At 47.1% G+C, this 142,167-nt stretch overlaps 2 protein-coding genes across 5 annotated transcripts; one reads left to right on the forward strand and one right to left on the reverse strand.

Annotated features, from left to right (window-relative positions):
* Positions 1-42,249: 42,249 nt before the first annotated feature.
* On the forward strand, positions 42,250-120,876 carry ACAN (aggrecan). Of its 3 annotated transcripts, XM_090028784.1 has the most exons (20): positions 42,250-42,542; positions 42,654-42,923; positions 81,139-81,215; positions 82,939-83,310; positions 84,329-84,503; positions 85,189-85,316; positions 85,917-86,210; positions 88,752-89,264; positions 89,794-89,968; positions 90,485-90,612; positions 91,798-92,091; positions 92,512-92,709; positions 93,849-96,590; positions 98,071-98,184; positions 107,836-107,949; positions 111,796-111,954; positions 115,134-115,216; positions 115,693-115,837; positions 118,245-118,427; positions 120,584-120,876. In XM_090028784.1, exons 3-20 carry the CDS (start codon positions 81,146-81,148, stop codon positions 120,670-120,672), a joined length of 5,976 nt encoding a protein of 1,991 aa, XP_089884910.1. In that variant the 5' UTR covers positions 42,250-42,542; positions 42,654-42,923; positions 81,139-81,145; the 3' UTR covers positions 120,673-120,876. The 3 variants fall into 3 exon arrangements, with proteins under 3 accessions (XP_089884910.1, XP_089884909.1, XP_089884911.1); XM_090028783.1 differs by having other exon boundaries at positions 42,250-42,923; XM_090028785.1 differs by lacking the exon at positions 107,836-107,949 and having other exon boundaries at positions 42,254-42,923.
* Positions 120,877-123,662: 2,786 nt separating this feature from the next.
* Positions 123,663-133,794, reverse strand: HAPLN3 (hyaluronan and proteoglycan link protein 3). Of its 2 annotated transcripts, none has more exons than XM_090028788.1 (5): positions 133,656-133,794; positions 130,198-130,367; positions 127,887-128,255; positions 125,930-126,232; positions 123,663-124,947 (listed from the first exon to the last, which is right to left on the reverse strand). In XM_090028788.1, the coding sequence occupies exons 2-5, from the start codon at positions 130,331-130,333 to the stop codon at positions 124,667-124,669; spliced, it is 1,089 nt and encodes a 362-aa protein (XP_089884914.1). In that variant the 5' UTR covers positions 130,334-130,367; positions 133,656-133,794; the 3' UTR covers positions 123,663-124,666. The 2 variants fall into 2 exon arrangements, with proteins under 2 accessions (XP_089884914.1, XP_089884915.1); XM_090028789.1 differs by having other exon boundaries at positions 130,198-130,363; positions 133,656-133,788.
* Positions 133,795-142,167: the final 8,373 nt, after the last annotated feature.

Consider the following 142,167-nt stretch of genomic DNA (forward strand, 5'->3'; position numbering starts at 1 on the left):
TTTTTTTGAGTGAATGGCTAGTGAAATTGTGTCATTATACACGACGGATGTTGAAGCCAAAACGAATATGTTGCTCATGGCAGCTTGAGGGAAACTTTGCCTTCCGAATGGCTTCATGATTTCAGCTTATCAGAACTCATCCTGTAATCAGTAATTGCGCAGATTATAAAACTAGCCTTTTTTTTGACTTCCAGTATAATACCAGCCATGGGGCTTCCCTGAATGAATTCTTATGGAAAATCTTGCTTCTGTAACATTTTCATTTAAAGGTGGTTTAAGGAGCATTGGTGTAAATGAATATAGCTGCACTGGAGTTAATGGAGCAGCGTCAGTTTACAGCTACTGAGGATTTGGCCTGAATGTGTAATTAAACATATGTAGAAGAACCAATGGGAGACATCTCCCCAATTTTCCCAGTGTGCTAGATGTTCACATTATCCTTGAAATACCAAAAAAAGCCTCCGATTTCTGCCTCATTTCCTTTGCTGTACTTGAGTAAATCTGCATGTCTTCAAGTGAATTTCATTGTGGTTGGAAGGTACTGGATTAATGGGCATGGAGGCAGAGGTCTCACCTTACCCACAGTTCAACTATAACATGAACACAAGCATGGTCAGCCCCCACTGACAGCGGCCCCCGTCCTGAGTTCAGCAGGCCACTAGTTCAGAGAGTCGCTAGTTCAGATTGGTGAGGAAACCTGTAACAAGCAGCAGGTGACTTTTTTTACATCTATTTAAAAGAAAACAAAGCACTTCTCATCCAATCACAGAACAGAAAAAATACCACGTGACTTGCGCGGCCAATCACAAAAAGCACATGAAAAATAAATCCACAGAACAATTCATGAACAGTGCCAAGGACTGGCTGGAGTGACTCAGAGACTCCTTAGAAACAAAAGGATGAAAAATCATCTCTGTTCATGAATGGTGAATCAAGCAAAAGAAGGAAAGGAGTTGATTCATAACTAGTATTATTCATAATGAATTCTTCTCCCAGCCTTAGTAGCACCCCAATTCCTTTAAGAGAAAATCCTTCACTGAATTAAAGCAGGAGACAGACGCATGCATTTTCCTTTCTTTACTGGGGGCCCATTTCCATAAGTCTTGGATGAATCTTAAGGAAAAAAACCATGAGCTACTTTCCATTTCGTGCAAAACAAGACCATTATTTACTGAAATAAGAAAGAGCCTTGGAGGTAAGGTGACCAAATAGGACGAAAGAGTGAGTATTGGTTTCTAGCTTGACAATTGCCAGGTTCTGGTGCTCTTTGCTTCCTGGACACATGTTGAAGCTAGCCTGAATCTAGAGTTGGGGCCGGCAACCCTGCTTGATTCACAAATATACCTTATGATCTGGGAACCACTCAGCATTCACAGATGAACCTGCCGCATCACATGAAGAGCTTGTCCCACTTGGGCTCAGCAGAGCCATGTCAGCAAGCTCCCTCCCCTAACATGCACGCCCCCAGGCACAGACAGACAGCTCTTCTCTCCCTGACGCCTGCCAGTTGGGGGACCATGCAACCCTTCCTTCTCCCCCTGAGCTTGCTGTGTGTGTTTGCTTTGGCCACCTTGCCTTGACCTTCTCATTTCTAATTTTTGTATTCAATCACTTCACACAAACTGATCCGCCTCAGCTTGGAGCACACATAGCTCCCCACTTGTTTCCCCAGCCCTCGTTACTGAACATACAGTGTGTGGAGACTGCAAAGGAAAAAAAAAAGAAAAGGTAGCTTACGGACACAGGTAGAGAGCCGGATATGGCCAGCAACGAGGCTGCACCATAAGAACACAGACCCTGGGGGCTCTTGGAGTTGGGTTGGGTTTTTATTTTAAATAGACAGCAGAAAGTTTTCCATTTAAAGACCATCGCATTAAAGGAATGGCCCTTTAAACACAACAGCTGGTGTGGATATTGTTCTTTTTTCCCCCCCTCATCTGTACATTACCACCCTAGTTTCTTTCTGCCGGAGCTGGCAGGCTATGGTGAAATGCCACAAGAGGAGTGTTTTTGCTTATTTCTTCCAGGAAACATAGCTCTTGTCATCACAGTGTGGTCCTCACAGAACAGGCCTGTGTGATAGAGTTTATAACTGAGAACCCCTGCCTATCTCACAGAGAAGTCATAGAAAGGGGGCGTGGATGGGTATATCATTATGCCCATGTACCGATCAAAATCTCCATCCTTCTGGTCTACATGCCAGATTTTTAAAGGTCTTTGGGTGTCTGACTTCCATAGCGATTGGGGGAGTTAAGAGAGTTAAGCCTCAGTCTAGGCCTAAGCAAGGTCACAGAGAGTGTCTGTGCCAGATCAGGAACAGAATCCAGCGCTCCCCTGTCCTTGGGCAGTTGTTTCAGCAACAAAGCCACCCTTCCCTTCATCCCCTGAATGCCTGATGAGTGTTGAGTTTGCCCAGATCCTATCTCAAGGCACTGGGTAGCATGCTGGAGCTATGTAATTAATGCTCCTTTCCTCAAGCAAGGGGTAGGAGGAGATGTAGAGGGGTTGGATGACTGCAGAAAAAGACTGGATTCTGTCTCTGGAGCCAGCTTGATACACTGGAGTGAACGAACTCTGCTACAAGAAGAAATGCAAGACCAGACAGCACCTGGCTAGGGTCGTCTGACACCAGTGCTCGTTTCTGCCCAGGGCGGGGGGGTCGAACTTGGTCCCTTCTGACCCAAACATCTATGAATCTATTACTCTATGAATGCATTCCTCCAAAAGCCTGGCAGAAGCAATGCCCATGTTCTGGCCACCCTCACTGGTTCAGACCAGCCCTTCACAGTTAAGAAGCTAAGATAGCTTTAAAATATTAAATAAAAACTCTCCTTCTTCCCTGAAAAGCCTCTTGAACCCATCTCCACCCACAAGGCAAGGGCCCCTGTCAGACTAAGTGCCTGCTTCTCTGGAACTATCCTACCACTGGACGTTTCAGCGTGAGAGTTGAGAGGGCCAACATCTCCGAGCACATCCAGTTCCCATGAAAGACAGTTGTCCTGGACTGTAAACATACCAGTCAGTGACCATTTGGGTACTGTTCTAAAAAGTATATTAGTTTATTAATCTCGTGCCAGGAGCCCTTGTTGTGAGCGTGGCCCTACTGTCAGGCATTAAAGAAACACAATACAAAAGATAGCCCTTGTCCCAAAGCATATATAATCTATGTACCCCATGTATCTGGAAGGTCCTCGAGGGACAGTCTTTGAGCAGTGGAACCACAGCCATTAGAGGCCAGAGGCATTAGAAATGAGAACTCTGTTAGGTCCCACCTAATCCATGCTGCTGGGGCAAGTCTTCTTAGCCCCCTTTGCTACTGCTTAGCCCCCTCCAGAGACACAAGGTGACCCCAGGCATGTCTTTGACAAACTCCCCCACATTCTGTCACTGCGGAGAGGCTCTGCCAGAGTCCAGCACTGAAGTAGTTAAGCTGCTGCAAGGCATTTGAAAGGCTTGAAAGGAATCCACACAGCTCTCCAATGACAGGCTGTCTCAGTGAAGCCCTGGGTTTGTCCAGGGGCTGCTAAATTCCTCTTTCTCCATGGGACTGTTGGCAACTGATGTCTTCATAATGATGAGCATGCTGGGTGCTCATCCCCTGCCTCTCCAGAGGGGAAAAATAAAAATGAAGCAAACCATTAGACTTGAGAGAATGCCACTGTCACCATCCGTGAGGATCCAAGCACTGGAGATCTCTTAGGTTACGAGATATTGAGATGTTCTTGGCTTTATCCCCCATAACAGCTCTCACCTCCCCAGGCCCACTGCCAAATGCCTCTCCAAAGGGTACAGGATGAGCTATCCACCCCTAGGAACCTAGGAGGAGGCTAGTGTGTAATTGTCCATTACTCTCATCTTCTGACCGCCAAGGCTTTATAATATAGCAACCTCCAACTATACACACCTACACACCCATGTTCCCTAGGAAGTTTGTGACATTTGCAAACACAAATGATCACAAGAACAATCTGAACGACCAAGGTGTTGATGTGAACACTGCCACCTGCAGAGGAATCATAGAATCATAGAAATTAAGGGCTGGAAGGGACCTCAAAAGATCATTGAGTCCAACCCCCCTGTTCTGGGCAGGAATAGTGCTGAGCTCAAATTGAAGGTGTTCCAGAAGAGGTTGAACAAGCATTGATCAGGGATGATATATGACCTATGCCTATGTTCTGCTAAGGGTATTTCCCATGCTTCTGGGCTTTTCTGGTTGCCGCATGGGGCATGGGGCTGAGAAGGATTTTTTTCCCCTCCTTTTGCTACACGTTGGGTGTGGGGGGGTTCACTATCTTCAGAAGCATTGGGTGTTGGTTGCAACCAAGGCTGGGGTTTTAACTGAGTTTTGTCAGTGCTCCTCCTGGACTTAAACCCAGCAGTTCCTGGCTAAAGGGTCTTACCTCTCTGCTCATGGTCAGACCAATTGCCATATGTCAGGAAGGAATTTTACCCCGCTGTCAGATAGGTCCAGGTTGTGGGGAGTTTTGCCTTCCTCTATAGTGGAGAGGTGTGTCCCTCTTCCTTGGATCTCTTGAGTATATTTTACCCTCACAGCACCAGGACTTTGGCCACTCTTGTCCCTCTGATTTACCTGTGGTGGGTTGGGCTCCTTGTGGTTCTGTCAGACTTGACTGTAGTTTTGCAAAAGTTAGACAATAGATTTGTATAGGATGGCGGGCATCCCCACCATACTGTATGGAGCTGAGTCACGGAAAATGTACAGGAGACACCTCAAGTTGCTGGAGAAGTACCATCAACACTGCCTGCAGAAGACACTTCAAATCCAGTGGGAAGGCAGATGCACCAACATCAGCATCCTCCTGCAAGCAAACACCACTAGCACTGAGATGATGATCATCCAACAGCAACTTTGCTGGGCTGGCCATATCATGAAGATATCCAACTCCAGACTCCCAAAGCAAGTTTTATTCTCCCAGCTCAATCAAGGTACACTCAAGAGGAGGAGAGAGAAAGCACTCCAAGGATGTCTTCAAGGCCAGCTTGAAAAAATGCAACATCAACATCAACTTGTGGGAGACATCAACTTCCCCCAAGTGGAGGAAAAGTCTGCTGCAAGGATCTCAGTACTTTGAAACCTTACAATGACAACAGAGATGGAAAAGTGAGAGCAGCAGAAACAGCATACCACAGGAAGAATCAACAACCCGGAACCACCCACCTACATGGTAATGTGTGCCTAAGCTGCAGCAGAGTTTGTCAAATCCCAAGTAGGCCTCATGAGTCATCTTCAGACCCACAGATAAGACAGTCATGGAAGACAATCATCCTTGACTGCAAGGGATTGCCAATGATGATAGTATGGCTTGAATAAGGATGACCCTGCCTCTGGTAAAGGCTTGGATTAGATGATCTCTGGAGATCCCTTTTAGCCCTACTTTTCTATGATTTGAAGTCTGACTCCTCATGTTTACACCAAGGGTTTTGTAGGACCCTGACCCTGAAAGCCCCTAAGAGATTCTCAGAGCAGCAAAATGTCTCAGAAGATCATGCCTGTGATTTTGTGGAAGGGCACATCTGTGCAGAAATAAGAGGGATAGAAAACCTCATTGTGACCTTTCTTTTGTGAAAGATGGGAGCTACAGCTGAGACAAAACCAGTCTCTGGTTGGGCCTACCCCAAGAGCCGTTCACATTAGGAATCATGGGACTTTGAAGCTGCAAGACTAGAAATAGCTCACCAGCTATTCAGAATGACAATACCCCAGCTATCTTCCACCCTTTCCGCCAAAGTCCTGTCCCTTAGGCGGCTCCAGACCCCTGTGGAACTCCAGGGTACAGGTGGTGCACACATCTGCTGAATCTCATGCGTGCCCAAGAGAGATGTGCTTTGCTACCTTTCCACCTAGGGGTGGAATTGTATTAAAGGGACAGTGAGATAAGGATGGACAACTAACCTGATGGTACAGCCATGATTTGTTAGTTGACGGGGGGGAGCGTCCTGCATACACGGCCAGGGTGATAATTCATCATAAAGAATGTCTCTAGCTGGCCTATGAGAATCATTTTCTGTCTATCAATAGGTAAAGTAGTGACTTCAGGAAATGCTATAAAATCTGAGCATCATTTACTTTGCTTCATAAAATGCGTTCCTAAGTCAATCACTGTGGGACAGATTATAGAATTGGGCCCTGTATGTACAGTTTCTTTTTCATTATTCACTTGATTTTCATTGTCTTAGCCAGCACTTTGCACTGTGGCCTGGAACAGCCAGGCAGTGGGTCACTGGAGTGAAGGTACAACCTCGGTGTCAGAAAAACAAGCTAACTAACACCTCATCTGAACACCAACGCCATAAGAGCTGTGTATTTTCTCAAGCCATTGCTGCATGAAGTTGGAAAAGTCCAGATCCCATGGTGTCCAGACTCTATAACTATGTAGATGGAGAGAAATTGTCCTGCTCACTCTCAGTAACTGATTTGACCAAATATCTCCAAGCTTCTGCCCCCGGGGCCTAATTGAGAATTCAGGTCTCTTTGTAATTGTCCTCCACAAGCACGTAAGTCAGAGCTGCTGCTCTCATTTTCAGATAATGGAAATAGCTAAGGCATCTGTGCTACCTCATTGCTTTTTAACTTCCGTATTTTTAAATGCTCTGGATCTAGATCAACGTTCTCTGCTCATCATTTATGACCATTTCATCCACCTTGAAATGGAGCCTGCAAGTTCTTCAATAAGTGGGTTTGAAAGGTCATCCAGTTCAGAACTCCTCTGTGATTTCACATTATTGATATCTCTACCCCTCCTACAGTGTCCTTTGAATGGGATATGCCTCATTCTACCTAACTTTCTTGTTGCTTAGACCACAGGAGGTTAGTGAAGACTATTTTTCCTTTCCCCAATAGTGGAAGGGCACCCTCCTCCAAACCACCTCATTGTTTCTTTCTCAAGGATAGCAATGAAACCTACATGTCAATAGCAAAACAATAAGAATGGGATACAGATCAAATATGAGGCCTGACAAAAGGGAAAGTCACGGATGTGGTAGATTATAAGCAAACTGGTCACTGGCCCCTCTGTGTTTGCTCCTGGGTATCTGCAACACTTGAGTCTTTGGTGCCACTTTCAAATAGAAATACCCCAGCTTCAGATCTACAAGCTGCAGGAGCTGCACACATCACTCTGCGCTTTCTACTCATCAAACCAGTCACCCATGTAAAATCCATTAGATACATCCAAAGCTCCACTCCACCAATATCCACAAACAACTTTTTAAAAATATGAGTTGAATTTTTAAAAATATGAATTGCCTACTTGGAGAAGGCAATAGGCCTTGGAGAGTACTTGAAGAAGGCAGTAGGCTCTGGGGTCATACCTCTCTATGTGGGGAGACAACTTTGGGAGGGAAACATCATCTTCATATAGTGGTAGGAAAGTGTGTGCTTGTTCTTGGGATACAGCAGAGGGAAATTTAGTTTGTTGCTGGTCTATATAGGCAGTAAATTACTGCCCCTGAATTTCCCCCTGGTAGGTGCACTAGTGAGTAGAGCTGAGGTTTTACCCATTCCTCCACTGCAATACATATATGGGTACATATAATAGTATATAAGGGTGCTGATACACATGCGCCAATGCATTCTAATTAGAAAGTGTTGGAGTGACTTGATTAATCTAGTCTGCCACAGTGTTCTAATTAGAATGTTCCAGCATGCCCCACCATCACGTGTATTCAGATTCCTGTGTTTCAAAAAGGTGGCAGGGGTGCTTTAACTAAAACTCAAATGAGCTTTAGTTAAAGCACCAGAGCAGCCATTATGAATCACAGGACACTGAATACATATGATGCTGTAGCGTTTTAATTAGAGTGGCTGTCTGGAAGCCACTCTAATTAAAATGCATCCCCTCTGACTCTGGAGTATGTGTATAGACATCCTAAGTGCCTTGATGCATAGATAAGTTTATATTCACAATCCTCCTGTGTAGAAAGAGGTACTGATAGCCACATTTTGTAGGGGGTGAAACTGAAGCACAGAGATCACACAACTAGGCCAAGGTCAACTGAGGAATCACTGGCAGAACAGAGAATTAAGCCTGGGATCTGCACAGTGGCAGTCTATCCAGTGATTGCACATCCAGAGCCAATATCTAGAGATCCATTGTAGGGATATAGCTGAGATTCAAACCTCCCAGCCCTCCACCAGGAGTCTAATACAAGTCACAATCTAGCCCATTCCCAATCCTTGCAGCAGAGGACATTCCACATGCAAAAGCCCTTTCAAGATATTAAACAAAAACCTGCCCTGTACCAGCTGGGAGCAAGTAAGTCAGTGTTATTACCCCCTTTTAGGCTAGGGACAGACATTCAATAAGCCTGAGCCTGAATTGATTCAATCATTGCTAACATCCCTAGGTTGAACCAGTTTGCAGCTGAACAGACATTCCCTCTGGACTGAAGAAATGCAGACACATGCCTGCAGTGGCTCAGGCTAGAAGCTGGGGGGAGGGGAAGGGGCGCTAGAGCAGCTCTCCCTTCCCTTCCACAGTGCTGAGCTAAGGGGGGTGTGGTCAGGCCCCAGCAGGACCTCTGATTAGGGATGGATGTAAACCCCAACCCTGCCTGCACCATTCCAGGCTTTTTCCCTCTTGCTGCTTAAGAAATGGGAGTGTTGCTAGACCACAGTCCCTCCCCCGCTCCCTATGGAGGGCCATTACCAGCTGACCTGTTGATTAGCTCCAAAAAGCCCTGAGCAGACACTGTCCCAGTGAAACTGGAGACACACACACACAGAGACACTTTTCAGCATTAACTAGTATACCACATGCCTCAGGTCCGTGGGGCTGGGATTCATGCCATGGGAGATGAGGGGGAATCCCTGCTTGAGCAGCAAGGGGATGGGGGGGAGAGGGGGACAGTGGGAAGCCAGGCAGACCCTGCTGCGCCTGCAGTCTCTGCTGGAACTCTGCCTAAGGAGCAGAGGGGCAGGGCCAGCTCTGCTCTCTGGAGCTGAAAAGCATGCTGGGATGCTGGGGGACTCTGGTTTAACTTAAACCAGGAAGGGGTCTGGGACAGACATTGCATAAACCAGTTTGACCCAAATCAGTTAAGTCTGATAGTACATTCAACCAGGTTGATCTTAAACCAGTTTCAACCATTTTGAAACTGGTTTATGTGCGCTGAACTTATATTCTGTTACAGGTTTAAACCAGGTTCTGATCATTTAAACCAGTTTATGAATAATGTCTGTCCCTAGCCTTAGAGCTTATGAGTCGGAGATACATAGTAGGCTGCTACCACTTGCCCAGATCCACAGAAGGGAGCCAGTGGTTGGGATTAGAAGTCACTAGTTCTTCCAATAGCCTTTATTCAACATCAGGAAGGCTATCATGTTCCTGAAGATCCTTTATGTGAGTGACGCTTGTGTAATATATGTAGGTGCTGGAATGGAAGGGGCCAGGAGACAGCTGCCCTTCACCCCTGACCACATCCCAGTGCTTTTGGCTTTTCTCACTTGGGTGGATCTACCCAAGCCTTTGTCAGGCTCGGGAGGTGGTTACCCCCATAGCCCACAATTAGGCAAACTTTCAGCTTCACTGTCTATATTAGCCAAATGTGGGGCTGTGCTCAGGCCAGGCAGATTTTACAGCTAAACTCCCCCATGCTAGAGCCAAATTCATTTTGCTACAAAGATCTGCAAAGTTTTTTTTTTAAAAAAGACAACAGGCAAAAGAGCCAGATTAGTGGGGGAAAGCGCTCAGGAGAAAATGGCTGCCCAGCTGAATCTGTAAGTGTGCAGCGAAGTGCACGGAATATGTCCAAAGGTTGCTAAACAAGAGTGCTCTGTGCACAGAGAGCTGCAGGACTTCCAGTTCTTCCCTTAAAGTCAGTGTCCTGGAGTCACTACTCCCTGCCAGATTCCTGTGGTCGTCAGCTCCTTGGCATGGGCAGCTGAGACAAGATGTCCAGAGCCGTCTTTTCTCTCCCTGAATCACAGAGTTATGCAAATTGCTCACCCGCTTAACAAATTGCTTTAATTTAAACACAAGTCTGTTTTTCATTTGCAGGCTGCAGCATGATCCTCACCACCATGAAACACAGAGCACACGTTAAACCTCTGCCCCCATTACGCACAGGCTGAATGCTAAATGCACCTCAGTCCTTAACACAGCACCCCTGCTTGTCCAGTCCTATCCCTTTTTCAGCCAGCCTCATAATTCACCCCAGCTCAGTAGGATATTCACAGCCTGATCTCTGAACTGCAGCATGACATTGATCCAGTCCTGGACCACTCCACATACAACTCCGCAATGCATCTCACCCCTGGCCCAGAGCACCTCCTGCTGTTGCAAGCCTGTATATTGCCCTTTCTGGGGTTTGTAATGTGCTCAAATGCCTGCTGGTGACTTCATCCAGGTCCCCCCTCTTCCCTTTACAGTCACTGGGTCACAGTGAACGATGGCTCATAGTCACCAACTTCCAAGAGAAGTGGTGCAGGCTCCTACCCTGGGGGTCTTTAAGAGGAGGCTGGATGAACACCTTGCTGGGGTTGTTTGACCCCAGTACTCTTTCCTGCCATGGCAGGGGGTCGGACTAGATGATCTGCTCAGGTCCTTTCCGACCCTACTAACTATGAAACTATGAAACTTGACTGGAAGAGGTAAGTGCTCTTTGAGCCTGGCTCAGTTAGCCACTGGTGACCAGCTGAGTGAGACTGCTCTAGAGGCAGCTCTAGAACCCACCAAAAGAGCTGCAGCCTATGTATGCTGATTTAAGTGGCTGGAGTCTTAGCTGTGATGGTGTGCAGGGTACATGCAGCCAATCCAGCTTCTAGAAGAAGACTTTTTTATTTGGTCAAAACCATTCTAGTGTCTTGATTCTTGGATTCCCCTGGCCATTGCTACTTTCTGACACCCCGAATGGGTGTCAAATATGCCTGGTTGTATATTCCCTGTGGCAGCTTGGCTCAAAGACCTCTGATGGAGCCCAGAGGCCCATACAGCTAAGTCCATTTGTTCCAATCTATAAGTTCAACATTTCTGTCTACAGCCTCCTCAGACAGACTCAGTCTTGAGGACCCTTATCAAGATAGTATCTGTCTTCATTGAGTAGTGTACCTCAGTGCTTTTTTCATGGGGAGAAGTAGTGGCTTTGGAAACTATCATTGGGCCTCTAAGTTTATCACTGATTTTTTTCCTAGAGATTGTAGGGTATTCATAGCCTGCTTTCCAGCCAGTCCAGGTAACTCACAATGCCAGGTTCTTTGACTTTTGTGGGGAAACTAGACTACTTCCAACTGTTAAAGGAGGGCCCAGTGGCACTAGAGTAGTCACAAGTTCCCTCTCAACAGCCTGACCACAGCTCCTCTCCTGTACTGAGCAGCTGAAGTGGTCTTTGGCCGCAAAGCGGGATGGCTCAGTAGTGTAAAGCAGCCTGGGACTGGTCACCTGAAAGCAAGAGATTCATCCTTACCAGTTCTGGTTCTTTCATTGACTGTCTACAGCTTTGACTAAATCACTTAAGCCTCTTGGATGAGTTCCTCAGAAGTTCCCAGAAACGGGTATTTAACGTTGCCTCAACATCTGCTACGTGGCAGATTATAGGGTACTGTAGTGATATACAATCCAACTTTAAATGAGTTAGCTTGAATACTTGAACAAGCCTAGCTCCAGCAGTGCAGAACTCCATGCAGGCTACTTTACCCTGCTTCTACGGATGCAGACAAGTGTCATTGGTTCAGAAATGGCTCAAAAATGTTGCAAGTCAAAGACATACAGGGCAAGTCTACATGTTCATTAATGCACAATAGTTACTGAGCATTTAGTTTAGTACTTGCTTAATGAAGTACTAACTAAATGTGCAGTAACTACACTTTACCAGTGCAAAGTTTTTTAATGACAGTTACTGTACAGTAGGCTAATAACACTGTGCAGTATCTTATTAGTATAGTTTTTGACCGGCACACTACTGCACACACAGTGTTATTAGGCTACTGTGCAGTAAGTGTTGCATGTAGACATGCCCACAGACATACCTATGCATTAATGCAGTTTAGTTAATTCACATTAAATCCAGTATCTCCAAGTGTTTTGACACTTACTCTGGGGGTGTGGGAGCGCTTTAATTAGAGCAGCTCCAAGAGCCACTCTAATTAAAGAGCCCAGAGCCTTTCATGTATCAGTGTCCTCAAGCTTTAAAATGGTGGCGTGGGCATTTTATCTCAGGCTCATTGAACAAGCTTTAGTAAAAGCACCCCTACCACCATTTTGAAGTGTAGAGATGCTGCTGCTTGAGATGTGGAGGCTGGCTGGAGCATGGTAATTACCACGGTCCCATAAACACAATTAATCAAGTCTGCTCCAATGCACTGTAATTATAGCATGTTGGGGCAGCCTCCCAGCTTGTGTACAGCCACCCTCCATTGTGAGATACTAGGAAAGTGAGCATTAGTCTGTCTTAATGTGCATTAACTAAAAAGTGTGCATTAACTAAAAAGCATTCTTTTAAAGCGACGCTTAATGTGCATTAACCTATTTTAATGCACATTAACTAAGTAGCATCTTTTTAAGTGATGCTTTAATGTGCATTAAAATAGGCTAATGTGCATTAAAGCACATATGTAGACATGCCCCCTGTGACCTAGAAATCCACCACCAGGGGGCCAAAGAGAGCAGTTATCCCAGGATGCCTTGCAGTGGGCGTGCTTCAGAATGGGTGAGTCCACTAAAGCTGGCCACAACTGGCCGCCAGATAGCAGCACAAGGAGTGTATGCATGCCTTGACAAATAGTAGAAGGGTAGCAGCAGTGATGTCCCCAACTTTACTGCCAGATATCACAGTATGAAATGCGTGGCTTGCCTTTATGCTCACCTTTAAGTAGGGGAGCAAGGCCATGTATGACCTCTCGTCCTAGTGGCAGTGAAGTTCAGCCTGAGTCTCAGACAAACTTCTTGCAACAGTGCGGGGATGGGGGAGCACTGCATTGTGAGATGCCTGAAGAATCAACTAGACCTAAGTCACCCAACACTTAGCATGCACATGTAAAATGGAATGGTTCAAAATGTACCAGGCCAAAAGAGTACCTAATTTTTCCCGATTTACTTTTGAATTACTCCTTCCAGCCTTATGCTAGTTTAACAGGCAGGTACATCTGTCTGTTTCTGGCTGAAACTACATTTGAACTGGGCCAATTGTTACATTATATGCGTTTAAACCCTGTACCACACTACAGCATAGGCCAACCCTCAGTAAGGCAACTATTGAGGGTTCCTCAGGAGGACAGGGCCACCACAGCGATCATACTAGGGCAAGACAAGATGTATCAGTGACATGTGAGGAGCAGAGCTACTCTGCAGTATCAGCCTTTGGACCAAACTGTCTTCTGCTCTAAATAGGAGAGATGTCACCCAAGTCAAAGAAACAACAGGTAAGTCACATCATTTTGCTGATGCGATGCTAAACATGATTTGTTCTAATCTATCCTGACCAGTTTGGTCTGGTCAGCACTGCATCAGCCACATTGACTGGAGATTACTGGGTATGAACATGCTACTATTTTGTAATGTTCACACTCCCTGGCACTGTAGCTTTTGTGTCTTCACTTCAACCTTTAAGCCAGGGTAGGCATCATTCAGTGCAATGAAAAGATGAAAATATCTTAAAATCTCTTTTCCTCCTCCTGTCTGTTCTCTCTGCACAGGACTCATTTGGCTTCATTAGGGAAGTTGATTATGCAGAGATCTCAGGGGTGTCAGAGTGAGATGCACAGGCAGTGGAAGGCTGCAGTTAGGGCCCCGTGACTGTACAGCTGCAGGATGTTGTATGCTATGCAGAACTCCGGGTTTGTACCAAGTCCCACACCCTGGAGAAAGCACGTCTGAGTGTGTTTGAGGTTAGTCTGCTCTGAGCTGTATCTTTAGAGTCTGCTCCAAGCTGCATCTTTAGTGTCCTAGTGAGGCCTCAGGTCTTATTGATCAATCACTCCTCTCACTACAGCTCACATTTATCTTTTATTCATCACCAGAAAGAAAACCTCTTTCACCAGACTTACTAATGTACTGTATGTGCCTTGAAAAATACACTCGCTAAACCAGTTACACAGTCTCAACATTTCCTACCGTAGGGGACAGAGGGAAGGGAAACTAGGCTGCAGTGATGAGACGGGGTGGTTAGCCCTGTTAGTCTGAAATCAGGCCTGCCTTCTGCAATGATGAATGCAATATGGACAAGATGTTGTCATACGGGGGTATACTAAATGTTGCATTGGCTCATACTACTTGTCCCAACAACCCAGAACCCTGGCTTTGACAGTGGACAGCACCAGTTTCTCCAAAAGAAGGTGCAAAATCCCACAGGAGCCCAAAGAAGCATAGCCTGCCCATGGGGAAGTTTCTTCCCAATCCCACTCAGTTACTGGTCAAGGGGACACTCAAGGGGGGGGTAGCTCCTATAAAATACCACAAGGTTGCAACCTCCACAGTAAGGTGAATATAGGGCACCACAAAACCCTAGCCCCTGCTGCCTAGTGAATACTCCTTGGTTGGAGAAAGGCTAAGGGACATCACCCTGACAGGAATACACCCTCACTGGAGGCATTCGGCAGTCAGCAGCAGTTCTTATCTGTTGCTCTCTGGCAGAAGCTACAATCATCGAGGCCCTGAACATCTGGACTCGGTCTGGCCTTTGGATCCTGTCTCAGTGATCTAAAGGGGGGATGGTAGGTCTTAGTCATCCTCCATACTCTAGCCTAGGTATACATGTCAAAGGTCTTGGCGTGATCATTGCAGGACTCTGTAAAAGCAGATTCATCTCACTAGGTACCTGACTAGACCTCTTATGCGTACACCATGATCTAAGCTCAGTGGTTGCCTACTACTATATATATTTACACATACATCCTATCTAACATAACAGGGGATGTTATTAGACCTATAAAATTCTTTTGAGCTTGTTAAATACTAGGATTGAAATCCCAAAGTCAATGGCAAAGCTCCCATTGACCTTAGTGGACCCAGGATTTCACTCCAGGTTTGTCTTATGAGTTCCAAACGTTAATTGTGCATGGGGCAAACAGCAGCATCTTGGATCCACTGTTAATTTGCTACCTTTCCATTTCATCAGACATCTCTTTTTTTGCAGAATCATAGAAAATAGGGCTGAAAAGGACCTTAAAACATCATATATTCCTTCCTTCCTCCCCAAGGAAGGCTTGACCATTCCTAAATCATTCCTGACAGATGTTTGTCTCATTCATTCTTAATAGCTTCCAATGATGGAGATTTCACAACCTCTGCAGGTAGTTTACTCTAGTGCACATTATAGCAGACTGGTCCCCATTATACGCTATTTTGTTGACCTGTTTCAATAATTCTAGCATGTGGGGAGCATAATTTCCTCTTGCAGTGCTTGTTTGTCCCTACCATATCATGTTCATTAATATATTTTATAATTCTGGTTTTAATTATCTTTTTTGACCAATTTACATGTCCACACTGTTCTGTATTTCTTGGGATCATTGCCCCCCACTTTGTCTTTTTTAGAAATAAGTACAGCACTTGTTATGCCTCAGTGCTTTGATGTAGGAATCAATTTTAATGAGAAGTTGAAAAACTTTGTTAACAGCTCAGCCATTTTAATTGTAGGTTTTTTCAGCCGTCTTGAGCATGGACAATCCAGACCTAGGAACTTGTTGTGCTTAAGCAGTTAGTCCTGACTCGCCTTCTTTTGACATTCGGATTTCTGATGCTGCCTTCTCTTTATGATCTGGAAGGATTAGGTCTGTGATAGATGTCTCCCTGACATGCTCTGTGAGGAAGACTAATGCAAAGAAATCACTTAGGTTATCTGCAGTGCCCTTAATTTCGCCTTTTACTATGTAGTGGTCCAGTGTTTATCCTCCAGACTCCCTACTTCTGGTGAACTCAAAGGAATTGCTTATTTTTTATATTTTAATCTTTTTTGATCTTTTCTTTTTGCATTTCCTATTACCCCTCTTCATTTCCATCTTGCAAGTGGCCATAGTTCCTATTCATTGAATTGGGATGGATTTCCCTTTGAGGAAGGTCTCAAATAAGCTCCTTGAACTTTGCTATGGAGTTTTTGGCATTGCCTTTCTGCTTCCTTTTTCGCTTAAGATTATACAGGTAAGAATCACTTTAGATATGCTGGAAGACACAGAAAGTATGTGCTGAGTTCGCAGACTACTTACAAACAATGGGGCTTTCACACCTTGGAGGTGGTAAGAGCCGAGAGGTGATTTCATTTTTTGTAAGCTGCATTGTTTCCAAACCATGTGAACTTGGCCTCATGGTGGTTGGATACTATAGCATGTATGTCCCACTTCTGGATACAGTAACCAAGCACCTGGAATAACATAACAGATCCCTATTCTAGCATGCTGTGTTTCTGGAAAGGATCCCTACAAGGTGCGGGACACCACTGAGTGCTGACGTAAGAATCGGTTATGTTTTGGGCCACCTCGTGGTAAAATCCCCTTTCCCCCCCAATCCAGGTCCTGCCTGTGCCTGCTGTTTGCTCATGAGCACACTCCCTCTAGCTTGTGGTCTGCCACACACCAAATGGATGTGGTGAAGGCTTGCTGAATCTTTTGGCTTTTTAAACCAAAGATATCCCAGTAGCTTATTCACCCACCTCAGCACAGAAAGACTTGATTTTGCAGACCAACCTCAATGCTAACAAACATGGAAAATTGGCTGGGAAGACAGCAACCTAATTACAGAGGCTGTGGGAGCGGGGGAACAGAGCAACTCAGCGATAGGCAGGCAAAAGGAAAACCTTGCAGCTCTGGCTAATTCTGGGTCTCCTGTTCTCTCTTCCATCTTTTGTTTCCTCCCTTGAGCAAGCAGGGAGCCACAGCGTGGCTGCCAGCTCTCCACCTTCACCTCCAGACTTGGAAACAAACAATGTGGCTTGAAGTAAGAAGTGGCTGTGAAGGGATGGCAGCCTCCTAAGTATCTGATGGTCTCACAGGGATATGTGCAACCCTTCCCTATACCTCACTCCCACCTCTGCAGGCAGGGCAATATAGAAGTCCTGTTGTTTGGATATAATCAGAGCATGGCATTTCCAGGACCTCATTTGGCAGGCAACAAAGAAGAGAACCAAATGGAAAAATCCTACTAGATACCCTTGCTCATCTTTACCTAATACAGGACTGTTCCTACCCATCTCTGTCATGTACTAGAGAGAAGAGCAGAGGACCCTGGCCTGCACTTTTCCCTGCCGCCTCCAAAGCTCCAGGCACCTACCCAGTTACTCATTTGAACACTACCCCAAATAGCCACTTATCCAAATCCAGACACTTTTGCCTGCAGAAACCCAGAAGCTACCTAAGGTATTGCCTTCACCAGCCCCTCGGTCTAACCCAAGAGCACTTGGAGCCAGCCTCTGGAGCTCACCTGCCTGGTGGACCAGTGAATTACCCAAGAATTATGCTAGAGGGTACAACTGGTTGGGAGCTCTGTTTTTTCTGTTTTATCTGATGGCTATCACTTCCAGCAGCACAGCACTGTCCCACACACCAGAGCATTACAGAGTAATACATCAAGGGAAAAGATCATCTCTACCGAATCACTAAAAAGCCACTCTGTGCATCCCCTGGGTGCTCTTCGGAGGTCCGTTCTACACACTCGCCTCAGCCTTACCTTCCTTTTCTTGTTCAGTTCCATGACGTGACATGGTTACCTGGTACCTGCCAACATACCTGTGAGACAGTTAAATACAGATTGTGTTCATACTGTAGAGGAGGGTGTGGGTGTCTAACAGAAAGGCTCTGCAGTCACCCTAGCAGTCACAAAGTGAGTCGGTGGCATCAGTGCGACTAGCACCCAGGAGTTTGGGTGCTAGGCTCCAGCAGTAACCACCAGGCAACACTCTTCCCTTACATCTAACAGCAGCTACCGCGAGGTTGAGCTGCACCTTACGGAATAAATGGCCACAGTATTCCTCCCATATGTACAGCTGCTGTTTAGTTTCCACTTTACCCTTAGGTAACCCAGGGAAGAGTGTCTGTTGTAGGAGACAGAAAGCACTGCTGGTCACAGAGTGATGTAAAAGCTTTAAAAATGGAACAGGCAGTAATAATAAGGAAGACAAATATTAATGTTTGCTTCCAAGCCACTGGCAGTGAGGTCTGCACTGTGTTATTATAGAGGAGAGAAGAATCTGGAGGCAGACAAGCCTGGATACTGCCTCATCTTGATTTAGCAAAGTTGGGGTTTAGGGAGCATTTGGAGATGTCCCAAATCATGTTTAAAAAATCCTATATGATGTTGAGCAAGCCAGTTGGTGTCTCTGTGCCCCACTGCTGAAACTATGGAAGCAAATTTGAAACTTCCCTGCCTCATGGAGGTACTGCATAATTATATTAATGACTGCACATGGGAGGCTCAGATTGTGGGGATATATCTAGGAACTTGGGTACAAGACGTGGATACTTGGAATACATCAAACCTGCTCCCTATTCCCTACATTGCCTCCCCTCAGAATAATGAGAAAAATGGAGGTCTTGGTCTTTATCTTCAAGATGCTCAATAGTGACTCTGACCAGAAGATTTCCAAAAACTAGGGCAAGGTCTGTGGTAGACACCAAAAAAAATAAACTCCATCAAAATAAAGTGCACCACCACTCATACAATTCTTCTGCGGGAGGGAGCATGAGAGAGAAAAGAAATTGCACATGATAGATGTGAGCTACATTGCTCAGTACACTGCCAAAAGTCACTCAGAGTCTACAGTGATGAGGACAGTACAGAACAGAATTGAGTAGGGAGGTTGAATGAGTAGTTGTTGGAGAGGCAGGTACAACCAAAGGAAGGATTTTAAAGGACTGGAAAAACCACGGCATGTTTGAAGGCAGGGAGGTGTTTGGAAGATGTCTGAAGATAACATAGAGGGGTTGAGGGAATCCGAGAGTCAGAAAGGGGTGGGGTGGGACACTAGAAGAATGGCAGAAGAGTGGCCCCAGACTACCTAACACTTGTTCCACCTCAGAAATCCCAAATGAACTGTGGAGAAAGCACTAAAAATGAAGACTCTTCAAACTGCAATATAAATTTGGATTTTGATTTGAAACACTCCAGATCCAGGGGGTAAGGAGTGTGGGCCTGGGCAGCTACAGAATTCAGATCTGGCTTCCAGGTTGTTTGAATTTATGGGGTTGTTTTAAATCTATATTCAAAAGCAGTTCCTTTATTCCTCCTATTTTACCTATCTGGAGTCCCTAATTCTCAGCCTTATAAGGGAACATGATCCTGCCTAGGTCCTAGAGGACTCTGGAGTCCTGCAACGTAAGCTCTATACATACCTGACTCCCTAAACATCTGGTTCTTTCCTCTTCCCAACACTCTTGAACAGAGCATATCTCTGAGTGTTTGGGAGACTTAAGAGATTCTTTTCCAGCCAATAGACTGAAAGTTGAATCCTGAACCTCACATACTTAGAGAGGGGCAAACTATCAGCAGGTCTGCCTGGCTTCTGGGAGAGAGACAAAAAGCTGCATCCTAGAAAAAAATGCTGTGTGAACCAATGTACTGTCTTTGGTGTTCAAAGCCTATATAAGTTCATTCCAGGAAAATATCCTAAGAAGAGAGGTCCACAGGGCTGCTGCTAGAGGGGTATGGTAGAGTTTCATGGGCTTGGATCTAGGCTGGAAGTCTTAACATTGAGGGATCAGTAGCATTTGTGCTCCAGTTAATGGGGGGTCTTGCCTAGAGAAGGTTTGAGCAGCTTTACCCAATGCTAGGGTAGACTTGGAGGAGCTTGGCAAAGGTAGAGGATTAAGACCCTTTATACTGGAGGGATGAGTGAAATCATGGGCCCCAGCTATCATCTCCGCCTCCAGGAGTGGCCTCTTCATGCACTCCATGGGTGCTCACCCGGGATGGATTCCCGAGCCTGCCCAGGATGCTGGAGGAGAAGAACCGGGATATAATCCTATGGTCTGTTTCTGCTCAGCCTAATCCCTGTGCTTGATGCAAGTGCTGCCCTCCTGAAGGGTTTCTTTCTTGCAGCCTGAACACTCGGCATTGTCTTTGCCTTCCATTTTGCAGGCAGGATCCTTCTCCTGGTTGCTAGTGTTAACACAGGTTTCCCTTGTTCTGTCCAGTGAAATTTCCAGTAAAGCACCTTTAACACAATCTCCCTGTGGCTGCTGTAATTATGTGTGAAATATTTTTTCCCCGTAAACCAAAGAAAACAAATCAACACAGTAAGATCCTTTCTCTCAGGCTGTCTGGCAGGTTTCACAGTCTTCAAGAAAGTTACCCAATGTCCACACAGCCCTGCTGTCTCCCTCCGAATGCACTTTGGGTCTCCTGCAAAGAACCCAACAAAGTGGGGAGAGGGGGGAAGCCCAAGACAAAGCACAAAGGGCTGAAAGGACATTTTATTTCTATTTTGCACCTGGTTATTCACCAGTTCACGAGTGGGTGGCAGAATGTAGCTGCTGCATATCAGGGCTGTTTTGAGGGGGTGAGATATTTATCTTTGGGTAGCAGGGGTCAAAGGAATACCGTTAATCAGGAGCAATAAAACTATGGGTGGGGGAAAGTCAGTCTGGATGCTGGAATGTCGAGCAGTGCCTTGCTCTTAGGAGGTTTAGGACAAATTCAATTTGTATAACTGTTGAGAGCGGGGGGAAAGGGAAAGGGAAGGGGGATTTTTTTTGCTTGTAAGAGTAAATTTCCCCTTCCCTACCGCACCTCAACAGCCTGTTATTCCAAGCCTGGGAAATACTCAGATGCACATACAGCTCTGCTAATGCTCCTAAATTTTGCTCTTTGGCTCTTACATCCCTGCTTTCCCAGTCCTAGGCCTCCACATACCAGCAATTTGCCTCACTCCCTACCTACAGACCCTCTCCTTTTCAGTGTTGCCTCCTCCCTCCAATAGAAAACTCCACTGATGAGCCTTCGTTCTGCCTTGCAGGAACCCCTGCTAGCCAGTCCACCTATCCTAATCTTGACCTTATATACTGCCCCGTCCATTGTTCCTAAATCCTTCAGCAGGCCATGCTACTCAATTCCGTGATACTCTGATCTGAGTTTTACAGCTCCCCATCTTTAACACCGTTATTTGACCCACGCTGTCTCTCTTGCTTCTCCATTGTGGCAGTACAGTGTCACTGTCCCTTTTTTATGCAAACTGAAGACAAAAAAAACTCAGGCAGAGAAAGAGAATCACTATCATTTCCTCCCTGCAGGGAAGTGACTTTACATGTCACTATAGACATAGAGCACCAATATAAAACACCTTGTTTGCTAATATTCCCCACTTATAAGGGGATCTTCATATATTTTAATGTGTGGCAAATAGTTTGACAAAGGCATGCAAAGCATAAACCTAGCCAGGTTTTTTTTGTCTGCTTGTTGTTGTTATTTAGTGCTAGACAGAGTGTGATGCCACAGCCCTGACCTCTCCTAGCCAGAGCCGCTTTAGGCACTGCAAATAAAAAGGGGCCTGTTGAAGGAAGACATGGGCTCGGTTGGATCCCTGGTTAGAAGGGAAGCTTTACTATCAGTCTGTTGTGATCACGCTTACAGCCGGAGGTGGCAAAGCCTCTGTACAAGTCAGGCCTCCCCCGCTCCCCCGAGGCCGTAACTCCAGTATGTTAAGACCCGGCACTTGGCCCTTCTCGGAGGCAATCACATCAATGTGATAAATGCAGGTCTCCTACAAGTCCTCTGAAGGAGTGACAATACCATACTAAGGACAGACCTGTAATCCTCTCCTATGAGGCCGTAATGCCAATATACCACAGCCACGCCTGCTGCTTAGAGGTACTGCCCTTGCTACCATAAGGCCACGGCTTGCACCACTCTTTGGGTGATAACCTCATGCTGCCAACACCAGGGCATATACCTGCTCTCCTCAGGCAGGAATAGTCTACCATTTACCCTTTCCTCCGAGGTGCTAACATCACTATCTGAAGGCAAGGCCTTTATCTGTTCCTCTGAAGCAGCAATGTCATTAAAATAGGCCTGGCTTTTATCTACTCCTCTATCTATCGTGGCCTTTAATCCACTCCGCTATCTATTGTGGCCCTATCTATCATGGTGAGACAGTAACACCATGATAGATAGATAGGGCCTGGCTCTTCCCCGGTGCTCGGAGGTGGTAATGTCACTATACCAAGGCCAGGACATTAACTCGCTTATTTAAAGATGTAACATTTACTACCCCCGGGCCAAGTTTCTAATCTGCTCCTCTGAGGCAATAATCTAATTAAACTGAGGCCAGAAGTCTGACACTCTTCGGAGGCCATATAGCTACAGGCAGTCCTCGGACTTCCAACACAACTGGATCCTGAAAACCGTGTCTTAAGTTGAAGTGTCGTAACTGGAACTGATTTTCCCATAAGAAACAATGTTACAAATGGGGGGGTTGGTTCCTGAACCAAGATTCACCAAAAATAACCCAGAATTTTGTACTCAATCAATTACAGATGAGTAATATAGCTACATTAATGTATTTATATTGTAAATAGCAATCATATTGATTTGGAAGGACTTCTTTGAGGTGACTTTTTGAAGGGCTCTTGTTTGGACTTTTTGAAGGGCTCTTGGCTGGAGTCTTCTCAGGCGTCCCGGCTGCAGGTTTTTCTGGAGTCTCATCTGCTTTCTTAAAGAAAGTATCCAAGGAAGTGTGGACAGATGTTCTCCAGGGAGACGGGCAATGCAGCGAACTTGCTCGCTGGCATGGCATCGCGTCAGATCAAGCGTCGTAAAGCTGAAACGGATGTCAGGAAGCCGAAACAGGGTGTTGATTTATAAACATTATAAGTGCTGTTCATTGTAACTCAAAATGTCTTCAGTCAAGTGCTACAGCCAGGTTTCTAATCCACTCCTCTGACACAGCTACCAGGCCTCTTAACCTCTCCTTAGAGGCAGTAACGTCATTTTGCCCAGGCCAGGAAGGAATTAAACATTCTCGCCCGTGCTTCAGAATAAGTGACAATCAGGGAATGAATGTGTCCCACCTTCCTGCTGTGGGAGGTCGCACCACCAAGCACGCGAGGAAGGTCAAGTTTGCACCAGCCCCACTCTGAGCAGAGCTCCCAGGTGTCCCGAAGCAGCTGCTCTCAGCCGTGCAGGGATATGCTTGTTTCTGGAGGTGCTGCAGCCGGTGGGGGCCTTTCCTACTTCACAAATATTGACACTGAGATCTCTGAATCCCAGCATAGAAATAACATTTTCAGGGAGCCTTTGATCCACACAGCTTTTTAAATTAGCAAAGAATTTGAATTTCAGCCCTTCCACTCCCTGCTCTGCTATGGAAACTGCTCACGTGTACCTGTCACATCTCCACAAAAAACAACCCCTGGCTGGGGGAACCCATAGAAATTGCCTTTCTAGCAGTGTGGTTGCCCCACAAGCTGTATGAGGACACTTCCTGCGAAGTACAGAGGCCACAAAGTAGCAAAAGCCAAAGGGGGTTTAAGCATGGTCTTCCATGGGGTTTAAGCATGGTCTTCATCACCTCCTTTACACATGGACATCAGTCAGTGCTGCCTTCATGTACCTGCAAAGGCTGCGCTGCGGACCAGACTTCAGTGGGTCAGCGATTGCACCCTAGATTAATGATGTTAGTACTATGGCTCATATTCAACACATTATCCATCACACTCCTCAGAAATTCACTGAAGGATATTTGTGTGTGTGACTGGAAAGCTGATGAAAAGTACAAGATCCCCATGCTCTATAGACCAAGAGATCTTCCCAACGCAGGTACAGACCAAGCAAAAGCAGGGTAAATTCACCTCACCTTGTTCACCTAACATCAGCAGATGCATGACAAATAGGTCCAAGGAGATGATACTTCCCCTCTATGTGGCATTGGTCAGACCAGAGTTGGAGTTCTGCATCCAGTTTTGGGCACCACACTTAAATGAGGATGTTGATAGACTCAAGAGGGTTCAGAGGAGGCCACTCATATGGTTAGGGGCTTACAGGACAAGCCCTATGGGGAGATATTGAGGGACCTGGACCTCTTCAGCCTCCACAAGAGAAGGCTGAGAGGTGATCTTGTGGCCGCCTACCAACTATGAAACTATGAAGTTCATTAGGGGGACGCAGCAAGGGATCGGAGATGCTCTGTTCACCAGGACACCTCCTGGGGTAATAAAGAACACTGGTCACAAACTGAGAGAGAGCAGATTTAGGTTAGATATCAAGAAAAACTTCTTCACAGTAAGGGTGGCCAAAATTTGGAATGGACATCCAAGGGAGGTGGTGCTCTCCCCTACCTTGGGAGTCTTTAAGACAAGGCTGGATAGGCATCTAGCTGGGGTCATCTGACCCCAGCACTTTTTCCTGCCTAGGCAGGGGGTTGAACTTGATGATCTGTTGAGGTCCCTTCTGACCCTAGCATCTATGAATCTAACCATTCCTCAACCCAGCCACGTGGCTTTCTCCATACCCTCTCAGAATGGGCCAGCCACTTCTGGGGCATTGTCTTCTCTCATACAAGTAGAGCAGTCCCCATGAGAATGGGCCCAGGTGGGAGTGGGAGAGAGCCACAAAAAGATAAAGACTCCGTTGAAGTTCCTTCTACTAAGGGTGTGGTAGATAAGGAGGACAGAGGGGTGAGATGCATGGAGTTGGGGGATAAGAAAGAAGGAGGTGGTCATGAGGGGATGTGGTGGCACATGGACAGCCCAGTGACATTGGTAGGTCCCCAGAAATATATTCTTTCTGGCAACTGGCCTCCTAACATTGCCTGAAGAAGGGGAGTTCAAAGGGGTTTCCTCTTTTCTAATCCCACCATGATTTTTTATGGGAAGTTTGATCCGGCCCCTGGAAAGTTTGAAGCTATGAAGCGAGGCAGGTTGTACCTTCATCTGACACAGCAGGATGAGGAAGGATTATTATTAGTAACCCTCAGCACAACTTTTGACCTCCTACCTTTACACCCCAACCTCACCCAACCCCACAGTCCAGACAAAAATCCTCACTCTTCCTCCAAAAAACAAAAAACAACACATTCCTTGCATTGCTGAAAACTGCAAAATAAAGGGGAAAACACAGAAACCAGAGGATGAGGTTTCCCTAGCAAATAAACTAGCAAAAAAGGAGAAATGACTAATAATAAACCCAACTGACGAGGAAGCTACATGCCAACACCTGCCAACACACCTGCTAATGACAGGACTAAACGATTTACCAGCCGCACGCATGAAGGGCTTTTGTGCAGCTTGTCTGGAAGACCCTAGCATGTTCTTTCTTCCATAGAAATCTGCCGCTGGGATTCGAGATCATCCCAACACAGGAAGAGTCAATGGCAGCTAATAATGGAAAGCAATCAACTTCCAGCCATGTTTGGTTTTACACGTGCATGTACACAAATATTGGTTAAACATGAGCATGTACACATATATTCATATATACATTTTATTGTTGATTCATGGGGCTTCTTAGGGGATTTTTTTCAAAGTTACCAGTTTCCCTACTACATCTCCTGTTACTAGGATGAGATCAAGAAAGCTACCATGTATGAAATTCAAATGGAGAAGTAAAAATGAATACTCCAAGGGCAAGTCTGTGTTAGATGTGCTCCTTGTGATGGTTGGAAGAATTGCCAGGGCCTAAATTTAGAAGAGAGATTTGGGACTATTACTGTGCAACTTTGCTCTGAGGCCTAACAATCATTTAACCGTCATCACTGTAAGAAAAACCCGGTGCCTGCTGGGTATCTTGGTGAACTAGTCTGAAAAAGATAACTTTTATGGACATGTGTCAGAGTGGTTTGAATTTGTCTAAGATCCCTTATTATTCAGTTGAGTTGCCTTATTATTTAGTGTAAACAGCTCCTGTAAATCTCCAGAGGACTGTTGGAAACAACGTATTTTTTCAGACACTATAAAGTATAACATTCAGAATAACCTCAAAGGTCTTTGCTTTTGCTTTTTGTTGGGTTTGTTTGCTTTGTGTATGTCTTTGCTGCTGCTGTTACTATGTTGTCACCTTCTCAACCAGGGTATCAAGGCGCCCAAGGGTGCCACAAGATCTTTTGAAGGGTGCCATGAGGTATGAGAAAATCAGCAGCAAATTGCAAGCTCAGATGCTCCCCTACCTGGCTGTTCCTCCAGCCCCACTGCCTGGCCCCTCGGCAAAGAGATAAGCACTGTAATGTGTAAGTTCATTTTTGAAATGTGGTCCCACTTAAGTCCCAAAAGTTATGGAGGAGTGCCTTGAGTCTAATGAATGGTGCCTTGAATCTGAAAAGGTTGAGAACCACTGTAACAACATGCCTGCAAACAGTGCTCTTAATAAAGATCCCAAGAGAAGCCCCTTTATTGTTGCACACAGCTCTATGCATGAAGCACCAGAGACCTCCAAGGATGGGTCAGGACTGAACTGGGCCAGACATTGTTTAAACACCGCACAAAAAGTCAATCCCTGCCCAAATACCTTACAAGCAAAAACAACAAATAACAGGTAGAGAGACAGAGGGATCTGAGGAAAAACGAGAGTATATTGTTTAACACCATGGGCAGTGGTCTCTGCCCACCAGATTTCTAGCCATTGCCATTTTTTCTGTAGGCATCACAACAAAGCAGGAATTTGAAAGAAAACAGTGAAGTGTCTTCGTGAATGCTTATAAGGTATAAAGTGAATGCTTGTGGCAGCGTACAAATACATAAGGGGAGAGCAACACAAAGGAGGTGATGATCTGTTTACCAGGGCACCGCCTGGAACAACAAGGAACAATGGCCAGAAGCTATTGGAGAGTAGGTTTAGACTGGACATTAGAAAAAAGTTCTTCCCAGTCCGGGTTGCCAGGATCTGGAACGGGCACCCAAGGGAGGTGGTGGTCACCCCCTCCTTGGGGGTCTTCAAGAGGAGACTGGACAGGCACCTGGCTGGGATCACACGATCCCAGGTTTGGTGACCCCAGGGGCAGGGGGTCAGACTAAATGGCCCACTGAGGTCCCTTCTGACCCTAGAATCTATGAACCTGCCAAATTTCACTTGCCTTTTCTTGATTTTCTGGTTAAACCTATGCATCTAGATGTGAAGGAGTCCTACTGAGCCTCAGGGATCCTAGCTTTGGTTTTGCCTTCTCATCTGACACATCCTCCGCTGCTTCCTAACAACAGGAAGAAGGAGGCAACTTAGCGCAACTTGGGAACCTCACTACTGAACCCTCGTTTCCAACTTTGTCTTGAGGGACTCTCATGACTGAAGAGTCCAGGCTTGAGACTGACAATGCTTGACTGAAATAAGAGAACTTTTTTTTTTTTCCTTCTCTCTCTTCCTGCCTTTTGTATGTATTTGGTTATGGAAACTAACTTGATAGTCCTCATAGTTTTGTAAGCTGAGAAGGTCCTCACTGTAATTGCCTTTTTAGAGTTTAAGAAAGGGTTAAACAAAGGTGGAATTGCATCTTGCCATTCTCCCTACCACCCTTGGAAGTAGAAGGCTTATTGTTAAGTGGAGATTGCAACATGAATACTGAAGGCTTGCCAGAAGAGCAAGGGCTGTGAGATGCACATCATACTTTATGCAAGGGTGCAGAAGGACTGTACAGCAGATAATGCCTCGCTGCCTGGTGATTCCTGCTCCAAGGCAGAGCGGCCTTTCCAAAGAGACCTCCTACCTCCACAGAGAGCAGACTGTAGGCATTTCTAGGATGAGCTCCTTCCAGGAGTACCACTGGAGATTGGAGAAGCTTGTGCTTCTTTGGGAGTGGTCAGCCCACCCCAGAGTCTCAGATAAGTAGGCACCTTTCATCAGCACTGGCATTGCTAGGGAAAAAACCCACTGAACAAAAACAAAACCAACTGCACAGAAAACCTCTCTTAAAAAATTCCCCATGCAAACAGATTGCACCGGCGTCAGCAAGTTGCCTCCCCATCTACCTGCTGTGACTCTTGAGTGAGGAGGGCACGTCAAATGACCCTACTTCAGAGACCAACCTGACACTTAGCACTCTACAGCCAAGGGAAAGGGTGCGAGGCCATAAATATCAAATGCAGGAAGCTTGCCTCATCTGACGTAAACTCTCCGTCAGCTTCCAAGGTCAATAGTGAACTGTTTATACTGTGTTGAGCTAGGAGAGGGATTCTGGGAGAAAAGCAAACAGAGGAGATGCCCTATGTCCATACAAAAGGTGCTGTATTCCTGCCTTGCTCCATCTCAGGCTGGGAGGAACATAAAATTAGCACTGTTTTTATTCATTCATTGTATAAATACTCTGCTTTGTACCACCCCCCTGGTTTCTTGCAGAGGCGGCAGGTCTCCATAGGAGAGGCTGAAAGGGAGACTTAAGTGAGGTTCTCAAGTCCAGTGGGCTGGCAGGGTGAGATGAGGGCAAGCATTCAGAAAAGGGGTCACACCCAGACTGAAATGGAGCATGAGAGAAACACACAAACAGGGAGGTAGAGCTGACACCAGCCTTGAGAGAAGCATCACACTGGCCACGGGCCCCAGATCAGAAGCCATTTCTCTTTACATGCTCCACAGGACAGTGCTCAGCCTGTCTGAAGGATACTGGCCGAGTAGTCAAGCTACTCACTGGTGGCAAGGTAGCGGTGGGTGAACCATCTGCTGATGACTGCAAGGCTAATGACGGCAAGGGAGACACATGGCCATGACCAGTGCCATGATGGGAGCCCATCGCTCACTAAACTCCCATGGTCGTATTGGGCTGAGGTTATAACCTGGGATGGGGTTATTCTGGTCACAAACAGGCAGAGAGACTAGCATAGCTTCAGTATATTGTAAGTCTGGCACTTCTGCTGCCTAGGCCAATGATTCCCAACCAGGGTGCTGTGGCATCCTGGGATGCCTCAAGATCCTTTCAAGGTTGCTATGGGTTCCATATATTGCTAGTACTGTTAGGAGTGCAAACACGATTCACATGATAAATCCAGAGATTTCAAAGAAGAATCCTCAGTGTTAAAACCTTATGACTTCGTGTGGTCTTTCTGAGTACTTTGCAACAGAAGACTTGCTCTAGTATATTTATGTAGTCAAAAAAACTAGTGAAAACCAGAAGCTGGCATTTTCTATGGTACATCAAGTCTATCAAGGGATGTCTCAAGTCTAAAAAGGAAGAGAACCACTGATCCAGGCTCTACCACAAAAGCCAAGAGCAGAGATCAGCCATCCACTTACTATCCACTGATTCCCTTCTAATTCTCCTTTGGCAACAAAGTCCAGACCCAAGAGACCCCTCTGGACCCTACATTAATGTGTTCTAGTGAAAAATGCCTCACAGTCCTGGCTGGTGAGCAGCAAAGTGGAGGCTCCTTCCGAGAATGAAATGACAGAGGAGGTGACAGGCCCCCAGTGCGTCTGATGAAGAGTACATGTACAATTTGATTGGCCTATAAGGTGCAAATTTACCCTGCCTTCTACAAGACAGCACTCTAGAAACTGTGGGCTTCCAGAGCTCTGCAAAGCAAACTAAGCAATTCTTTGGCAAGACTTTTCCCAAAGGATTGCTCACATCGTCAGGGGGCAGCAGGGCAGGCCCTACGAGGAGAGGCTATGGGACCTGAACCTGTTCAGCCTCCACAAGAAAAGGCTGAGTGGGGACCTGGTGACCATCTATAAAACTTACCAGGGGGGACCAGCAGGGAATGGGAGAGACCCTGTTCCCCTGAGCACCTCCCGGAGTAACAAGGAATAACGGCCATAAGTTGTTTGAGAGTAGGTTCAGACTAGACATCAGGAGGCGCTACTTCACGGTCAGGGCAGCTAGGGTCTGGAACTAACTTCCAAGGGAAGTGGTGCTCACTCCTACCCTTTAAGGGGTCTTTAAGAGGAGGCTAGATAATTACCTGGCTGGGGTCATATGAGCCCGTATTCTCTCCTGCCCAGGGCAAGGGGTCAGACTTGATGATCTACTTAGGTCCCTTCCAACCCTACATCTATAAATCTATGAATTGCATTAACCTTATAAAGACCATTTGAGGCAGATGCTGAATTTTTCATACCATGTTCAGCTCTGTGTCTCCTTCTTAATCACTGACCTGGATTCCAAACAGCAGACAGGTTGAACCTTTGTGCTACCTTTGCACCATCTAGTTTCCGGGGAGGAACAGCACCTGGAATAAGTGAGAGCAGGCAGGTGGTTACACCCCAGCATCAGTGCCCTCTGGTGCTATCCAGCAGCCCTGACTAGCTGGAACACGGGGCCCCGACCACATTTCCTTCCCCTGCTTGCATCCACTCACCTGGCAGGCCCCTGTGGAAGAGGCTGGGAGGAAAAAGCAGCAAGCACTGTTTACTGGCTCTAAACTCTCTGGGGGACCTGCTGTGTCTGGAGGACACTGCAATGGGAGATCACCCTGCTAGGCAGCCCCTGTGTACCCACCGAGCCACAACAGAGGGACACCAGAGTGGCCTAAGGCAGAGACACGGTGTTTGTTTTCGGACAGTGAGACAATAGAAGACAAAGGAGAAGGAACAGCCCCTGAAGAGACAGAAAGGGGCCATTGGAGTCGCACATGCAGCACTGAATCTCTGACCTGAGGTGTCTATCTCCAGCTCCATCAGGACAGAGCGATTGAGCAATTGGAAAGACACCGAGAGGATATGAAAAATGAAAAAATAACTCCTGCACAAACCCCCCTCTGTGCACACTGTCCTGCCCGGAGGCCGCGGCTGCTATTTTTATCGGTTGGTGAATAAACCACAATATTGGGGTGGTGGAGTGGAGGGGGTGGGGAAGCAAGCTCTGCTGTTTATGTCTGAAAGTCTAAGAGATGCCCAGTGTGTGCAGGGAGAAGGCAACTCATTCAGAGGGACTCAGGCGAGAACTGCAGTTGCTGCAGGTTGAATAGGTGCATTGTCCCAGAGCTGGAAGCTCTGGAAAGGCAACGCCTCCAAGCAGGGATACAAACAGGGCTTGGAGGAAAGCATCACTTTCCAATCACCGGGGCAAATTTGCCATGTGTACAAACAAGGGGGTGTTGGTAGTTTGCAGGTCCTCCACTCCATCCTTGTTTAAACCCTGAGGGTGTCATCATTTTCTCTTTGTTTCCTTCCCACAGCTTCAAGACTCCCTCTTGGGATTGTGCCCAGTTGCTGAAGGCTCTCTTGGGACGTAATTTTTGGTAGAAGGAGTTTAAAAACCTCATTCTGCCTCCCCATGGCCTGCATGACAGTCTTATTCTATCCAGAATAGGGCTTTTGGCAAGTTTTCTCTGCCAGGGCTGCCCACATGGTAGAGAACACCATGGGTTGTAATGAGGGTCTGGGCATTATGTGGCATAAGTTACATGCACCCAGTGGACACACACAGAGCACAAGGTTTATTGCACTGTTTTACATAATAAGCAATGTTACTTGGTGCCCAGCAAGGGCTGCTTACAAAATCACAGGGGTCTCCATGACTTGAGGGACCCTCAAGCCCATTGTATTCTGATGCCTCCAAACAGCAAATAAGGGTGACAAGATAGGTCTTGGATTGAAGGGCACTTTGTGGTGCCTTGTGTAGTCATGTCATCCTTCCCAGCCAAAGATGTCAAAGCACTTCACCAAAGTTCATGACTTGATTGCCACAAAAGCCCCTAAAAGGGGTGAGAATAATGACAGCCATTTTACACAGGACAAGCTGAGGCACTAGGAAGGGAAATGGTTCACCCACTGTCATGCAGCGAGTCAGGAACAGGAGAGAAAACCTAGGGCCTGGTTCCCAGTCTGCACGCTAGCACACTGCACAGTACACGGCCTGCAACAGAGGAGGTCACCCAGGCAGATGGGAGTTCACACAGCACAAAGTATCTTTACCTGCATGCACTGTGCTGTGCCATCTTACACAGACATACAGATATAAGGATTTACCTGCTAGTAACTAACCTAGTGCTGTTGGACAACACCTCGCTACGGAGCTGATTCAGAAATGTTCGTCAAGCCAGCCAGCGAGCGTGGCCTGTGTGCTGTGCTCCCCCAGCCTTCCCATCTCTGTGCTGCAGCCCTCCCTCCTGGTGCTCAGGTCCGAGTACGTGTTCTCTGCAGACAACTGGAGAGCATTTGAAGCAGAGACCCCTAGCTCTCAGCGCTAGAGCACACTCAGGAGCTCTGGCACTGTTTTCCCAGCAGGAGAGCTCAGCCCCCAGCACTTCATCGGCTTGGAATGTCTCACGTCGCAAGGAAACACGGCCGCAAAGGCTGAAGGGTCAGAACAGAGATGTTGAAAGGGCAAAGCAAACGAGGGAGAAAGAGGAAAGGATGCTTCACAGGATGGTCTGACTACCCTTGTTTCTGAGTCCTGCCTCCAGCTTTCCTTACCCCTCTATGGCTGCACCCAACTCAGCCCAGCACTCATTTGCTACCCATTTCCCTTCAGATAATGCTGGCAAAGTGTGAATTACTTCTTAGCCATTTTTGTCCCAGACACACTTCCACCTGCCTGAGGCACGGCTGGGTCTAGTGTTCCCATGCAGGGCAAAGATTCTACCACCGAATGGAGAGTACCACCGAACGCATGCTTTGCTGATGAAATGTAGTTCTTGCAGGAGGATTTTTCTTTAAATAACATTTTGGATGGGACAGTTTGAGCCATTTTTTAACTCAGTAAGGACCAGGGCCCTTGTGATATGGGAGTCTTAGTACATGTTAGGTCTGTGTGGTCCTAAAGTGAGAACGTGTTCTGAGCAGCTGCTACCATCTGTAACGTGGACAGCTCACTGAGCGTCAGGCCCAGCCCCCAGACCACGCTGGAGTCTTGAACCAGCTCTGGTGCAGCACTTTTGGGGCTGTGGGCACCTGGCTTTCCACTTGACCCTGGAGAAACCTGACAAAAGACCCAGGATCCTTCCTCTCGATGTGTGCAGCTTTCCTTGTTCTATGTGGAGACTTTTTACAAGAAAGCAGTCCCTGGCTGATGTCACAGCTGGGTGAGGACTGCAAATTGCTTGGATTATCTCCGCGCAACAGTCCTATGATAGCTGAACACATGTTACTTAGGAGGATCTAGAGATGATGCTCCTCACATAAAGTCCTAACTTCACCGTGATATGAGCACACTTAGCATATCTGAACATGAGGTTGCTCACATTTTAAGTGTACGTGCTAAGTGTAACATGGAACATGGCCCTAGGAAGCTTTGCCAAATGCTGAGCAGCTGTGCAGGAAATACATAACATGTTCCCTTTTCCTTCCCCCACCAGAGGCAGCTTGGGGGCAGTGTTAATTAACTGTGCAATCACATGGGACCCCAAGCTGGTCAGGGTCCCCCGTTGCACTACAGTTACATTGTAGTGTGATTGTCTAATAAAAAGTAAAACCCAAACTGAACCACTACACGGGGCCACAAAGGTGAACCCTACTACTGCTCCCTACCCCTCAAGTTAGAGGTTCGTTTTCCATATCCCATCAGTTGACTGCCTCTCACACATTGAAAACATTTCATGCTTTTTTTATTGCGGCAGGTCACATCTTACTACGCTGTTGCAGGAGCTAAGCCTCCGTTGGCGTTTTGCATCAAAATGCTCTACACGATAATTCCTCCACCATATGATGCTGGACACGCTGCCCCTCAGTCCCCAGGGAAGGCTGCTGTAAGTTGAATTTATAACTAATAGTTAGGCTGAGTTTTATTCTTTACCCCTATAAAACAATAGCAAAGCATTTTAAGCAGCTGCTTCACTCCTGCTCAGCACAACTACCTGATGTTGTTCTGAGGCATGTGGCATCTTTTCTTGGGTGGTATCTGGTATCTGTTGCTTTTGAAACACAGACTGCTGGAGTCTGTTTGTTCTGGAAGGCCGATGCTCCCAAGCCATCTTCCAGATCCTGAAGGTGACACAGAAAACACAACTCACGTATGTGTTCAGTGACAAAAGCTCAGAAAGGTTTATTGTTGTTGGACAGCACACCAGCTGGTCTGACTGCTCTAATAATCAGTTCAACTTAGCGGAGCTTGTCCTTGACAAGGAGGTAGCACGTACGTTAATCACACTCCCCTAAGCCTCTGTGAGGGACAGGTCTCCCAACTCCTGTGTTCATACTTGTATACCCCCACCTGCTGCAGCCCTATGACGTTATAACGGATCTTATACCAGGCAAGAAGACTAAGACACAGTTGTCCTAAGCTAAAGGCAAGTTTCTTGAACCCCAACAGATACAATTCTAATAAAAAATTGAAGTAGCAGTAGCAGTTTAGAAATTTGAGGCTTGTAACTAGTCAGAGCAGATGCTCACCACCCCAGAATGTTGCAAAGGCAACTTCACTGGTTGATCAGAAGTCATGTCCAGGGCTCCTGGCTCCCACGTCTGATGTCGAGACAGGATCTTGGATTGGTGACAGGATCTCTTCAGGCTTCTTCAGGAGTGTTTCAAGCAGGGGTTCCAATTTGTGTCCTTATATACCTTATCATTACTGCGTCATCACTAACATATTAGCATAAGCTCTTCCCCACAATACATATCAATAAGCCTATTTCTGCTTGCCATATACGATTATCTGTAACTGGAATTTTCCAGTAACTGATACCTTTTTATTCTTAGGTAGGGGTTAGTTTTGCAATTAAGGAATTTGGCTTGGGAGAAAAGAGAAATTATCATTTTGGTTGGCCCAATTCCTGTTTTGACTTTGGTCATCCAACCAGAGTATTCCCAAACTTCTTCTTTCCCTTTGTCAAGGAAGGGTCACGGTCAGGGTGACCTGTCTGTCAAATGTGTGCTGGGTTGCAGCTAAGCATAAGTGTGCAGCAGATACATACACCAGTCTCTGCTAAGCACTGGTACTATTGAGCTGGGCCCAGAAGCCTCTGGGTCCCAACACACCCCATCTCTCTCTCTCTCTCTTGATTTTCGTCTTTATTTGTTTCGTTTTGCAAAGTTTATGCACCCACACTCTCATTAGTAAGGTCAAACTTCTGTATCTGTAGCTGCTATTGTTGTCTTCCCTTCAGTGTCTTTTTGCTCATTAGTGTATTGGGGATTTGTTTTTCTTTCTTTCTTACTACGTAATTCAGCAGTCAGGAAGCCCCTTTCTCCCATGCTGCTTGTCAGCACCATAGCTTACTATAGCTTGGCATACCTGTAATCTAGCACAACTGGAACTCCTACACCTGACACTTGGAAAAATACACTGTAACAGGGGAGCTACCAGGGCCGATATCTGCAAGGCCCACCCACCTGTTCTTGGGCTAACCGCCCACCTTCTTGCCCACCATGCCTTGGTCTTAATTGATTAATTAATAGATGTAATTAGGCGGGAGGCTGCCCATTTTCTGCCCCGCTGCTAGGGGGCGCTATCTGGGGCGCCATTCCTCCCCTACACCGCAGCCCAAGCCTTGCTGAAGACATCATGATGTTCTCATACGCGCCAGTCCCCCACAATGGGGCCCAGAATCCTACCGTAGGACCCCACCTGGGTTCCTCCCTTCTGGTGGACTCTGCTGCCACCACACAAAGCTATATATCGCCCTGCCATCGGTTCTCCTTTGGGTGTGGTCCCCTCACTGGGACCTTTGGCTCACGCTAGCCCCAGCCCACCTCCAGGCCAGTCGGGACCCCAAGCCCCTGGCTCTTGGGTCTCCCTCTCAGTGGGCCTCCTTGCCCTTTTGACCCTCCTGGTCCTGGCCCCCGTCTGAGCCAGTCAGGGGAAGCTCTGGCAGGCCCTGATGTATGACCCATACTCTTATCTCGGGATCTCCCCCTCTGGGTCCTCCTTTACGGACGTGGGGAGCTGGGGTACCTCACACCCTGACTGGTACCTCAGGGTCTCACAGGGGACTCGCACTCCCCGCCTGGGCAGCAGGTCATGGTACTATGACCAGTGTTATCTTTGACCCACACTCTGCCTCCCAAAGGTGGAGGACTTATTGGGGTCAGGGCTCAGCTTTCTCGCCCTCTGGCTGAGCCCCCCTCTCCCTTCACAGGGCTCCACATTGCCCTCTCTCTGGGGCTTCTGATCACTGCCCTCTCTTGCTGTGGTTCCACAGCACTGCCCCCCCTCACACTGGGGGCTCCACACTGCTTGTAACACCCCCTTTACTCAGGGTCTCAGGGCTTCCCTCCACAGGTGGGCTCAGGTGGCCGTAGCCATGCCTGGCCCCCAACTCTCCTCCTCGGGGTCTCAAACCCCCACAGGGCTCAGGCAGCTGTAGCCATGCCTGGCCCCCAACTCTCCTCCTCAGGGTCTCAAACCCCCACAGGGCTCAGGCGGCCTTGGCCACACCTGGCCTCCAACTCTCCTCCTTGGGGCTTGACACCCACAACTACCTCTGGTGTACCGTGACTCACCCAAAGGTGAGGGCTAGGGGTTAAGGTGCCCCGACCCACCTTTCACCAGAGTGATCACTGGCCTGGCATTTCCTGGGGACTCCCACACCACTGGGAGCCCCACCAGGCCACCCACTCCCAGCAGGGTGTAGTTTTTGGTCATACCTAGGACCAGGAGCCTCCTACCATCCCCTACAGCTCCCTCCTTACCTCTGGATGAAACTCAGCAGCCCTCAGGCCAAGCATTGTTGTTACCTCTCCTCCAGCAGCCAAACTGCCTCGTTTATATAGGCAGCCCTGAGCCTAAAATGGCTGCTGTCACTAGGCACCTGGAGGCTGCCAGCTCCAGGGCCTTAAAGTGGCAGGTACACATAGTGCCCTGCCACACACACTATTAAACAAGACTGACCCATTAGCATTGGCAAAGTGGTAATTATTCTTCAACTATCTTAGCAGTCAAAGTTTTTTCTTGCTTTAAGTGATTTTCATATTTATAGATGAGAGGAGGACCCAGAATCAGGACTCCTGGGCTCTTTTCCTAGTTTTCTCTGTAGCTGTAGGCAAGTCACTTCACTACTGTGCTGTGGACCATGTCTACATGATAAGTTTGCCATGCTCTATATCTACAGTGGTGTCCTCAAGTATGCTGTACTACTTCAGGTGGGCTGTTCCCTAAGACAGGAGCAGTAGAGCCACATCCACATGGCACTTCAAGCAGTCTAATTAACACAGTGGAATGCCAGTGCCAGTTAGCCTACACCAAGCTAATTAGCCCTCCTGTGGCACTGCAAAATTAGGGTGCTTGTACACGTGATGCCATTAACATGTACATGTGACAAAAATGTCACTTTGTGCAGCTTATTGACATCACAGTGTACACATGCAAGACTTTTGGGGGAGTTAAATGACTTTGCATCATTGCAAACTAAACTACATCCAGATTCAGTTCCAGATCCAGTAGTTTAGTTTGCAATGTTGCAACTTGCAACGATGCAGTTGTCAGCTTGCGCCTCGCCCCGCCCCGGCTGCAGGAGAGGCAGGCAGGCTCCACAGAAAAAAAGGATTGGGCCCCTTCCTGATTCTGGATTCAGCAGGTGCCTGCTGGAAACCTGGTGTAAGCCTACCAGATGCTGCTTCCCAGGTGGGCTCTGGGAACAGTTGGATTGGCTCGGGTGCTGCCTCTGAGTTGGCACACTAGCAGCTTACCTGGGTGGCCCCAGGGGATGCCACCACTGTGGAGGGAAGGAACGGAGCCACCCGCAGCTCAGGGATCACTCGGCCTGCTGGCAGCTTGCCTCCCGGCCATAGGCATCTGGCTCCAATTAAAAAAAAAAAAAAAAAAAGGATCAGGCCCCTTGCCGTAATGTGACAGAAGAATTGAAATGGTGGGCTTCAATTAAAAACCCACCATTTCAGTTTAGGGGGCATAAAATAAAACCTTGGGAATTAAACCCCCATCACATGTACAAACACCCATATAGCTACACTGCTTCCAGTTCAGGAAGCACCCTCCTAGAGCAACACAGGTTGCTTACTGGTGCTACTCTGATGCACGGTGAATTTGCTGTGTAGAGATAGTCTCTGTTCCCCATGGATATTATTTACATAGCACACTAAGTACTTTGCAATAGGAAATAAGGTGGCAAAGCACTGCATAGTAACTGTTTATTGGAGGGACTCTATGGGTACATCTACACGTGCCAATTTAAGGCATATTTACTATTTTTAAGGTGCATTAAGGGCATGGGTCTACACATACACACCCTTAAAGTGCCTTAAAATGGCAATTTTAGGCTATTCACACCTAAATTTGATACCTGCTTTTGCAAGTAGCTAAAATGCCTTAATACATGTGTACATGCACTAAGACACATTAACGCTGTGTATGTCAACTGGCTTGGGACTAACATTAGTCCCAAGTTGGTCTGCACACCATGTTAATGAGCCTTAGCATGTGCACATGTAGATACCTTAATGCGCACTGGGCAAATGTGCATTACGTTTAGGTGTGCATATATGCACCCTATAATTTCTATTTAATGAATGCTTGCAAAGCACTTTCAGCTGCCAAGGACAGAAACACTTAAGTGAAAGGCAAAAGCCCAAAAGGCCTGGGCTTCCCATAGACTTTTAATTGCTTTTTACAATGACCTCCTATCGGGTCTTACATTCTGGGGCTCTCCCTTCTGCCTCCTCTGTACTCCACAGGCAGGGAACTGCACCTTCTTAGTACCAGCCTTGTTTAGCCACCATAAACCTTTTGTAATTACTAATTAACATTTAAAATGCAGTAGCTGTCATACAAATGGTAAATGAAGCACATGTCGGAGACTTGAAACAGAGGTAACTGACTCTCTTCCAATAATTCTTCCCTACTGGCAAAAGGTGATGTTCTTAATGAGAAAAAATAAAAGCTGCACCATAGCTCAGGGACAGAATCTACCTTTGCCAACTGGCACCAGCCCAGGAGGGCTGAATTGCATGGGGTCCTGGGGACTGGGGCAATGGAGGCTACTGGCATCAAAGCAATGCTGGGGACTCTCAACAGGCCGGAACCCTACTAACTGTGGGAGGGCCGCTGATATCAGCTCGTGGACTATTGGGATGTCAGTGTGAGTGATTTCCAGATGAGGCACACCATTAGCACAGCTGGGGGTGTCTGAAGAATAGTGATGCCCCATGACAGAGTAGCTGCCAGAGGTCAGGTGGGTTTGAGTCTTGGCCGCAGTGGGGTGAAAGGTAGGGCTGTTGGATCTGGACCTAGTTGAATGCCATCAATCCCTTTTCACTGACTGACAGAATCTCTGGTTTGCACTATATGTCCTGACCCCATATGATGTAGCTTGCATTCAAGCAAGCAGCTCCCTCAGTAAAAAGGGAAGAGAGGGAGGCTGGGGCATGTCATTTTTAGAAGGAACCATTTATGCTAAAAGTCCACCCCTTTTCAATCCGTGAGTACCCAGCTTAATTAATCTAACAAAGATCCCTTTTCCCCCTGGAATAAACAAGGGGGTGGGAGGACACAAACAGTGAGGGCTGTGTGAGGTGTTAGGGAATTGTTGTTTTTTATGCAGTCTGATAACTGTAATGTTTGCATCTGGTGTATTTTGATCTTTGTAAAAAGGCAAGGACTTCTTAGGGAGATGTCTTTTATTGGGCTAACTATGTAGTTTAGATAAAGTTAGACAAGCCTTCAAATGCAGGACAGTCTCTCTCAGGTCTCAGGACCAAGTTTTGTAAAATCACCCAGAGCTCTGCCTGTAGGTGCTCTTGAGAAACTGAGACCAACTGCCACATTTACTAATTCAGTATTATTCTATAGGCATCTCTGTTGTGTCCAAGATGGAAATCCTTTATTTCTTTTTTTCAGTACAATGGCTGTTTTCATATTGTGGGATGCGAATATTCATCAGTTCACAGTGCCAATCTATTATTCTTAAATGATTCATTCTTTGAATTACAGCCCTCTTTTAAATCAAAGCCTTTGCCACTCACCAGGCAGAATTCTTCATGGAAGTGAAAAGGCTGCCCTTGCTTGAAATAGGCCTCCTTTTGCACAAATATTGCATAAGCCTCAAGTTTGCCCAGTGTAAAAAACTTTCATTTCACTTTTCTTCTAGCCATTCCAGAAGGTAAATGGGAATAGAGCCATTAGCCAATCAATTCCTTTTAAAAAATGATCAAAACCAGCAATTTTTAAATCCCAGCTTCTGTGAAAAAATTCTGCTGTTATTCTATCATGTGTTCCTGCCAATCCAGAATTGGGGAAGCCCACAGATGCTTAACAGTTCATTTCCCTTTTCCAAAATTGCTAATTAAGCCCTTTGCAAACAGAAACTTTGTTCCTCCACTGCTCGTTCAAAAGTGGAATTTTCTTTATTGCTTTGGCTTCTAATGGTTTAAATGGGCTTCTCATCAACAAATCACAACTAAGCCAAAAAGATCTGGTACATTTCTTGATGAATCATTTCTATTACAGTAAGAAAGTGCTGAATCTTGCATTTGAGTGAGAGGTGACAGCCTTGTTATACTCTTGAAAGACACAAAAATCTAGAGCAGGCTTACTGGGAACAGGCGGGCAGAACAAGGACTACATCGATCTAGGTTTATAGGATCTTCCTCCATGCTCCTCCACTGCACTGTTGAAATAGTGAACCCTACCCCAATTTGCTCACATCCAGCTATCACCCAACTAGCAACGCCTGCCCATGCAGCCTGAACAGACTTGATAAGAGTCAATGCATGTCTATGACATACACTGCAGTGTAGCGTAGAGGTACCTGAGGTAGCTTGGATGGTGGAGTAGTGTGGCCATGAGACCAAGGTGACCCATAGGGGCTGATTTACTCTGCTTGGCAACTCTGAGATCAACATAGCTGCTATCTCTGGGCCTCATGCAATGCCCATTAGTTTAGTGGAAAGGCTTCCCGTTGATAGTAAGTTAGGCTGTCTTTAGACATAGAGAATTCATAGAGATTTGCAGGGAGAAGAAACAGGAAACAAAAAATGCAGGAGTTGCAATCTATTCCAACTCATGCTTTTCTAATGATTACTAAACACCTTTTCCCTTGGTGCCCCTTTAACCTTTAATATAAAGGAACCCAGGAAAGAGCTGTTGTTTAAATTAAAACCTAGCACTGCATTGATGAAAAAGTGGAGGAAATAATGTAGCCTTAAATCTGCTTTCAAGACATGAGGAGTTACTCATGGATAAGCAGGTCGCCTAAAGAAGTGTGTCTCCATGCTCTGTGATCTGAGAACATTAGCTGTCGGGATGATGGATATACAGAACCCATGAAAGGGCACGAGCATGGTGAGATGACTCTGGACATCAAGTTTAAATGTGAAACAGACAAGGAGGCAGGTTTTGAAATGAGGGATGGGACAAAAAAAAATTCATGAAGGGAGGAAAAATGATTGTGTTGTAAAATTGGAAAGCAAAGGGAGGGTGTGGGGAACCAAGGGAAAGGCAGATATTTAATATTAAGTCAAAAGGGACAAATGGGGGAAAAGGTTGAGAAGGGGTGCCTGTGGCTATGCAAGGGCGGGTAGGGTGTATGATGCACCAACCTTATACTCAGCAGGGAAAGTGTGCAGGTAGCCATTGCAGAAGAGGATGAAGTACTGCACTGGCCTTTGGGATCCAGAGACTCAAATGCAACTCAGCCCACAAAATTATTCCCACTGAACTCATGCATTTGCTGTTCTTATTACTTCAGACACTCCTAATCACACCGCCAATACCAACTAAGGTGCTTTCCCCCTAAGGTGCTTACTATAATGACTTAACAGTTAACAGTTTAGGGAAATGGACTCTCTGTGCCTCTTCTTGCTCAGATGAGTTCATTTTACAGAGCGGGTACTGCCCAAGGCATGGCATCAAACCATAGGTCTTTGCTGCCAATATGGTACTTGGGGCATTGCGGGCTCAGTACTGAGTCCCACCACTGATGATCCACCACCCAGTCCATTTATAGGCCAAGGTTTAAATCTGCAAAAGCACATCCATCACATCCACCCAGAGAACCCAGGTGCCTGCTGCTAACACTTACCCTCCACTCAGAGGCGAGAAACCTAGTGAAAATGCACTAAAATCTTTTGTGTCCTCACCACTTTCCCCATGGTATCAGAATAGCTGAGGACTAAGTCTGCATTTATTAGAGCCTACTTGAGGTTTTTGGTTGCTGCTTCATTCCCCATCATTGCCAAGCTCTTGCTAGCTCAGCTTTTTTCCCACCTCTTTTATTCCACGCAAACTTTGAATGGGTTTATTCCCTCATCAGCATCTCGTTGACCTCCTGTCACTGGCCTGACTCTCCTCCCAGCCTTCACTCTTCTTGCTCAGTCACACAGACCAGCCACCCTGGAGTGCTCCAAACTTTTGTGAAGTGGTGCTGGGTCTGAGCCCTCTCCAGTCTCAGCTGCTCGGAGGAAGTCTGCTCACTCCCAGGCAGACTGCAGTGGTATTGACTGCATTGCAGGCGCACACACTCTCACCCGCTTTGCTCAGGTCCCTTAATTAGCTTTACCCTCTCTTATTTTGCATAATCCCCCCACCACACACACACACACACACACACTTCTCTTCTCATTACTTGAACTACTCCTATTCTCTCAGCCACTTACAGAGCCCAGCCTTCTTGATTCCCCTACCCCTCCTGCCCATTTAGTTTTCTTTATATGCCGTTTGTTTAGTCATCTTTTTTCCTCTTTTCTGTTCTTTCTGTTCCCCCTACCCTCCCATCCAAGAGGCAGGGCTTCCCTGTCTGTCCTAAAGCCCTCCTATTTCCCCCCTGCCTATGTGTTATTTCCCCTGGATGCCTGCCTACCTTTGCTCTGAGAGTTTCAGAGGAGGATCCAATACACTTAGCCTGCCAGCTCTTCCAGGAGGTATCTAAAGAGGCTGACAGGAGGAGTCTGAAGGTCTGTCTTACAGCCTGTGGCAGCTAAACGTGGTCTGATGCTGAAAACCCTCTCTCTTTTTTTCACACTCACATATAGTACTCTTCAAGCCTGCTGCTGCTCCTGCCACACTGCCTGAAAGGGACCTGACACACCACACAAGGAATTTTGATTTCTTCTGGGGAACCAAAACTAAAAAGACAGGAAAACCCATCTGGAGGTTGTGAAGAAGACATACAGTCAGAGCAAGAAGTGGCCCACTTTTTCCTTACGAAACAAACACACACAAGAGAAAAAAAAAACCACCCTAACTTCTCTGCCAGGTGTATGGGACTTAGATTCTTGAAGCACTGCACTGAACTGTTAAAGGTAACGTATAGCACGTTCATCCGTCGTCGCTGTCTTCATGTTTTTTAACCGTTCTTTTTCTTTTCTCAGTGTCCCTAGGGAAGCAGTGTATAGATATGTGGACTAGTTGTTTCCCTGGTGGGCAGTGGGCAGGGGAATGTGAGGAAATTGCTGAAGTGCTTGATCCCAAACTCCTCTGAGAAATCCCACTCACATGCGCACACAGCTCCTGCAAAAGTGAAGTTTCCCTGGAATATATACAGTGTTGGAGGCTGTCAGGAGTACTCCTCTGCTAGCAAAGCTACTTATCACTGCTGGCCGCTGCCAACAACTGATCCCATTAAGGCTTGTGCACAGTAAGCTTATAGCCCAAAGCTGCAGCTGTGTGTCAAGTTTGTTAGGTCTCTTGGCCAGAAAAAAAGAGGCAGCTGGTTATAAAGAATGCATGGCCAAAATTAAACAGGTGGAGAAGAGGAGGGAGGGGGATTAGATTCCCCCCATCTACCCCCAAATGACCCCCAAAGAATCGATGTTGCTTTCTGACAGATTTCAGTGGGCAGTTGGGCACCGAGGACAGTTCTCACACTGATGACAAGTGCTTTGGGAAAGAGAAACTGCTCATGCTGGTTTCCTAGGGTAGTGGTGATAATTAACTGGTTATAAGGAAGACAAAGAGGGGAGAGGAAGGGGGTGGGGGGGGTTAGTGAAATGAATGTTTAACTCTGAGTGGGGCCTGGCTGGTATAGCAGCTCATCCTTGAAGCTTTGAGAGCTCATCCCTTCTTCTGCAAGAGTCATGATCCACCGAGAGCGACTGACAGCCCCTCTAGGGAGAGAGCGGGTAGAGCTGTTCAGAACATCTCGAAGTACCTGTGAGTGAACTCACGGACAGAGCACTTTTGAGCCGCCACTTGTAGGGAGAGCGGGTTTTGTGCATTCATAAGAAGTTCTCCCCACTGCCCTCTTGTCCCTTAACAACATCAGCACTTTCTCCTTGAGTTCATTCATTACTTAGGAGAGTTTGCACCTCTATCTGATGCCAAAAAACAATCATTCTGCCATGCACTGTGGAAAGCTTACTCTACCTTGACCCTTACCTTTGGAGTTTTCTAGCCAAGAAATAAAGGCTGTAGTTTCAAATTTTTAGTTTTTAGCAAATGCCTTTCCTTTTGCTTTGCAAGAAGGAGGAAGGATTGGCAAAGGAAAATAGCAAGGGGTAGGAGGGAAGGGGAGGGCATCTGAACCTTCCTCAGGCTCTTCATTCCTTATTCATTTGTATCCAGCTATTGGCAGTACACTTGAGGAACGGGGCTTCAGTTCTGGGGGGACTAAACACTCATTTGGGGGGTTAATTTTAGTAGATATTTCAAGCTCCTTAACTACGGGTGACGCTCACCTAAATAGTTTTTAGACATCTGAGACCTGAGCCCGTGTCTCAGTTCCAGCTGGAGTTGCTCGTTACGGCTTTAACACCCGAAGAAGCTAACTTGAGTCAGTCAAAAATTTCTCAAATAATTCTCTCTCCTTAATCATTGCTGTTTGCTTGGGGTGACCATTTCCTCACACATAACTTTTGTTTCTGTATGACATTTCCATGCTGCCTGTAAGTGGAGAGACTCGTTTTGTCTCTAGAGCAATAGATCAAAGTGGATATTTCCCCCTTCACTGAGACATTTCAAGCTGGTGTCAGAGAGCACAGGAGGGGCAGACATGCTGCAGATGCAATGATGTTGCTTGCTCACAAGTTTCTTGCAGGTTAGCTTTGAATGGTGGGTCGGTTCAGGCAGATGGAGACGTCTGAAGATTTACACGCACAGGCAAAGTGTTCTCAGAGCCCAAATGGTCTTTGGGGGGAACTTCCATCTGTTCCACTTGAATTGCTATTTAATGTTTCCTGTAATCAGCTCCACATACAACAGTGGCATTTGACAGCAGCACCAGGGCTAGAGGACCAGTGGGGGCAGAGAGCTGAGCAAATAGGAAAGCAAGGGAGTGACATGAGAGACTAACTGGAAAGGGGTATTAAAGTTATTGGTCATCAAAGGCTTTGCATCTTCAGGGCAAATAGCAGGTTCTCCTTCTAAAATGTTAATGAAACATGAATGAAAAAGAATGGCTGGTATCATTTAAACCAGGCCCAGTAAGACAAGGTGACTCTGCATTGAGAGGGAAGCCAGAGCAGCATGTGGATAATCCATTGCTCTGATTAGGAGCCTGGATCTATATACTAGCTGAATGTCTGGGAAATAGCAACCAGTACCTTCAGTGAGACTGAAACCAAATATGCTCTGCTACTGGGCTTTCTCTTCCTCTCCTCTCTGTGGCACATGCCTAGCCAAAGTAGTTCAGCAAAGCTTCCCTGATTTCAGCTGCTTCGTCAGACTTTGGGGGAAGGAACTCTCCTGATTTACACGAGCTGAGGACCCGACCCCGGCAGCCTGCTGCAGGGGCTGTGGCCAACCGCTCCGTCTTGCTGTCCCATTTTAAAAACCAGTGGGCTCTTTCTTAGCTACTTGAGGTGCCTTTCTCCCTTCTTTTCCCCTCCCCCTCCCTGCCTGCCCTCTCGCCCCTGCTGTGTTGGAGCAGGGTGCTCTGCCACTACAAGATGACGCCAGCCTTGCCCAGGCTCCTCTTTCCCTTCCCCCTGCTCCATTTCCACCTCCATGTGTGAAACAAACCAGCCAGTGTGTGCAGTTCACAGCCAGGCTTCCAGCAGCAGCAACAAAAGCCGTGTTCATAGCTGGGTCTGGACCACATACAGTGCCAAAGCTCAACTGCTGCAGAGCAGCTCAGAACATTTAAAGAGTAAGAGAGGGAGAAGAAAAAGAGAGGGAGCAGTCATTTGAGATATATATATATATATATTGCTCTCTTGAAATGATATTATATATGCATGTATATACACATATATATATGCATGTATGTATATATACACATATACACACACACACACATATATGTATATAACTGCTCCCTCTCTTTTTCCGTGTATGTGTGTGTGTGTGTGTATATAGGTCCAAGGTAGAAAAGAATATATGTATACATACATACATACACACACACACACACACACACACACACTTGAGCCCAGTGCAACAACGGAAACCTTACAGTTTACTTTGAAAAACTCAGTGCCTCCTTGTGAGAGAGCAGAACAGCTCAGCCTGTGTGTGCAGAGCAGATCTGCGGGCTCCGTCTGTGTGTACAAGGGGAGAGTGTGTGAGTGGCTTGCTCGCCTTCGTGCTCAATGGACTTACAGTATGAACCTAAAGAAGCTTTTTGTTGAGCTCATGAATAGACTAGGCGGTGGGGGGGGGAAGGAGGAGGTGTAGCGTTCGCTGTCCTGCTTTTTAGATTCTCTTCATGCTGAGATTTTTCCTGATGCTGCTTTTTTTTTTTCCAAATAAAAATTTACACATTTTGCCTGTGAGTTGCTACATCTTCTTTGGGAGCACCTTGCCCCTTCCAGTGGAGGCTTGCAGCTGATACAGGAGAGGGAGAGTTCTGCTGGATGCGGATGGGAAAATGTTAGGGACATTATTGGTGCGTTGCTGTGAAATGATGCCCAAAGGCTCAACCTGACCTTGCTCTGAAACCCTTAGGGCTACTGACTGGCAGGCACATCAGTTGCTTCACTTGAACCACTACAATTTGTTCCCCTGCTTCATAAATCCATCCCTGTTGCAACTACTGGCCCTAATGGGCTTGTCCTAGTGATGGATGTGATCCATTAAGTGAGCGGGGTGTATGCTTTTACCCTATTTAATTGGAAGAAGGATGTGATGTGACTTGATGGCATGAAGGGTCAGAGTCAGGATGTTGAACAAGCTCAAGTTCTGCATCTCCTATGGTCCTCTGCGAAAGCTGTTGGTTACTGGAGACTTCATGTTCTCTGCGATTCTGTACTCTCTAGAGAGGTCTCTGGGAGGGGAAAGTCTAGTGTGTCTATGTTTGAGAGTCAAAGGACACTGACTTAGTACAGGAGACAGAAGCAGTGTTGGTCTGAGGGAGGCAAAGCCTGCTAGGGTTGCTCCTTTGCACTGATTAGTCCACCAGCTGAAGCACCCCTGCATGGGAGTCCACAGCCAGCCTCCATTCTGGGCTCTGGCGTAAGCCAGAAGAAGGCTGAGTCTGCAGCTGCAGAGGGGCTGAACTGAGAGACAAGCACTTTGAGATGTCCTTCGTTGCTCCACTCTCTCTTGGTTACCAAAAGTGGCCATGTTACCAGTGTGCAGGTGATTTAATCTACACTGCTGACCCTGGAGGCTGGATTGGGGAGGGAGGTTTAATTTATGAAGCAGGGGCAGCTGCTACAAAGGCTGATGGTGAGGGGATATCTTAGGAAAAGAAGGCCAAAAAGAGAGGGCCAAGGAAGGGGATTTGTCCCCACTGTCCTAAGCACGGTATAAATGCAAAAGAAAAAAACAGTCCTGCTTGCCATTGTATAATCAAGTGATGGTCCTGGAGTTAAGACTCTTCTAAAGGGTGTTAGAGCTTGGAAAAAGAGGACTATGTGCATTATAGACGAGTGAGTTAATATCAAAAGCCCAGAGGCAGGGCACTTACTGTTTAGTAAAGGCAGTACAAGGCAGGAGAAATAAAGGGGCATTTGTAAAGCGATGGCCAGTGTGGACAACCTCTTTGTAAAGACAGAGTATCCATGATGGGAAACTGTATCTGGTACAGTGCGGGGGAGTGTTTATAGTTAGGCTTGAGAGAGGTCAAGCTGTCTATTGAATCACAGCCAGTAAACCTAGCTTACATTAGAAGAAAATATGGAACATAGATCCCCATGTTCAAAGCATAAGCCAATCACTAAGTACCCAGCCTTAGGAAGAAACTTCCTCCTCAGCAATTTATTCCACATTTTTCCATGATGGCAGCTTTATATTCTAAAGCAGCTGGTACTACCTCCTACAAGAAACAGGATCCTGCACTAGATAGACCACTGATTTGATCTGGTCTGGCAATTCCTTTAGCCTATGGCTGATGGGATGCTATGGGCTAGTTTTGGGCAGAGGATTCACACACCTCGTCTATAGTAATGTATGCAATAACAGGAGGAAAGGGAGATGTTTCTGAGATGGCTCAAGGAACAACTGCCTACAACAAATGAAGTTGGAGGTTAGATTACACAACTATAGTGAAACAGTGGAACAGCCTGCCAGGAAAAGCACTGAAGGCCTCCAAAGCAAGGCTAGGCAGCAGAGTTGGGAAGGGAGAGAGGATAAGACATCAGGTAAAACAGACAGCATGAAACTGAGTCCTCTCCATCTAGGGCCCTTGCTCGCTGAATGAAGCCTCTGTGAAGGAGGAGTCTTCAGTAATCACCACATGTAACCTGCAACTCTTCCACACCCGGTGCTAATGCAGGTTTACATCAGAAAAGCCATACAGGAAGTCCTGATCACTGCCGGGCATCATCACACATGGTGGATCAGATTCCACTTTGTGTTTGGCTGGTATAAATCCATCGGCTCAGCAGATAACTCTGGATTCACCGCAGTATAACAGCGCAGAAGTAGGTTCAAAATTAATTACCATTGCACATGCTCAAGGTCAGCAATAACCACATCATTCATCTCTTAGAAATTACAGGATAATTTCTGTGTAATGACACATCACTATTGCTACTTACCCCATAAATAATACTGTGGTCTATATAGTCCGTGGTGTGTAAATAATACCCTGCCACTCTATACCATTAAGCCTGTAAATAATACACTTTGATGGTGTATAGCAGAGAATTCCCTTCCACTCTAATAACTGGTCCATAAATGATATCCCTCCATTGTAAATTATACCCTCTGCTGCTGTTGCTGCTACATAGGATCCAACTTGTAAATAATGCCCTTCACCAGTTGAGTACTGGGGGCTTATATAACGCCCTGTACTCAACTTGACATGTTGGCTCCTTTTCTCCCGAATACTTGGAGTGTAAATACTACCTTGGTGCTGTATAGTAAATGGTGCACTAAAGTATTTCCCCTTTAGGCATTACCCTGCTGCTTTAGAGAGTATTTGCTGTATAAATAAGACCATGTTGCTTCATAGTAAATAGTGTGTGGGGAGGGAGGGCATGTACTTGGTATTAATATTGTCTGGTGCTTGGGCTGTAAGCAACGTGCCGAGCCAGTATAGTATTTGAAGCACACACACTTGATGAAGGGCTTCTACTTCATACTACTGAGTAGTAGTTTTGCCTTCTATCTCAACACATCACAGGAGACCATCAGGACTGCTTGGAAGCAATGTACAGAGCTCTAGAGGCCTCCTAGTAAATACAGCAGAAGCGGTGGGGGTCTCCCTTGGTCTGGAGCTCATCCGCCCAGCTCTGCCCTCAGCTGGGAGGGTCACAGGAGTCCCCAGTGACAGATGTGGGCTGAAGAGGAAAGGAGGTGGACAAAGCAGGGGCACCCAAAGAAACCACTGTTTTCTCTTACTGTTGGCAGCTGTGATGTGATGGTGTGCGGTGTTGTGGGGCGGAGATAAAGGTCATGGGATTCTTCTCCACCTTGGACTTTTCCCAGGTGGTCCTTTTCCACCCTACAATTAGGTTTTTCTACTTTGGACTTGCAGCACTTCTGACAATGAGTCGGGCACCCTGCCCCCTCATCCAAAGGAAGCCCCAGAGGACTACTGGGAATTGTGCTGATGATTCAGGAGTCATTCTTCCCCCTAAACCAGGGCTGAATTAGTGTCTCAGCACAGTGGGACAAAATACAGCACTCTTGACCACTTGAGGTCTCCATCTATCCTAGATCTGGGGTATCAGCACTTGCGTCTGAACAGATCCTTATTTGGCTAAGTACTTTTTGCCTTCCTAAAACTGCCCGTACATGTGAGTTAATCTGGTATTCTTCTTGCTCTCTTGAAATGATAGTCTGTGTGGCCATTATACAGATGTGCTGCCTACCTGAGGTAGCTGCATTTCACTCTAAAAATGAAGTGATCTCAGGAGTCAGATCTGATAGAGGAGAGAGGCACTCCACCTGGACTAGCTCCGTCTAAGTGCAAGTCATCTAGTTGATACTAGAGAAACAGGAGCTGCCTAATCAATTTTAAATGCGTTGTGAAATTACTTAATTAGAGTTTGTTTTGGTTCCAGGGACATCAGGCAGGTTGTCTCAGGACACAGCTACTACGATTGCTCATTCCAAGGGGGTTCTGGGAACTATTTGCACTTGGTGACTGCAGTGCCTATAACATTTCTGCACATGGCAGCTTTCATGCTGCTGCTGGCTGTGGTACAGGTTTTCCTACTCCCCTACCCCTTCCTAAAGCAGCCACCTTTTCACCTTGCTTGTGTATCACCATATCTCTGGGATGTCACAGAATCATAGAAAATGAGGGTTGGAAGGGACCTCAGGAGTCATCTAATCCAACCCCCTGCTCAAAACAGGACCATCCCCCAACTAGATCATCTCAGCCAAGGCTTTGTCTAGCCAGGTCTTTAACACCTCCAAGGGTGGAGACTCCACCACCTCTCTGGGTAACCGGTTCCAGTGCTTCACTACCCACCCGGTGAGAGAGTTTTTCCTAATATCTAACCTAAACTTCCCTTGCTACAGCTTGAGCCCATTGCTCCTTGGAGATATTCTCTGACTCTCTGGTATGGTTTTGCTGGCTTTCAGCTGTTACCACTTGTCCTCAAGTGGATTGGCCACACATCTGTGAGGCTGGGCAGCAGTTCTGTATATCAGGTATAGTAGCAGTTTGGTTTCTTTGGACATATTCCCAGTGATGGTAATATGTCTTCTTCCTCCTGTTTGAGTCCTCACTTCAGCAGAGAACAAGATGGGCTTGAGCCTCCTTTATGTTGAAGTTCCTTTACACTCTCTAACATTGTAAATCTGTTACACCCCCAATACCTTGCCAAGGAGTCTTACTGTAAAAGAATTTTAGGACACATCTACCCCATAATTATACCTAAGCTGACTTGAAGTGAAACATTAGTTAGGCTGGAGAAGATGGGGACTTGTAGAGAAAATATAATAGACAGGGAACTGGTTAAACGGAAACTGCAAAGAATAGGTTATTAGCAGAGCTTTTCCAGGACCAGCCTAGGGGCAAATGGTGTTTAATATTTACATGAATGAAGTTGGCATGAACAGTAGGAGTGTGCTAGAATGAGTGCTAGGAATTATCACCAATACAGAAGCAGACTGGGATATCCTACAGGACAAGGTGGATAACCCTGGTGACTGGAGAAATACAAAAGGGAGGAAATTCAATAGTATAAAATGTAATGATGTGTGTTTGGGGACTTACCACCAAAAAAACCTGCTATCATCTGGGAACTCTTCAGCTGGCATTTGGAGAAATAGGTCAGGTTATTTTCTCTTTCATCACATTTGACTATAAAGCATCAGTGTTTTTTTTCACAACTGTGAAAAAGGCAAGTGCAATCCTAATGTGCATAAGGAGAGTTATTTCCAGTAAGGCCTGGAAAATATCATTTCCCTTGTACCAGGACCCTTGGTGAAACATTATCTAGAATACTGTGTACAATTCTGGTTATGCATTTTCAAAAAAGATTAATAGAAACTGGAACAAGCGCAGAGAAGGGCTACTAGGATGATCAAAAGAATGTAGAATTGATTTATGAGACACTGAAACCCCAGTTGTCACCATCTCCTCTTCAGTCTAGACAGTTTATTTGTGCTTTGCTCTATTCTTAAACCTCCATGATAATGCAATTGTTTTCTCCCTCAGCCTAAATGGTGCACCGCATCCTTCAGAAGATGCTTCCACTAGCAGTGATACTAGCTTAGTAGTTAAGCAAGATCATTTTAAACCTGGTGGATAGATACTGGGAATTTGAATCTCACACATGCCTATTCATATCTGCTTTCCCAGTGCAAAGTTACATCATTTTCCATCAGCTACTTTAAGGACACAGAGCCAAATTAACAAAGGCACTTATGAGGCATTAAGAAGGCAGATAGGCAGCTCCTGAGATTTACAAAAGCCTGTAAGAGCCAAATTCATCTTCAGACACCTATATACAGTAAATGTATTTTGTGTTATGCTCTAACATCTCCCTAAATCTCCATTTCACACTGCACTGTGAGAACTGCTATTACTATACCTAAATCAGTCATCCAACCCTTTACTATGTCTGGGTCTAGCTGGAATGACTTGTAATGAATCACCTGTTGTTTTTAATGTTCAGTGTTAAGCGTCTTTTCGTAATTCTCTGTGAAATGCTGGCCTGAACTTCCCACTCTCTCCTTTAACATCTCCAACTCAAATTCAAACACAGTTCATTAGAGGTGGGAGTCAGCTGCACCTCTAAGGGGCATGATGTGGAACTCATAGCCTAGGATGAAAGGGATTAATAGTATCTTTAAGGCTCAGTACTAAGTGCTCCAGGAGCTGATGAAATCCCTGGTATAACAGACAGCACTGGGGCCTGTCTACATCAAGAAAGTGTCTCTGCAATTTAGCACTCTCTGGAATATGCACAGCGCTGAATGCTGCAGCCCCCCCGCCCCCCTCTGATATTCCCCTATAGGCTCAGCCCCAAATGCCACCAAAGATGGTGTTTGCAATGGGGACCTTGAACGTCAGCTTTGGACCACTAAGAGAAATCCTACCTGGCCAAATATGGGACCGTTAAGAATGATTCAGCCCCAGCCAATCCACAGGAGAGGTAAAGATCTTATCCAATAACTCGAGCATCTACTAATCCCTCAGAGATCTGTGCTGTTATTCTTTGAAATAGCTCGGAGATAAAACCAGTCCCAAATGCTATTCGCTTGCGCTTCTAATGCATTTGGACCACTCACTGGTCAAAGCATGGGTCATCTTGCTGTCCTTACCAGAGTGCATGTCCTATGTCTAATGGCCAGAATTATTCTGCTTGCAAGAACTTAGCTGCTACTTTCTTGGTAGTTTTTATTGGATAATATCCAATCGCATGGATCAATGCACATCCATGCTTTAAGCAGCTTTTCAATTATAGCTATAGAATCACTGTGTGCTGTGTAGGTTGTCCTTGCTTGCAGTAATTCCCAGGTTTTCTCTACTATCGAATATAGTTTTTACTTTACTTGCCAAATCTGATGGAATTTTTTCCCTTGGTGTATTGATCTCTGGATTCAATGATTCTTCTGTCTTCGTGTCAAAATCTCTGTCCAGACTTTGTAAACCTCGGAGTTTCCTTAGTGGGCTGTCTGGGCTCTCTGGGCGGGATGGCGTAGCAGTTATAGAAAGCATCTTTTAACTAAGTTCATGTCTAGACCAGTTTTTAATCCTAGAACTCAGTCCCAATCCTAGCTCCTGAACTAAATGGCAATGTTCCCAATGCTTTAAATGGAAGTTGGATCACATTGCCAGGTAAATTACCTGGTTTTATGGCTTGGAAAGTTATGAGCCTGTCTTTTTAAATAAATGGCAATTATTACTTGCTCTTGTACTGGCTTCTTTTGTTACAGCATTGCATATTTTTTTTGGAATAAGTTGCAGTGTGCTCCAGTATCCAGTTTTAAGGATGTATCTCTGCCATTATAGCTTAGACATAGTTGCCAGTTTGAAACTGTTTGCTGCACAGTCCCGGTACCTACAAGGGAATCTGTGTGTTGCTGCTTTGCTGTTCTCCCAGAATGTGGATACTCTTGGCTTTGACTGCTCCACATACCTTTGGAAAAATAATATTTTCTGTTGCACTTATGGCATATTTCACCAAATGCTGGGCTACTTCTTGGCTCATATTCTCAACCACATCTCATATATAGGAATTTATTTTGCCTCTCAGAAAACCTTGTATTCCTATTTAATTGCTGTTTTGGTTTCCTTCATGCCTAACTTTCTCTTTCTGAAATGATGACATATGGACTTTACCCAGAGCCCAAATCTGTACTTTGCAAACTTCACTGGCTCTACAGTTATCTGTGGCTTGGGTTAAGCTTAACTGGTTTCCCTTAGCAGTCTGCACCTCACAAAGTGATTTTCTATTTCATATATGAGCCTAGCTTTTATTAAGGAATCACATGGACTCCCCAGATTCACATGTCTGAGCCCTCTCAACTCAGTTAGCCACATGCTTTTTGGCTTGTAAGTTATTTGAGTCAAGACTATCTTTATGTGTGTTAGCGCGGCACAATGGAGCCCCGGGCTACCATCCTGTAAATATGAAATGATAATAATATACATCCACTCATCCATACTGCCTTAGGCCCAAAATAAAAATACATCTCTCTCCTAAGTAATTTTTTCTAGGGTTACAGAGCTTCTCAAGTTGATCTATAATCTGTACAAAATGTTCATGGTCTGCATGTCTTCCCATGTGAAAATATATACCTGCAAAGAATAATGCTATTGTATGCAGCGTGGGTTTTGTTTCCCCTGCAAGCTGAGAAGACAAGTTTTAGCAACTGCTTACCCTATACTGTTTTAAAAAAAAGATTCCTTGAAAATCCTATTAATAGAGAGGAAGGTAAAAGTTTTTAGGTGCCTAAAGATACAAATAGGCACCCAAATAACTGGCATCTAAGAATCCTGCAATGCATGATCAGTGTTTTGTTCAATGTAACGTATGACACCTGGGCACATCTACACATGGCAATTAATGTGAGCAATAAACTGGTGCATGTCATGCCAGAGTTTATTGCTCCCAGGAGCCGTGTTTACATGTGTGCCCAGAACTGCAGCACATTGAGCCGGATCAGAGCAGCTGGTTGCTGCTCACTAAAAAAACTCCACCATAGGATAGTACTTGTATTTACAAGTACCAACCTACAGCAGAGTTAATTAGTTTCCTGCAGCCTAATAGGGCTGCATGTGTAGAGGCTGCAGAGCTAATTAGGCAGTTCTGCAGTAAATGTCTTGGGTAGACATGCCCCCTGTGATGTTCAGTGAACACTTGGAAACTTCACGTGTCAGAGCAAAAGGCACGGCACTTTTCTTGGCTACACTGCACCCAGCTCATTCCAACTCTACTCAGGCTTCTGGAAACCTTAAGTTCAGCCTGCACCTTTTTAAAGGCTTTCTTAAAGCTCCCCATATGGGTCTTTTGCATCCCCCTTGCCATGGGGCTCTGCAGCAGTGAGAGGAAGAGATGGAGTCTTGTGCATTGCCAATGCTGATATTCCAGTTGCTTGTGTTTTCAGCAAAAACTGAGCTTGAACTGAATGGGAGAACACAGGATATTTTGGCAAAAATCTAGTTCATCACATACTAATGAGGAGCTGGCTCAGTGATGCTAGTTAGTATTTCACAACTGGTGCTAGTGCTGGTCTTACTTCATGTGTCTACTCAGGGAATAAGGCACGATGTGTCTACTCAGGGAATAAAGCACCTAACTACACAGAGTATCAAATGGGGCCTGTGCACCTTTGTGTGCCATTTGACTGCAAAGTATGAAGGAGTGATAGGTGAGGAAGGGCTGAGAGTGTGGTGTTAAGCTTACACGATTACTTAGCAAAGACATGCAGGCAGAGGAAAGTTTTTAAAGGTGATATACCAGCATTAAGTACAACTCCACTATCACATGCTTCCCACAGGCTCCACATGAAGAGCAACTTCAGGAGGGATCTTAGTCAGGGGAGAGCGATGATGGCCATGTGCTCTTGTTCGCTCTCTCCCTCACTGCTCTCAGTGTCAGCTCACTTTAGTACCCCAAGTCCTGGGAAGTTGCACTTAAATATATTGTTCGGTGAGGCAACTTCAGCAGGAAAGGCTGACAGCCACCCTCTACCCAAGAAAACCCTGTAGCCCACTGCTTTAGGACACTCTCCAGGGCAGGAGGAGACCTTTGCTCAAATCCCTACCCTGTGTCAGGCAGAGAGAGGAATTGACTCTAGACAAGCATCCAAGCTGCTGGGCTGAAGGGTAATGGAGGAACAGGGCACTTTCTCTTCCACTTTGTGATTGGTGCCTCAGTCCCCTTGTAAATACAGCTTTCTCCTTTCTTTTAATGTACCCAGTAACACAACCATTCATTTGGGGCTAAACAAAGCTTTCATTTAACTTAGGATAATTTTTGCCCTCAATTTGCTGAATTTTTTTTAAATGATTATAGTTCAGTCCAAATTATTTTTTTTTTCCAGTTCATCTACTAAACCAAGAGCACACTTATTCACATAGCCCTACTGCCACCTTTTCTGTTCACTGGATCAGTGTTTCATCCCAGGCCCAGGCTTTGCTCCTGCAGATATATCAGCATCTGTGGAGGAAACTCGGAAGAAAACAACTTCTGATGTCTCTTTTTTTCCTTTCTTGCTTCCTCCCTCCTCTTCCATCTCCCAGCCAGCCCAATACAGTAGGACTTTCTCTTGGACCTCTGATGGATGCTCCTTCTGTACCTGACCCAAAGCAAGCTTGTTCAGTTGTAAACCATCTTGTCATTGCCTTCTGTCTTGTTCAGGTTTTGTTTCAGTTGTACAATTTGGCTTGGTTCAAAAAGGATCACTATAGTCGGAAAAAATAAGGGGAGATTTATTTTCCAGCGGCTTTATGCCCCCCAAAAAAGAGGAACAGACTGAACTCAAGACAGGGGGAAAGGCAGAGTATTGTTGGAATCAATGATTGCCGAGGACTGAATGGGAGCAAATGAGCAACGTCTCCACCTGTGTTGCTCACATGTCTCACTCTCAGGGAGAAAAGAGTAGGCAGTAAGAGTCAGAGTAAATGCAGTAGCTGTGCTGGGTAAAATGTCTTTGAAATGGCTGGTGCATAAGAAGGCAGCTAAATTCACTATGGGGCACCTCATTCCCAGAAAGGTATCAACCAACTGAGAAGAGTCAAAATGAAAATAGAGGGCACACCTTACCTGCCTCTCCTGCGGGGAGGGGCGGGTGAGCTGCTGGCGGACAGAGCAGTCCATGGGCTGCGGGGTGGGGAGGACTGGTGCTTCTCTCCATGGCAGTGGCAGCCCCCCACCCAGGCAGCACCCACCCAGAGGCACCCGGCTCAGGCAGTCCTGGGGGGCACCACAGCCACAGAGGGAAGCACTGGGCCCCCGCACAGCTCAAGCAGGCAGACAGGCTTGGGGGGTGGAGGGGAAATCAGGCTTGCAGCTTTTCTTGGGCAGAGCCTGCTTTCCCAGGCTGCCTGCAGGGCTTCCTGCAGAGCTGTGGAGCTGCATGGAGCCCGGTGCTTCACTCTGCGGCTGTAGGGGCAGCACATCCCAAGTCACTTAAGGTGCATTACACCGCCAAATTTCCTACAGCAGCTGGAATTAATGTGTAATATGCCGCTGACGCGTACAAACACCGACACCATTAAAGCAGTGCAAAAGCATTTAGCCCACTTTAAAGTGTCGTGTACACATGCCTCTCATTTTGTCTATACACAGTATATATGTCATGGACAAACCACCTGGAATGTGAAGGGTGTTAACACACAGGAGAGGGAAAAATTGCATAGGATAGCATAGAAAAGGTGTAAGTAGAAGTCATAAGAGGCATGGACCAAAGGAATAATTTAGGATGAAGAAAAAGAAAAATGTAAAAAATAGATGGTGGAAGAACCTCCCAAGGGAAGTGCTGGCGGCTCCATTGAATGAGCTAAGCTAGCAGTGGGCAGCATGCCGGATGGCACATTAGCTGGCAGTGGTGGAGAACATGACTTAATGGGTCTTTTCCACAAATGAGCTTTGGTCTGCGATGGGACTCTAAAACAATGAGACCTCAAACTGCTGGGTTTGCACTGCAATGGAAGCATCTGCAACATATATGCTGGGAAGTCTGCAAACAAACTTGTGACTTTCCTTATTTGAAACAGTTCCAGTTCATAATGGTTCTCTTCATGCATCCCATATTTATCTTAGATCTGTGGAAGGAGACTTTGCTCTCCATAATCAATAGAATACTTGTCGTCTTCAAAAACGGGGAGGCTAACAGGGACCACAGGGAGGCTAAGGGTCATCCTCCTTGTGACCTGGAACCAGTGGACTGAAACAACCAGCTCCTTTCTGACTGTGGGCCAAATAGTTTTAGGGTGGAAGTAACATTAATTCGCTGTTGAATTGGGCCCAACTGGAACTGGATAAAAGATTTTGTTTTCCCTCCCTAATTACCTGTATACCACTAAGTTTTCCAGATTGGAGCCAGTCAGCATTGCTGTTTTACGCTTGGCCTATGCCTTAAAATTTGGCTGGTAAACTAGGTTAGTTACAAGTGTGGGGAAAAATTACCCCCTATTCCAGCTAGCCATGCCAGTAAAAGCCCTAGTGTAGGTGCTGCTGGCCTGGAAATGAATCCTGTAGCTGTAACAGCTTATCTGTCTAGGGAACTGGTATTTAATGTTCAGTCCCTGGTATAGTTCTGCAGGTATAGTTCTACCAGCAAACCCCTTACGTGTGGACAAGCCCTCATTAGTGAGGAAAGACTCTAATATCTCTCTCTGATGCTGTGTGCCATTCAGTCCCCCTTTTTCTGGAGCATGTGGGGGACTGAACCATGTCACTTCCCATCTAAGACTACTCCATAAAGAGGGTTTCTCATGTCCTGTTCTCCGATTATAGTTTGAACCTCACATCTGTGGCTTCACTTGGTTCCATTTTTGTCCTGTAAAACTGGACTGGAAAATATAACATGAAGACCCCACACTTATATGATGTCCTCAGGACAAATACCACTAACAGCCAGGTCACCATAAATGGAAACCTACTCCACTATTTGGTATAGTACCTTTTTCAGACATAGGAACAGGTAAAGTCATAGCAAAACTCTCAGATGCATTAGAGTCAGGAATTCACATTGCTCTAGGAAAACAGTGGAGCTGTTTGGTTAATGCTGGTGCTGAGGGAAGCATGATCAGAAGAGCTTTTTCTATAAGGATCTGCCTGCATTGTGAAATAATCCACTAAAGAGACTGTGCTGCGTCAGCGCTTATGACACATTTAGGTATGTGGAGGTCCACATGTCCGGAGGGAAATGAGAGCTTTATTTGAACATGTGGAAAATGGAGAAAGAGAGAGAAATGAATCATTACTTATCTGCCATATATATCAGTGACCTCAATTTCCCACTATAAGAAAATTCTAGGGGTGTGAAGAATCATTGCCAAGACAATGAGTTCACACCCTAACCTCAAATTTTCCACAATGCTTCCAGCAAGCCAACAGCATGTGGCTGGCCCATTGGCAGTGCCCAGTGAACATCACAAAATAAAGCATCTTGCCTCCCCCAGCCACTTACCGGCAATATTCAGGCCCCTTCCCTGGCAAAAAAAAATTCTGTGCATCTTCAAAATGTCCAAACAGGAGTAGGGGTGGAGCTTTCATCCTTATGTATGAAGCTAAATTGTGCATGCCCTGAATTTATGAGACAGGAAGCCTTTTTGGTAGGAAAGTTTGAACTGAAACAGCTTCATTTAAGAAAACCTAAATGTGGTGTTTACACAATGTCTGGAATTAATGCAGAGAAAACTTCTAGGTGCCAGCACTGGAAAGGAAAAATGGAGAGCAGAAAGAGGCAGATACCAAGCTGGTCACAGAGTTGGAGGGTCTTTGCCCAAACAGAAAGGATGGATGAAAGGCTGCTTTTCCCACTGTTATGCAGCAAAGAGGGCATGTTCTTCTAGATCATCCTATGCCATCAGCACCAACCAGGTGGGCATTCAAAGCTACGCCCTCAGTGTTATCTTGGGATGTGGTCACCCAGCAGATCATGACATTAACTCCAGCTGTACATGTAGTCCTTGGCGAGATGACTAGCAGCTGCATATGTGATCATGTGCTATGCTATATGTAGCAACTGCATAATGTTTCCTTAACAGAAGCTAGGTGTGTAGGATTGATAATTCACACTAAGTGGGCACTCAGTGATGGCACCATAAATCATTCCTGCCAGCTGGGTGCTCCCATGAAATGCCTTTACTTTGAGCTACAGGTGCAGCCTGATAGTATGATAGGTCAATAAACATCAGCTAGGTGGGCTGCACAGTCACATTATGCATCATTAGCATGATCTACATGTGTGCCATCACACAACTCTAGGTCCCCATGTGGAGGGAAAATATGATATTGCCTTCAGAGGCTCAATGGACTTTGGGTCATAAAATGATCCTCCCCAGATGCGTTAGCTGCTGGGAGACTTCCCCTCAGTGTCAACTCATTTCAGTGTCTCCCATTCCAGTCAACCCAATCCACCCAATGTACTTTCAACATCCACCTATTGCCAGGTTACAGGCCACTCTTCCCTGTGGGGATATACATTATAGCCATCGTGGACTTGTGTTGCAGAGTAGCAATAGATGACAGATCTCAGTAATAATTGGCAAAGTCATTTAGTTACCCCAGGTACAGATCTTCTAAATCTCTGCTTGCCTTTGGATAACATCTGCTGTGATCTGGATTTATAACCTGAACACAGTGTAATGCACCCTGTTATGTACTAGTCAAAAATGGCTACTCTGTCTACACAGTCCCTGCATGAACTGTATTTAACTTGCTGCTTTGTAAGGCTTTGGGAGACAAGCCTGACTTGAATTCAAGTCAAGCTTGTCCTCTCTTCTCTTTGTGAGATTGTTCCATCCAGCTGTATCTGAAGCACCTACAAACACAGAAGTCATCCTTATTCCTTTGGCTAGAGCGATCTAGGCACCACTTCCCATCCCCAGCCTTTTTCATAATGCTGTTGGCTAATGAAAGAAGATGAGTCTGATCAGCTAGGGGCCAGAAGTTAGAAGACTTGTATACAAATTAGTGGCAACTCTCTCCTACTGATTAAAATGACTAGACATATATCATCTGCACACGGTAACTGCAGAGTCTCAGCTAAGTATTCTTAGAGGATATGTAATAGGGGTTCTTATTAGCCTGGCAGGATGCAGGGAGCTTTCTAGGAGTCCCCTTTTTAATATGACCCGTGGCTGAAATATTAGTAAATTAAGCGCTCCAAGATCAAATAGCAAAGACTAACTCAAATTCATTCTGGGGAGCAGTAGGTCTGTAGTCCTGTAACTATTACATAAGTGTCCTCCATAAGAAGACCCTGTGCTTCAGTCCCTCTTGGAGATTATGAAAGGCATGTAGGTACCCAGGGAGGGACACAGGCACCTTGTGAGAGTTTGTTTGCCTAAAGATGCAGATAGCCACCTCGGACCCTTGGAGCTCAATTCCAGCGCTCTTAAAGCACTCTTACCTGATATCTGAGTGAATAAAGCAGAGTTAATGCCTGAAGGCAAAGAGAGAAATTCCACTGGGCAGCTCTAAGCTAAGCACAGAGGGGAGCTGGGGACGCAGGGCAGCTATGGTACTGCTGCGCGGCCAGGAGCAGCACAGGAGGTGCATGTAATCCTGAGGACTGGGCTGAGCAGAGCGCAAAGCACAGCGCATACTTTCAGCAAAGCTTCCACCCATGGAACTATACTTCTGAGATTTGCCACTATTTTGCCCCCTTTCCACCGCCTGCCACAGAAGCGTTCTGTGCTTCAGGTTCATTTAAACAACACCCAACCAGGGATTTTGCTATGGAAAGACACTTTTTCCCCCTCTCTGGTGGAAACTCCCAGCGGGAAATAATTGTTCTGGCCTCTTCGTGAAACAGGTGGAAAGCCAGCACTCGTACAGGGAGCATTGCCTGCCATGCCCAAGAGCCCTCCCAGTGCTTGTGTACCCTTCATGTGCCACGCTGCTCAGTCCCCTCAGCCACAGTAAGTCAGTTCAGCTTCATTGGACTGAGGCTGGGGCTACACCCAGTGAAGGCAGCTGCAGATCTAGCCTCTTGGGCTCCTGCTCTTTGCACACACCACTAATTAGACTTCAAAGAGTAAAGGCTGCAAACAGGATCCAGTGCCACACACTAAGCAAAAGATGATGTGAGGGGATTCTCCCAGCCCCTCTTCCTCTTGTCCTGAAGCAGCATTCAATGGACCCTCTCTTGGGTAGGTAGTTCTCATGCTCTGGTTGCTCTAAGCAGCCCTCTATACCTTGAGTTGCTCCAGGCAGGAAGCTGGGATGTACTTAAGCAACTAGTTTCATATTTCCTGAGGCATTTGCTTAAAAATCCAATGCACTTAATCAGAGGTGGTTTGATTAGGGCTCTTTAAAGGCCCATTTTTCACTTCCCTGGATCACTGCCTAACCTGATGTCTTCACGCTTGACATCCACTGCCAAATCGGTTAGTAAGCTGACTTCCCCTGGCACCATTTGGCATTCTGCCTCCACCTCACGGTAGGAGTGCTTCTAAGGGCCAGGGATACAGCTAGGAACTAAAAAGCAGCTACAGAGCACTCATAAGGTCTTTGCAGTGCTGCTTTGGTAGCAACATGCAGATAAGAGATCATGCTACTTATGATTTTCCATTCAGCCCCCAGTGATAAAAATAACTCCCTTTATTGGAGGGCCACTGCAAAATCAGTCCCCAAAAATTCAGTCAACAAAGGGTAATATCACCCAGTGTGTAAGGCTCTCTCATCTGACACCCTGCAACCAGAGTGACCTATATAGCTTCCCCAACTCAGACAGTTATGTAGAGAGGCAGCAGGGCCTGAGCACCTACCTGGGGGCCAGGAACACCTGGAGCTAGATCCTCAGCTGCTCTGGATCTGCATAGTTTCACTGCAGTCCATGGAAATCAGTGCAGCTGACTCAAATCAGTGGAAATCAACAGGCAATCAACTCAATGGTCAGGCCCCACTCTTCTAATTCCTAATGACTCTGAAAGGCCTGAGGTACACAAGGGAAATATCAGCGCCATCTACCTAATCCAGCAAAAACCTAAGGGAGCATGTTCCCTCCTATGCAAGAACTCTGCTCTGCATGGGCATGTATTGCGGAGCACCTTTCACTCCCTGGTTTGAAAAGACTGCCCCGTCTACTATGGCATTAAGAGCAGCTGCTAGGCATGTGGTCTAAAATGGACACTTACAGTCACAGAAGACAGGCAGCATAGAGGTTCATCCTGCCACATCCCATCCTGTCCCAGGTACACCCTGTGATGCTCCTCCTCTGACACATGCCCACAATGGAAATGACGGTTTGAGAGAGCTGTCACAGGTCCCCTAAGGTCAGGGGCATTCCCTGCTGGCCACATCCCAGGTTTTAGCAGAGCCTGACCAGGACAAAGGGGCAGGTCTGCTCAAAGAATCTGGTCAGTTTTATTTCCAAGGGGACATTTCTCCTTCTGTTTACCAGTCAATTGGAAACATGACACTGCTTTTCTTAGCAAGAGCAGCAATTTAAAAACCTTCACCCTGCTAGCCCTGGCTGCACAGTCTAATAATCAATAGGGGCACATGAGGATGCAGCTTGATTGTTGTTCTGGGAGGAGGAGAAGTGATTTCAGCATCCTTTACTCTTTATGAGTGAAATCCCCCTGTGCTGCCCAAGGCATGTTCCCCAGCTAAGTCCCACTTCAGCACTCAGAATAGGTTTTAAGTAGGGCTTGTTACTGCATAGGCCTTGGAGCAGCCCTCTATATATGGGTGTCACTCTATTTAGACAGGCTACAAGCTAATGGAAGTGAGCCAGTGGAAACAGGCTGCATCTACTGCACCTAGATCTCAGCTAAATGCTGAGGAATGGTTAGTGGCAGTGCCTGATTCCCTGACAGTAATGTCACGGCTGGAATTAATGCTTTCAAACGTGCAACAAATATGATGGCAAAAACAGGGAATGGAGCTGGAATAAGGGAAAAGATGGGGAGTTTAGGTTTCCTGTGCTTGCTGAAAGGAGGTAGCAGAATAGATTGAAAGAGATTCAACCGTGGCTGCAATCAGCAACGAGCACAGAAGCCTGTGATTTTAACCTTTTCAGATTCAAGGCCCCCCCACCCAGAAAATGCCAGCTCTTTGCTTTCACTCATTTCTTGACTAAAGAAAAATACTAAAGCAATTCTTGTTTTGTAAAAAAAAACTCAGAAAGACCGCGGGTCAGAATGTTTTTGACGCTGTAGGTTCCTATCTAAAATCTCTGGATTCATCTCGTGAATCATGTTTGCATCCCTTACTGTGCTGATATTTCATGGCACCCCACATCACCCTTGAAAGGTTCTCACACCACCCTGGTGGAGAATGACTGACATAAATTGCCTAGGCCAAATAGATACAATTTGAGGAAATGAATAGTCCCCCTGGCAAAGCCTGCCCAGTTTGTGCACTGGACAAGCTAAATAGCTATGGATTTTCCCATCTGCCTCTTCCTTCCCCACCCCCCCACCCCCCGTCCCTTAAAAAAGCAAGAAAATTAAATGCAAAAAGATAAGGTTAGCACAGCTTGTTAAATGAGAATTGGGTTCAGAAGTCTGCCAGGCCCACAATTTCCATTTCTCCCTGCCATGATAATTCAGCCCTGACATTTGTATGCACTAGTACCCTTTTGTACACAAAAGACGTTCCTCGCCCATCACACACTTCCCCACGCAAGTATCTCCTCAATATTCGGTTCTTTCAGTGGGTTCCCAGTTCTAAGCTCTCCTTTGGGGCTCTCCCCTATAGTCTGTTACTAATCAATGTGTTGCATCCATTTGATTTGGCCTGGAATCCTTTGCACTACAGTAAGTTGTAAAACAGCATCCTTTTAGGGTGCTAATTAGATAAGCAGTGATAAAAAAGGTTATTTGTTGAGTTTACTAGCAAGTTGTCAGAGTGCTGGCTGGAATCTCTCTAAAATGGTCATAGCCAAGAGATGACCCAGGAGCTTTGAATCTGCTCTTCCATGCTAACACAAAATCAACCATTCCTTAGGTGACAGTCTGGTGTACACTGAGTTGGTCCCAGATGGGAATCATTCCCATCTGGAGCCAGTCTGAACTGGTAGATTCTGTGCTGCCATTTGATACTTTGATGGAGAATAAGGAAGGAAAGTTTCCTTACTGCGGCAGGTAACCTGAGATACCGTCTATGATTCAGGGCCAGCTTCACACACAATACAGGGACTTGTCTGCTTCCTCCCTTTGACGTTCCACAGAGAGTCTACTGCACACATGAGCAATACAGATAAAGAAGGTGTCATGAGCCAGGCAGAATAGAGGGCATTTGGAGTTTGCAGGACTCCTGCCTATTCACTCTGCTTAGGAGTACAGCAATATGTTAGGAACCCAATGATACTCCAAAAGGTCAGTCTTTAAGGAACGGCCCCAAAGCATCCTCAAATGTACAACCCTGTTCCAGCTCTATGAGCAAATACACCAGTAGCCACTTTTGGTTCCTGAAGTTTGGGCCTTTAAACTATCTAATTTCAATCCTTTCACTTCTGCACTCTAGCCTTCTTTCCTGCCCTGACTATTTTTATCTAGCCTTCTTTCTGCCGGGAATTTGTTTTGAAGGATTAGCCTCTGCTGTTGCCCTGTATGTTGTTCTGAATTTTTCTACATGAAGATTTTTCTGAAATACTAGATCAGTGGTGATAAAAGACACTGTTGTCTAGTGGCAGGTAAAGAGTTGGAAGAAAATAAGAGCCACCAAACCTTCATTAAGAGGTCACGTGGCACCAGAACCTCTTTAAAGGTTTGAGAAAGATCAGAAACAATTTTGCACACCAAAATATCATGACAGAAGCTGTTCAAAGTCCTGGACAGCTCCTGATAAAACCTATATTCCAAGGTTTGTTCCTGTTTCAGTTTTGGACTAAAATTCTGAATATGGAATTGTTTTCTGCAAAACAGAAAGATTGTGAAAAAACCATTCAGTTCAGATGCAAACTGCATGGCAGTGGCTCAACCAAATGGAAAGACAGTAGGGCTAGGGACAGTCATTCAAAAAGCCTGAGCCTGAATTGATTCAATCTTTGCAGGTTAGTCTAACCTGGCTAGGCTGAATCCATTTGTAACTGCACAGACATCCCCTCTGACTGAAAACATGCAGATACATGCCTGTAGTGGCTCAGGCTAGAAGCCGGAGGGTGCTAGAGCAGTCCTCCCTTCCCTTGCACAGGGCTGAGCTGAGGGGGGCATAGCCAGGCCCCAACAAGACACTCTGATTAAGGAGAGGTCCCCCCGCTCCTGGCCAACCCAGCAGGGAATTGGTAACACAGTGCTTATCACCCCTAACTCAGTGTTTATTACCCCATTAAGAAAACAGAGGGACATTACCAGCTACCTGTTGATTCTGCCTTTCTCCCATCTGCCATAGCATGCACTGTAGCCAACATGAAGTCAGCTAATGCTGAGAGGTGTCTGTGTAAGGCAGAGGGGACAGGGGAATCCCTGCTTAGCAGGGAGTGGTGGGGGAGGAATGATCAGGGGGAAGCCAGGCAGATGTCTGCAGTCTCTGCCGAGCTCCAGCCAGGGAACAGAGGGGAGGGGCCAGCTCTGCTGTGGAGCTGAGAGCCCCGCCCAGCCCAGAGAGCATGCTGGGATGCTGGGGGACTCTGATTTAACTTAAATCAGGAACAGGTCTGAGACAGACATTGCATCAACTGGTTTGACCCAAATCAGTTAAGTCTGATACTATGTTCAACCAGGTTTATCGCAAACCAGTTTCAGTCATTTTCAAACTGGTTTATATGCACTGAACATCCATTCCATTACAGGTTTAAACCAGTTTCTGATCACTTAAACTGGTTTATGTGTAATGTCTGTCCCTGGCCTAGTGCACTATACGAGACTCAGTACAGTTAGGCATTAAGGGAGCATGGCAGCAGGGGCATCCAAACTACACCTCCTATAAGGCATCTCAGTTGCATACAGATTCATTTCAATCCCACCCCCAGTTCAATATTTCATCGTGATTTTTCTCACAGAAAAAAGGAAGGGAGGGAGAGCAGTGTACAAAATAATTGTTTTCTTAAGGAAAATTTAGTTTTTGTGGAGATTGCATTTTTGGCTTAAAAGAAAATATTTTGATAGAAAATCCATAGTTAATTCTAGTTGTTCTAAGATGAAAACCAGGGTATATTATTAACAGACTAGCTGGAGACAATATCCTGAGGGATACTCAGCATGGGTTCGTTGCAGGTAGGTCTTGCCTGACCAATCTCACTTCCTTTTATGATCAGGTGACTTATCACCTGGACAAGGGGGAAGAGATCGAAATTGTATACATCGACTTTAAAAAACCCTTTGATCTGGTATCCCACGATCACATCTTGGCTAAACTAGCTAACTGCAGCCTCAACCTCACCATGATCCTCTGGCTGGGGAACTGGCTCCACGGTAGGACCCAGAGGGTGGTGGTCAATGGGAGCCAATCATCTTGGTGTGCTGTAACCAGTGGGGTCCCCCAAGGCTCTGTCCTAGAGCCTATACTACTTAACATCTTCATCAATGATGTGGACATTGGTGTCAGAGGCGGACTGGCCAAGGTTGCTGACGACACAAAACTCTGGGGTAAAGCATCCACACCTGAGGACAGGCGGGTGAACCAGGCAGATCTTGACAGGCTCATGAAATGGGCAGATGAGAACCTGATGGTGTTCAACACAGAAAAATGCAAGGTTCTCCACCTTGGGAGGAAAAACCTGCAGCATGTCTATAGGCTCAGCTGACTAGCACTACAGATGATTGGGGGTCATGACTGACCACAAGATGAACATGAGCCTTCAGTGTGATGCTGCAGCTAGTAAAGTGAGCAAAACGCTGGCTTGCATCCATAGATCCTCCTCAAGCAAATCCCGGGACGTCATTCTCCCCTTGTACTCAGCCTTGGTGAGGCCGCAGCTGGAGTACTGCGTCCAGTTTTGGGCTCCACAATTCAAAAAGGATGTAGAGAAGCTTGAGAGGGTGCAGAGGAGAGCCACACGCATGATCAGAGGTCAGGAAAACAGACCTTATGATGACAGGCTGAGAGCCATGGGGCTCTTCAGCCCGGAAAAGCGCTGGCTCAGGGGTGATCTGGTGGCCACCTATAAGTTTATCAGATGTGACCATCAGGATCTGCGGGAAAGTCTGTTTACCAGAGCACCCCAAGGGATGACCAAATCGAATGGTCACAAACTCCACTTTGACCTGTTCTGGCTGGACATAAGAACTTCTTCACTGTCCGAGCCCCCAAGGTCTGGAATAGACTGCTGCCGGAGGCAGTTCAAGCACCCACTTTGAATGCCTTCAAGATGTGTTTGGATGCTTATCTTGCTGGGATCCTATGATCCCTGCTGACCTTCTGCCCCTGGGGCAGGGGCCTGGACTCGATGATCCTCCGGGGTCCCTTCCAGCCCGAATGTCTATGAAATCTATGAAAAGCCACATGCCAGAGACAAGCAATGCTAGAGACAAGCAAGGCACCCTGACATTTGTATATCTGGAGTCCATGGATGCTGGATAAACATAAGGTAGAGAGGACCTGGACTCAGCTAGCTGGAGACATTGCCCAATCTCGACCATTATTAGACGAATAAGGACCCTTCCTCTAGCTTAGAGAAAATAGCACTGTGTGATAGTGGTGTTAACAGACACCAGGCAACCCCACAGGCAACACAAGGTCTTTCAGAAGGAGAACAATGCCAGGTTTGAGCACCTTTGGTGAAATTGTGCAGTGAAAGAGAGGTTTCCTTCATTTACCTTCTATGTGCCGCAAATGTATGTGTTGCAGATGCTGTAGGGAAGGTCAGGGAGGGAGGCTCCCTTAAGCATTCATTTGTCTGATGGTCTAAAGCAGTGGTCTCCAAAGTGGGGTGCGCGCACCCCAGGTGGTGCGCAAGACGATCCATTGGGGTGCGGGAAGAAAATATTAGAACTTCTATTTATATTTATTTTGTATCTAAAAAAATAAGACAGAAATTAAGCTTTACTAATATTTAATATATGGACTGACACCGGCGCCCTCACTCTGTCCGTATGTCAAACGGTCACGTGTCACGTACGGTACGTGAGTAGTACATGTATATAATTTATAAACAAATAAATATACATATATTGGGGGTAATTGCTCAAAATTTTTTTACTGATAGGGGTGCTCAATCAAAAAAGTTTGGAGACCACTGGTCTAAAGAACTGGCAGAATAAAACACCATGGCAACTCAGGAGTGATGCACTGATGACACGTCTCATGTGAAGGATGCTACTTGTTGCCTGCTTATTTTCATGTATGTGATGTAATTTCTTCGTTCCTGCGTGGCAGAAATGCTCCATTGGAGGTGGCAGGGTATTCTGCTTTCTTCTGCTGCCTACACTAGTGATTGGTTTGAAAGCTCACTTGAGTGGGAGGGTACGGGATGTGATTCTGCTGTTAGTAGCAGAGGCAGGGTGGGGAAAAAGGGACCGAAGGACCCTAGGGTTAACCTGCTTCTGATCTCAGTCATGCCAGAGTGATTCTGGAATAATTCTACCTAAGTCAATGGAGTAACTCTGGTATAAAATGGGTGTCAAATGAGAGAAGCTGGATCACAATGTGGTACGTACCAAGAAAGAGTGATTTATAGGGCACCTTGCGCTCAGTAGGAAATACACAGTAGGCAAAACGTCTGGGTTTGCATCTCTACAGTTATTTCAGTTTGTTACCAAAATCTCTTTTGGGCCTCTTACTTAGAAAGCGACAGCTTGCCTGCCCAATAATTGGGAATGAAGTAACTGTAGTAGTTATAATAATTCACACCTTCAGATATTTTGGTTTAAATCTTATTTTGGTCAAGGAGTACCTTTATACTACATTAGTTAGGCTGGCGATTATAAGATATTGGAATGGGGCTTTTATACTGGAATAAATGTGCCTGTGGAAAGACTCAGAGTGAAGTAACTAAGGATGTGACTTGTAACTGGAATGGTTATTTAGGCTCCGCTGGCTGTAGAGAAGCCCAGGGAGAGAATTTCTCCACTGCGTTTTCTTCTCTCGAGGTGCATGTTCCTGCCGGTGTGGGGCATCAGTGGGGCTGTGTCTGAAGTTCATGGCTGCAAGAGCAGGGGGAGTTTAAGGACAGGACTGAGCCGAGGTGTGTGGGGAAGCCTGTCACTTTCCCGAGTCCTGAACAACCGCTCGCTTTCTTACTACCCACGCCCCAGTAAAGTCTCTCTCTGTGCCTCCAATTTGCCGTCTCGTGCTGAAAGCCAATGAGGCAAGAGCTTCTGAGCCTGGGAGGGTGGGAGGCAAGCCCCGTCAAGCTCTAAGCAACCCACTTCGATGACACAGTATCAGCGTAACCACTGCCACGTCTCATTCTTATTCGAAAAAGGACTTTATTGTCCAAGGAATCATGTCAAAACCAGACCGGGCAGGAGCAGCATCCAAGCAGCCTGCTGTATAAAGGGCTTACTCTCAGAATGGTTTGGAAGCCAGACAGAATGGAATATTTCTCCTATTTTCTTTACAGCTGAGAAAACATGAAAAGTCACAGGAGCATATTTATTACTGTATTTCTATTCCAAAGTTTGCCTTGTTTAAAAAAAAAAAGAAAAGAAAAGAAATAAAATTGGTTTCCCTCTCTTTTTTTTTTTTGAATTCCTCCTCCCCTCCCATTTCCTGGACTAGGTTGAGATTTGAACAGAAAAGCTCTCAGTCCTGCAGAAGGGCTCATAGCCTGTGGGGACAATGGGGGATTTGTTCACTGAAGTGACAAGGGAATGTGTCTTATTCTTACTGGAAAAAAAATGTTGCTGCTGGCTGTGAAGATTGGCAGAACCTGGGCACCCCGATGTACAGGGACCAAGCCCCCTTGTAGTTAGAAGGAGACATATTTTCTTAATTCGGCTTAAATCTTCCTCCAAAGCTTTGCATTCATTATTAAGTCCTGAAAATAGCTGAAATAAAGTTCGGTGACTAAGGAGATCACTGGTCACTGTCCTGTCGAAACTGAGATGCCTCCCACAAAAGGGTAAGAAAGGGAGAGAAATGAAACCTTTGAGGGGAAAAAAGTCCAAGGCTAAACAGATACCACTCATCTGACTTCTTACATAGCTGCCTCTTAATATCGAAGTGGTGTGTGGGGAAGCCTGTCACTTTCCCGAGTCCTGAACAACCGCTTGCTTTCTTACTACCCACGCCCCAGTAAAGTCTCTCTCTGTGCCTCCAATTTGCCAAAAATATTCTCCTTGACAAAAACACCTTTATGATATGGGCAGTTTGATGCAGACCCTGAGACACAATCATAAATCAGAGATTGCAAAAATGCATCCTGAAATAATTGGGCATAAAAGGAAGACACAAGAAACTTAAGTGAACATTACAGTCTCTCTCCAGAGTGCGGATCTCATGAGCTATCCAGGACTCAAGTTCTGTCTGTCTGGGACACTCAGGATGATCTTTTTTCTTTTCTGAATCATCACATTTCCAGAACTCACTGATCTGCAGGAATGCAGCTGCATAAAGAAATCCAATGTAAAATGCTAACCAAACCTTATTCCTGTCTCAGTGACTGATTAAGAGAGGTATGATGGCTGGACTTTTGGGTGACAGTTCAGTTTAATATGTACTCATCTAGACTGGTTAGTTAATTTTTCTTCCCTAAGACACCATGTGGGGAGCCATTACCCTGTATAGCATCTTCTGTCTACCCTTCCTCTTCCTCAGAAAATCCAGAAAAAATCTGTCCTGCTCACTCCATGCCCACAGGTCCAGTAGCCCTGTTGTCTCATTAAGCACAAAGTTTTTTATGAAAGTCACCTTAGGATTGGGAGCTGTGCTTCTATCACATGACCTCTACAGAGATGCATCCTACTATCCTGGCTTGGCATTTGTGACAGTGTAAGCCTCGGGAAACATTTTCCTCACTGAGCGAGGATATGAAAAATCCCATCATGTTGCAATCAATTAATGAAGTGCTAAAAGGAGGAATAAAAAATGTGCAATAACTCTATAGTTATTAATTGAACATGGGGCCAGGGGTGCTCCTGCCACTGAGAGCTTGCATCTGAGCTGGATTTCCAGCTGCAGGGGTGCACCATGCGTCCCTGCAGCTGGGATCCCTACCAGCTGGGTGGGCTCTCAGCCACAGGAGCTTGCTACTTGCTGGTGCAGGGGGACCCCAGGCAGTGATCCCAGGCTCCCCTGCATTGGCAATAAGGTATGATGAGATCTGATGTGTGGCATGGCAAGAGGCACGATTGTGTGGCTTGCACATCAGATTCACACCCTGCAAGCAAACATCCGGAGGGCCCTTCCTGACTATACAAGCCTTAACCGGCATTCTAACTCTTCCCACTAACTCACTGTCCACAGCTTTCTGTACCTAGAGCAGGCAGTGACCCTAATCCTAATTACAATATTAAATGTAATCAATTTAAAACCTACCACCTTCTTATATTATTTATGTAGGTAGAAAGGTTAAGAATGCTGATAGGTGGGAGGATAGTAAGAACTGCCTTCGGGCCCTGTGAATGGGGTTTCTAGCTTTCATGTAAGGTCAGTTTTTCCCTGTTCTTTTCATATAAAGCCTCAAAAATCGAACTGATAAGTGGGGGCATTGCATAGTCCACAAAAGGCAGGCAACTCAAGTCAAGAACAAATGGGAATCCTTTTCCTTTTCCCACCTCTGTTGTCGCCTCTTATCCAATTCATCACCTCATAGACAGAACCCACAAAACTTGGCTGCTGCCCCTGAAATGCAGCGGGGGCCAGTAGAGGCGTCTCCGTGAGGTTCAGGGGATGGGACATTCCCTCCAGGCTTCATGCTGCCATCACACCCCAAACTGCCACAGGATTATTGCTGGCCAAGTGCCACCCTTCCCTTGAGAGCCCTTCCACGCCAGTATGCCCCAGCCATAATAACCATGCATCACTCTGGGTCTGTCCTCTGCTGAACTGAACTCGAGCCTTTGAAGATAAAGGCCCATCACTTATTCTGCTACATGCATGTCTCCTGAAACAGAAAGGCTCACCCGCTGTTGAGTGACTTGTACCCTGCCATCCCTCCAGAAACAAAAAAGAATAATTAAAATCCAGTAAAAATAAAATGATGTTATAAAATGATCGCTGTTAAGAGTGGAAAATTAACAGAGGCCTTCTAAGCAAGGGGATGCCACAAAGCAGAGCTTTGTACAAACTGCTGGAGGAGACCGTCCCAGAGTAATTAAAGTAAAAAGGAATGGAGAACATGTCACAATCAGGACAGTAAAAAGCAGGCACTTGGTTGAGTTTCTTACTGGCAAGGAGCTGGGACTCTGAAGCTGGCAGAAAGGCATCCATACACCATTATCCTATTTTGACTAAGCCACAACTGGCAGAATGAATTCACTGTCTTTGAGAAGGGTGTAGCTTTTCCATGACTAAACTTCCAATTTGGAAAACTTTCCTGCCTTCCCTGTTCTTGCTGTGGGATGAAATACACCCCCATTTGAAAGACCAGTACAAAGATGAAATGGGAATAAAGGGGGGGTTCCATCCTCCAGCGTCACTTTGGTCTCCGAATTTTAATCAGTGCTAGAACGAAGCTACTCCCCCTCTTTGCTTTCTTCGTAAGCAGCAAACACAGGAGTAACTTGGTAGTGTTCAGTAACAACACCAGCCTAGAATAAGTAAAGATCCTGGAAGCCTTTTTTAGACAGCCAGATCCTAGTGCATTTAATGATTCTTTTTGAATCCTCAGAGCTTTCTATCATTCTGCTCTTGAAAGGGGAAAGCAGTCCAGCCCCCATTGCAAAAATAGACAAAAGGGTGCCTGTCTCATTTGCTTGACATGAAAAATCAAAGCCAGGTTCTTTATTTTACTTTGGCTTAGGCCAGATGTTGATGTGACTGAAAGGTGTCAGAGTTGATGAGCTTGGAGAAATGACATTTTATATGTAGCTAGAACAGGATACAACAGATGTGCTCACAGTACAAGTCTGCCTTAAAATAATCCCAGCGATGTGTCTTCTGCCCTGTGGGGACCTCCTCACACCTGCCCAATGAAGGCAAGGGAATTCAGATGCCGTGGCTCATTCAAGTCTTGGCCTCTCTATTTCTTTAAGAGAGAGATTTATGGGAACATACTATACATGCATTTTTTGCATGATGTGGGTGCCTATCTCAGTAGATATTGAACTGAAAAACACACATCCTCCCCTATATTTCATTTCATATACAGCAGATTATTAGGTGACACCAGTTCAATTACTAATGATCTGGGCCATAAAAAAGCCAGTGACCTGCTGGGCACAGGATTGCTATTAAATAAAGAATCAACTGAGCCATGCAAACCCATTGGATGTCTTCCATCTAACAAATTAACATTACATCGCAGAGATTGAGCCAGAGCTTTCACCCAGTGCTATAAAGTCCATAGGTAGGCACAGGGACTGTGCATACATTCATGTCCCTGCAGTGCCTATCACAGCAAGACAACAGCACAAATAAATAAAGAGCAGTTTGTACTGGTTTTAAAACTTAGACATGATGGGCTTATACCTTTGGGTATAGACTGGGCAAGCATAACAGTTATATGAGTATTAAACTGTTCTGTTATAAACTGTTCAATATAACCATTATATCTGTCTGCCCCTATACTTGTATAAGTAGAGCTAAACTGCTCTAGTGTTAGGCTCATTTCACTCATAAAGCCAGAACAGTACAGCTCACTTGTACTGGCAAAGGAGCAGACAGATGAAACAGTTAAAACAGCTGATGTGCAATCCCAAGTGGCAATTCCCCCCCTGCCCAGCTCTTTTTAAAATGGCTTAAAGGAACATCTGTCCACAGCCAGAAAGAGAGGTTTCACCACTACGTAGATTCATATATTAAGCCTAGTCTTCAGCTAGTTAACTTCCTTCTGCACAACTGTATCACCACATGAAAAGTGCCTTGAGATACATATTCTCTGTGGATTGAGATATGGCAGTCTTATTTTGGGTGTGTTTTTTCATTCTACAAAATGGCTTTTATAAGACAGTTAAAAAAGTGTGTGAAGTAATTATTCATAAAAAACGATTTCTGTACTGCCTACAACTAGGCATAATGCATAATACAAGAGGAGAGATTGACACTTTAATACATTCATATTCATAAATTGTAAGGTCAGAAGAGACCATTAATCACTTAGCCTGACCTCCTGCATATTGGAGACCCTTAAATTTCACCAATTTACTTTGCAGTGGGCTCAGTGACTTGTGTTCATCTTAGGCATCTTCCAAAATAGTATTTGGGATTCGTTTGAAAACATGAAGAGATAGAAGATACACCTTGATAGTTTGTTCCAGTGGTTAATCACCCATGGTGTTAAAAACACATGCCTTATTTACAGTTCGACTATGTCTGCCTCTAGCCCTTGATTTATATTGTGACTTTCTCTGCTAACTTAAATTCTCTGCAGGTATTTATTCATTGTAACCAAGTTACTTCCCCATCTCCTGATGAGATAATCAGGTTAAGCTTTTCAAGTCTCCCACTGTAAGGCATTTTCTCCAGATCTAAAATCATATTTTATGGCTCTTTTCTGCATCCTTTCCAGTTTTTCAACACCTTGTTTTAAAATCTGGACACCAAAACTGGACATATCATTCTACTTTGGTCTTACCAATGACACAGGGAGAGCTAAAATCACTCTCCTACTCCTGCTCACTAATCCCCTATTTATAGGTTTTGAGTTGCTTCTCTCAGGATACACCTCCTGCCATCACATGGCCTGGCCCTAGACATAAAAACTCTGTGTGTGGCTGTATTTAAACACACTGTGTTGCACATCAGTCTGTATGACTGCCCTGTCGTGATCAGTATGTACCATTCCTCCAAATTTTGTGTCCTCAGTTGTGCCATCTTCAAATTTTATCTGCAGTGGTTTTATATCTGTTTCCAGATCCTGGATAAAAATGCTGAATAGCATTGGCCTAATGCCACTGCCTGTGGGATGCCACTAGAAACACGTGTGTCGAATGCTTTCTGAGACTGGCCAGTTAGCCTATCCTAATCCATTTAACATGTGCTTGTGGAGATTGTGTAGTACTCATTTTGAAATCACAATGTTGCGTAGCTCTAAGTCAAACAGTGTATGAGAGTGTTACAGCTACGCATTTACCTTCAGCAAGCAAACTCCTGATCTCAAAGAATGCAGTCAGGTTTGTCTGGTTGCACTATCTTTATAAACCTATGTCGACTGACATTGATTGTTGCTACTATTCATTCTGTATTGCTTAAAGTCTGCATCAGAGCTTACTTTTTTGCTCGGGATGATGTCAGGTTAAGGCATCAGTCTGAATTTACTCATATCATCCTGCTTGTTCGTTCTGAATATCGGTACATTAGCACTCTACCAGTCTTCTGACATTTCTGCAGTATTCCAAGATTTTATTTTAAATGAGCATCTGCAGGCCAGAGGTCGACTTTGCCAGCTCTTTAAGGACTCCTCAAGCAAACTATCTGGCCTTGCTATTTAAAAATGTGTATCACTAGCCCACAGATTTTAATATTCTCCTTGCTTTCTAATGAATAGGAAATGACTTCCTCCTCCATATGTAATAGATCCACATGGAATAATGAACTCTTCTGCCTTTTCTGCACCATTATTAACATACTTACCTAGGTATGGGCCTACATATTTTCTAGGATTTCTTCTGTTTCTAATATATGACTTACATGTATTTCACTCCTCACCTGCAGCACCCACTGCTGTTCCAGTCCCAGCCACATACACACTTCTGCTGACTGTTCTCAAGGCTCCCTACTGTTTTAAACCTGGACAAAACACACATAGATTCCCTGTAGCAACTTTATGATTACAAACTTGAACGCACAGGTTTCTCTGCCAATGCATCCCAGTCTTGACCTGCAGTATCCATTCCTAATGCAGTTCTGAGCCTCAGTCTAGAGAATGCCAAATTGTTTAATATTCAGTTCCCATAGATAACAGTTCACTAGCAACCAGTTTAAGACTTACAAACACAGTTTCTAATACGGATCAAGTAAGATTTAAAGTCAGTTCTGCAGAACTGAAAAGCTAAAGTCCTGACTTCAGAAGAGCTTTCCAAAGCTATGGTCTTCTCTACTATGCTTTCAAGTACGATATTTAATGGACTTCACTACCGAGCCAATAGCTGTGTACCCTGGCCTTCGTAATGCTTTCTGTTGACTTCAGCCATACCAAGACCAGCTGAGATATCTCTAGAGCTGGGGGGACAAACAGCTGTTATTTGGATAAGGGACCTCCAAGGAAAACCTAAGTGATTCAGTAGGCGGGGTTCTTCCTTATGAGTCACTACAGAATCAATGCTGCAGTCTCTGGTGTTGATGAATGCTGTGTTGATAGAGGATCTGTCTTTTGAATAAATCTTAAATTGGCCTGACCACTTGTGGTTATTTAAAACCTAATGGGATTATTCACAAGACCACCTTGGTTGCCTTGCCCACATTCGTTTCTGAGCTGTTCCATTCTCTTTCCATAATTTGTTTCATAGATTTCATAGATTTCATAGACATTTGGGCTGGAAGGGACCCTGGAGGATCATCGAGTCCAGCCCCCCGCCCCAGGGGCAGGAAGTCAGCAGGGATCATAGGATCCCAGCAAGATAAACATCCAAATGTGTTTTGAAGGCATTCAAAGTGGGTGCTTGAACCACCTCCGGCGGCAGGCTGTTCCAGACCTTGGGGGCTCAGGCGGTGAAGAAGTTCTTTCTTATGTCCAGCCTGAATCGGTCGTGGTGGAGTTTGTGACCATTCAATCTGGTCATCCTTTGGGGGGCTCTGGTGAACAGTTGTTCCCCCAGATCCTGATGAGCACCCCTGATAAACTTATAGGTGGCCACCAGATCACCCCTGTGCCTGCGCTTTTCCAGGCTAAAGAGCCCCATGGCTCTCAGCCTGTCGTCGTAAGGTCTGTTTTCCTGACCTCTGATCATGCGTGTGGCTCTCCTCTGTACCCTCTCAAGATTCTCCACATCTTTTTTGAATTGCGGAGCCCAAAACTGGATGCAGTGCTCCAGCTGCGGCCTCACCAAGGCCGAGTACAAGGGGAGAATGACGTCCCGGGATTTGGTTGAGAAGCATCTATGGATGCAAGCCAGTGTTTTGTTCACTTTACTGGCCACAGCATCACACTGAAGGCTTATGTTCATCTTGTGGCCAACTATGACCCCCAAGTCCCTTTCATCTGTAGTGCTAACCAGCGTAGCACTACCAAGCCTATAAGCATGCTGCAGGTTTTTCCTTCCAAGGTAGAGAACCTTGCATTTTTCTGTGTTGAACACCATCAGGTTCTCATCGAGATCTGCCTGGATCACCCTCCTGTCCTCAGGTGTGGATGCTTTACCGCAGAGTTTGGCGTTGTCGGTGAACTTGGCCAGTCCACTTCTGACACCAATGTCCACATCATTGATGAAGATGTTAAACAGTATAGGCCCTAGGACAGAGCCTTGAGGGACCCCACTGGTCACAGCACACCAAGACGATTGACTCCCATGGACCACCACCCTTTGTGTCCTACCACGGAGCCAGTTCCCCAGCTAGCAGATTGTGGTGACGTCAAGGCTGCAGTTAGCCAGTTTAGCCAAGAGGTGATCATGGGATACCAGATCGAAGGCTTTTTTGAAGTTGAGGTATACATCGTCGATCTCTTCCCCCTTGTCCAGGTGATAAGTCACCTGGTCATAAAAGGAAATGAGACTGGTCAAGAAAGACCTACCCATAACAAATCCATGCTGGGTATCCCTCGGGATATTGCCTTCAGCTAGTCTGTTAAGGATGGCCTCCTTGATAATCTTTTCCAAGACCTTCCCCAGGATAGAGGTCAGGCTTAGGGGCCTGTAGTTTGCCGAATCTACTTTCCTCCCTTTCTTGAAGATAGACATGACATTGGCCCTTTTCCAATCTTCAGGCACTTCACCAGAGCGCCAAGAGCTCTCAAAGATCTATGCCAGGGACTGAGCTATGATGCTTGCCAGCTCCCTGAGTACCCTTGGGTGTAACCCATCAGGGCCAGCTGACTTGAAGGTATCCAGCCTGTTGAGGCATTCCTTCACGAGGTCAGCTTCAATGGAGGGCAAGGAATCTCCCTTACTCAGGCCTCCCTGACTCATAGTGGGAAGGGCTGTCCCATGGGGCTGAAGAAAAACTGATGCAAAGTACCCATTTAGCAAGTTCACTTTTTCCTGGGCATCAGTTGTCAGTTGCCCTGTCTGGTTTCGCAGGGGTCCAATGTTGCCCTTGTTCCTTCTATTTAACCTAGATAAAAGACTTTGCTTCATTTTCTTGAACTAGTCTGAAGTGTTAGATTCCTCTGGGATATATATAGAGAGAATGTAGTCTTTACAGTAGAGCTTCCACTTACAGTGGTAAATATTAGGGCTGTGCAAGGGTTCAGACCACGCTTCGGATCTGGAGAAGTTTTGGATGCTTTGGTGTCTGAAGCAGCATGTCTGGATTGAAGCACTGGCTTCTTTAGGCTTTCTGAAGTGGTTCAGAGCTTCCGAACTACTTCGGAAAAGCTTCGGAGCCGCCTTGGAGATCTGGCCATAGGGTATAATGGGGAATCAATGAAATATCTATAACTTTGTTGCTTTTTCTCTGATATGGATGAAACTTGCCAAAATGGTAACTTCTACTGAGAGCATGAAGCCTACCAAGGTTCAAGAAGATCAGTGTAGGGGTTCTGGAGGAATTGTACCCCAAATTCTTGAAAGCAAAACTCATCTCATGTGTACATGTTACACCACAGGGGGTGAAAACTGCAGAGATGGTAGCCTCTGATCAGGCCACAAAGCCTGACAAGTTTCAAGAAGATCAGTGCAGGGGTTTGGGGGGAACTTCACCTCAAGCTTCAGACAAGCAAAACTCATGCCATGGGTGACACTGTGTATGTTAAGAAGCAGGGCTGGTAGCCCCTGCTACAGCCATGAAGCCTGCCAGCTGTCAAGGAGATCGGTGCAGGGGGGGTTTGGGGTCCTGCACCCCTAGCTGCTGACAGGCAAAATTCATGACATGGGTGCTTGGGCAACTGACTGTGTCTGTCTTGGGGAAGTTGATTGTCTGTATTGATAATTTCCTCTCTTTAGTCTGTGGTTTTGTAGGTGTTTACCTACAAAACCACAAACTAAGGAGAGGAAATTATTCACAAGACAACCTACAAAATTACAGACTAAGGAGAGAAAATAATCACTACAGACAGTCAACTGCCCCAAAACAGAGACAGTCAGTTGCCCAAGCACCCATATCATGAGTTTTTCCTTTGAGCAGCTAGGGGTGCAGGGCCCCAGAACCCCCCTGCACCGATCTCCTTGACAGCTGGCAGGCTTCATGGCTGCAGCAGGGGCCACCATCCCTGCAGCTTTCATCCTGCTGCACCTTAACACACACAGTGTCACCCATGTCATGAATTTTGCTTGTCTGAAGCTTGAGATGCAGTTCCTCCCAAACCCCTCCACTTATCTCCTTGAAACCTGGCAGGCTTTGTGGCCTGATCAGGGGCCACCACCCCTGCAGTTTTCATCCCGCTGCACCTTAACCCACACAGGGTCATCTATGTCACGGATTTTGCCTGTCAGCAGCTTGAGGTGAAGTTTCCCCCAAACCCCTGTGCCGATCTTCTTGAAACTTGGCAGGCTTTGTGGCCTCAGCAGGGATTACCACCCCAGCAGTTTTCACCCCCCATGGCTTAACATATACACGTAACATGAGTTTTGCTTTCAAGAATTTGGGGTACAGTCCCTCCCCAGCCCATGCACTGATATTCTTGAAACTTGGCAGACTTCATGCACTCAGCAGAAACTACCTGTTCTGCAAGTTTCATCCATATCAGACAAAAAGCAACAAAGTTATAGATATTTCATTGATTCCCCATTATACCCTATGGCCAGATCTCTGAGGCAGCTCTGAAGCTTCGAAGCCACTTCAGCCGGATCGAAGCGGGAACCCGGTCCAGAGCTCTGGATTGGATCATTGGCATCTGAAGCAGCCAAATCCAAAGCTGGATCGAATAGCTGCCTACTCGCACAGGACTAGTAAATATGTAAATGTGATATAAGCAGTTAGGTTGCAACCTTTGAAAAGGGCCAGATGTCCTCCAGAATAACCTAAGTTGTACCAAGTCCATCCAAGGCGCTGGCCAATGTTTCCAATCTGGCTTGTTAGATGGAAGATACTGGTGGTGTGGTGCCTTCATTCTTGGTTTTCTGGGCTGAAATTTAGGGTTTCGTGGACACAATGTACATTTCTGGGGTAGATATACAACACCTATAAAGCTTGATGATCAAATTATTTTTCAACCCAGCTGCAATAATCAGATCACAAAAGAAGAGAGCATGTGAAGCCAGTATAGTAATAGTAATGAATATAACCAGGGTTCCTATTTTAAGTGGCTGAGTTATTGGAATAAGATGGGCATCTCCAGCTCTTTTCAGGGCAACATCTTGTCCAATAAATACTCTCTCATTCTAGTTTCAGGGTAAAAGTGTAAAAAAAAGTATTCTGGATGCTCCTAGCTGCCCTAAGCTATGATATTTGTTCCTTCTGAAGGGTCCCATTCTGTTATGATCACCTCACAGTAATAAATCCTGTTTCTATGTGTTGTTTCTTGCAGGTAAACTATGACCACTTTGCTATTAGTGTTTGTGTATTTGCGAGTCATCACTGCAGCCTTCTCTGTGGAGCTTTCAGGTATGTACAAGGAATGGGACCACTGCTCGGTGCTGCATGTGGTATCTAGCAAGCCAGCATGTTGCAGACTGTGTCCCTCACAAAAAACAACACCTTTTGTTTAACAAGCTTACCTATGAGTTTATTCATTTCCCCCATAAGTGACAGTGGTGTTTTCTTTGGCCACTGCACTTCCTCACCATGTTGCTGCCACTGCACTCAGGAAAGTAAAAGATAGCTACAGCTCAAGTGCCCAAATCCTCAATACAACATCAGCTGAATAGTGTACTAAAATTAGGCCTGTGCAAATAAGGATTGGGATTCAGTTTTGGCCACTGCATAGGATAGTGATTCTATATGGAGATTCGGATCACCATCCCAAATCAATTCATCTTCAGAAGATTCGGCGCTGATTCAGAGAGATTTGGAGATTCGGCCATAGACTATAATGGGGAATCACTGAAATACCTATCACTTTGTCATTCTTTGTCTGATTTGGATAAAAATTACAGGGATGGTAGCCCCTCCTGAGGGCATTATGTGTGCCAAGTTTAAAGGAGATAGGTTTAGGGGTTTCTGGGAAACTGTACCTCAAATGGCTGAAAGCTAAACTCATGTTGTGTGTGTGTTAAGGCAGATTTGGATGAAAACAGCAGGGATGGTAGCCCCTTCTGAGGGCATGAGGCCTACCAGTTTCAAGAAGATAGTGCAGGGGTTTCACTGACAGGGAAAACACAGCTTTCTTTTTAAGAAGTGTGGGGGGGGGGACAAAAACAATTATAAATTGAAAGAAATGGATTGGGTAGGGATAAATAAAGGAATTCTAGTTAGTAAGCTATATCCAATCCTTTCCAAGAACAGCAAGTAGCAGGAGACTGACTAGGTAGGAAGCAAAACTAGTCCAGTACCTTTCAGATGCTGTTGCTCAGGCAGGAACAGCTCACACAAGGCACAGAAAGCCTGCAGACAAAGATTTATGTGCTGTTTCTACATCCCTCCCCAAGAGCACTGTGATTGGAAGGGGACTTAGGGAAAGATCACAGTAACTGGCCAGCTACAGATGTCAGTCTTTCCCCCCCTGCTCTTCCTCTTCTCAGTTTCTGTTCCCCTGAAAGACTGCCTTCTGAATCTCCAAATCTTTTCTGAATCTCTTCCAAAGCAATGTAGAGGCTCCAAATTGTTTTAGTGGTCTTTTTTCCTTCTCCTGATTCGATTCAGATTCAGTGATTTGGCCTCCGAATTGGGCTGAATCTTCTCCAAATCAAATCACGGGCCGAAGTTTTGCACACCCCTAACTAAAATCCTTTGAGAGCTATCAAGGCTTGAGGGCCACGTAGTCTTCAGGCTTTATTTCACAGACTAAGACTTGACAACCCACTGCCTAAGGGCTGGATTCAGTCTTCCAAGCAATTTCATCCAGTCCACGAATCCAGATATCAGTGGTGTTTTGGTGGAAGGGCAATTCAGTGGTATTTCAGTAGCAGGGGGCTTTGGGGTTTGGGCTGCATGGGAAGGGGAAAGTGGTGACAAGGGGGCTGCATCAGAAGTGCCAGTCTACCTCAGATCACATGACCTTATTTCAGCCTGTCACTCTAAAACAGTGACTTAGATTGTACAGTCATATACTGGAAAATTGTGGGAGCAGTTTATAACATAAAGGCTACTTTGTAAGTGTTGGTGGTTATGGCTGATGAGTATGATTAATTCATCTTCCATTTTCTTCTCACAATCTTTGGGCTGGCAGACAATGGTGATGGACTGGAAGTGAAGATACCTGAACAGTCTCCTCTGAAAGTTGTGCTGGGAAACTCTCTGATTATCCCCTGCTACTTCAGCGACCCAATAGATTATGATACCATCTCTCCTCTGACCCCAAGAATCAAATGGAGCAGACTTTCTGACGGGAAGGAAGTAGTCTTGCTAGTGGCCACAGATGGGAAAGTTCGAATCAACACCGAGTACAAGGAGGTGATATCTATGCCCAATTATCCTGCCATCCCCACTGATGCCAGCTTGGAAATCAAGGCATTAAGGTCCAATGACAGTGGGATTTATCGCTGTGGAGTGATGCATGGTATCGAGGACAGACAGGACACAATTGAGGTCATAGTGAAAGGTGAGACCCTGCCCCAATACTGCATTTGGGAAATAAAGCTGACAGGCTAATTTAATTAGGCAGAAAGGAGAAGGGTGCAATATGTTTGCAAAGGGTGTGACTCTTTTGGGAAGTCCTTATTTCTTAATTATATCAGGATCAGCATGAGTCATCATCAAGCAGCTAAGCAGGAGTGAAATAGGCTGGACTAGTGGTTTATCCTAAAGTGGACAGGAACTGGAATTCCAGGCTAAATAGATAAATGAAGTAATTCTGTGTGGCAGAACTAGCTGGACCACTACTCTGGGCAGCTGACAGGATCAATGCTGGACAAAATGGGATACTGGTCTGAAGAGGTACAGCAAGAAACCAGAGTGTAAGGACTTTTAGTCTCACCTACCTTGCTAGGAGATATGGTACTAAGTAGAGACAATTGGTCTTTTCTGAAAGAACATATACATTTTTTTCCAAAAACATACAAGTAGCTGTATGTTGCCTTATACTCAGCTGGTAGTCCATGATAACCCTTATATCCTTTTCTGCAGGTTAGGCAAACACTTGCCTGGAGTGGTTTAGACAGGGACGACCCTGATTTGATCAGGGGGTTTGACTCACTGACATCCTGAAGTCCCTTCCAGACCTGGTCTTTCTGATTCTAATCCTTCCTATGCCAGGCTGAGCGTGCATACAGCCAATTTTTTTAATGGTCACTATCTATGGAAAAAAAGGGCTTAAATATGATAGCGGTACATATGAAGGCTCCAGGCCTTCCTGTATATTTGTGCAATGTCCAGCACACCAGATATCTAGTGGTTGATGGGTGCTGGTACGCTAAGTGAGGAAAAATGGAATATGTTTAGGGAATAGTGGGCCACCTGTGCAATACAATGATGCATGGCCGATGCATTATTTTACACATGAAATGTAATGCCTCTTTGCTGGCTTGCTAAATCCTTTGAAAGGGAAGATGGAGAAGGGCGGTTCATTCAGTGACTGATCTGTGCACATGTGTGCGTGTGCCGGCCAATGTGTTTTCCAGGAGTCGTGTTCCATTACAGAGCCATCTCCACCAGGTACACCTTGAACTTTGAGAAGGCAAAGCAGGCCTGTATTCAGAACAGTGCTGTCATCGCAACCCCGGAACAGCTGCAGGCTGCCTATGAAGATGGGTTTGAACAGTGTGATGCCGGCTGGCTGGCTGATCAGACTGTCAGGTAATTAGCTGAAGATGGCAAAGGAGGGCCCTGAAAGGGGAAGGAAAGGGGTATTCAACCAGAAGGACTGCCGCAGCTAGGTCACTGGTTTAAACCCAGTCCCTGGTTCATTATAACCAGCGAAGGTTACAATCCTCTATTCACCTGGTGTGACAGGAGCTGGTGGATCTCAATCCATTTCCCAGTGGTTAAGTATCCCCATCAGGAAACTACTTCCATTGCTGGTTTGCTGGGCAATCGTTGCTTAAGACCTAAGGACTGAATATCTCCCAGGCTGGGAATGGTGATTTGGTTACAGCCCATGCAAACTGCTTCCTGGGCCAAGCTCAGTAGATATGGCTACATCTTGAACACGTCAAGTAAGGCACCAGGGAAGCCTGAAAACTAGCTCCTCTCTCTGCACTAGTGTCTTTGGTGAATGGCTGAATGATCCTCCCCCTTCACCTTATCATGCTGAGGTATGGGAAAGACTAGGCCTCCTTCTCCCTCTTCCCTCGTCCAGGAAAAACTGGCAGGTTTTGCTCTGCCTGTGCTACACATCCCACATGCAGAGATCTTTAAAGTCCAGTTCTGATTCTCCACCACCTGTTTCAGCTCATCCCAATGGCCTTCCACCCCGCAAATCCCACCTTCCATGATGTCTGTTTACTCACTGGGCATCTCCCGTGCACTCTTTCTCTCTCAGGTACCCTATCCATTTCCCTCGGGAGCGTTGCTATGGTGACAAGGATGAGTTTCCTGGCGTGAGAACCTATGGTGTTCGGGAGACTGACGAAACATATGACGTCTATTGTTATGCAGAAGAAATGAAAGGTGGTCTTTGGTTTCTCTTAATAATTCCACAAAGGGGCAGGATGGCTAGACCTTGCATATCTGTATGACAGATAATTATTGAACCAAAAGGGCTGGAAATGAGATAAATTGGGGGTGGAAGAGCCCCTGCTGACACTGGATTATCCCCAAAGACAAGTCACTATCCTCTCTGGTTTTAAATAACTAAGTTAATGGGGCTCCCATGATTACTTTAGGAGGCTATCCCACTGTCTTACTGCTCAAACTTAATTGTGGCCCTCATTTGAAGAGGTACTGATCACTCACACCTACAAGTGAGGTCCGTGGGGGTGAAGTGCATTCTGAAAATCAAACCTAAAATGATCCGTGTCATACTGTCCTCCCATAACGTATGTCCCCTTGTTTCACCTTTGAATATTCATCCCCACCTTTTTGCCATTTGTAGATAGGTATGTCACCCCCAGAGTTGTCACTTATGCAAGCCGTACATAGGCAGCTCTTTTGATCTTTCCTCCCAACGACCAGCTTCCAAGAACAAAAGACAAGGGTTGGGAGAATTGGGTGATGGAAGAATTAAGCCTCAAAGCAAATCATTGATTTCATGAATTGTTATTAATGCAGGTCAAGTCTTCTATGCCACTTCCTCAGAGAAGTTTACTTTCCAGGAAGCTGCAGAGAAATGCCACAGTCTTGGAGCCCGTTTGGCCACCACAGGAGAGCTGTACCTGGCCTGGAAGGGTGGCATGGATGTGTGCAGTGCAGGCTGGCTGGCAGACCAAAGCGTTAGGTACCCCATCTCCAAGGCACGTCCAAACTGCGGTGGGAACCTGGTGGGGGTGCGGACAGTATACCTGTATGTCAATCAGACTGGGTACCCTCACCCCCATACTCGCTATGATGCCATCTGCTACACAGGTGAGTGCCCTGAGTGCGCTGACTTGAGTACAGTGCATCCATTGGTGTTAGTAAGCAGCAAATGCCAAGAGCCAGAGGCAGTGCTTCCCAGCCAGAGCTGAATTATCACAGACCTGTGAATTAGAAATACAAACCCCGCCATTATGTCCCATGCATCCAGTATATGACTGCTTAGCACAGTCTGTTCTCCGGTGTTTTGTCCATTACAATTTTAACTGATGAGACTTCTCTAGTTTCCTTTGGAAGACTATTCCATAGTCTCATCTATGAAAAACAATAATTAAATAAATATCTGAACATCTCCTTCTTGTGCTTTGAGCAAGGAAACTAATATTCTCCCACAGAGAGAAGCATGTGCAGAGGGGTGTTGTTTCATATGGAATTTTTTTTAATACAGGTTGATATTTATTTTGGACAAGGCAAGATCAAGGCCTTACAAATGAAGCAGAAAGTGTGTGGTTTATGGTGATCTTATTTCCAAGGGATATTTACTTCAGAGACTTAGATGGATCCCCAAGAAATTCTGCTCTAATACAGAAAAGCTTTAGTTCTACACAGAGAGCTCTATCGTGCCAGAGAAGCATACAGTAATTCCCCAGCACCAAAGATTTAGATCTTTTATATATCTTAGGACCAGGACATGAAGGACCTTAAAGATAAGGCCCAAGGCTTTAAGATCATTTAAATTTCTCTGGAAAGCCAGTGTAGGAAGAAGAGTACAGATCTAAGGTGATTAAAATGGCCTGTGTTGCAGAGGAGGCTTGTTCTGTATTTTCTGGCTTCTTCTAAGTGCTGATGGCTTCCTGGCTATGTGTAGAGCAGATAAGAGGTGACAAAGGTGTGAATAAGAGAGGCCAAGTCACCATCTGCCAGGATGGGATAGAAATAAGATGGTTGAAATCCTTACTCGCGGGTGTTGATGTGTGAGAGCTTTGCCTAAGTGAGGAATCAAAAGTGGTCCTAAACTGCAAGCTGAATTAACTGCTTGTGGGTATGAATCTTCATCATGAAGTCTCAGGACCTCCTCATCAACTGCCCCCTGGTCTTGGCCAAAGAAACCCTTTCTGTAACCAGGAAAAGGAAGCTCAACAGGGGGTACTCTGTGACTGGGGGATCTATATCCTATCCTTAGTTATCTCACGTCTCTGGACAGAGTCCTTCTGTGGGATGTCCACTGGCGCTCTAAATGTCTTCAGAGAGGCACTGCTGGCGGTTCTCTGTTTGGTGTCTGGATCCCTCATTTTGAACACTTGACATTTCCTTCCCTGTTTTTCCCATGAGTTATTCCAGGCATTCAGTGTAGACCTGGATGTGTGGCCTTACGTCTCCGGTAACAGGAGTTTTAGCTCTGGGGTGTAAGCAGGGAATGAGGGGAACATGATTCAAGCGCATCCCCATTCTCATCATCATCATCATGTCATACTGCAAACACTTGAGTCCTTTCATTTGACCTGTTCACTTAGTGGCTGCATGTAGATGTAGGAAAGGACCAAGGAGAGAAGTGACCTGAGTGGGACTCCGGGAGTGAGAGGTCTCATGGTAGTATTAATTGTCTTTTTCTGTCCTTCGCTCCCTGGCTCACATTTTCTGTGCAGCATTACCGAAGTGTTCGTGCTTTCTTCCTCCTGTTTGGGGCTTTGTATTTTAAATCCCAGCTGCAGGCACTAGAGGTCACTCCAGACTACAATAACCGCAGGCTACCCCAGAGTTTCAGGGTTAGGAGGAGTACACAAAGGGGATGGAAAGGGAGGTCTGACTGCCCATCGCGGGTCAGCAGGGTTTTGGAGGCGAGTGCCAAAAACACCAGCAATCTCGAGTTGTAAGATGTTGGCATGCCTGGGGCAGATGCTGGGGGAGCCACAAGAGGCCTGATCCTTGTTGTGGCAGCACAGCCCTGGCCCCTTCCCTGCCGTTGGCCCAAGGCAGGCGTATCAAGCAAAATGCCTTCATGTGCCACGCTCCGGCATGCACGCAGGGGGCCATCTACCCCAGCTAACCCGTGTGAGAGCTATACAGCATACAGGAACCGAAACAGGGATTTACCCTTTACGTCAGTGAAAATGCTCTGGGTTGTGGGAGATTGTAGGGTCCCAGTGGGGAAATGGTTGGTATTTTACTTTTGAAAATACAAGGATTATCCCTCCAGACAAGTGCAGCTGCTAGGTATATTCCAACCAATGCCAGGTAGGCCAGTGCCAGGTGCAAGTCAGTTTTCAAGATGGAAGAGCTGCCAGTTGGTCCACAGGCCATCTGCTCACATGGCCTATCTCTCATCACAGTAGCATCTCCCCTTATAACATCTGTACACCCACTCCATCATATACCCTTGGTGCTATCACATCATCTTCTCCCTCTCCCCTTACACCCACCCCTTGATCCACAGCCCCACACCCATCCAATCATCCATCTCCTGTCAGAGCATCTGCACGCCTGACCCCTTTCTTGAGACAGCATCCCAAAACAAATTTATTTCATTAAGCCTGACTCTAGTAGACTGTCCCTTGCAGTGGTCAATAAAGGACACATTGTCTCTTGATATAGATGTGGACTTTGAAAGTTTGGTCCCGGAGAATTTCACCGATGAAACAGCAGGTGAATTGGGCAGTGCCTTCACCATCCAAACTGTCACTCGAACTGAAGTAGAGCTACCTCTCCCACACAATGTCACGGAGGAGGAAGCTCGTGGCAGCATTGCAACCCTGGGGCCAATTGACATTACGCCCACTGCCTCAGAGCTGTATGAAGGCTTCACGGTGACACCTGGTCTTTTTGCCACTGGCATCACTGCTGAAACAGCTTTCACGGAGGCAGAGAACGTGACTGAAGAGGAAGCCACACCAGTGTGGGCCATTCCTGAAGAGGTCACCACCTGGGCACTGGAGACTTTCTACACCAGCGAGGCACCAGAGGTGAGCTCGGTGGAGGAGGCCTTGGGGGTGACTACCCCCCCAGAACTAGAGTCTGCCTCAGCATTTACAATGGAAGAACAGATTGTGCAGGTGACAGCCGCTCCTGACATCGCACTCATTCCTGAGCAGCCCATTTCTCCCACTGGTAAGTCACAGGGATAACAAGAAACCTCAAGATCCATTTCCTGGCAGGCCTGCCACACAGCTGCTTCAGCTGACAAAACCTGAGTACTGCCCACCTAGAAAGGAGGAGGTCAGATCTGGGTATACCCAGCCCAGCCTTTCCTTTGCCTCAGACACCAGATAGCACCATGTGTCCCTGTCCTCCCCTCTGTGCATGAAACAGGAGTAGTGAGGAGGAGACTGAAGGGCACCTCATGTTACCATAGAAGAGCCCCAGTCATCTGGTGCTCAGACTACATTGTCATGCTCCAAAATCCTGTGTGCAACCCTCCTCAGCCACTGACTCATCTGCTTTGTAGGAAGAACAGGAGACCCCTGGGATATCCCCATCTTTACTAAAAGCAGATTGCAGTAAATAGTGTTTCAATCTAATAGTTTCAGCAGACATTGCTCCTACCAGGCTGGTTTTGAAGGTTCTTTCAACATGTGCATCTGGGGTGGGAGAGGGTCTCCAAGTCCATGTCTCATTGCTATCTTGCTTTTCCCACCAGGTGTTGTATTTCATTACCGACCAGCCACCAACAGATATTCCCTCAATTTCGTCCAAGCCCAACAGGCCTGCCTGGATAACCATGCTGTCATTGCTACTCCTGAACAGCTGCAGGCGGCCTATGAGGCTGGCTTTGATCAATGTGATGCTGGCTGGCTGCGGGACCAGACAGTCAGGTAAGATCACGTCAGGTCAAGTGAAGACACCCTTGAAAGAAATATTCAGCAATGAGACTGAGCCTTCTGGGTTTGGGAAGGGGTTCTCTCAAATGAGCCCTTTAGCTCCATTTACAACAGGATCCAGCTACCTGAAACAGAGGAAAACACAATTCAGTTTGCAGTATAGTGTGCTCTTGAACTGTGAATGCATCCCCATATGTGTCAGGACTCGTAGTAGACATGACATCTTCTATTAGACCAACAAGGTTTTTGCAAAAAAAATTCTTGAATTGCAAGTTTTCGGGAACAAACACCCTTCATCAGCCATATGTGTTGCATTTCCCTCTTTTGTGGAGTGCTCACCACGTTTCCAAACCATACTCAAGACTTTTGGCACCTCTAAATGCTAAAGGTCCCGCTGCTGCTGTTATTAATCAGTGGGGAATTTACTTCCCTTTCCCTTGAGCATGCTCCTTGAATCCTGAGATATTCAGGATCATCACTGAGCAGCTCTCTTTCTTTTCCCTTTGAAAGATATCCCATTGTGACTCCACGGAGCAGATGTGTAGGCGACAAGGACAGCTCCCCAGGCGTTCGGACATACGGCATGCGCCCAGCATCAGAGATGTATGACGTATACTGTTACATCGACAGGCTGAAGGGTATGTTCTGCATGTACCTCTGAATACTTATGTTGGAGAAGGCAGAGAGGGGGTATGTAGTAGGGCTGTGCAAAACAGCACCGTTCCGTTTCGACATTTCAACAGAACAGCATTTAATTTCAAATTTCATTTTGATTCAAAACCACTTCTGTTTCGTTTCATCAAAGCCGTTTCGCTGTTTCAACACTGTTTCAACATTTTGCCCATAGGCTATAACAGGAAAGCTTGAAACAGCCTATAACTATGTCATTTCTGGCCTTATTTGGATGAAACTTGCAGACATGGTAGCTCCTTATACAGGCATGAAACCTACCAAGTTTCAGGGAGATAGGTAAAGGGGTTTGGGAGAAACTGCACCTTAAAACTTGAGAGTAAAACTCATATCATGTGTATCTGGTAAGCCACAGCAGTGTCAAAACTGCAGACATGCTAGCCCCTGCTGAGGTCACAAAACCTGCCAAGTTTCAAGGAGATCGGTGCAGGAGTTTGGGGGAAACTGCACCTCAAGCTGCGGACAAGCAAAACTCATGACGGGTGACAGTGTGTGTGTTAAGGTGCAGCGGGGTGAAAGCTGCAGGGATGGTAGCCCCTGCTGCAGCCATGAAGCCTGCCAACTGTCAAAGAGATAGGTGCAGCGGGAGTCTGGGTTCTGGGGCCCTGCACCTCTGGCTGCTGACAGGCAAAACTTGTGACATGTGTGGGTGTGTGTGTTCAGGTGCACCCTCACTCAACTGACACCAAGGCAGAAAGCAGGGCAGTTCAAACAATGCTGCCTTTTATGCAGTTTTTCCATCCCACTCCCCGAGGCCCTGGAATTGGAAGGGACCTCAGGGAAGGGTCACAGTCATTGGCCAGCTACTCAGTCAATAATGAGAGCACTCCTTCCCCCCACTTCTCTTTCCCTCTCCTTACTTTAGCTTCTGTTTCCCTGGAGACAAGCCCAGCTTAGGTCCAAAACTCAAAACTTTTCAAAAACTTTGAAAAGTTTCTGCTTGCCTCGTTTCATTTCAAGGCTGTTTTGAAGCTCTCTGTTTTGTTTCAATTTTGCTGTTTCAAGCTCAAAATGAGTCAAAACAGCATCAAAATGAAACTGCCGGCAAAATTTTGCAGTTTGTGCAGGAGGGTCTGATCTATCCAGAGGAAATGAGATTCTAGGTGTCAAGAATTGTTGGTTTTTTCCCCTAGGTGAGGTGTTCTTTGCAACCCAGCCAGACCAGTTCACCTTCCAAGAAGCCCAGGAATACTGTGAAAGCCAAAATTCCACCTTGGCCTCGACTGGACAACTCCAGGCTGCCTGGAAGCTAGGCCTAGATAGATGCCATGCCGGCTGGCTTGCCGATGGCAGCCTTCGATATCCTATTGTTACTCCACGTGCTACGTGTGGAGGAGACAAACCTGGAGTGAGGACCATCTACCTGAACCCTAACCAAACAGGATTTCCTGACCCACTCTCAAAGCACCACGCGTTCTGTTTCAGAGGTACCATCTACTCTTCCTAGCGTACAATGCCCAGGTCACAAGGAAAACAATGTCTTATCCGGGAAGAGGACTTCATGGGGGCAATGGTTACGCTTTAGTTCTACTTTATACTAAGAGGTGTTTACCACAAGTAGCCATTTCTTGCCAGGACACACAGGGACAACAGATTGTTCGTTTGCATTCATTTATTGTCATGGAAATGGAAAACTGAGGTTAGACAAGACCCATTAAGTCTCATACGGTTTATACTTTGTTTAGTGTAGCTTAACCTGCTTGCCGTCAGTAATGAGAAATGTTATATACTTATTTATAGCTATCCTTACATTGTTCTTCCGCTTGAGACTATTTGAGGAGCGGCCTCAGGCACCTGAGAGAGAGAGGATAGTCATAGAAATTCCTTTCAATATCTTTCTGTTCCAGCCCTGCCATCTCTGCAGGAAGTTGAAGGGGCTACCCCATTCTTTGAAGAAGATCTGATTGCAACCCAAGTGATCCCTGGAGTGGAGGAAGTGCCCTCTGGGGAAGAGACAACTGTGGAAACAGAGCTTGCCACTGGACCTGAAAATCAGACAGAATGGGGAGCAGAAGTCTTTCCAACTGACATATCATTGCTATCAGGTGGGTCGCGCTTCCCCTTGGGTGGTGGGTCACATCAGAGTGAGAAAATGTGGGATGGCGGCAATCTAGAAACATCATAACTTGTCCTCGCTAAGGCTTGTTAAGTAGAATCACAGTCTGAATCCAGCTGAGAAATAGAGCGATGAAGGAGAAAGTTCTGCGCTGCTCCCTTTATAAGAAGTTAATTTCTGACTCAAGAATCTACATTCGTCTCACATGCACCTTTTAGCTGAGCTACTCTCTAAGCCCTGACACTCTAAAGAAGTTCAGTCTTCTGAAACACACTGAGTGAAACATAGTATTTTTCATGGATACTTCATTATTCACAAGCGACCCATGACAAACTGGACTTCTAGTAAAGGAAAAGGGTATTTTGAAAAGTAGATGGAAGTGTGGGCTCTGGTCACTTTAATTTACTTAGAGCAAATAAAACCACTTTAATTTACTTAGACTTTCTGCTGTAACCTGTGTGCAAACAGTTACCACTAATGGGGCTGTAAATTTAGTACACTGAGATTTAAACGCACTCATTTCTGGAAAACTTAGCCTACACATGTGATTTTTTTTCTGAAGGTGATTCAGTGAACATCTTAAAACCAAGCAAGCCACACTCTCATAACAGAAACTCAAGTCAACCCTACAATACAAAATCAGTGCAGGTAGCAGTTGTGATCTACCTTTCAATAACACATGGATGTATGTATTAAAGAGAGAAACTAATTTCAGATTCTGACTTCCAGGAAGGACATAACTTGAAGCCAGGGACCAAAGCTTCCTCCAAACAGGGTGCCATGCCCTATCTGCAGAAACAGTAGCGGTTTCTACCTCTGACTGTTGGACTAGGAGCTTTGTCCTAAAGGCCATGCTTTGGGAATTTGTGCTGTCACATGAGGTTTTAAATTCCAGTGTTTTTCCAGTTATTTAAAAGATAATCTTCATTAACAAATGTCCTGGTAAGAAGGGAGATCTGGGAAGTGTGTAGAACTTTCTGCCCTCATCCTCACAGTCCATCATTTCATTTTATTAGATGTCAGTTTGGGAGCAAAATCAAACAGAATATTATTATTAATAGCTCTTTGAGACCAGTTTGTTAAATCTTTTTTTTTTTCTTCTCGCTCTCTCTCTCCCTTCTTTTCCAGTGAGTCCATCTGTTTTCCCTCCTGTTAGTGCAATACCAGAAGAAACAAGTGCAGAGGCTTCTGTCAGTGGCGTGTCATGGGACATCTCTGCATCCGGAGAGCCTCAAATCAGCGGTGAACCAACAAGTTCAGGCTGGGTACCTGGAGCCCCAGATGTAAGTGGGGAATCAGCATCTGGAATTTTTGAACCTAGCGGAGAACCCTCCTGGACTGGAGAAAGTGGAATACCATCTGCAGACCTGGATATCAGTGGCCTCCTTCCTGGAGAGAGCGGTCTCCCCTCGGGGGATGTAAGTGGAATGCCCCCGGTAATTACTGATGTCAGTGGTTTGCCATCTGGAGAGGAAGACCTAGCAGTGTCTGCTTCTGGAATCCCAGACATCAGTGGGATGCCATCTGGAGAGGAAATCACTGAGCTTCCAGAAATCAGTGGACTGCCTTCTGGATTTAGTGGAGAAGTCTCTGGTGTTGAACTAACCAGTGGCCTGCCGTCGGGAGAGGAAAGTGGACTGCCGTCTGGTATTCCTACTGTCTACATCGACCGTACCACTTTGGTGGAAGTTGGAACAACTGCAGCAGAAATGGAACAGGAAGGGAAAGGAGTAATTGGGGTCAGTGGTGAAGGAGACCTGTCAGGTTTACCCTCTGCTGAATGGGACATCAGCGGAAAAATCAGCGGGTTACCCTCAGGAGCTGATATCAGCGGAGAACCCTCTGGCATACCTGATCTCAGCGGAGCACCATCGGGAATACCTGATATCAGTGGGTTACCCTCAGGGGTGGACATCAGTGGAATGCCCTCTGGGATACCTGATGTCAGTGGATTACCCTCAGGAATTGATATCAGTGGAGCACCATCAGGGATACCTGACATAAGTGGTTTTGTAGACCTCAGTGGCCTGGTTTCTGGTGGTGATGAAAGTGGTGAGCCCTCAGGCATTACCTTTATAAATGCCAGTGTGGTTGAAGTGACAACCCCTTCCATTACAGAAGCAGAAGCAAAAGAGATTTTGGAAATCAGTGGATTGCATTCAGGAGAGGAAGATACATCAGGTGCAGTATCTGGAATTTTAGATGTTAGCGGATTGCCTTCAGGGCTAATAGACTTCAGTGGGGAAGTTTCGGGAATGCCTGAAATAAGTGGACTTCCAAGTGGAATACCCGACATCAGTGGAGAAATCTCTGGTGTCGAGGTCAGTAGTGGCCAGCCCTCTGGTGTTTATGATTATAGTGGGCTCCAGTCTGGCCTTCCCACTATCTCTCTTGTGGATACAACCTTGGTAGAAGTTGTAACACAGACATCTGTCTCACAGGAGGCAGGAGAAGGGCCATCTGGGGTGTTAGAAATTAGTGGACTTCCTTCAGGGGAAAGAGAAACATCTGGAGAAGTGTCTGGAATGGTGGATATTAGTGGCCTACCCTCGGGGACAGTAGACATCAGTGGGGAGCCGTCAGGTGTTCCATATTTTAGTGGAGAAATTTCTGGAGTCACAGACCTAAGTGGCCTGACCTCAGCAGTGACTGAAGTTAGTGGGGAGGAATCAGGACTTCCAGAAGTTACATTAATTACTTCTGATCTAGAAGAAGTAGTGACAAAGCCAACAGTTTCACAGGAGCTAGGTGGAGAAACAGCTGTCACAGTCCCACATATCTTTGAACCAAGTGGGGATGCTTCTGCATCTGGAGAAAGTAGTGGGGAAACATCTGCATTGCCTGAAATTAGTCCAGAAACATCAACAGCTTATGAAATCAGTGGTGAAACATCAGCATTGCCCGAAATCAGCACTGAGACTTCAACAGTTCGTGAAACCAGTGGTGAAACATCTGCATTGCCTGAAATTAGCATAGAAACTTCAACTGTTCATGAAACCAGCGGTGAAACATCTGCATTGCCTGAAATTAGCATAGAAACTTCAACTGTTCATGAAACCAGTGGTGAAACATCTGCATTGCCTGAAATTCACATAGAAACTGCTACAGTCCAGGAAGCCAGTGGTGAAACATCAGCATTGCCCGAAATTAGTATAGAAACAGCTACAGTTGGTGGAACCAGCGATGAAACATCAGCATTCCCCGATATTAGTATAGAAACTGCTACAGTTGGTGGAACCAGTGATGAAACATCAGCATTCCCCGATATTAGTATAGAAACTGCTACAGTTGGTGGAACCAGTGATGAAACATCAGCATTGCCTAAAATTAGTATAGAAACTGCTACAGTTGGTGGAACCAGTGATGAAACATCAGCATTGCCTGAAGTTAGCATAGAAACTGCTACCGTTCATGAAACCAGCAGTGAAACATCCACATTGCCTGAAATTAGCATAGAAACTGCTACCATTCATGAATCGAGTGGTGAAACATCCACATTGCCTGAAACTAGCACTGACACATCTGGCATATCTTTGGTCAGTGGCGAATCTTCTGGAACGCCTGAAGAGAGGAGGGAAATTTCTGCAGATACTTCAGGAACACATACACACACAGTCCCAGACATCTCAGGAGAAACCTCTGCCCCAGACATTGTAATCAGTACCAGTATTCCAGATGTTGAATTAACACAAAAGCCCAAGGGTCCTGAAGAGGCCCAGCTTGAAATAGAGTCCTCTACTCCTGTGGTGTCAGGACAAGAGATAGAAACAGCTGCTGTTCTAGAAACTCTGCAGATATCACCCACTGCCACCGCTATCCTGCCTCAAGTTTCACAAGAAGCAACAGATGTTGCAAGGCTGACTGCAGAAGGTACTGTTAAAAATGTATGTTGTTCTTCCAGTGTGCCTCCACAGATGTGCTGACTTCGCTTTTATAAAAGGGGATTTGGGGGTTCTATATAGCGACATAATGTAATAAATGTAATGAATTATTGCATTAGGGAATGTAATGAAAAGGTAATTAACTTACCTAATTAAGTTGTATATGAGGCTTGCCAAGCTAGATCAAATCACTGGGCCATCAAGCCCAGCATCCTAGATGTCTCACAGCAACTGATAATGCTTCAGAGAAAGATAGAACTGTGCAGCTCTGCCCATGGCAGCAGGATGAAGGGATACTTCTTTCTCATGCCTGCAGTAGAATATGCCCTGAAATATGAAATAGTCGATTGCTTCTATTTAAACAAGCACAGCAATCAGTTCTATAATTGGCATCACAGTTATCTCATAAATCTCTCCCTGGAGTTTGTGTCTGACCTTCTGTATACTCAACTGAAATAAAGTAGCCTGAAATCAAAGATAACAGCAGATTAATATAGTAACTGCAGAGTGCAAAAGCACTGAGGTATAGATAGCTGGCATCCCTGTGTACAGTGTCCAGTACTGTGTCCAGGTTTGTGCCCTACACTTCACAAAGGATGTGGGCGGATTGGAAAGAGTCCAAGACAAAGTGACAAAAATGATTATAGGAGCCTAGGAAGCAAGACTTAAAAGGGAAAGCTGAAAGAACTAGAGTTATTTAGTCTGGAGAAGAGCAAACTGAAGGGAGATTTGATAACAGTCTTCAAGTGCCTGAGGGGCAATTATAGAGAGGATGGAGATGGGCCTTTCTCTGTGGCCATAGGGGATGGGACTAGCAGCAATGGCTTCAAGCTACAGTAAGGAAAATTTAGGTTGGAGATTGGAAGGAACTTTCCGACTATGTAAATCAGGAGTAGGCAATGTTTTTTGACTGGAGTGCCAAAAAACCACAATGTCTACCTTGAAAGGTGCCGGAGTGCCGACATGCGGGAGCCCGGAGCAGCTGTTTGCAGCCTCCTGGCTGCAGCCGGCCCATGCAGCCCAGTCTGCTTGCAGCAGGGCTTGCAGCCTTCCAGCTTCCTGCTGGGAGCAGCCTGGGCTCCGTGGCTGGCAGCAGCTGCTTAGAGCCTGGGCTGGCGGTTGTATCCCGAGCAAAATGGCCTTGTGTGCCATGCTCGGCACGCATGCCGGGGGTTGCTGACCCCTGATGTAAATGGTCAAGGTTTGGAACAGGCTAGCTAGAGAAGTGTGGAATCTCCATCCCTGAAAAGTTTCAAGAACAGGTTGACCAGATGCTTCACTGGGATGGTTTAGTTGGGGACAATCCTGCCTTGAGCAGGGGGCTGGACTAGATGACCTTGTGAGGTCCCTTCCAACCCTACTTTCCTATGATCCTATGAGCTTGTGATTGTGCTGCCATACCTTCATTACACAGGTGCAAAAGGTATGAGAATAAGTTTGGCTAATAGGTTTACTCTTGGTGGTTACAGTTGTACCCAAGACATGTGATGAGAACCCCTGTGGAGCTGGCACCTGCCAAGAACGAGATGGAGGTATCGCTTGCTTGTGCCCACCTGGGTACATGGGGGATCGCTGTGATATAGGTAAGCTCCGTCCTCAGCTTTGTTGGAGATGTGGGACAAGGAGAAAATAAGTGTTGGCCAAAAGAAAGTGATATTGTGGATGTGTCCATGACTACAGTGTATCTGAGGCAGACTGTGGAGAGTTCATTTTCCTTTCGTCATGGCCAGTACAGAGAAAATTGGGAGACCTTGTTGTCCCCAAATCCTAGCAAAGCTAGTTGTTCTTTTCACCCTGGCTCAATAGAAGGATTTAATCCTGGTTTTTTGAATGGTGCAAGGGGGAGGCAGAGAAGTTGGCTAACAGGGAACATCCATCACTCTTGTATTTCCTTATCCCATTCCATGATGTACTTGTAAATGAATGCCTTGGCTTCATAAATGTTCGTTAAGGCACAGTAGGTCTGTTGTTATAGATCTTCTGGCTTCTTGAGTTGATGCTTAGGGGATTAAAAAGAGCAAAAAGGAGGCACTCTGCTCTTTGAGCTGTACATGTCAGAGCACTAGGTGTACCGGCCAACCCACATTTGTAGTCCTTTGCATTGTATTTTGTCAATGTGTGGGTGTACAGGCACTGTCTCCGCTCCATTCACCCTGCTTGAGATGCCAGGTGCCAATCTGCCCACCAAAATCCAGCTGAAATTTCACTACATACAGCAGCCAAGAGTTGTCATATCCAAAAAGTCTCACTCCCACCCCCATTTTTTCTGCACATTTAGCCACGCCAAGGGTCCAGATTACTGTGCCTTGGTATCTCAGGCCCAGTGGTGCTTGGGAAATATAAGAAAATATATCTCTGCAAAGTCTTTAGAGGAATAGAAGTGAGTAACTGAGGTTCTGGTTTGTGTATTGAGTCTTGTGCCTCTGTTTGCAGCCAGAATTGGATACAGAGAATGAAGTGTATGAGATGTGTGATGATCTAATTTGTAGATCAAATTAATTTTAGCTTTTATGGCTGTGCTGATATCTCTCTGTTCCACTGTACTCTTTCTCTTGTCCGCCCTCTAACAGTCTGTGGCCTGGTAGGTTCAGTTGTATGTGTCAGTATAAATGGCTTCAGTATTCAAGATTATAAAATCTTTATGGTGAAAAGTTCATGTTACTCTTCTGGCAGGTATCCAGCTCAGTATTATTCAGTCTATCCAGTGATTGTGTGAGTGGCCAGACATGATGTGCTAGAATGTTTTGGTGAAAAAGTCACCCCTTAAGAATTAAAAAGAATATTATTCCTCAACAATCATTTACCTGGTGGCTATTGCTGCCTCACAGAGTGGAGAGCTGAGTCAGGGCTTACATGGAGCTCTTTGGTATTTCTGTTCAGGGTACAGTTTCACTTTGTTACAAGCAAGGATAAGTCTGGGCTAGCCCATCTAAAGATTTTAATAAGTAAGGAAGGGCGTGAGTATGACTGCCATTGTATAAACATTAGCATGCAGCTGTGTATCTGTTTTACATGTGCAATTGTGCTGTTTTTGTAAATTGCCCCTGTAAATTTTAGTTAATATGTCATACAGTGCATATATGCAATAATATTTGGCACAGCCACTTTGAGCTAAAAATATTGCTCATCATTTCTCCCAAAACTATTTTCTTAAGTTTAACTGACATAGACCGCTCATGAGGGCGGCTTTGAGTTTACAGAGGTGCATTTGGCAGCAATGCTTCTAATGGTCAGAGCAGAAAGTTGGTTTTGAATTCCATTTCTGTTGCTAAATGACTCAGATAACTTGGAGAAGTCACTTCATTTCTTTATTCTTCAATTTTCTCCTCTTTAAAACAGAGATAATAATAACCTACCTCAGAGGCGAGTTGTGAAGCTTAATCCACTTCTAATCACAATGCACTTGAGATTGTTATATGGAAGATGGCCTAGAAGTGAAAAATATTATTTTATAATGTCTCAAGGGGGCATAAAGCTTATACTATTTCTGATATATCCAGACTCTCTTGCTCTCATCAATAAAATAATTACTTGGTCTGGTGATTCCTATGATGCTGTATCCTATTCAAGTTCTTCATTCAATTTAGACATGTAATCCTACTCCAGTCTGTTTCTTTTGGTTACCCTCATACATCCACAGAAGCTGCATACATATGAAGGACAAATCTTTGTTACTTTTGACACATAAAGAAGGTGGAGGACAAGTGACAAGATCCAGCTTCGGATCTGGTTAAGCTTCAGTTGCATAGAAGCTAAATGACCCACTGCAGTGTCCATCGGCCGGGAACAGTGCAGAGCTGCTGTAGAAAGCAGTCATCCTTTGAGCAAATACTGATCGAGATCCCTCAGTGCAGTAGTAGGGACACTTTGCTGCAGGGAAAGGTGGCGTGTGACTCAGAAACTTGGGCTTTTTCATTCTGAGTCACTATTAATCCCAGTGCCGCTTAGCTGGGGCATGCTGTGAGTCTGAAAGTGGAGTGGATGACAAAGAAGAACAATTACTGGATCACTGCTCCTTCGTGGTACCAGGCATGGGGCTTGGTGCTGCCTTTCCGGAGCGGTTCTGATCATTACATGTTTTTGCAGGAGTAACTGGTAGTGTTATTGGCCTACAACTGCCACCATGTTTCATGAATAAATGATGGCATGTCAGTGAAAGGGATGGTGAAGAGATGACTAAACATTTGGACTTAGCAAATAAGGTGTAAGGGGAAAAAGTTTATTTTTGTTTCTTTTATCAATTTATAACTTACACACAAACAGATTGCAAAACCCTTGTGCGAATTTATGGCCCCAAATGCTTGACAAATCTCTTCAGAGAGGGATAGGTGGCCCATAGCTCATTTGTGAACAGCTTGTTGCAAATCTTCAAAATGTTAAATGTGGTAAGCTACAAAAATAACAGCATTTTGTTTTGGTTTTCAAGTCAGAGAATTTGCATAAGTAAGTGACAACAGCAGGGAGTTCAAACAATTACTTGTCATAAATTAGTTATGTGATTCAGTCTGTGTTCAATGAATATTCCAGCATTCATGTTTAAAACATGCCTTTTTATACTGACAAAGTTTATTTGTTAAGACACTTATGGAGCAGGGAAGTGATCCCTATGCAGAGTCAATACAAGTCCCATTTAAGAGCAGAATGTAAGGGATGCACGGTAGTTAGACTGGCCTGTCTGCTAGGGGATGAATTGCATCTAGAAAACAGACATAAATGTTGCATAAAGTGATTTTTTTTTTTAAATAGAACAAATATCTACACCGTTTTTTTTCCAGTGTAAGCCCAGTTAGTCTTCACAGTGCTTTGGGATTCTTTGAGATGAAAGGTATTAGATAAATGAAACAGAGAAGTCTGCATGCACAGAACAATAGTAGTATTTAATAATCTGTCCATAATGCTCCCTTGCTTTGGGTCTGCCTGTGTCTCGTCTTTCTCATTTAGTGAGCTCTATAGGACAGGACTGTTTGGATTGCCTTCATTTTGGGTTGTGCTAAGCATTTGTTGGCACATTGCCACAAAAAATAAATAATATTAACCAACAATAAGTCAGGGCTGAATCTAATTCACCTTGCAAAAGGAGCCCAAAGCAATGAGCAACAGAAAGAGCGACCTCAGTGTTCTGCGCCTGCCTTTTTAGGGTTTCAAATGGATTGCATTATCTTTTTTAAATGATGATTTTTAAAAGGAAGTTTCTCTGCTCTGCATGATATACGATTTCATGAATATGTGAATGTCAGTGATGGAAGTATCTTCCAGCTGGCGAAAGATTACCTTTACAATGCTGGTGTTTTCAAGGTTTCTAGCCAAAGGAATGATCTAGGGCCAGCATGTGTTTGTATTCAACAATCATATTCACACCCTTCAGTCACACAAGCCTAAATCTTGAAGAGTTGCTTATGGAACTGGTCTCACCATCCACAAGTTTCCATGGGCAAAGCAGCAACTAGGTGGTGACTTTAAAAACTTCACTCAGGGCAAGGGGAAAACGTGATTTGCTGAAATGACAATTTACGAACAGGCTTGAATCACAAAGGTGGGTGCCGTATTACAGGGCTGGTTGCCCACAGAGGCGACCCTGCTCAAGTTGGCCTAAATGTGTACTGTGTGTCTTCATGGCCTGAAGCCCAAAGGATCTTTCATTGCTACCAGTAGAAGAAAATTCTTTAAAAAATCATAAAATAGGCACAAGCAGAGATTCATATTGATCAGTCAGATTATTTGGTGTTTCTTGGCTATATTTAAGTCACGTGTTTATGTGTTTAATTAAAAACCTGCTGGGAGGATAGAACCTAAAGTCTTGGGCCAATATTCTTGTATATGTAATGAGCTTCCCTTTTACGTAGAATAGACTGGCGCTAAGGAGGCCTGCGACTCTTTGGTTGTCCGTGTTTGTTCTCAGCTCTTGTGACGATTACAAGAAGAGGAGGGTTCCACAAAGCCAAGACATTTTCCTGTTAAGTGGCTGCATTTTGTAATTTAATAGAACACATTACAGTTATGGCAAGTTTTTTAGCCCTCTGCTATGTACTGAGGCTCAGATTTAATTATATAGTATTCTCCTGCAGCTTAAGAGGTAAAATTAGACTTTCTCCATATGATCTCACATCACTGTTTACCTGTTCTGTTCAAAAAGTCTTTCATTTTCTTTATCAAATCGTTTCTCCTCAGATCAGGATCTGGTTACAGCATTGCAGATTGTGTAATTATCGTCTTAGATGTCCCCCAAACTGCTAGCGGGGTGAGGGACAGCAGTTGGGAAGCAAGAAGGAACTCTTCTTTCTTTCTTATACCATCAGAAGAGAATCCACGCTATTCCCAGGAGTCCCTGGAATGTAGATTTATGGAGTCTGAATAAGCTACTTTTCAGTTTCTAAAAGGCAATTATTTGTCTTGTTTGGTCCCCTGTTTAAAAGTTCAAGCTTGTGAGAAGCCCCTGTAAAAGCCAGCCCTAGTGGGGTCTGTTGCACATATTGAAAAAAATCCTGTTTTTTATGCTTCAAGTTTCACTTTCTGCAGAGTGGTGCCAAGAGTCTGGATGCTAGAGTGCATTTCCAAACAGTTTACTCAGTTTTGAGAAAGCCATAGACATTGTTCAGTATCTGGGTGATACTTAACCTCCTGCTTGCTTGCTGGTTCCACCTTAGAAAACATTTTAAAGCCAGAACTAACTTTGTTTCATTAATATTCAAGACTGTCTGTGATATAGGCTATCATCTATGAAATACATCCATATTTCATTTTTTAAAACATCTTACAATTGTTAATGAGTATAAGATTTTAAACTACTGAAAGTTTAAAAGTTCTAATACGCCCTATTTTCAGCACTGGCCCTGTTTGTTCCCTTTTGCCAGTCACTGAACTTCATAGTAAAAGTAAATAGCTGGCCGGTGTCACTTTTGTTCACTTTGGTTTCTTTTTCCAGTTCCCATGCTCTATCACAACTTACAAAAGCAAAAGTGCTTCAGAATATTTATTTTGTATCTCACACTACCAGAATAGAGTAGGACTACGAATGTGCAATATTTGAGAAAGTTAAAGAAAACCTAGGTAGAAAATATTGAAGTTAATATTCTTTTCTGGGTTTGTCTAAATAAAGTGTTCAGATTAATCCTGCTGCTCCTTTGCTTTCTTCAGTCAACAACTTAAAATGATCAAATACAAAGTCCAATTCTCATTTTTAATTAACTGTGAAAATGTTAGGCCTAAAACTCTAGCCCTTTTAAAAACAATGTTGTGACAATACATTTGAATGGCCTTTTAGAATGTCTTATGATCTTGAGTAAGTATAAATCATGTTTTAAAGACTCATTAATTTCCCGATGCCCTCAAGAAATGAATTAATAATATGCTTTAAATGTGCTGCCTGTTCTCAGCTCCACAATGCATTGTCTTCCCTAGGTTTTCTCTTGGACTGAAAGCTTTTATTGGGGCTGTTTCATTCTGTATATGCTACTATGCCAAGTACATTGTTAACACTTAAATAATAAGAATAGATTTTTCTTCCTGTCCTTGAAGAGAAACTTTTCGAGGGAGTCACCTGGAGAGTCAAATGAAAAGACAAAGATTTTTTTTTTAATTTGCATAACTTACTAAGTAACTAATCTACCCAACAGAGCACATAATTCACCGGCAGACTTTCTTATATGCCTGAAGAAGGATGTTTGTGCCCAAAAGCTTGCAAAGAACAGGTTTTCCAACTATTTAGTTGGTCTAATAAAAGATATCACGTCTCCCCAAAGAACCTTGTCTGCCTGTGTCCTTAGACCAACACAGCTACAGCTAACAACCCTACTAACAACCTCAGCTGTGTATGTTCTTTCATGTATTAGGATACACGACATCTGACTGCTGCTTAGAGGTCTCTGCAGCCTAACATCAACTGAGTCTCTGCTGTGGTGTGCCTGACTGAAATTCTTCTAAATCGTTAAGATTAGGATGGTAAAAAGGAATATTAACACCTAGAGTGTTGTTGTTTTCCAGGCTGGTTACAGATGCGTAATGTATATTTGTGGCTTCTGAAGGGTTAACAAAATATAGGCATTAAGTAATAGATTGGATTTGGTTAAGCATGGGTTTTACTGCAGTTTCCTTCTCATGTAAATCCAGTGAGTTTAGGCTCATAGGAAGTATCAGAGATCCACACCCAGACCCATTCTCCAGTATATCTAGAGACCGCATCCCTAATGATATTAATACTAGGTGAAATGATGAAACATCTCTAACACCATGTCTGAACAAGGTGAATGGAGAATAAGTAATGCCAGCTCTAAATATTTTGATGTGTACAAGACTGAAAATCCTGCTAACTGTATAGAATAGATGCTTTCTAATACAGAGGAAGGTGTATTGCCTCCCCCAAAGGGCAAAAGGGTAATTTGATATTTATTATCCTCATACATTTCAAATATCATTTTAAAAATATCTGCAGAATGCATATTGAAAACAATTATTTGTATTTCCTTGTGTTATTTGTTTTGCCAAAACTATTTAAATGTACACTGGCTCTCTCTCTGAATATATATAATATATACGAGCTATATATTTATATATATATGCGTGTATGTATAAAGCAATTATACAGTATGTATAATATGTACAGTGCATATTATATACAACATCTCCAAAAGGAAGTTCTGTTCTAATGCTATTTCCTGAACTGAGATTTGATGCAGTGCACTACCCCATGTGTGCATCTGCTGTCCTTCTTCGTCCAGGACTTGGGTAGGTGAAACCACTGCACCTGAAAGAGATCTTGGGTGCATAAAGTGTTTAGTCCCCATTAGTGAAGAAAATGAAGAGCCCACTATTCGGAGTTCCCTGCTCAACATTCTGCTTTAGCTCCTTTACATGCTTTATCCCCATTTCAACAGCTCTCTTTCCACTTAAAAGAAGCTAACAGACAAAGGAGAACCTTTCCTTACTTGTTCAGGTGACGTCCACTGTGATTGGCACGAACTTCTGCTGCTACTGCTGTTGGGAAACCTGGTGCTAAGATTTAAGTCATCCCGTGATATCGTTTGGGTTCTTTCTTGCATTTTAAATCTCCTAGGGTTCAAAGACACGAGCTGATAAGCTGCAACCGATCTGACTTGGCTGTTTTTTTCTACTAGGTAAATAGTTTTCATTTTCTTCCGGAATGTCACAAAATGCTTGATGGTAGTGTTAATGAAAGCAGCGCATTTACCTTCCCTCCCATCATACTGAAAATAATGGTTGAGAAAATATGAATTTTGTTAAAGGTCAGTCCAGAGAAACTAGTCCTGCTTCCAAAGAAAATCAAATGAAAAAATTGGGTTAAATGACTCATAACCCATTGCAAGAATATTTGTAAAATCCACTGGGACACAAACTAGAATGGACATGACAAAGGATCTGAGTCCTAAAGCTAGTTACAAGCTGTGGCCAGGAAGAATTTTCCCCATTATTTAGTACTTTAGCTAGATGCCTTTTAGGCACTTTACACTTCTCTCAGAAGCATCTAGTATTGGTCTCTGTGGATGGCAAGGCAGAGAGGCAAGGTAAATCATTGGCCTGCTCTCAGGCAGCTACAAAAAGACTATTTGCTTGTGATAGACCACTTCCCTGGTCTGGCATGTCAGGAGAGAGGATCTCCAGGTTATGTTGACTCGTGGTCTGCTCCATTACAGCGGAAGACAGAATACTGAACTTGATGGATCGTTGTTCTGCTCTCGTATGGCCATTTCCATGTTCTGCTCTACTTCACCTTCTGTTTTCCATTAACCTATCGTGTCCTGAAGTGCACTGTGGAGTGTAAGCCAAATGACTTCTCTTAAATTCAGCATCTTTAAAGACTTTCAGCAGTTTGGAGGCTAACAGGACTCTGAAAGAAAGAATAGTCTCATCAGAGGATCTAACCAGCAACTCTTTTTAGTCCACAATCCTTTGTGTATACATTTTGACACCTTTACTTTCTTACTCGTGTTCTTTCATGTCTTGAGTTGAGCATCTCTGCAGTCTTTTTTCATTCCAATTATTTTTCTTTCTGATTTCAAGGCTCAACAAAGAATAGGACTAAAGCTCAGGCTAAATGGATAATAAGATCTTCTCCTTTCAATGAGATATACATTTTATGGAGTACAAGTACAAACTGGCCATTGTGATTACAGTCTGAGTACGAAATCCCCATTTCTTTTTTTTCTCTCCCGGTGCTGATGTGTTATTAAGGCAATGGCATATCTTGTCTGTGGTGGTGGTAGCAGGCAGAATGGAAAACCTAGGAGACTTGGGATCAAATTCTGACAAACACAAAGATCTCTTTGCACCGCTGGAACTATTCATAGAGTTTATGATTAGCCAAGCATCTTCCCAAGGTGAGGAACTCTGTGGCTTCTGTAAAGCAAGGGAAACTGCCTGTCCACCAGCACCTTTCAGCCCATAGCTAACAAAGGGGTGGAAGAAATGACTCATAGAGCCAACCTTCAGTTCATCGAGGGAGGAAAAGGTGGGTGGCTTAGAACAACCCTCACCTCCCCAGTCTCAGCTGCACCAAGCTGCACTCTGGAGTAAGTGAGGTTTCAGTTAGGAAGAGCCAGATCTGAGGAGTGAACCAAGAAGAGATAGAAGGGAGAAGAAGGGAGAAGAAGCTGTGTTTAGGGTGCTTCTTTTCCTTAAGAGAAGGCAACTTCTGTCTGGGAGCCAGTTAGCTGATGAAAGCTGAGACATAGCCCCAAATTTACATGTTTGATCAACGCAGGCAGGGAAAGGAGACAAAGAGGAGACATGCGAGATGTCAAAAAATACTGACCAGAATATTACTGAAAGACCTCCTGACCGCCCCTGCTGACATTGCTCTAATATCATCATATCAAGTGGCAGAAGTTTGAGTGGAAAAATGATCTCTTTCTTCTATGGTGGATAGGGCTTTTTTGCTTTTTTCTTCAGCAGTCGTTGGGTTGGCATGTTGCTATAACCATAACAGTGCAAGAAATATGTGAGAAGCAAAGGGTTTGGGGTTTTTTTTTATTATATCCTTTATTGGCCCAACTGTATAGTTGGTGGAGATGTTAGGCAAGCTTTTGGGCATCAAATGTCCTTCTTCAGGTCATTACAACACTGGCCAAGGATTCAGCAGTAGCAGCCGTTTGAAAAACAAGCCCATTGTTGACTCCCAAGTTCTCCCCAAACTATTGATGCTTCCTCCTGAACAAGCAAGGAAATCTTGTTGGTGGAGTTCCCTGCCCAGGGTCCTAATGGCAGCCCTTCATTTCTTGCAGACATTGATGAGTGCCACTCAAGCCCCTGTCTGAATGGAGCTACCTGCGTTGATGGCATCGACTCTTTCAAATGCTTATGCCTTCCCAGCTACGGAGGGGACCTGTGTGAGATCGGTACGGCCTACTTGGCTTCAGCTAATTTTACTAACAGCTGGACCCCTGAAAAAAATTACTCCTCTCCCCAAAAAACTGCTCCCTTCAGTCCTGCTTTCATCTCAATAAGCTAACCCCTAACAGCAGATAAAAAAAATCTGTGTAGAAAAGGTTGCATCATTTGCATATACATTTTTATTATTTTTTTCATCACAACATCTTGTTTCACTGAGAAATTATTCTTTGCTGCTAGGAGACCATGGTAGCATTCACTGCCTTCTAGGGAAACTGGTATCTTTCTGGCCCTTCTTAAAGAGAGAAATAACACATTTTCTTGAAGCTTTGTCTGGTGCAACTGCACACTGGACATAAGAGCAAAGATACGCTTTTGGGTCAAAGAAAGTCTTTGTGTCCATCTATAATAACAGAACAATGTCCGAAGCACATCCTCCTACTACATGAACCTTCTCTGCTCCTCTGAATATCAGTAAAAGATGCATGATTTGAACCAGGTGAAATGACTGCTTTTCACTCTGCAAGGGTTCACTTGCAAGAAGCTTCAGTCATTCCTATGAATTCTTTAAGATTCAACTTGGCACAACATTGTTGTCATTTCCTGCAATGAACACAGCTTTTCATGGCAAAAATGGCAAGGAGTGCAAATCTTTGAGATAAAAAAAGGGGGAAATTGTATTTTTTTCATCAAAATGGTACTTTCCTGTCTGTACAAAATGGTGCTTTCCTGTCTACAATCCATCTGTTAATGAGATCTTGACATTGCATTGTCAATAATGCAACATTCAAGTAGGCCACTTCCCTGGATAACAGTGAAAAAATTCCAGAGAAAAAGATCTTCCATTATCTTGAGAAGGCAGAATGAATGACCTAAAAACTTTCCATTTTCTAACTTTTGAGAGTCTCTAAGAACATCTGTGAGCTAAGTGACCTTTTAGATGAGTTCTTCTGTGCTATACACACAATCAGTCATTCTTAATGACTCAAAAGTTCAGAGATAGTGCCATTTAATATATATTTTGCCTGCTTCTCACAGATGATAACTATCCACATTTTCCACAAGTAGCTGCTATATGGAAGAACCTAGGGATTTCCTGTGAAACGTTCTGCTGAGGTTGTACATCATTCCCAATCCCATCCCAGTAATTGTAATAGTTCTGAGGTGAGAATTAACCACCAAAAAAGAATTTAGACTTAGAAAGACCTATTATATTTGTCCTCACCTCATCTTGTATAGCTCCATTGGAGGTGAGATGGAGGCAAGTAAGGTTTGTGAGCACTGCCCCAGCTCCAGGCACCAGGGGTGGCCCATGAAATCCATTAAGGAAATGGGCAGAAAAAAAGTGTTGAAAGACTGCACCAACCACCCCATCCATAGAGGGTTAGCCACTGGAGTCTGCCAAGTGTCCGTGAGCCTTTCTGGTTCGAGAGCACTGCAGTAACAGAGTAAAAGGAGCTGGTAAGTCTGAAGGAGAGAGCACTCTGGCGTGGAAAGTGGACAGGTGAAGAAATTATGGAACGTAGAACATATTCCTTGAAAAGGGAAAAGAGGGCTTTGGCAGAGAGATATAATGACACTTGACCACCGCCAAGGCAACACACGGCCAAAAGAGGATGTTTGATAAGCCCGCTGCCACTGAAAGGCTGCTGTGAAATAAACCTCCATGGTGCCACTTCCTGAGCTCCCATTAGCACTAATGCTACACATCCATCTCATCTATGGCTTCATTACACTTCGTTGCTTTCTTCTCCTGGATCTCGCGGTGGCAATTCCTTGCATCTGGCTTTGTGCCCTTTCTTGGCTGATCTGATTCTGGCTACGAATCAATGCAAGAGGTGTGAGAAATGGTGGGATGTAGTACTTTCAGAGCACCACAGGCATGGTCATTTAAAGGTTTGCGCATAACTTCCTGCAGTGCAAGTGGCAAGTGAAAAGAAATGGTTTTACCATCAAACTGGCATCCACGCCCATTGCTGTCATTTTTGTATCTACCCCCATTACTTCTCAGTTTACATAAGATGCTTCCATCGCTGTTGGTAGGCAGGGGCTTCAGAGAGCCTTCGTTTGAATTGTTAATTGCTTATTTCCTTGTGTTTGCTCTTCCCTTTTTCCATTTTTAAAAAATCCTGTGTTCTAGTTCTCGGTGTTACCTTTCTTACATCCCACCCCCATCCTATGACCTGAAAGCCTATTCAGGTATGTCCCTAGTTTCCTCCAGAGCCCACAGGTCTATTCCCAGGATCCCTGTGGTCCATGAGTCTGTTTCCAGAACTTCTGTGACCCAAATATTGATTGCCAGGCTCCATATTTTCTTACCTATGTCTCATATATCATATGGTACCCGTTTCTGAGTCTTGGTCCCCTGTTAGGAAAGGACATGGAAATTCTCCCAGGTCTGGGATCCTACAGATAAACAAGCCCATTGCCCTACATTAAGTATCTGAGACGTATCTAGACTAACACTTCACCCCCAACCTGTTTTGATGCGAGTCAGAGCCCAGAAGAGAAACTGATTTTAGCCTAAGAGAATCTCCCATAAATATCCTCTTCCTATTGCAACTAGGATTTCAAGAGAAAAGAAATAATTCCCCTTGTTAGAATAAATTAAATTGGTTAGTTTCTCTGAATGGGGAAGAAAGGAAACACGGGTTTCCCTCCCTTTATGCTATACACACATTCCTGGAAAAAGGCGCATAACTCAAATTCACATAAAGGGAGCCCACTTTACAATGTAACAAATAGGGATATGTTCCAAGACCTCGACTGTATTGACCCCCCAGACCCATTTCTACCACTTCTACATGACAATTTTGGTACTTGCCAACAGCAGACAGTACACACAAAGGTGGTGGTAAATGTAACCGCAATGGGGGTGGCAACTACAGAAACACGTGTCGCAGACAAGGAGCGAGGAGCACAGATCCACACAGGAGACTATATTTTGGTGCACGTCACTTTTACAATGCAGCTGACTGCAGGCTTCACCACACTGATCACGTAAGAGTGAATTTACCTCGCATATAACAAATTTTTGGTAGAAAAGGGTCATCGCATAAGAGTGAATTCATATATACAGAACCCACATAAAGCAAGGGAAACCTGTAATTCACTTGTTAAATTTTTCAAGGTCTGACCTCAATCATAATATAAAGAAAGTCAACTATTATGTGCCTTTAAGTTGCTTTCATGGCATTTCTAAGTGATCACCAGCATTAGCCATATGAAGAAGCTGATGGAGAAAAAAATGCAAAGAAAGTACTTTAAAAATGGTTACAGATGTAAAAATGGGTCTCCCGCATGGTATGTCTTGCCTTACATCCCTTTTCTCTGATCTCATCCAGGTTACTTATCTCACTGGAGAAGATTCAGAATCACACTGAGTGATGTTGCCAGCTGAATCTGAACTCTGACTTCTCCTGCCTTTCTCATTTATCACCTGTGAGCACTGATTCTGGGGATCAGAATTCAGGTCTGAAAGGCAAAAATTGCCCTATGATGCAAGAAAAATCAGCAGGACTGCAGTGAGGGGGAAAGTAATGATGTCTGGGTCTGTTTCTCAGCTGTGGAGTTCTGGAACCTGACTCATGGTCTGAAACATGCAGGACTTGCTCCCTCTATTTACATTGCAGCAGAACATTTAAGCCATCTCCCCTCCATAAATTGTTCTTTTGTTGCCGTCTCATCATTTCCCCAAGGATGTGCCATATGACATAAGCAAGTTGTATTCTTTAGTGGATGTGACTGTGTATTGTACTTCTGATCTGTGAGCAGTTAGGCTGCCAAGAAGTGTGTCGGGGGCTCTCAGCCCGGATGCATGCAGCCTCTTTTCATTCCTCTCTTGTGTGTTTCAGACCTGGAGGACTGTGAAGTGGGTTGGACCAAGTTCCAGGGCCACTGCTACAGGCACTTTGAAGAGAGAGAGACCTGGGTGGATGCTGAGACACGATGCCGAGAACACCAGTCTCATCTGAGCAGTGTCATCACTCCTGAAGAGCAAGACTTTGTGAACAGTGAGTGCTGGGGGTAACCACAAGGACCAGAGGATGGAGGTGGAACAACCAATCTGTCTGTATAGGACTTAAAAATCACCCTGTTGCCTCGCTGGGTGAATGACACTGACTCTCACAGAGTTTCTATCAAGCAAAGCTATCCCTTCCTTCAGGATGGGAGTTTTCAGGCTCAAGGACCCTAGGGCTAGGGACAGAAGTTACACACAAACCAGTTTAAGTGATCAGAAATGGGTTTAAACCTCTAACAGAACAGAAGCTCAGCACATAAACCAGTTTCAAAATGGCTGAAACTGGTTTAAGATGAACCTGGTTAAATGTAGTTTCAGACTTAACTGATTTGGGTCAAACCAGTTTATGGAACTTCTGTCCCAGACCCCTTCCTGGTTCAAGTTAAATCACAGTCCCCCAGCATCCCAGCATGCCTTTCAGCCCTGGGCTGAGCTGTGCTGTCTGCTCCAGAGAGCAGGGCTGGCCCTGCCCCTCTGCTCTCTAGCCAGAGCAGGGTGGGGGGCATGGCCAGACACTGGCTGGCATGGCCCCCTGAGGCAAAGGGAGCAACTTATTCCCCACTCCCTCCCCTCTCCCACTGGGGGACCGCAGCTGAGGTCTGCCTGGCCAGGGTGTAGCAGCCCCTGTCAGGCCCCCCATCTGCAACCTGACGCAAACAGAGAGAGGGAGGGGGATTTAATCTCCCCCTCTGTCCCCTGTCCTACCAGCAGCCCCAGTCCACCTGGCCAGGGTGGAGCAACCCTTGTCAGCTATTGCCCCCCTCCCCACTCCAGTGGCAGGGAAGGGAGCGTGGCCAGAGCCAGCTGGCGTGGCCCTGCCATCCACCTGCCTCGCCAGCAGCTGGGGCTGTGGGGCTGAGCCAGGCCGGCCTGTAGGCAAAGGGGCCAGCCCATGCTGGGACACTGGAGCTGGGCCCTTCCCAGCAGGCTGTGGCTCAGGCTGGAGCCATGGGAGCTGCATGGCTACATCACTCCCCACACCCAGGCCAGGTAGGGCTGTCATGAACCACAGCCAGCTGGGAAGGGCCCTTCCCAGCAGCTGCAGCTCTGTGATAGCCTGGCCTGGCAGTCCAGCAGTTGCTGCCCCTGTCCCTGCTGTGCCACTTTAGGTAGGTAGGTGGGAAGCTTCAGCCTGGTGGCTTCTGCCCAACACACAGAGCTACGGCTTCAGCTCAAGCTCCAGTTCCACCTGCCTTCCACCCACTGCACCTGCCTGCAGGGTCTGCTCATCACACCAGGTGGGCAGAGTGGGTGGAAGGCAGCCAAAAGCTGGAGCTGCTAAAGGTGAGGGGAAGCTGGTGGAGGTTTAAACCCCTCCCCAATCATACTTAGCCCCTGCTGGGGACCTGGCCACACCCTCAGTCAGCTTCCCTCCAGCCTTTCCGCTGCTGCCAAAGGGAAAGGAGGTCTGCTCTAGTGCCCCCCGGCTTCTAGCCTGAGCCACTGCAGGCATGTGCCTATATTCCCAGAGTCAAAAGTGAGTGTTTATTCACTTGCCAATCAGTTCAATCTCTGCAGGTTAGACTAAAGATTGAATCAATTCAGGCTCCAGCTTTTTGAATGTCTGTTTCCCTCCAGGCTAGGGACAGTCACAGCTGGCGCACATCTGCATTTGTAATACCTTTCCAGCTTAGCCCTTCCCTAGGGTGTATGCTGTAGAATTAGCCTGGTAGTTCTTGCCAAGGCAGATATCTGTGGGGGTACAAAAGGAAACTTGGGGGGTGCTGCAGATCAGAGAGCACAAAGTAGCCAGAAAGGGATGTTTGGGGAATGGGAAAGCTTGAAATGGGCAAGAAGACAGGAGCGGGGGTTCTGAGAGAGGACAAGAGCCCGGGGCAGTGAGGAGGGGAATGGGAGGCTGGGAGGCAGCTGAGGTAGGGCTGGACAGTGGCATCCTAGGCAGGGAGGATGGAGGGGCAGGGGCTTCTTGGGAACAGGAGCCAAACAGGAAGCTCAAAGCAGACTCGTCCTGCTGCCCCTGAGATCCCAGTTCCCTCACATGGGCCTGGCAGGTGGCCCTGGCACTGAGGGAGCATTTCCCACCACTCTCCACCCACAGGGAGCTGGAAGTGTGAGAGGCAGGTGAGGGGAGCCACGTGCTTGTGCTGCCTCTTCTCAGAGATGGACACAGGGCTGGGCTGAGGCTGGCAGCAAGCCACTGTGTAGTTGTGAGACCCTGTGGGGGGGACCAGTGGGCACCCAGTGGGAGGAACGCGTTGCCCAGGAGAGTCTGCTCTGCTACTGCCTGAGCTGGGAAGCTGTGTCCCTCAGCCCACAGGACCCTCCACATCCCCTACGGGCCGCTTTGGAGGCTGGGGCTCTGGGACACAGGGTGGTGGAGCGCCCCCTCAGCCAGGGCAGCAGAGCCTTTGCCCATGCCTTCCTGCCTCATGCTGCCCATGTGACTTGCCTGTACTGAGGCAGCAGGAGGTGGGGGATGTTTGGACTCAGCCAGGCTTTGGACTTGGGGCATCCAAGCAGGATGTTCTCCTTCCTGCCCTCCCTCATGGCCACACTGAAGCGGCCGCAGTCCAAACATCTGCACTGTGCTAGGTCTGCAGTAAGACCTGGCACCTCTACCCAGGGGACAGCAGCCCTTGCCAGGGGTTGGCAGCCTGGCCAGGCAGCCAGCTGGAGCCACCTTTAGCTCCATGACAACCCCATGACAGTCCAGAAAGGCTCTAAAAAGGGTTGCTACAGCACCACCTGCTCAGGCTCTCCCATTTCCTGATTAAGGTTTATCCCCTTCTCCTGTACTGAGCTTATACCAGTTTGGCTTTGTAAGCTAGAAGAGAAAGGTAGTTAGCTGTGTTAGTCAGAAGTCAGACCACTCCTTTCTATTTAGCAGCTCTGCTTTTAGCAGTCCCTTCACAGTATTCAATGAAGTAAGCCCTCTGTTTACAAAAGTGTATGCTATCCAGCTCCAATTGTGTTAGTCTATAAAGGTGTAGGTCTACCCGGCCTTTGATAATTAGAGCCATCCTTCTTCAGCTGGCCCTTGATGTAGCCCAGGTGCAAACCATGTAATCAAGATGGTCCAACCACTGGCGAAGCCAAGTGGATCCTTTCAGTGGTTCCTCAGGACCTGTGCTGGGGTGGGAAGCTGAAGGCAGGGACCATCACATTCCCTTTCCCATTTCTTACTCTTCTCTCCCTGTCTGTCTCTTCCAGACCACGCACAGGATTACCAGTGGATTGGTCTCAGTGACAGAGCTGTTGAACATGATTTCCGTTGGTCTGATGGGAACTCCGTAGTAAGTCATGGCTGGAGGGGCAAGGGTGGTAGCTGGGATGGCGAGGGATATTTCTTTATTTATATGGAAGTCAATTCAGGAGAGAAGCACATCCACACACTCAGACTTGGGCTTTATAAAGGGACAGAGACCTTTGAATCACACTGGGGCTCTGTCTGCCACTTTGGAACCATCTTTTTCTTCTGTGTTTGTACAGCATCTAGCACAGAGGAATCCAGACTGTGTCTGAGACACTACCACAATACAAATAATAATACTATTGCAACATTTCTACTGATGAAAATGATGGATGGGAAGGAGAGCACTAGGCAACTGAAAAGCAGATGCAGAGGGGGAAGCAAAGGACAAAAAGGAGAAGCAAGAGAACAAAAATGAAGTGAAAGAGGAAGGAAAAGAGCTAAAGGGGAAAGGAGAGCTGAGGGGAAAGAAGGAATGTGTTTCCCAGTCTTAGAGGGTGGTTTCTTATCTCTCCACAGCAATATGAGAATTGGCGGCCCAACCAGCCTGATAACTTCTTTGCCGCAGGAGAGGACTGTGTCGTGATGATTTGGCATGAGCAGGGAGAGTGGAATGATGTCCCATGCAACTATCACCTCCCTTTCACCTGCAAGAAGGGAACAGGTGAGATGAAACCTGCCCTGATTTATTGCCCAAGTATTTCTAGACCCAAGCTACAACAATAAAGCCTGTAACATAAAAGCAGTCCAAATTTGCCCTGCCAAGCCTCCCATTGCCAGCTGACCAAGGTCCCAAAGACAACACTTGAAATAACTGCAGTTTGTTCCATTTTATCTATATTGTCTTTCATATAAAGGTATGGCCAGAGCTAATTCACTGTGGCATGCAGTGCAGCTTCTGCTTAGATCAAAATGGAGCATGGCATCCTGATCCTCTGTATCCTCCAGACTATGCCAAAACAGCTGTAGCACACATGGTTGAACTCAGTGGCTCCTGTGTTATCCATGCCTGAGCTCTAACCAGAAATAAGCACTAGTCATAGACTAGGGAATTGTCACTTATTCCAGCAGTGGAATGGAGTAGACACTTAAGCTCTGCACAGGAGCACTGCAAAGGGGCAGGTAGTGGAGACAAAATCTGTGTGGGTCTGAAATTGCAAAGGGGTCTTAGGGAAGCACAAGTTGAATTTGACCATGATGTACAAGCACACACCAGTTCTTGAGGAAGAAGTACCCTTGGATGTAACTCTCCAGGGTGAGTTTCCCCAGCTGAGGCACCCCATCCTCCCTACAGCACACCAGCCACTGAACTGCCTGCTCTGTGCCGAGCTATTGGAGTCGGCACTAACACCACCTCGTACTGAGTCACTGACACCCAGCCCTGCTGCTCCTGAGTTCTCCTTGGAGATTTCTTATGCAAGTACTGATCAAATCAAGCCTGAAGCAAGGTCGCCATCTGGGGATGATGCAGATGTAGAGAGAGTAGAGTGCCAGGATGCTTAGGCACAGTGGATAATGCTCTTTCATAGCTCCCTTCCTTGATGTGAAATAACTGTCTTCTACCCTTCCTACTTCAAGGTGGTGCACCTTTTCTGTCTCCCCTGACACCAACCCCCATGTCCCTACCTTCTCCAACCCCCTTTAGAATCAGTTTTGTCCCCTTTTCCAAGCCAAACAGTAACCCACATGCAAAGCCTAGTTTCAGCAAGCCTGATCCAAGCCATCTGTTTCCACCCACTAGGACCCCCAGTGGTAAAGAAACAACAAAAGCCTTCCTGACAGCCACTCTCTTGTGTCTGGCTCTCACTGCGAACATGCCTTTCCGGAGAGGAAGGATGGGACCCTTTGGAATACTGTTGCTAAGTTTCCCGGCTGGCCACAGCATTTCAATCTCCCCTGTGACTAAATCTCAGAGACAGTGGTGACCACAGCAGAATCACAAAAGGGGTTTAGTTTTTAATTAGCTGCCTTTTATTTATTGCCTCCATCTATTTCCCCCCATTACACAAAGGAAATGTTTCCTCCTTTGTTAGTTGTTTCCGGGGGCCCCTAGCCTTGCTGATGGACGTGGTGAAAAAGCAAATCAGGTCTGGGTGATGGTAGGCACTTAGCAACCCTGGCATCAAGTGCTGGCATGTAATAGATGCCAGCGTTCCAGTATGGAAACCCCGTTCCTGTCCAGATTAAAGGTATCCACAGGGAGATGGCTATGCCCATACTGCAAGTGGGTGTGCAGCCCGGCAGTGTAGAGCCCTCTGCTCCAACAGGCTGATGGTTCATCTCTGTTTCAGAGGAGATGGGAATTCAAGGCCTCAAACACACATGACTGTTAATGACCCCTGGTACTTTTCCCATGAGCTAGAGCAGGGCTGCTGCAAGCAGATCTGGGTTCTTCCTCCAAGTCACTCAAACAGGGCCCTGTGGCTGCAAGTTCAGACATTCCTTCCCCTCCTGCTTGCATCAGTTTTCCATTGCATGGCAGCCTGGGAGGCAGGAAGGGCAAACAAGCTGGTTAATGTGTATGAGAGTTGATATAGTCAGGTGAAGCATGCCTAAAGGTTTCCTAGTAACAAGGGAGTATCTTAGCCAAGCGTACAATCCAAGGGAATCACCCTGACTCTCCAAGAGGTCTGGAGTTACCATGACCACACAGCATCCAGCCAGCACAGAGCATCTCATACTTACACCAGGTAACATTGGAGGAGGAATATTACTCTAGCCTTTCAACCCATTCCTTGGGAGTGGTTGAGGGAACCCCACCAGTTGCATTTCCACGATGCCCAGTGGGCTCTGTTTGTGCAATTGGCCCTTTCAACCCCAGAAATGGCTGCATCTCAATGGCAGGGAAAACAGTTCTCATACATACAACTTTGCAACGAACAATACAAGGGAACATTGTTCAATGACTTTGATTCTAGGGACTGAATGTTAATATAACCAGCTCCCCTGAAGCAGTAGGATTAGCCTAGAGATCTTCCCGGTGTGTGCAGCTCTTATTGCCCAGTGCCTATTGTGGACCACAGTATCCAAGGAGATGCAAACTGCTCAGTGTCTGTGCTTGTCTCTACCAGTTGCCTGTGGAGACCCTCCCGTGGTAGAGAATGCCAGGACTTTTGGAAGAAAGAAGGACCGATATGAAATCAACTCCATGGTGCGATACCAGTGTAACCAGGGCTTCATACAACGCCATGTGCCCACAATTCGATGCCAGCCCAATGGCCACTGGGAGGAACCACGGATAGCCTGCATAAATCGTACGTAGTGTTCTCTCCTTTCAGTTCGCACCAAGGCCTTTGCAAACCTTTTTGAGACTCCAGTGGCAGCTGTTAGCCCTGGGAGAGCACCAGAAGTCCATGGCCTATTACTGAGATTCACATACAGGGAGGGTGTATGTGAATCTCACCACCTCCCCACCCCCACTGCGCGCGCGCGCGCACACACACACACACACACACACACACAGAGACAGGTGCAGGGCTGTTGCATGAAAAAGGACTCTTCCCTTATTTTCCCTGTGTTTTGTCTCCGTTAAAGGACTATCGGATCTGATATCTCCCAGGTGGGCCTGGACCACAGGGACCAGATGGAGACGTAGCCTTGGCTCGTCTGAGTTAGTGCACACACCAGTCACCTGCAAGCCCCCTGTTGAGCTGGCTCCTCCATAGAGAATGTCCTGATTCTGATGGGCAATGAGGGGGCAGCTCAAGTTGGGGGGGAGAGAAAGCAGTTAAAAAAATCTACATGGGCCCTAAAAGCAGGAGAAATTTTCACTTTTAGACAGTGTCTTAAATGGTTTGTTTTGGCCATATCTGTGCTTGGGCAGAGGCACTCAGGAAAGGCAGTGAGGAATGGAAGCAGAATGGGTGTTATACCCCTGCTCAGGCCACCCTGAGCACTCACAAAGACCCGCCTCAGGCCTGAGTCACCCTCCCTGGCTCTCTTCGGGAAGTAGAGGCAGGAAACATGAAATAGCAAGGTGACCTGGAGTCTTGTCACCCCTCCCCCTGGCTTGCCCTCTCTGCCAGGCATCTGAGCAGCAACTAACACTCCCACGGAAACATCCCCAAGTCCTGTTGTTCAATTCTAGGCCTTAATTGTTCAATTATTGTTCTCTCATTGGGTCATATAGATCTTCCTCACTCATTAGTTAGCTGAAGCCTGAAGGAGCCAAGTCATCTACATAAAAAGTAATTCAACTGCCTTGCTCAGTTTGGATCTGGTTGGGTTTCACCAGTTGTCACTGGATAGCTCAATCCAAGGCTAGAGAAAGTCGCTGCCGAATTAGGAAAAAGGGGACAATATTCTCAATGAGAGAGAAGGGCCAAGAGTGGTGCATAGGGTGATGAAGTGCTCCTGCTATTAAACTGCACTGTTCAGCCCTGGACTCTCTAGATTCAGCTGTGTGCTGTATAGGCTGCAGTCTGGCCCAGGGACTGAAGAACCATGCCTGGGACTTGTTTGCACATAGGAGCAGTTGCACAGAAAGGGAAAGATCTCTGTCTTTGACTGGCTACTCATTCCCCACCTAATAGCAGTCAGTTGGCTCCCACTGCAAGCAGAGAGGCTGTTTCACCTGGAAGGCTCTATGCTCAGGTGGAAAAGCAGCAGCATGTGTTCCTGACCCTGTAATAAAGGATGCCAGGATATGAGGCAGGCACTTCAGCGAATTTGAGGGAACACTTTTACCCCAAGTAAGAGGAATGTTTTGCTATCTAGCTTCTCCCATCTGGGTATCTCAAATCACTTCACCAACAGTCATTAAGCCTTTGCTCCACTGATACAGGAGGGAAAATCAGAATTGTCCCCATTTTACAGATGGGAAGACTGAGGCACAGACAGGGAAAGGGACAGAACCCAGAGCTTCTACTACTCAGTTCTGGACTATGCTTTAAGCAAAATGTCTAGATTTATTCAGGGCTTCTGGGATGTCTGCTTCCTATGACTCATCAGACCTGGACAGTACCAGAGATGCTCCCCCAGCAGCGCCGGCCCATTGGTCTGAGCTGCTTTGGCAGGTCTTGTGCCTGTCTATTTGCAAGGAGGGGAAAAACACAGGAAGTGTCCAATGGACAGAAGCAGAGTTGTCTCCGCATAGGATGCTTTTTAACAGGCTCCTAAGAGGCACCTGGGTCTCTTTGACTTTGGTGTTTGTGGGGGGACAAGCCGTTACAAAGTGAACTGAAAAATCCCAGATGATTCATTGGGTCCTGGAGTGCCGGAGGCAAGAGAAGGACTGATTGTCTGGTGGCAGGCAGGCTGGCGCCATGGCATGCTCTGCCATGCGCTGCAACCTCGGCAGTGTTTTTCCAGGGAATGAGAGGCCTAGTGCGAGCCAGCTCAGGACAAGTGGGGTCTCTGTAGCCTTCTCCTAGTAACAAGGTGTCTTTTCTTCTCCTCCCCTCTTCCTCAGCCTCCACCTACCAACGTAGACTATACAAGAGAAGCTCTAGGAACCGGTCAAGAACCAATGGCAGAGCCGTACAAAGACCCACCCATTAGAGCGGGGAGAGACGCGCAGAGAAGACACAGAGAGAGATTTTACGGAACAGTTATATTAACAGAGTCAATTTCTTCTTCTTGTTGTTGCTTTTGTCATATAAGGGAAAAAATTATATTAAAGAAAAACCCACCTTTTGTGTATATACATAAAAAAAATTCAAAGCACCAAAGCAAAGCAAATTAGATTACAGCATTTTTACTAACCATCCGGTTCCAAGTATCTTTGTGCCTTTGGGGATGGGGAGGGAGCAGGGGCTGTGGAGGGCAGGGGGTTAAGTTAAATAATAAAGAAGATTATTTTTTCCTGATTTTATCCATGAACAATGTAATTATTTCTGTTATTTAATCTCTGGGCCGGACAACACCTTTTTTATTTTAAAAAATTCTTTCACCGCTGCGGTACAGTGGGCCGGATGGGCACGGGGCTAGCAAATAGTTGTGAAGTGCAGCTGAGTGTATGGGGGGGGTGTGGAGGGGAGAAGACAGCATGAATGGGGGGGTGGGGGGTGAAGAGGAGGGAAGGTAAAAAAAGCCAGGCCCAGATGCTTCTTGGTTTTCACTCCTTCCCTCCCACTGCTGGTTCCCCAGTGCCAAGTCTCCCCGCCCCCAGTCCGCGTGGCAAAGCAGCTCCCATCCCGTGATGGCGCACTCTCTTCAGGGGACCGTGCAGGACACCAGGGTTCCCTGCACCTATTTATATTTTTGAAACAGGATGATAATAATGATAATAATAAAGAGAGAAAAACATTGGAATAATCATTTTTGGGGGCTGGGGGGGTAATTTAATTGAACTTGCTGAAATCTCCGGGATGCTGGTAGGAGCCTGTGTGCGCATGTGTAGAGCTGAGTTTTTCACCCATGGCAGGGTGGGGTGGGAAAGGAAGGAGACAGTCTTGGGGGAGGGGTGCTGGGGGCTTTGGGGTTTTATCTTCTTGTAAAACAGCAAAAAAAAACAAATGTTTTAATGTCTTGTGCATTAAATGAGAGACTGGAAAATAGCTGTGCCTGCTGCTGTCAGCACTATTGTGAAACCTGTAAAATAAAACCTGTTATATTTTATTCTTCCTGAGGTGCTAGTTACATGATGGACTGCAAGTGGGAAGCAGCATGGTTGTGCCACAGCCTGTGTGCACATGTGTGTGTGCATCCATGCCTGCCTGCATACATGTGTGCTCCTGAACACATGTCTATGTGCAGAGGACCCCTACCCCCACTTGGGGTGGGTTAAAAATCTCCCTGTGTGCCAGCCCACATACAACATGGGTCTACTACAGTCATCAGCTGTGGAGCTTGGCTCTAACTCAGAGGTTCCTCAGCTCCATTGGCACTGCCTAGGATGGTGAACATTTTGGGAGGGTGGTAATGTATATTCACTATAAGGAGTGGATGTACGACATGTGCAGGCATTTGGTTGGGGGCATTCCTTCCCCTGGTGTGAGTGAACAGGAACAACAGGGAGACAGGGAGCAAAGCTAAAAGCAAAAAGCAGAGCAACAGAACAGGTGGAGGAGGGACTGGAGTGACACCTGAGGAGGATGCAGGACTAATTTGTAGCAAGCCTACCTAAAAAATGTTGCCTCCTACTGCCTTCAAGCCCTGAACAAAACGCGGCCTTCTTTGTAGGACTGACTCAGGTGAGCACAGATAGCAGCAGGCAGGAGCAGATCACATATAGACTGTCCCCTACAATGTTGGGGATGCTCAAAAATGAGCGTAGTTCTCTCTTGAGGACCCAAAGCAGACATCTGAGCGCCCACTGTCATCCTGCAGACCACCCACTGCCATCCCAGGTAAGAAGCAGGGATGGAGCCTACATCCTTAGACTACAGATGAGTTAAGGAAGCATCTCCCTCCCTTTGTGACTTAGCCCCCACAGCTCTTTTCATCTTCCCCCTCCCCAGCATTACACAGCATCTCCTTCCTCCAGGAGGCTTGGATGTAGTAGCAACCCTGCCTTATGCACGCCCCACAACACTTCCCATTTACAATGCCTCCTTTTATTCACACTCCCTCAAGTAACCACCTCCCTGACTCCAGGGGAGCAGCAATCATTGCTCACATAGCATAGTAACATCAGCTGCACTGGATACGTTTTTAAGACAATTTAGGGGCTGAGAATAAGGACATGGGGGCAGCATCGCATGCCCAGTCATCTCTCTACCCCTAACAACACATGCCCCATGCAGCAGGCTCTGCTTTTTGTCTCACCACTGGCCACCTCAGCACCTGAGACCTTCCCAGCTGTATGCAGTTCCTGTCATTAAGACTTTCACCCACACCCACTTGAAGAGGACTCCACAGGTCCTAGGCAGCAATAGCACGCCACATTTCCTAAGTGTCTTATGCTAAGGACAAGGGATTAATTAAGCCTAGTTAGAGAAACAATCAATGAGCCTGCACATAGGGAGGGACAAGCTCAGCCCTGTGATGCTGTCATAACCTGTTTCAGGGGTATGAAGAGGTTTGGGAGCTTGCAGCTGGAATCAGCTGTTTGATGTGGTGCATAAGAGACAAAGACAACAAAGAGGTTTTGTGGGGTACATAAAGGCACTGAGATAAATAGTGTTTTAAGAGCTTTGAAAAAGTCCCTTTTAAGGTTCAGAGGTTGGGTGAGGCACCAAAACTGAACTAGTTGTTTCTGTTTCAAAAAACACTTGTGGTATTCAAAAAACATGCACGGAGGTGAGGGGCTGGGTGTCCTTCCTCCACAGTTATGGGGTTTGGACAGGTGGTGCAGTTAGGAGCTGAGCCTTCCAGCTTCCTCCACCTCGGCCGATGGAAAGGGTCATCAGTCCTGGGCTTTAAAACCCCCGCTTCTCCTCCACCTCCATTCTCCTCTCCAGTGCCCTCCGGTAACCCACGTCCTAGCTTTAAGCCAAGAACCCTCAGACATTTCTCCTTTAAACTCTTCTCCCTGGTGTTGCAGCTATGCCGGTGAGCACTGTAGGACCAGCCCTATGGCTGGGAACAGAGACGAAGCTGCACATGTCTAGGGCTTTCTTCAATGCTTTATTAGAAGAGGGTCAAGAAAATACATCGTTTTCATAACAAAACATTCACAAACAAGAATTCAAGTGGAGTCTGGGAGAGGGGACACATGGAGAACCAGGCACGGCCACCAGAGACCACGGCATCCAGCATGCACGCAATCCTCTTTGAAATGTCTCCCCTCATAATGTGGCCTGAAGAAGTCTAAGCGTGTCCAGATCCCAAGAGGAGGGTAAGGGAGGAAAAAAAGGGACTGGAGGAGGAAAAGAAAAAGGAGGGAATCCCTAGTCTCTAAGCCCAGAGACCCAGAGTTATACCTAACATCTCTGATTTGTGGGAAGGGGCCTCCACGCCCGAGGAGGTGGGCCAGGACTTTGGTGAGATGCAAGTCAACAAGTGTCTTGAATGATCGCTTGCTCACCCTGAGAAGTGGGGCGGGTGGGGTAGACAGGGGAGATCTTGGTTTGCACTCCATCTGCAGTCAGCCTGACGCCCTCCAGGGTGGAGGGTGGCTGGGATGGGACAGCAGAGCAGTCTGTGCGTTAAAGATTTCTGGTCCCTCTTGGTGCCTGTGAAACTGCAGCTGGAGGAGGGTATTTTTGTTGGGCATTGGCCTCTACAAGTGGGGAATTGTTCTGATCCTGTGTGTGAACCTGTCACTTGGCACCCAGCAGCACCCCCTTGACCCACTCCAAGGGACTGAACCAGCAGGTTCAGACAACAACCCCCCCCCATGAGAGATACCATCTTAGGGTGCCTCTCCTAGCAGGTGTGATGGAGAGTGGGAGCACCATTCCCCGCCAAGGGAGAAGTGCAGAGGTGGCGCTAGGTCAGCGAGAGGCCACGGCTCAGGGAGCTGCTGAATTCTGATAGTGTAAAAATGAAAAGGGAAACTTGGAAAGCCCCCACCACCACCCAGGGAGCTGAGCCCCTTTAAATAATGCAATCCAGGCAGCACCAGGCAGGGAAGTGTCCACTGGCAAAAAAAGGAGCCCCTCCCCTTTCCTTAACTCAGCTTGTAGCAGAAGACCCCAAACTTTCCCTTCTTGGGGAAGCCGAGGCTCCGGATGCCCGGCTCTAGAGGGCCACAGTTGGACCGAGGGAAGGCGATGGGGTAGCGGATGCTGCCATCTGCCAGCCAGCCACTTTCACAGTGATCCAGGTTAAAGAGCTTCCACGCGACATAGAGCTGACCCACTTTGGCAATTTCGGCGCCGTCGTCCTGGCAGGCCTGCTTGGCCTCTTCCAAGGTTAGCTTGGCTGGGTGAGTCAGGTAGTAAACCTTCCCTGTGGGGAAGGGGAGGCAGGATCACTGGGGGGTAGAACAACACCCAGCATGGTCCCCCTCCACACACAAATCCCGTGGTCCTGCAGCAGATACTTGGCAGTGGGGAGCTTGTCCCATCTCTGCCTGCCTATGGCAGAGATCTAAGAAATCGTAGGAAAGTAGGACTGGAAGGGATCTCCAGAGCTCAACCAGCCCCACTCTCCCTGCACCTGACCTCTGCTTGCCATGGGCTTAGGGGTCCTATATTCTAACAAAGGGGATTTTAGGCCACCAGCCTGGCAGTACCATCTTTGTCAGGAAACTCTGCAAGCATAAGGGATTTTCTTGTGGCCACTTCCCAGTCTATGGCCATTTTCTGCCAGCAAAATGAAGAACTGGGTCCCATTTCATCACTCTCTGAGACTCAACTGGTTCCCCTGATGCCCACCCAGTCTGGTGCTGTGTTACCTATTGGGCTGTTTCAATCTCACTGTTTACTCTCGCCTTTCATTTCACTGCCACCTGAAAACTAAATGTAGCAAGTGTTTGCCTGAGCCCCAAAAGGCAGCTGCTATACCATGGATGGAGCAGAGCTGGGGTTTACCAGCACAAAACATCACTGTATAATATTCAGTCTGGGATAGGAAGGAGCATCCTACTTCAAGCTCGAATCGTAGCAGAAAAGCCCACACTACTAGGGTCATCTACTCCAGCCCTGGACTACAATGGCCCTGAGCATTTAGGAAGGTGACTGGAATTGCCTGAGGTCCAAACCTGGCAGGGTCAGCATCCCAGCCCTTGGGTCCATGATAACCAGAGCTCTAGGTTTGCCATTTCAGCTGGCTGAGAACAGCCAAGGTTTGGATTCAGCACTGTCCCTGGGAAAAGAGTGCTGCCAACTGAGTCACCCATCCCACTCCCTGCAACACTGGGCTCTCCGGGGTGGCCTCTGCTCTGACTGAACAAACCCAGCCCCGCAAGTGAAGTATCTTCCAGACTCACCTTTGGGTGCAGAGGAGAAGCAGAAAACATCAAAGCGGTGCAGGGTCTTGTGGCGCATGCCATAGCTCCGAAGGCCAGGAGCCAAGGTCCGGCCGCCGCAGGGCTCGCGGGGCAGGGTGATGGGGTACTGCACAGTCCCATCCTGCAGCCAGCCAGCATTGCACCAGTCCAGCCCCTCCTCCCAGGACTTGAAGAGCTGCTCAAAGGATGCGATAACAGCATCCTGCTCCTCACAAACCTTCTTGGCTTCATGGAAGTTGAGTTTGTAGCGCCCGTGGGGAGGCTGGTATGGAAAAACTATCCCTGGGGAGGAGGAGGGAAAGAAAGGTGAGGTGTCTAGGCTGGTCGAGTCACTGTGGGATTTCAAGGACCCTCTGGCCACCTCACTGACCTAACCTGCGCTCTCTGGGGTACATGGGAAAGTTCCCTCAATAGCACCACTAATGGGGCACCGGGGGTTACCTGCAGCAGCATCCCCACCCCCTCCCTAGCTCATGCTCCCAACCTCACCAGGGTGAACTTAGGGTAACCCTGCGTGCTGCCAGATGCCCAGGTGGCATCTCTTGGGCTTCCCCCCTGGGACTGGAAGGGAAAGAAAAGCCTTCCAAATACAGGCTCAGGGGTCCAGCTGAACTCAGGGGAAATCCTGTAATACTGCAAGCAAATAGCCGGCCCAAAGGGGGAATGAACAGGGCAGGCATTATCCATCAAGGAAAATGGTGAGCTGCTGGTGACATCTGGTGGCCAGACGGAGGCATGAGCACGTGCTCTTGCGGGGCACGGGCATTCGGTGCCCTTCCAAAAGCTGGTGCTCAAAGGCTGCTTGGCTCTGGAAGGTGGAAGGCGGCTGGTGCCAAGCCCCTGTGCTACAGGTAAGGGGTGGGTCACCCTGGAGCCAGGCAGGTGTGCAGCTGGGACGAGGGACTGCATAAGACTGAATGTTGCAATCCGTGCTGTCTGCAGAGGAGCAAGTCTGAGGCCTGGATGGGGACTAGGGTGGGTCTGAAGGTGAACTTCTGCAAGGAGAGGGAATTTCTATATGAGCCACAGTGCTGCAAGCTGTTTTATGCTGCTCCTAGTCCCCTTCTTCAGCACCAATCCCTCGTACACTGCACGCTGGGCTCCCCAAATGCACACCCAGAAGATAGGCAGGATGCAGTCATGCCGCCTCTCGCGGCCTCTCCTTGCAAGGGCAGGAGAAGCCACCTTCCAAAGCAGGCTGCAGTCGTGTGCCAGTCTGTCCCGGCACAGCCATGGCAATCCAAGCTGGGCAGCAGTAGTTCATATTTGACAAACTGACATAGTCGGGAAAGCTGGCAGACTCAGCATTGCTATGTGGCTCAGTCACCACTGGAGGGAGGTAGCATGCCGTTCAGCGCTGGCGTGGGGGACCAGTGTCTGTCACCATACAGCTGCATTGTCCTAAACCGAGGGGGCGCTGCCATAGCATGACACGGTGCTGTGTGTACCTGTGTTACAAGACTGGCCCTGCTGGGTGAGGAGTGCTGCACAAAGAAGCAGCCACCCCCACTTCCCATTCTCCCAGCCCCAGGTCCCTGTGGAGGTCTAACCAGCAATAACTCCAGGGCACGCTACGGAGAGGTGACAGCAACTTGCACTTGCACTGCAGGGAGATTGTACTGGGGAGCTGATGCCACAATGCAAGGTCCTGGGGGCACTTTTGGAGGAAGGAGCTCCTTCCTTTACCCTGATTTCCATAGCGTGAGGCCAGCCAGGAAGGGGAGCTCCTTCCTGAGCTGCCAAGGTGTTGGCTTGAGCATGGGGGAGCTGTCTCATAGGGCCCTGATACACCTGCTGGTCCCACCAGAGGCTTTGAAGCAGGCACCTTCTTGGGTGCCTGTTCATGTCCCCAGTGACCAACACTCAGGTGGGTGCACCCCCAGGCCTGTTGTCCCTTCCCTCGGTCCCTGCCTTGCTGCAGCGGCAGCTCACTCACCTCGCAGCTCCAGCTCCACGATGCTGCTCTCATCCTCCAGCCCATCGATGACCTCACAGCGGTACTTGCCATAGTCCTGCAGGCGCAGGTCATTAACGACCAGGGACACTTCCTGTTTGCCTTCCTGCCGTAGGTAAGCACGACCCTTGAAATCACCGAAGCTGCGGTGCTTCATGCCGACAGCCACCAGCACGTCGTAGTCCTTGGTGTTGTCATCCCGCAGCTTGGACCACTTGACGCGGATCCTGCGTGGCGTCTCCAGCTTGGTCTCATAACGGTAGTGGCAGGGCAGAGTGACATTGGCACCACGCAAGGTGAAGATGGGAGTGTCCGGGGTTTCCACCACCAGCTTCGCACCGTTGAACTGAACTGATAGGTGGGAGGGGAGATGGGTAAGCAGGGGTTCAGACAGGTGTCAGCGGCCAGGTATCTTGGCCCCCTGGCTCAGGGCATCTGTATGGGCTCTGGGGGAGAGGGGCTGGATGCACGGATACTGTATAGAAAGGAAGACTAGCACAGACCAGCAACAAAAGGGAAAGGGGAAAGAGCTAGGTCTGGGGACAGAGGCCCCAGGATCAGGGAGGAGCGGATGGAGGAACTGGTTCTGAGCCAGGTAGCTCTTGTGAACAGCACGGCAGAAATCTGGACTGAGCATATCTTCCCTTGCCCCCTCCTACCGAACTCCCCCGCTGCTTATCTCCCTCTCCCCTTCATTCACTTCCTCCTCCTCATGCTCAGTGTCCCTGTGAGACACTGGCACAAAGAGGGAACAAAGGCAAGGGGCACTGGTGGCTTTAGAAGGGGATCAGGGATACCCACAAGCTAGGATAGGGCAGGGTCCGTGTAGTAAGATGGTCTGTGCATGGTCTGTGCACGGTGTCTACCAGCAGGGGGGCACAGCTGAACCAGTTTGCAGACATAGACACCCTGGGAGGGGAAGAGTTTAAACTGGAACAAGCAGCAGAATGAGTCTGGGAAGGGGAGAAAGTGAAGGCAGTTTGGGCTGAAGTTAGGAAGTCCTTCCTAACATGCACCCCTATTAGGCTGTAGGGGCCAGGAAGGCATAGTTTCATAGTTTCATGGTTGGTAGGGTCGGAAGGGACCTAAGCAGATCATCAAGTCTGACCCCCTGCCATGGGCAGGAAAGGATGCTGGTGATTGTCTAGCCTCCTTCTGAAGACCCCCAGGGTAGGGGCAAGCACCACCTCCCTTGGAAGTTGGTTCCAGCTCCTAGCCGCCCTGACTGTGAAGTAGCCCCTCCTGATGCCCAACCTGAATCTACTCTCAGTCAGCTTATGGCCATTATTCCTTGTAACTCCTAGTAGTGTTTGGGGGAGCAGGGACTCTCCCATTGCCTGCTGGTCTCCCTTGGCCAGTTTATAGACAGCCACCAGGTCCCCTGTCAGCCTTCTCTTGTGGAGGCTGAACAGGCTCAGGGGTCCCGGAGCCTCTCCTCGTAGGGCCTGCCCTGCTGCCCCCGGTCATGTGAGTGGCCTCCTCTGCACCCTCTCCATGTTGCCCACACCCCTCTTGAAGTGCGGCGCCCAGACCTGGACGCAGTACTCCGGCTGTGGCCCGACTAGTGTCACATAGAGGGGGAGGATCACCTCCTTGGACCTGCTCGTGATGCATTTGTGGATGCACGACAAGGTGCTGTAGGCCTTCCTGACCATGTCCCCACATTGGCAGCCCATGTTCATCTTGGAATCAATAATGACTCCAAGATCCTTTCCTGCCTCTGTGCTGACTAGAAGGGAGTTCCCCAGGCTGTAGGTATGTCTTAGCAATTGGACTATCAAGAGGGTGAGACAAAACCCTGGGGAATAAGTGGGAGGATTGGGAGGGACAGTCTGAGCAGGAAGGGAGTGAGTTGCAGGTAACTTCGCTGCGTTCCACCCAGAGGAGGGGGCCTCATGGGATGGAAAAAGTCAGCGGGTCAAGGATGGATGTGCAGAGCAAGAGATGCAGCCTGCCTGGTGTTTGCCTCCTCTCCTATGAACTACTCACCCACACGCAGCTTGCAAAGACCCTTCACTCACATCCTCAGCCCTCAGTACTCTCAGCTGCCACCTCATTAGCCCCCCAAGCCTCCTCACCCAACTCCTGTTGGCAGCATGCAGTTCTTTCAAGCCCACACTGGAACTGGGAGAGGGCAAAGGGGGAAGAGGCCAGACTGACTTCACCACCACTGCCAACATTTCCCATCCACGAGTCCAAGACGTATCCTCCTCAGGCCCTCTGATCCTAATGGCTGGCAGCAGAGCATGGTACAGCCCTGCCCCTCCCCCAGGATGAACACCTTCTCCATTACCATTGCCATTTCCATTGCCATTGCCATTGGCCTTGTCGTTCATGACGTGGTCGTAGTAGAAGCCGTTGTAGAAGGGGAGTGTGCAGGAGCCCCTGCCAAGCTGCAGCAGCATCACAACCAGGGACAGCAGCAGCATTGCTCACAAGAGGGCCAAGGTGAGGAGTGCCTGCCTGTCCAAGAGAACAAATCAGCTGCGTTAAGGCAGAAGGGCTCTCTCCATTGAGCAGCTGTCCCTGCCAGCTCATTCCAGGCCCCATGGTGAAGTCTGGCTGTTCCCTTGCTCTGCCTAGGCTGCCTGACACCACAGTTACTAGGGGAGGCCAGGGGAAAAGGAACATCCTGTACCTCGGCCCCTATCCAGGCACTTCTTAGTAGGCTGGGTGAACAGCTACATCATCCTGGGTCTTGCATCATGTGAGGTCCCTCCCAACCTGAGACAGAATCGTGCCCTCTTCTGCCCCACTCTCAACCCAGAAACAACAGGATTGCCAAGGAAAGCAACTGCAGAGGCGTCACCATTCAGCTCAGCCAGGAAAGCTTCTCCAGGGGGGCTATGAAATGACGTGTGATGTTGAGCAATTCAATGGGCCAGGGGTAGTGGCCCCACAGCACACGTGGCCTGGCACCAGCGGGTTACTTTCCAGTGCGGTTCTGGGGTATTTATGTACACACACAGTAGAATGTACATGTGTGAAGTGAAGGCCATGTGTGTTCAGTTTGCCTTCCCAGATGGGATCTGGGCAGGTGAACTGTCTGCACTCACACATGACACTGCACCAGCACCATGTGTTCAAAAGGAAGCCACCATTTGAAAATGTCTCTGCATTAACACCTACCCTGCTGGAAGAGGCTAGGTCTTATATAGTTGAGACATCTCGCTGCCACAGCTCCTAATGTCATGCTGCAGAGCACCATATCTTGGGGGAAGGAGGAGCACACAGAGGTCTTTGCATGCAGGAGGAATGGGAAAATGAAGGCACCCTGGTATGAAGGGAACAGAGTCCCTGGCAGGGGGAGTAAGGGATGGGGGCAGGTTGTAGAAGGCGCTACCACTGACCAGGGCTTTTATCCCTTCCTTAATCATCCTTCTGCAGTATACCACTGCTAGTTGGCTAGATATCAGCTTGGATTGTAACTTCTCCAAAAGTACAAGAAACAAATGAAACCTGTGAGCCAGGCTAGCTGTCACCTTCACCTGGGACCTTCCTAGGACTCTACTCCCTGTCGACAGGAGAATCACAGAAGCAGTACTACCAGCCACTGTGCTTCTCAATGCCTGAACTCCCTTGCTCACAATGGCTAAGCTTTCCCAGAAAAGCACCTGAGAGCAGGATGAAAAAAACAACATTTCAAGGAATCCAGGTTCACTTCAGGCAGCTTCTCCCATTATCATACACGCATATGGGACAGCATTTCTCAGCCTGGAGCAATTGCAATAATTACTGAACGCTGCAGAGCTTCAGGAAATCTTCTAGGCCCAGGCAAGCTGAACGTTAGCCATTTTGGTGATACTTGGAAAATGAGAAGGGGTGAAGGAGCACCCAGGGAGCCTCTGGTCACCATTTCTGCAACTGCCTATAGCAGTGGTTGTCAACCTGTGGTCCACAGACCCCTGAGGGTCCGCAGACTATGTCTAAAGGGTTCACAAAAGATGACTGTGATCAATTAAAAGTATGTGAGTACCCACACTTACACTTCGGAGGGGTCCACACCTCCCTCCGAAAATGTTTAGGGCTCCACAAATTCAAAAAGGTTAAAAATCACTATAGATCAAAGAACCGGACAATGACTGCTACTAATGCGCTCCAGGCTAATGACATCCCCGGCCACCCTCTCAGCACAAGTTTAAATTGCTTACATCTGGAAGAAAAAGAAATATGAACAAGAGCGGTGAGCAAAGTTACAAGGAAGACAGAAACTGGCACAGGGCTGGGTGACCTTGACACGAGGAGTACGGGGTCACAGAGAGCTGCTGGCATGGGGGGGGATAGGGTCACAGGATGGAGGAAGGAAGGGAACACAGATGCTTTCGTATGTGGGGGAATGGGAAAACGAGGGCTTCTGATCCCACCAAAAACTGAATCTACTGAAGTCAGCTCCCAGTGCAGCTCCCTGAGGGATTTGGGTGGCTGCAAGGTCCACTACAGCCGGCAGAGGGGGCCAGCACCCACCAGGTCTCCGGACTGCCCCTCAATTAGGAAGGAATTTGACATCTGTGCCCCCCCCTCCCCTTTTAGGCAGGGTTTACAAGCCCTTTGAAACTGCCGGGGACTGGGGGGAAGTGAGAGCAGGGGGCCTGCAGAGACCAGCAACCTGCAGGCATGCAGCTCCCTTCAGAGTGATGCATGCCAGAGACGCACAGGGATGGCTCCACACGCAGCAGCCTCCACAATGCCCTGAGGCCCTGGCAGGAAAATTTCTAGTCCTGTTATAAGAGATGCAGCTTGCAGGCACTTCTGCTCCAGGAGGCTCATGGCTAACACTGGGGACCGGGAGGCTAGGCTCCTACTGCCAACATCTTATTGTGTTACCTCCACTTCCCCTTCTGCACAGCCTGGCAGGAGGGTCCAGCTTGCCCCCAAAGAGGCAACCAGGCTTCCTCACTGATGTTCGTACAGGGCTTTGGGAGCCTCAAGACACGGTGCTGGTGCTGAGCAGGGCACTGGGGTCCTGCAGTCCTCCAAACTCCCACTGCAATTTCCACCCATGTGAAGCCAGCCCAGGCAGGGAGCCATCCAACCTGAGCTCCTTCCGACCAAGCACAGCCTGAGGCTTTTCAGAGCCACACCACGGCACATCCCCACCCACATGCCAACCTGCGCCTCCCTAGCTGCCAGTCCTGGTCCTACACTGGACGCATGGGCTCCACATATCTCGTTCTCATGTGTAGCCCCTCCAAAGCCAGCCCTTGCCCCCTCTGCCTGTGCCGCCTCCTTCTTCTATTTGTCTTTCCATCAGTAGTGACTGCTTTGCTCTGGAGCCCAACTGGGATCCAGCATCCTCAAGAGCCGCTGTTCAAATCACTGGGGACTCCAGCTGCCCTAGGAGCAGAAACCCCACCGCAGGGCCAGGCACTCACCCTCTGGCCCCTCACCCTCCAGGCAGGATTTGGGGCACACTGAGAATCACGCTGAGACCATGGATGACTTTGCGAGCCCCATGCTCTCACACCCCAGCCGCCTGTCCTGGCTCAGCAGGACCTCCAGCCCCGGACTCATGCGCCCACGTCCCACCTCTGGACATGGCTGAACCCGTGCAGCTCCTAAGGTCCATCCAGCCCCACGCTACGTTTCCTAGAAACCTTGCCCTGCAGTCCCAGCCCTTTCAAATGTTCCCTGTTCCCAGCAACTGATTCAGACTCAGCCCCACTGAAGAGGGGCGCAGAGAGCAGGATTTCTGCCTCCCAGCCTGTCCCCAGCACAGAGAAGCCCTGGGCTCTTCATTCACCCCCTACTTACGCTTGGGAGCCAGTGAGCGTCTGGGGAGCGTGAGCCCAGGTCCCCTGCTCCGGACTGAGCATGCAAGGCTGGAGGGCTCCCGTGAAATGTGTTAGGGCTCTGGCATGGGCTGAGAGGAAACAGCAGCGGGACAAGCTTCCCTCCTCCAGGGCCAGCCTCTTAAAGGGGAACACATTCCTTTCTCCAAAGCTGTGCCTGGGAGCCGAGCAGCGAGGGCAGAGGGATGGAGATTGGAGATTGAAGGTCATTTTCATGGGCCAAATTTCCATTTTGATCTCTGTGTAATCTTGCACCACAGGGTTGTGGGCTCTGCTGGGCTCCAAAGAGCTCTCTGCATGGTGCTGCTTCATGCATGGGGGAAGGAGATGACCTGGGAGGGGGTCTCTGCTCTATGGAGCATCCCCCAGCAGGACCAGGTGGAAGCCAGTGCCCAGAGAAGAAAGGCCAGCCCTGGAGGGTTGATGGACTGACCAGGGCTCTCCACTCTCAGCAAGGTAATGATACCCTGTCCCAAGCATGGCCTTGGCAGCATGTCAGCTGTCCAGACTTTTGATCTTTAGCCACAGTGTACAGCTTATCATTATGCCAGTGGTGTGGGGCTGAGCTCAAACGGGCAGTAGCCTCCTTTCTACCCAGGGGTAAAAGCCCTTGGAAAGGCTCCAGGAGGGGAAGGATGGGGCGTTGATCAAAATGTTGAGCAGAGGAACCCACTGCAACATCAAACCCTTCCATGCCTGTGCAGGGGAGTCCTGATGGCATCTGCCTTAAAGTCCCAGCCTGGGTGAGGGCTCTTAATCTTGCCAAACCAATGCCAATGCCCAGCGAAAAAAAAACTTTAGCTCCAGGGCCAGAAGGGAAGAAACAAAAACCTCTGAAAGGACAACGTGGCAGGAGCAAGAGCAGCAACCAGGAGGTCCGGAGAGGAGGGCTGAGACAGTACACGCCCTACATTTCTTGACCAGGACGTGCCAGTGAGGCATGAGCGCACCATGATGACGGGCACCAGGTGGTTCCCACAACAAGCCCAGTTTAGGGAGTCATGTGACGTCCATCCAGGCCCAGTCATGAGGCCCTTAATTGATTGATGGCTTGGATGGTTGGCAGGAGGCCTGGGAAAGGACCAAACTCAAGAAGCGAGGGAAGGTTTGGTGGGGAGTGGAAAGACGGAGGGGGTCATTTGTTCTGTTCATTGCAATGGATGTGGAAAGGGATCCTGTTAGTACGCTGATGGTGGCAAGGATATGGCTCATTGTGGTGTCAGATTGTTTCTCTTCTCTTATATCCCAGACCAGGATCACTTCCAGCCCCAGGGAATATGTGTCTTGCCAGCTGCTTGTGGCCACACACATGTACTCATGTGCATGCTCCTCAGAGGCTGGTCTCGGTCCCGGTAACACCAGTGTTCAGAGTCCTTGTGTTCTGGCCACAGCGAGGGCACAAAATGGCCATACCGGTTGCCTGCTCGGTCTCCCTGAGACCCCGCGATTCCAGAGCCCCTGTTTACAGCTCTCCGATGCTGACCCATCTGCACGGTGTGAAGAAGAAGAGGAATTACAGAGTTGTGTGCATAGTGACCCCTCTGACCCACCGAGCCTCTCCAGGCCAGGCCTCTACAGCCACACATCTTGAATTTGTTATTTTATCAGGAGGAAATGAGCTGCCCCTGCATGAAGCGCAGGGGCCCGGGTCCAGTCTGCCCTCCAAGCAGAACTGATTCAAACCGGAAAGAAAACAACTCTTTCAAAAATAAACCGCCTGCTCTTCCCAGCCAGGCAGGCTTCTCTGGCGTGGACTGGGACTCTGAACCAGATGGTGGCCGTGGAGCTGGTGGGGACCCGGGGGGCAACCTCTCCCAGCGTGGGTCAGGCCTCAGCCCTGGAAGGCAGCCTTTCCTGGGGCAGCTTGGGCCTTGACGCTGAGGGGATAGGAATCCTTTCCCAGGACAGATTACACCACTGGGCTGGGGAGGAGGATGGCATTTCCCAGGTCAGACTGGGCCTTAGAGCTGATGGCCAGGCAGGCTTCTTCTGTGCTAAAGAAACAACCCCCTGGTTGTTAAAACTGAGTGCACAAATCTAGCAGTGAACACAAACGCTCCCTAACCCTGCACTGAGAAATGTAGCATTGCTTGTGAAGGGTCTGTCAGCATCCTGGCTGGCCTGAGTACAGAATGGGCTGCCATCTGCACTGTGCTCCCTTTGCAGATATAAGGGGCATGTTAGACATGATCTTGTTTCCCTATGTGCCATCCGCTTTGATTGGTGTGACGCAAGCAACCTCTCTGATAAGCACAAAACCAACTGCTCTCCGGTGCCTGGAAGTGGCTTTATCTGCCTGTCTGCTTCCCAGCAAGGAGTCAGTGTCCCGTCTCCAAGGGGAAGCCCAGGAGAAGAGAGTTATAGGCACTGGGACCTCGCAGGTTGGTTACTCACTTCCAGTGGGTCCAAAAGCAGAAGGTCTCTGGCCTCAGAGGGCCCCTCCCCGCTACTGGAAAGGAGTGAAGGACAATATGGGATGGGAAGCAGAGTGCTCGGATTGAATTCCCGTTGGTTAGGGATAATAGCCTGCCTCTACTTACATGCCTGGCTAGCTCCAGCTCAGCTCTGGTGCTGCAATGGCAAGGGCTTTCACTGCTGGTTCTCCCATTGCCTCCCCCTCTGCTGAGCACACCTTTCTACTCCATTGCACGCTGCCCATTACTCATTCCATTGCACAATCAATTCATCACTGGGTTTGTGTTTCCTACATTGAGCAATTATGAATGTGCACATGGACAGAGGGAAAGACACACCTTTCATCCCACGCATTCGAGGGGGGTGGGTAAGGATGGCTTGATAAAACATAGATAGGGGAAACATTGTCTGGGAAAGCCAGAGACCGGATATCAGTGGAAAATGGAGACTTGGGTTCTTATCTCCTTCTGTTGACATTGGATTAAGTGGCTTTCTAGCCAGGGGGCAGAAGGAAGGACCATGGGGCCAGAAAGAGGAAAATTTGTTATATTAGAGAGAGAGATGCCTGGTCTATAACAGCCCTGCTGTGGGGGTAGGCTTGCTGCAGTGTTTGGGTCATGGGTTTGATCCTAACGTCAAAAGGAAGACGTACCACTTTTAGCCCAGCATGTCAGCAAAGGTGGTGGCTCTTTGAGGGGTAGTTAGACTACAACAGCTTTTACCCATCTGCTCCCAGACCCTGGGGGTACTTACAGAGCCCTGAGAGTAGGTGTGCTGTACAAAGTGAGCAGTGTGCTCAAACCTTTAAGGCTGGTGCGGTTTATATCAGCTGCTGTAACCACAGGCCGTCTGCCTCAGCACCACACTTGGCTGGGTAACACCGAGCAGCCACTGGGTTGATGCAAGCTCGTGCTCAGGGGAGCAGAGTGGTCATTGCCTTGACCTGTCCAGTCAACATTTCCTTTGCAGCTGTGTGAAGTGGGACCCATGCTGTCCAGGTGGGTCATGTGCAGTTTTAGGGAAGCACTCGTTAACTCTTCAGCAAATTCCTTTCTCATTAGCAGGCCCTGTGCCAAGCATGCTGGAGGGGCTCCTGGCCACTGCTGGCTAATCCTCCAACAATCTGCTTGACTTTATCTGCTAATCAGTTTGTTCAAGGCCTACAATGAGGAGCTGATTAGATCTCCCTGGCGCCTGGGCACCAGGTTGCTACGGTTGCTGCTTCTTGGCAGCCCGCCCTGGGATAATGACACCTGCTCCTGACACTCGTTAGGTGGCCAAACACTGCATGAGGAGCTCTCCAAACTGTCCCTGCCTTGCAGAGAGGTGCGGTCCCTCCACCCAGTGCTCTAGCTTGACCAAAGCTGCCAGGGAAGCCGGATCTGCACCTCCCTGCCTACTGAGCAGTGAGAAGGGGTCCCCCCACTCCCAGCTGCCTGAAATATCAGCACAAGGCAGTGGCCCAAGCAAGCCCCTGCCCCACTCCTGGCTGTTTGCTCAGCGCCTTTGTTTCAGTGAGTCATTGCCCTGTCTCCCCTTGTCTGTAGGAAGCGCGCCCTGGCAGCCCTTCTCGCAGGGCACAGTGCTCCTTGGCCCGACACCGAGTCACTCGCTCCATTGTTTCAGTGCAGAGGAAAAAGCTGCGCAGTGCCCCGCATGCCTGGACAGTGTGGCCAGGTCCACGGAGGACCCTGGAATGTGCTAAGGGGACAGAGGGCTCTCTCCTTTCCTGGAGGCAGCCGCCCAGTGCTAGGCTCAGAGCTCAGCCAGCCTGTGCTGAGTAGGAAACCCACCTGCCTGGAGGGAGGAGGGCACTTTTCAAGTGCCTCTCTGTGGCACCAGTGCCTTCCCTGACAGACCAGGCTGCCCCTGCTTGGGACTTCCTCCCTGCTGGGGCAAGCCGCATCAGGGGGAAAAAAAGCAGGAAGAGAGGATATGGAGTAATAGGAGCAGCTCAGAGTGAGGGGGAGGCCAGGGACGTCCCTTCTTGGCCGCACACCCTCTTCTTCCAGCTCTCTGGACCACAAGGACAATGGCAGAGGCGTGTTCAGGCGACCCAGGGACAGTGGGCGGATTGGAGCCTTACTGCATCCTGTCCTGGTTGTGCAGAAAAAGCCAGTGGAGCATAAAGGGTTAAACCCCAGGGGCAGGGACCAGCTAGGAGCCTCTCTGAGCTGAAGCCAGGAGCTGCAGCTGAGCCTATTTAAGCTCAGAAGAGGGCAGGGGCTGCTGTTGCTGGTCAGGGCTTTTTGGGGTAGTGGGGTTTGCAGGGCAGCCCTGGCTGGAGAGTCACTGCAGGAAGGTGGGGTGCTTGGCGGCCTGCTGGTCTGGGCTCCGTGGGTGAGCAGGGAGCCTGCTGAGGGCTTGGCTTTGCTTCCTGCACTCTCTGCAGGGGCTCAGCCACTGGCCTGTGGGTACCTGTAGCAGCTGTGACCAAGTGCCAGGCTGGGTGGGATCCGGGTGGACAATGCCACTGACTTACTAAACACCGGGAAGCCCATCGGCCCGCTTCGATCAATTCATGTCCTATGTCAGAAGTGCCCTGTGGAAGTCCAGGAACCTCCTGACATACAGACACACAAACCTCAAGGTGGTAGACTGTGTTAAAATGGCTTTGAGTGCCAGTCCTCCTACCAGAAATCGATAGCTGAGGATGGTGAGGACGCAGCCAAATCCACCTGGTAGAGCGACACTTGGCGCAGGATCTTTCAAGAGCCTCCCAGCAAGGAAACAGACAGCGACAGTGAAGAGAACATCAAGACAACCGGATTGGAAAATAGCGATGAGGATGGCGGCAGCGACAGCAGCAATGGGTCTTCCAGCAAAAGAGACAGCAAGTGAACTGTCAAACCCAGCATTTGGGGACAGGACTAAGAGATGAGGGGTTTTGAGGGAGACGATGCCTTGCGGACAGGTGCGCAGGAGTGCCATTCCACGGGCGTGTATATTGTAACAGATGCACAGGTTCCTACTGCGGTTTAAGGAGGCAATGAGCAGTGACTGGAAGGTGTGTGTGTATATATACACATTATACATACATACATATACATATATGAGTGTATAATATGACATATCTTTACAAAAAGAAATGCCACTGCTGGAGCAGGCTCCTGACAGAGCAGGCTGTGCTGGCTGTATACCTGCCTTCCGCCTGTGGCTGAGACACTGCAAAGCTTGGGCTGCGGGGACCAGATGCCCTCTAAGGGTTTCTCTGTCTGGGCCAGTGGGGTGGCTGGCCAGAAGACAGGGGGTCTTTGTGGCAGATCTGCTTTGCTTTGTACTTCAACAGAGGAGCAGGGGCAGACATGTCTATCGGTCTTGCTAGGAAGGTTTCTAGCTAAGATCCTATTAACGTGAGGCCTCTTTCAAGATCCCTGACTAGTACAGGCTGAGCCCACTGGATCATGCTCACCTCAGGGTCTGGACTGCATCGCCCCTCGATGACAGTCCTGGGTGGGGCAGAGGGGCTGACATCCTGGCCTGGGGGTCCTAGTGGTGGAGGAGAGGAGGATGTCCCCACACACTCAGAGTTTCCACAGCAGCCTCCCAGGCTGCTGGCAGAGCCGGCTGGCTGAGACAGGAGCCAGCAATAGGGCTGACAGGGCCATCTCTGCTGTGTGACCTGCAGCACAAGGGGCCACAACCGACTTCCTGCCTCTGCATCCTGAGACTGATGTGCGCTGCTCTCAGCTTCTGAGGGAAGCTAGCAAACAGGGAAGGGGCTGTGCAGGGAAAGTCCTAGCCCTGTCACTGCCCCCCTTAGTCCTCCCCACCACCCAAGATTAATGGAGGCACAGCAGGGAGCTGCTGTAGCCTCCCAGCTGAGATTTAGTGAGGGGCTCTAACAGCAGAGAAAGGAAATGCAAATCAATGAGACTGTCTAGGAAAGGGGGAGTCAAAGCAGCCCTGCTGGGGGTATGAAATGGCAGGGCAGATGGGGTTGGGGGAGCCCTGTGAATGCATGGAATTGGGATGTGGCTGTACAGGAAGGTGAGCACAGGCAGGGGGGCTTCTGGCCAGCGGCACAGCTCTGCATCGTGCCTTACCCCTGACCAACAGCTCTCCTGGCCTGCTGCTGCTGAGGTCACCACCCCTGCCCATCCTAGTGCTACCCCCCCAACCTGGTTGCTCAGGGCCCCTGAGCTGCGGGGTGGGGGGGTCCTGTCTGCCTAGACTCGAGGCTGGAAAGAATAAAAGGAAATGGTTTAAATTCCATTCCCTACACAGCTCTGAACTGTCAGAGGCTCTGGAGCCATCACTTCCTAGACAGCGGCACCTCCAATGTGCCAGCCAGACAGAATAAAGCCTTCCTGCGCGGCAGGCAGGAGTGCTGAAGGCACAGCCCAAGCATCCCGGTGATAGGGCACAGCAGCATGGGAGGGCCTGGCAGGGCAAGATGTGGGCTCGCCAGTCATCTGACTGACACCCGCCGTATTACTCAGGGCAGCCGGGTTCTCTGCCTGGGTGACCTCAGACAAGTTGCTTTCCCCTCTGCCATAGTTTCCACAGCCACAGAGTAGAGACTGCCCCCCTCAGCAACTTGTGAGACTGAGTCCCTGTGTGCTCAAGTGATGAATGAGGCTGGTGTCGCAGCCCACCCTGAGTCACAGATGGCATTTCACTACATCGGTATGGGGGGGTGGGGAGAAGTGCAGATCCTGCCCCCCCAGCAGTACAGCTCTCTGGTTCCCTGGCAGGAACCCATCTCCATGCCCCCAGGAGTCTTACCTGAGCATCCAATCTGCTCCCTTCTCTGCTGGAAATCCTCCCCATGTGCTCCCCCGCCCTGCCTCTCCTGACCTGTGGGTATAGCCCCTTCCCTGCTCACCACGCAGCCTGCTCCCCTACCTTGAGCTGACCTCGCACCCTGCTGCCCCACCGACTGGCTGGTGACCATGAAGCTGGATGCCCTGAGGTTTGTGAGGCATGCTCATCCCAAGGGCTGGGCTCCTGGGGCAGGCGGGAAGTGGGGGAGCATTGGCCCTGGACACAGAGTGCTTGGCAGGGGGCCCTGGAAAAGCAAGGGCTGCGGGGGTAGGCTGCACTGAAGCTGGGCTGAGGCAGTTGGGGAGCAGGACTGGTCTCTGCTCCTTGCTGTGATTCACCGAAGGTCAGTTTTCAGGACTAATGGCCATGCTGGACTCCACACAGATGCTGGCTGTGGCTGAAATCTGAGGAGAGGGTGCTTCAGAGTGAGCTCCTGAAGGCTTCTGGAGCCATTTGCCTGGTCTCTGATCCTCTGGGGTCTCCTAGCCCTGTAAGCAGCTGCATCCCTCAGCCAGGTTGCATTGTCCAGGCACCTATATTGTACAGAAAGGTGTCCCCTCAGTGCCGCCAGGAGGAGCTAAACAGCATCTCCATTCCAGGGCTGGGACAGCAAAGGCTCTGATTATGCACAGCTGTAACCCAGGGCACATTCAAAGAATCCTAAGGTCCCACATCACTGTTCCCACCCACAGCAGGAATGCACCACGCAAAGAAGCTGCTGAGCCCAATGTCAGACATGAGTGGCAGGAAATGAGGATATGCAGGGTGTGGGGCTACACTGCCCCATGTAGGGTGCTGTTGGATTACTAACAGTCCCCTCCCATTGCAAAAGCCCTTTCCAGCCTGCTGTGATTTCTCAGTACAGCAATGCCACCCTGCCTCTTCTGGGAGAGGGAGCAAAGACCCTCGGTGGTGAGGGACAATTCACGGAGGCAGAAGGGAGCTTCTCGGAGGGTCTGAGCAGGATACTGGGGCTGGAACAGCAAGAGCAGTGTTGGCGGGGACAACTGTCTGTGTTTGGGACCAGGACTGCGCTTCTGTGTGTTACCTGTGCTACAAACACCCTGGTCCTTGGACAATAAACACAAAACATGTGGGGGATTAACTTCCCGAAGCAGGCAGGATGCTTACAGCTAAAATGAAAGACAGAGCCTCTCTCAGCAATCCTACAGGATGCAGCTAAGGTCTTGGCATCAGTACTGAATTGGGGGGAGTGCACCCTACCCTGATCTCCTGCCATCTGTTCAGGTGGAGAGTTTCAACCTCTTCCAGATCTCCCAGCAGTGGGGCAT

Source organism: Crocodylus siamensis, chromosome 15 (assembly GCF_052110815.1).
Source record: "Crocodylus siamensis isolate JL-2025a chromosome 15, ASM5211081v1, whole genome shotgun sequence".
NCBI lineage: Eukaryota > Metazoa > Chordata > Crocodylia > Crocodylidae > Crocodylus > Crocodylus siamensis.

Excerpts from the sequence above, each read along its gene's own strand:
- ACAN (XM_090028783.1), top strand. The coding sequence starts at position 81,146 with ATGACCACTTTGCTATTAGTGTTTGTGTATTTGCGAGTCATCACTGCA. Across the intron at positions 107,950-111,795 it reads AGGGGACCTGTGTGAGATCG|ACCTGGAGGACTGTGAAGTG; the intron begins GTACGGCCTACT and ends TGTGTGTTTCAG. Across the intron at positions 111,955-115,133 it reads AGAGCAAGACTTTGTGAACA|ACCACGCACAGGATTACCAG; the intron begins GTGAGTGCTGGG and ends TGTCTCTTCCAG.
- HAPLN3 (XM_090028788.1), bottom strand. The coding sequence starts at position 130,333 with ATGCTGCTGCTGTCCCTGGTTGTGATGCTGCTGCAGCTTGGCAGGGGC. Across the intron at positions 126,233-127,886 it reads CGTGGAGCTGGAGCTGCGAG|GGATAGTTTTTCCATACCAG; the intron begins GTGAGTGAGCTG and ends CCTCCTCCCCAG. Across the intron at positions 124,948-125,929 it reads CTTCTCCTCTGCACCCAAAG|GGAAGGTTTACTACCTGACT; the intron begins GTGAGTCTGGAA and ends CCTTCCCCACAG.